This window comes from Sinohyriopsis cumingii, unplaced genomic scaffold (genome assembly GCF_028554795.1).
Source record: "Sinohyriopsis cumingii isolate HCF-2022 unplaced genomic scaffold, ASM2855479v2 utg000441l, whole genome shotgun sequence".
In the NCBI taxonomy this organism is placed as follows: Eukaryota; Metazoa; Mollusca; class Bivalvia; order Unionida; family Unionidae; genus Sinohyriopsis; species Sinohyriopsis cumingii.
The window spans coordinates 1,082,679-1,226,857 of record NW_028315899.1 but is presented as its reverse complement, the minus strand read 5'-3'; the positions used below and the strand labels follow the sequence as shown (position 1 = coordinate 1,226,857).

At 37.5% G+C, this 144,179-nt stretch overlaps 2 protein-coding genes across 5 annotated transcripts; both read right to left on the bottom strand.

The window, feature by feature from the left end:
* Positions 1 to 4,160: 4,160 nt before the first annotated feature.
* Positions 4,161 to 13,946, bottom strand: LOC149774045 (ABC-type oligopeptide transporter ABCB9-like). The gene is made up of 4 exons (XM_089945864.1): positions 11,925 to 13,946; positions 10,818 to 10,932; positions 5,189 to 5,319; positions 4,161 to 4,408 (listed from the first exon to the last, which is right to left on the bottom strand). The coding sequence occupies exons 1-4, from the start codon at positions 12,640 to 12,642 to the stop codon at positions 4,188 to 4,190; spliced, it is 1,185 nt and encodes a 394-aa protein (XP_089801990.1). The 5' UTR covers positions 12,643 to 13,946; the 3' UTR covers positions 4,161 to 4,187.
* Positions 13,947 to 76,129: 62,183 nt separating this feature from the next.
* Positions 76,130 to 139,370, bottom strand: LOC149774044 (ABC-type oligopeptide transporter ABCB9-like). Of its 4 annotated transcripts, none has more exons than XR_016417075.1 (4): positions 139,059 to 139,370; positions 137,951 to 138,065; positions 78,537 to 78,850; positions 76,135 to 76,437 (listed from the first exon to the last, which is right to left on the bottom strand). XR_016417075.1 is itself a non-coding variant. In XM_089945857.1 (3 exons), exons 1-3 carry the CDS (start codon positions 139,216 to 139,218, stop codon positions 76,398 to 76,400), a joined length of 315 nt encoding a protein of 104 aa, XP_089801983.1. In that variant the 5' UTR covers positions 139,219 to 139,370; the 3' UTR covers positions 76,130 to 76,397. The 4 variants fall into 4 exon arrangements, 2 of the variants coding, with proteins under 2 accessions (XP_089801983.1, XP_089801984.1); XR_016417076.1 differs by having other exon boundaries at positions 78,551 to 78,850; XM_089945857.1 differs by lacking the exon at positions 78,537 to 78,850 and having other exon boundaries at positions 76,130 to 76,437.
* Between the last annotated feature and the right edge of the window lie 4,809 nt (positions 139,371 to 144,179).

The window sequence follows — 144,179 nt, the reverse complement described above, 5'->3', positions numbered from 1 at the left end:
ATGTCACATTGGTTGCCTTGGGTTTTCTGGTGAAGCTACCAATATGATTTAGAAATGACTGACTTCAATTAAAAAATGTAATGTCATTTGGCAACACAATTGTTTTCATTAGCTTGTGTGCTTATTAATTGTGATTTATGTGCTTTCTTATCATTCTATGATTGCAAATGAAAATAAGACAGTTTTTCTTCTATCACTAGTTGTATGTCGAATACAGTTTATCAATACCCAATTCCAATAATAAAAGATTATTTAGTGCTAAGAGTATTACAAAACTTGAAAAATACTAATGGCATGATGTGATCCTATACTCTATATTGATTCCTTCACTGTCACCAGCACAAGACTATTCATTTCAAGTACCAACATCATATTTAAGAAATTTGGACATAAAAGTCAATAGACTTTCTTTTATGAAAACAGTTGTAATCTTTAAAGTAACATTAATCCACAGGGCATAATGTACAAAAGGTTAATTTGTTCGTAAATAATTTATTTTCCAGTCCCAACGAGCAAGAAGAAAATGATCTGTCAATTATGATTTTCTTTGTAGGTAATCTCTCCAAAAGCTACTGGGCTGGTGGAGTACAATGCTGGTGCAATCTACATGCGACTACTGGAGGATCAATAAAGGACATACTGCAAAAAGCCATTTGGGAAACTTGAGAATGGAAATTTTGAATTTCAGTTTGCTGATGGTTTAGAAACAACATTAAATATGAAAGATATCCAGAAAATCAACACAATTTATTTAATCAAAAAGTTTGAACTAGAAGTAGCGAACAACTAAATATGTGTTAATAGAAAAGGAACACGAACAAATAAAGGAAGCAGTTGCAATATACATTAAAAGTTAAACACATGTATGAATTATTGAACCACTTTCAAGAGCTTCATTGGTTGGATCTCTTAGGTAAGACCTGCCTCCTTACTGCATCCCATCTCCTTTTAGCTAAAGAGTTTTAATTTGGAAGCACTGGATTTGACTGGTAGTAATAGTTCTCCTAAGTATTATGACTGGGTGATTATTATTGAAGAAACATTATTCTAGATCTGAATCATTATTAATGGGTAAAACAGCATCTCTGTATAGTCACTAGGTCACATCAATTTTTTTAAAATTATAATAGAAGACATGTCTTTAGAGTCTATAAAAATTTAAACACCTGTCTTTAAATCACGAAAGTTGAACCTCAGGCAATCTTTGAAATGGAATTTTTGATGCTGATAATATATGGAATATATCCTGATAAAACTGTCAAGATTTAAATATGTTACAAAATATCACAATTTAGAAGCAAAGATTTTACATAATTATGAACATGTACATTGTAACTTGAAACCAAAATATCACTATCTTTGTGTTTCCTGCTATATTTCAAGCTTGAGTCACATTTATTATGTAATGTCAGATTTAAAAATAAAATGGATTACATACTTGATAATATGCTTCCTTCTTATTACTCTATCTGACCTAAGTACTATCATCCAGTATGTGCCGCCAATCCCTTTTTTGAAATATTCAAATAAAGACAAAATATCAATTGAACGTTTTTTCCTTCATTCATTTACATTCTTATTGCATAGACAATTTGCTGGTTGAATAGATTATACATGTTAGCTGTACTGTACTTTATTTATGTGCTGCAAAGGTTTATGGCTTACTGAACGTCAACGCCAATTAAGTGATTCCTTACAAAGATTTAACAGGAACATACTGGTCATGTGTACTGAATTAAACGTGCACAAGTATGTCATCGCATCATTTTATAAGAAACTTAACAAAGCAATACCTGAAATAAAACAATTTCAGAAAGTTCTAAATTTACAGCTAAAATAAGGATATTTAATTGCCATATGTTGTTATTGTTAAACATGTGGGTATTTTAATAGCAATGTGGCATTATTTTATAATCTCTATTCATTTCCTCTGGATTACAGCTCAGAAAACTAGACAGTATTCTGATTACACATTTATGAATGGTAGGGTTGGCACACATTAGAATGGGATGGTGGTGGGTGGAGGTAAAATAAATATTTTACCTCATGAATTTATGTTAAAAAAATAATCTTATAAAAATCACTGGGATGGTTTGGTATTTTGTCATTCATTAAATTTTAATGTTACACTTAAGTTCTGTAATCTATTATATACATTTTAAAATGGCATGCAACAATGAGTAGTCTAACATAAGGATCACATGTGTGTTCTTTATAGGTGGCTTTATTACAAATGAGTGTAATGTGCAAAGATTTAAGAGAAAGGCATGATTCAACAGAATGAGAGAGAGAGAAAGTAAATGAGAGAGGAAGGCAGCAGATAGAGAGAAAGAAAAGAAATAATAGTTGGCCATGTACATATAAGTAGATGGATAGATAACAGATTAGTAAGACATTGCACATTGCACGATTACAATAAATTGAACTGTATATGCAATAAATGTAATTAAAGGCAGTTGTTAAAGTCAGTCAGGCAGTTGAGATTACAATCAAGTCTTATTAAGACTGGTTGAAGAGTTCAGGGATGGGAAAAGAATCATGCTTAAACAATCATGGTCACAGTACACAAGGATCCATGGAAGCAAAATCATCTGCAGGCAAACTTGATAGAAAATTGAAAGGGGAAAGGATTACATTTTTATAAGCAGGTGGCCACTAAACCAGACTTTGACTACTTATTGCCAAACTTGACTTGCAATTAAAAGGGTGCCCTACAGCATGAGTCTACTGTATAAACACTTGTTAAGAAATACAGTAACATTATTGTTTTATCATTCCAAGGTTTCATTTCAATCCTTCCTAACATTGGCTTATCATCCACTTATTTAAAAATGTATTTTATTTCTTTGATCCACACCTTCAGTTTATGACAATAGTTTCTGCTGTTATTAAACAAATATTTGCTAAACATATTTCTCCAAAAATTGGTTTCTACCTAAGGTCATACATGTACGTTATGGTGCGAGACTCTGAGGTGGATAGCTAAATTTGGCAAATTATACAGCTTTTAAACTTTTCAATTCTAACAGCCACACATGCAACTTTTACTAAAAGCTGTTTCTGACACTAGCCAAATTTTGGCTAAGCAGAGATTTATCCAAGATTTGGTTTCTGTCTAAAAGTCATACATGTACATTATGGAAAGGAACAATGTTGCAGATAGCCAAATTTGGACTAATCAAATTTACCTAGATATTGGTTTTGTACAACCACACATGTGGGTTATATCAAAAGGCATTGCAGACACTAGCCAAATTTTGGCTAAGAACATATTTATCCAAAATTCGGTTTCTACCTAAGAGTGTGAAGAACATCTTTGAGGAAATAACTAAATGGACATTAGTTGTGAACCAGCCTCACTGAGCAGGCAACAGGAAAACTTAGCCAAATTCTGGCTTATTTAAAACCTGCCTAGCTCCTCTAGCAAACAGTAAAGCTATTGAATAGTTTTATTGGTCAAAGATTCTCAGTATGTGCCTTAGCTACTTTGGGTTAAGAGATTTTAGCCCACAGCAGAGGCCTGATTTGATTAAATGAAAAAACTCAAGTGAAATCGGAAGCTGTTGTTAGGAGGTAAGAGGAAAACGTCTTTCCTAACACAGATAGCAGTGTAATGCCATGGTAATTACTGCAGTCACTCATGTAATGGAAGGTTAATACCCTTTTCCCAATCATCAAGAATCTTGTCCCTCTCCCACACAGAAGAAAACATCCTGGTTAGCCACATGATGCACCATTCACCTGTGGCTTTCGGCAAATAAGCAGATGTAGCCATCTTACCATTGGTGGACCAACATTTATGCTCTGAACTCGTGTGGCTGGAGTAGGATCCACAGTAACATGAGCCTCCAGAGATCGGTGGTGGAAGGCTTATTAAGAAGCTAGAAATAGTTTTCTCTCCGTTGCTACAGGTTCTAGAATTTCAGTCTCTCTCTCTCTCTCTCTCTCTCTCTCTCTCTCTCTCTCTCTCATGCACATACTTACACACACTCACACACACACACAACCTTTCAAGAAATATTACCCTACTTCAGACCAATAATTTAACCTTTAGTTTGATGACTGCAAGATTGTGAACTCATAACAAATATATTATTCATGCTCAAATTAATTTTAATTACATAGCACAGCATGTTATAACAAACAATCAAATTGTTCTGATGAAGAAAATTAGAGTTATTATGGATTTACACGTAATTTACCTGGAAATAATCTCCATAAAATTGGGTGAAGACATACACAGTAGGTACACCGATAAGAGTGACAATACTCAGCCGCCAGGAGAGTTTGAACATGAAAATGACCACTCCACAACCTTTTATGAAATTTCTCAAGAAGATATTGATGTTCAAGCTTACTCTATCACCCACTGCAGAGGTGTCTGATGTGAGACGTGATGTTATATCACCTGAAAATAAAAAGAAGTCTGCTCATTTCTACAGATATAGGCAAGATTTCAATTTTCCTTAAACACTGATGATCCTAAGGCCCTTTTGTTCAAACAGTTTACACATAATATAAAAAAACAAGAAATATCATCCTATTATGTATGTAGGTGTGTATAAATGCATCAAACATTTATTATCATTTAAAGACCATATAATTATGGACATATCAGTTCATACATGGGCACAAAATTAGGTACCTGACAGCCCTGGGCAAGCAAATTTAACTTTGGGCAACCAAGATTCTCAAAGCCGACACCCAACCAAACAACTGGATTCTGGCTGCTTATCGTTTCTGAGGAATGTATTTAGTCTCACGTAAGATCAATAACAGTGCAGACTCTAAATTGTTGATTTTTTCATTCACTAAGCTAAAATTGGTTATGTCAAGTGCCACAAACTAAAATACAAGTTAATAAAAATGATTATTTTCACATCCGAAGAGATTTTGCTGCTATTTCATGCAGTCAAAACCAAGTTTTTCTTTATTTCATAACTAAATTCATAACTGAATTTACATTACCCTGTGCATAATAGAAATGACATGACAATTTGGGGCAACCAGATTTCCTGCTCTGGTTGCCTATGGGAAGTCTGAAGCACCAATGGCATCCAGGCTTTCTGAAAAATGTTCTGTCCATAATATAGATGGGACAGGCAGACAGTAACATAAAAACAATTTATATAATAACCTGATGAGTTCATACAAGTAGCAGTTCTGCTGAAGAACAATTTGCTCCTACCTGTTTTCACACTGTCAAAGAAGCCAATCTCCTGTTTAAGAATTGCAGAAAAGAGCAGGCTTCTAATCCGGATGTTAAGTCGACCAATACATAGTGACAAGCAACCTCCTCTTAACCCTGCAGCCAGGGAGCTGAAAATAAAAGGATCATGACATAAATGATGGCTTATATGAAAATCATAAAATTTGGCAGGTATAATGGTATAGTGAATTTTTAAAAATAAATATTCTCCTTGCTACCACTATATTTTCTTATAAATATTTTCATAACTATCATTGGATTTTACAACAAATATTCCCCTTTTTGCAATTAGATTTTCATAGCCCTACTGATCCAGTCAACTCCACTTATCTGCATATAAGTTATTTGCATAATTCACTTTTTTGCAGAAATCCTCAAAGCAGATTCTTTTCTTCATCTGTCGACAAATTCTTTCAGTTTATTTGCATATTGCTTAAAATATATGCATAATCTGCAGATATGAATAGATTTTTGTTCTTAAATTGCCTCCAGTCTGTCTCCAGTTGCATATTTAGGGATGATCAAATGATTACCTCCACAACTGACATGCACCTGGCTAGCAGACTTCACATTTGCATGGCCAAGCAAGATGATCCAACTCAAATTTAATATAACAACCTCAACAAGAGTCCCTGCAACAGATTGATGCTGATGTTCTACAGAGCAAAATGAAATTCAAGACCATTTCATCCTTTTAATTGAAGAGTGTACAAGAAATATAATATTTTTCAGCCATAAAAAGATCATCAAATTATGTTTTGCTCAACAGATTTGTACTCTGCATAGCGTTTGATTTGCAAAGAAAAATATTTTCCCAGGTTTTATTCAAAAGAAACAATATAGGTTTTGGGCATAGAGATCGCAGCATAGACAGCTGGAAAGCCAGGGTAATGGTAATGTTAGGCAGACTGACAGAGATCTATCAATAAAATCACAGGTAATATTAACATAATATGGCTTAACTTGACAAAGCATAGGACCATATGTACCAGAAGCCATATGGTCACAGAATAGCATGGATCAAGTGCTAGATGACCAGACAGTATGGTCAGCAGCCAATACAGCATAAAAGCTGAGGTACAGCTGGACAGTATGGCTCATGAGTCAGAGAGATGACTTGTATGGTTGTTAGCTGAGATGGCATCAAAACTAAGGCGCAGCTAGATGACATTCAAGTATAAACTCCATGCAAACAGACTTACAAGGCCAAGGGCCATGACTGGATATATGGGGGGAGAGGGGGGAATTACGCCACCTGGGCAGCTTAGAATTGGGTGGAAACCCCACCAAAGTGTTGACAGTCTTCCTAAAACAGAAAGACAGAAGCATACAGAAACGGTCATTTAAGTCATTTATAAACTACATATGCCTAGAATTACAGACCCAAAGGTCATGCTCACACATGCAGGAGGATTTGCGCAACCAGTCTCCCAGCAAAGAAACAAATGGTCATTCAGTTTATTCAGAACAAGAATAAATAAGAGCACAAATGGTATACAAATAAAATAAACTCCATAACAAAGAAATATCTCGATATTTAAACACATATTACACAACTCTGAGAATATCAGTGATGTTTTTTTGAAGATTTTTAAAAGTCTTGTTCTGCGAGATAGCAGTCTATTGGAAGAGCTGTTAAATTTTTTAAAGAGACATGACCACTAATTGTTCTCAAGCTTAAAGCCCAGCTGAACAATACCACTGCTGAAGGACTTCTGCGAAAAGGACAGACGTTTTCCTTCATTGTGATGACGAAGATGCTAGCTGATATTTGGCAGTCATGGACAGACTAAATCAAGTTTTCCAAAATGAGTTGGTCAGTTTCAGCATCATAAAGCCAACGCTTAGCTCGACAATCCTTGAACTGGGCCATCTTGAAGTTAATACTAGGGAGGTAGAATTATTAAGTACGTATATACCATTACTATGCCTGAATCCATCAATGAGATAAGCCAACTGCATGATGCTGTGTTGATGCTTACAATCACAATTGGACCTACAATTGTATGAAAACAATAAGTCAGCTCACGAATATCAACAGTCTCGTTCTTTTTCAGGTACAGAGGCATATTATCAATAAAAGCAGGCATATACTGATATGAAGGAATCTATGCACATAAATTGAAGTCTTTGGGAAGAAATCTCTATGTTAATATCACCATCCGTACAATGGGAATACTGACAGGAAGATTTACAAGACAGCTGTCATGGCAGCCATACCAGATTTGTGATTGACACCATTTTTATTTTGTACCAACTAGTATCACAAACCCCATGATTGTATAGCAATCCATTTATGAGAAACAGACATAACATTATATTTATAATGGTCACCTGGGGGGCCATATTGTGAATCAGCATCATTGTCATTCTGAACCAACCAGACACTGTAAGAACTCTTCTGATGAAAACCCCGTTTCAAAATGACATTTCCAATTAAAAGGAGTAGCAGTTACAAGATTTTCATGATGGCCACCATGGTTGTCACATAAGACATCAGATCAGCACCATTTAATTTCAGACCAACATGACATTATTTGAAGCTTTTGTTGAAATCCGCGTGCTGCTCTTCATTTTGGAGAAGTAACAATGACAAGATTTTTCGGGATGGATGCTATGGTGGCCACATGGGGCATCAGATGCACAGTATTTTCATTTAGGAGCAACTAGACATCAAAGAGGAATTTTCTGGCAAATATATACTTAGGAGAAATATCCATAACAAAATTTTTAAGATGACCACTGTGAGGGCCAATTTGAAGGTCAGCTTGGTATGTGTTTGTGATTTGGATTTTTTACATAGCTTTTACAATTTTTCAGCCATTTGCCTACGATGTCTGCAGTGTGGCAGCTTATAGTGATGTCTAGCACTGGGGCATCATGCCGCAGACATGTTGCATGATGTCCCACCCAGACACATTATCCTGACACCAGGCCAACCAGTCCTAACACTAACCACTAAATGCTGAGCGCTAAGTGAGGCTTCTGTTAGTACCATTTTTGTAAGTCTTTGGTATGACTCAGCCAGGGATCGAACCCACGACCTCCAGAATCTGAGCTGGATGCTCTAACCAGTAGGCCACCGGAGTGCTCGGGTCAGCTTGGTACCATTTTCCTTTACAAGCATCTAGACATCATAAGAAGTGATAGATGCATGTTCATAAGACTATTGATTCAGGAGAAGAAATGATACTAACAGTTTCATTTAAGAGCACCTGGAAAAATAGATAAATATGTGTGTTAGGTTTCATGGCAATTGTCATTGTAGTTTATGAGCAGCAATAATAACAACTTGAGCAAACGAACAGCTTCATCATGGACATACAACAGACTGTCCAATAAGCTTTTCTGATCTATGAGCAGTAGAGCTTAAAAATAACACATATCAGAATTATTTTGGAAAGTTGTTGTTGTTGTTGTGGGGTTTAACGCCATTTTTCAGCACACGATAGGCTATGCATGGCGGCCAGTATTAATGGTGGAGGAAAAACCCAGGAAAACCCCGGGAAGAACCACCAACCCACGAGAAGCTACTGGCAAGCTTTCTCACATACCCACATTAGCCGAATCCTAGACTCGAACCCACGCCGACAGAGGTGAGATGGCAGTGATCCGTAACGGAAAGCGCTTTAGACCACTCGGCCACTCGGGGCACCTATTTTGGAAAGAGTAGGTCCATACAAAGTGACAATGCCAACAAAGCACCATATTAAAGAGACCCCCCTCCCAAATTCCACAAAAGGATATATGCTGCACTGGATGCTGAAGCAAAATGATTTGTAAAGGTTAGTGATGACAACATATGTGTCACTATTTGGATTCACGTGACAATAACGTGGAGAATGAGAGAATGACTCCAAAGATACAGAGCCAATGCCATCTTCACCATCATCGCCTTCTTATAATAATAATAATAATAATAATAATAATAATAATAATAATAACAATAATAATAACAATAACAATAACAATAATAATAATAATAATAATAATACTATCCTGTATTTATCCAGGGTGACATAATAAGATAATAGCTAGTTTACAGCTACATTATGATCCTGTGATTAAGACGAATAGACAAAAGTTTAATTAGTAAAAGTCTACAAGATTAACATCTACTACATAAAAGAAAACAAACATAACTGAATACAAATTATACAAGATCAATATAATTTTATCACAAAGACATATAATGCCTACCAATTAAAAAAGTTATGAAGTCATAAAATCAATCTTACTCATTAAATTATCTACCGAGTTAAAAGCTATAACATTAGGTGCTTGTTTACTATCATGCTGCAAACTATTCAATGAAAATGTACCAGCGTATGGACGAGGTTTCTTAATACACTCTCAGAACTTTTTGTATAGATAAATTATTGTCTGAGTTAGTTGTGTATTCCTTGCATTGATGTTTCTTAGAAACTTACAAAAAAATTAACATACGCATTTCTTAAACTACTTAAAGCCTTGAAAGTAAAAAAGTAGGAACAGCCTCTTAAAAATAATAATTTACACCATTCTATGAGTGTTGATTAGTGCTGATACTCCATGTAAACTGATATAATTCTTTGGAGTCAACTAAATATATATATATATATATATATATATATATATATATATATATATATATATATATATATATATATATATATATATATAACTGAAGGCAAATGATTCTAATTTTAAAATGTAGAAAACCAATAAAGGACATTTCATCATCATGAATAGTATATAAAGAATGTAAATTCTATGTCTGTGCTGTCATAAATTCAAATTTACAGTTACATAAATTTTATTTTTCAAATTCAAGTTCAACTTATTTATTTCCTCCGGAACACAGATACTTGTCCCTGGTATTAATCACTGATCAATCTATCCATCTAAACATCTATCTAAAGAGGTAATTATTATTTAATGGAGGTTATTTCCCTTTAAATGTATCCGCTCTTTATTTGCATGATCCAGATATCTGCATAAAATTCCTTGGCCAATGCACATGCGGCAAATAAGTGGAACTGACTGTATTTCAATGACTGTACTTACTGGATATCACAAAAATGTTGGAAGCAGAGATCATTTAAAGAAGAACACAAAGGTATCAGCCTACATCTCATCTAAGAATTAGTTACACTTACAAAGGTATTCAATTTTAAACTGCTGCTTACCATAAGCCTTTAAACAATAAAGACAGGTGGGTATGTGAGAAAGCTTGCCAGTGGCTTCTTGTGGATCGGTGGTTCTTTCTGGGATTTTTCCGGGTTCTTCCTCCATCATTATAACTGTCCTCCATGTATAGCCTATCGTGTGCTGAAAAATGGCATTAATCCCAACAACAACAACAACAACAATAAAGATAAATTGCATTGTACAATCAGGCACTGTGACAAAATGTATAAAATCCAGGAGCCACTAATCAAGGTTACTTTATAACAAGATATTAAAATTACAGGTTAGGACCTTTCACCAGTATTATTATCCTTTGGACTGGTATATTATTTATTTATTTTTTACTAAAGTAAGAATTAAGTCAATAATATTACATTCAACTTATGAGTTAAGTTTCACAAACACACACACACCCCTTGGCAAAATCAGTACTAGTTACCTGCCCAGTGATATCAGTGACATCATTATAATAGCATTGGTGAATTCCCCTTCAGATCTGTCAATTACAATTCCATCCACAACCTTTCCTGTATAAAATGGTACAAAGATTTCACCTGAAATTGAAATGAAGCACACAGTATAGCCTCTGTATAGGAGCAACCTGCAGGATAGACACATTTTCACTGTAAGGGAGGTGGCAGTGGATGTGAGGCTACAATGGGTTTTTTTTTTTTAAACTGCAGAGAATGGAAAATGGGACCATGTCAGAATAAGAAAATATTGTTTACAGCAAGTGATTGCTACCAGAGGATGCACTGCATATTACAGTGTACATTATTCAACTATTTCCATGCTTGGTAATTTTCCTCCAATTAAAACAATTTTTTTCAGATAAATAACAATATGTGCATGCAATTGACAAGTAATACCAAAATTTGAATATATGAATTTCATTGTTGACTACACAAACCCATTATGCTTGGAGTACATTTGCCTTAAACGATTGTCTGAACAAAAGAAACAAAAAGCATTGTAAATTACAGATATTATGAATCCAAAGTAACTATCAAAATTGATGTAAAATTGCAAAAGGCAAAAATGTATTCAATGAACATGATGAAATGATAATGCTGTGCATGACCAGAGCTACAATCAGATTCAAAATATCCAAAATATAATAAAAAATTAAAGATATAGCATGTACAATTGTCTGTTACAATGCTTCCTACGACTGGCCATTCCAACAACTGATGATGACAAAAGGATACAACCTAAAGGTCAGTAAGACATCGTGCCTCCCTCAGTAAGAAAAATCTGAAGTGCATCATTAAAATACTTCTTAATCTTACTGTATCCACTCACACGTTTATTACAACTAAAATAAGAAAGACTCTGACCTGCCATTGTATAATGTGCCAGCAGATCTGGGAATACGTTGTTTTTTCTACTGATTAATAAACAGGAGACCAAGATCTGCTGGTGCATTATGTGATGGCAGATCTGGTTCTCACCAGTTTTCAGTTGGATTTGACTTATGAGAGTATATGCATTATTGGCCTTAAATGTAAATATTATAAACTTTAAATACCAGTCTACTGATACCTACCTACAGTCGCTGCTGTCAGGAAGAAAAAGGCTACTAAAAGAAGAGTTGTATCTGGTTTGGAGTAGGACAAAAGGCATAAAATTGTAGTTTTCTTTCCATCAGGCATGCTGCTGTTGGGATTACGTGCATCTACTGCTGGGGAATTTTCATGACAATCCATTTTGCCCAAGAGAGGCTTGCGTTCTTCATGATGGTCATCGTTAATGCTTGCAAGTGACTGTCTTTGTGCATGTATTTCTATTTTCTGTATTAATTTATACTGTAGAATTATGAGAATAGCAGAGAAAAGTGTCCAGGAAAACAATAACCAAAACCAGACACTGTACAGATTTTCTTCTATTTCTGACCATACTAAAAGTTTGATAAATGTATACATCCATATAAAACCAAGCAAAAGAGTCAGACAATGTTTTAAAGACTTTAATCGTGACAAGGTATCTTTCATATTTACTAACAATGCCAACAGTATGCCAATTTGAACACAAAAACGCAACATTCCTTGCAGCCACAAGTCAAACAATGACCTATCAAAGGCATACTCCCAAAGAAAATGTTGGTAAAAGTCCTTGCCATAAGTGAAGAGAATTGTTGAGACAGTAATATCAACAATATTAATTACAGCAACAATTATTGTGGAAGTTAATCTTTTCATTTCGGTGTTTGGATTGGAAAAAATGTGCAGATCTACAAATGTTAAATGCTCAGGCCCCAAGTTCATTCATCTTAATTAACAGATGTTGCCTCTTTGTTGATGTCATGATTAAAACCATTTATATATCTCGTCAAGGATTTACTGATGCCTCATCAAAATTTTATCGATAATATATACAATGAGCATGCTTGCCAAACCAGAAAACAAAAATGACCATTTATTTGTATTTACACATGATGTTTCCTTTTATGAGAAAGAAATGCATGGTGCTGGGGTGTTTATTCAACTCTATTGATCTATATATAGCTAACAAAATTGGAATCTAAAACTATTTATTAGTCGTTGAAAAGTGCCAACCCATTTTCATCTACAAACGTATCAGCCTGTTTACAAAACATGAGACAAAATTTTAACAATTTTACAAGCAAAGAAAAATGTATACTATGCACCTAAAGTATAATACAAAATGTGTACAAACACAGCAACACATGCAGCTCAGAAAATATTGTCTGAGAAGACAGAGATAATCAAGATCCAAACTTGAACTGTCTACTTCACAAACACAAACATCTTCAAGACTGCATTTAAATATTCTACTGAGACTAATACTTAAATGAATAATTTTCAATAGATCTTTAAACAATGAAACATCTTTACATATATTTCTTATATTTTATTAAATAAAATTGATCTGTAAAAAGTTATACCTAAATTATTTGCCTACATTAATGTCACAAATGACTATAATGAAGCATTTTTAGTGCACACCAAAATCAGTTCATATTTGACATAACATATTTATTTTGAACACATTTTATTTCAACTCTCTCCTCTTCACTCAGCCTAATTGTTTGTTTGTAATGTTTTGTTACATAACCTGCTTTCAATAATAAAGAGTGTTATTATGTATAGTTTTAATGCTACAATAATTTTAAGTAACAATCCACAAATATACATACATGTAAAAAATATACACATCACAAACCCATTAGCCTCCATAAATAAACACATCAGAATAATGCTGCTGTAACAAAAAATCAATATCACAAACATTAATCTAAAGATAAACAATAAATTTACATACCTGCCTTTTTGTTATGTAAATATTATGCAATTTAAACAAAACCTACTAAATGCAGTATAAACTGTACACAGTTGCATGCATATGCATGTATAAATGAACAAAATACTTACTGTTAATGATGAGATTTTCTATGGAAAGACTTAGTGAAGTTTGCAGTTTTTATATTTTACTGTGTACCAATTTCTGAAAACTTTGTAAATAATGTACGTTAAACTAACACCATCAAAAAAACATATCTGATAGTGTTTATTATGATGTGAAACTATAGGGAATGCTCATTGCTCAAAGTCAGATTCAAAAATGTGTTTATCTAGAAAGACCAAAAACTAATGGAATAGATTTCTCATTTGTTTTTGTAAAATAATGTGAAGTTTCACATTCCCTCTTTATTTCATTTTACTGAATAGAACTGAATAAAATCTACTGTGGCCAAATATGAGCAAAAATATGCAATCCTCCTTGCCTCTTACTCACCTAAAGGTTACACAATACACTATACAAGATAAAAATATCTCTGGTGCTTTCATCTTCACTAAAAATAAGCTTTCAGTGACCAAAGCAAAGTAACTCAGTCAGTGTGACCAGCATCCTTAATTGTGAATCTCCGTGACAAAAACACCGCCACACAAATAGAAACCAAAGTAAGAACAAATGCAAATATGTAAAATGTTTCCTCATCAAAGATGTCAGTAAAGGCTGGAATTCGTGCTGCTACTATGTCCACAATCTTCTTCTCGTGGCTATCATCTGCCAACATGGCGACTTGCCCTGGTCTGCAAAAGAGAAAAATGGCTATAACAACAAGAATTTTATCAAGTCTAAAAGCTTGCTGGTAATGTCATCTAAATTGTTCATTATTTTAATAAGAAAAGTCACAAACATGACGCATTAGAACCCTGACAAAAATCTGATGTTCCAAACTAGAAATGAAACTGATAATGTTATGCATGCTTGACTGTCCTTGGTTTGGTTTGGCATTTGACATCATGGCAACATATGTCATATGTAGTTCATTTTGTGCCATGGCTAAAAACCAAAAAGTGATTTTCCCAAGAACACCACATGAGCTGCTATGATGATAAAATTTGAACAGGCATCCTTTCAGTCATAAGTCAAGCATGCTATCCGCTAAGCTGATGTGACTCATGTTTCCACGAGTCACTTATGACATGAGGAAAACAGCAGGCCTGTCCTACATCCCCCAAGTACATAGGCGAAGGTCAGGGCTGCACCTGTTTTTTCATGAAAAATTGTGGACTGCTGTCCTTTATCCCTGAGTACACAAGAGATGGGTAGGGCTCCAATTGCATTTTTCATGAAAAATTGTGGATGGATGTCCTATATCCCTGAGTACACAAGTGATGGTCAAGGCTGTAATTGCTTTTTACATGAAACATTGTTGATGGCTGTTCTATGTCACTGAGTACACAAGAGATGGACATGGCTGCACTTGCTTTTCCCATGGTTCCCACGCTTTTCAAAAGATGAATTTTCAGGTCATTTCCAGGGGTTTTCCAGGATGAAATTAACTGCACTTGCTTTTTTCATGACAAATTGTGGATGGATGTCTTATATCCCTGAGTACACAAGAGATGGACATGGCTGCACTTCCTTTTCACATGGTTCCCACGCTTTTCAAAAGATAACTTTTCAGGTCATTTCCAGGGGTTTTCCAGTATAAAATTAATTTTTTCAAGGTTCACATATGACCATTACTGAATGGAATTAAAAAAACATTTTAGATTATAAAACATGCATTTTCTAAATCTAAAGATGGTTCTCTTTCATTTAAGCCAGAAAAAATGATCATGTACAAAACCACAAAATGTATCACACGAAACAAGTTAGATTATATTCCTTTAAATCGGCATGTAAATTCATTTCAATGTACAAAATAAAAATTCTAACTTTATTTTGCTGACCTGCATTATGTTGCTAAGTGGGAACAACATAATGAACATACATTAGCTTTGTTTCCTTCCAAACCTTTAATTCTAAAGAATTCTATAGCAATATGCATCTTATAGAAAGTAAACATTTCCTATTAGAGTATAAAACAAACAATAAACACAAATAATTAGAACCTTGTCTTGTAACAAAGACAGTTTTACCCTGAATTTATCTGTGCCAATATAATCCCAAGCAAGATTTTTCAAACAACCTAATCTGCTTAAGAAGATCTGGTTAAAAATCCATCATTCAAAAAACATTTTCAAAAGGGATGATTAAAATTTTGACAAAAGACCTTCAAAATGATATACTGTTGTATAAACAAGGACTGAATTTTCTGTAAAATCAACTTGTCTTCTTGTAATTCATTAAACCAGTCCCCAAACCTGTATTGATACAGGGGCCCGAATAGTTGTTTAATATATAATACAGGGGACGAGAATTTATCATTTCAGCTCTGAGATGAAAAAATTTGGAATACAAATTTGGATTAAAATGAATAGCAGTCCGTTTTCTAATCTGAGTTTCCTCCAAATATTCCCACCCCATTTTTACTATATGGACATTTAGGTTGGGGTTTGAGGTCGTTGCAAGTGCATATAAAAACAAATTAATTTGCCTCCTCCGTGCGGTAGCGACATATGGTCAGAGGCCTCGCTAGGATTTTAAAACTAGGAGTCCAGAACTCCCGTTTTGGTATAAATAGGAGTCTCACCATCAAAAGCTGCAATCACTTGTTTCCTACAGAATCAACATAGACTTGAGTGCATCTATTTTTAGATAGAGAGGTTTTCGTAATGTAATCACTAATTATAATATAGCTTCATTGCAACAGTCCATTGACAGGATCGCAAATTTATGGTTTATTTATTTGTATACGTACTTGTAGTTATTTTGGCAAATAAATATTATATGATTTGCAGTTTTTTCCCGTGTCAAGTCAGAAAACAGCTTAGACCTTAAAGCGCATCTCGCGAATTCCACAACATAGCATTGTCCCATACGTTTCTGACCTACATAATTTGCATTTTAAAGTTAAATCTTTAATAAAATAATACCTAGGCTTTGGTTTCAATGATCTGTATACTTTCTCTGAATATATCTGCCCGATGATTTAAGAAAACAGATAATTTAATAAACTGGTACATCCCAGACTTAGCGATGTCCGCCATTATTTCCCGTTAGGAATACTGGTTCACTTACAGTTTCAAACTAATTTTATGATGAAATAGTGTATAAGAGGCAGTTAATATATATCCAGATCACCCATTCTGATCTTAAAACACAAGTTTGTATGTTTTATTGTCCAACGATGGCATGCAGGAAATTGATAGTTGCTACCTTACTCGGAAAAGGGTTAATGGTCAATTAGCTATCAAAACATAATGCGTGTGAATGGGCAAGAGTTTGTTTGTCTACGTAATTGATATAAAGACTAGGCCTAGCTACTGATGCCTTCATGAATACATTTCACTACAACATTAGAATTAACCAGGCTAAGGCAAGGGGCATTAAAAAAAATATGGTATGGTCAGACAATCTACCTCTTAAATAATCACAGGCGAAGTAGTTTTTGCTTTCCTAACAGAAGGCAAAGTTTACATTTTTAGGGAACTTCTCACCCACTTATGAATGATATTTTGTCTAAGTCTCAACATGTCTTGATTCTGAGGTCACGTGCACTGCTTATTCCACTACATTCGGAAATGAACACAATAACGAAAGCTAAAGTTGTTTATTTGATGTACTTTTATAAACGACCACATGTACATCTCTGGGTCTTTCTGCCTCTGAATTCAATCACTGTAAATATCTACATTTTCCCACCCGCACGCCAGTCAAATTGCATCATGTTCGTTTTTATGTACTCTTATAAAATGGCAACATGTATGTATCAAGGGGTCTTTCAGTCACTGAATTCTGTCACTGTAAATATCAGCACAGCTAACTGATCAACACATTTCCCCACAAAGCAGGTGGCTGAAGCAGGACTGGCTAGTCTTTGAATTTTGCTGCACACCTATTACATGCATACGGAGGACTCCCGCCTCAGGGATTTTCTGTGTCCCAGATCAAAAACTGACATCCAAATACGCGTAATTAAGCGTTTACGAGATCTCTGATGTTAGTAGCTTACCAGTGGGACTAGAAAATTTTAACTTAATGTTTTATCGACTTATACCTGCGTAAAATTTGATAGAAATATGATTTATTTTCTCAATAATGGCAAGTATTATAATCTTTGTGTCTTTATTCTGCTGACAGACTAGAACGAAACTACTTCATTGATGAAACCTGACCCGGTACTCGCCATTTGCATTACTAGTCACTTCACGAATCTCAGACGACATCGGAAGTCCATTAGTCACAGCATATCAACAACAAACTCCATTTTAACGTTGTTGTAGAGAAATTCAATTGCATTAAATGAAAGTCACCTACTTTTTGTAAAAGCCAGCAATCTGTCCAGTCTCATTTATCAAGCAAGTGATACAACAAAATTCCAAAAGTAGTTCTTGGAATATATAAATATGGGAAACTTTGTGGTTTTTGTTTTTGTATTTTGATTACAACCAGTATTTGACTTTCATTTAATATTTTTTTATTTGTTCTCTACAACATTTGAAAATGTGGGTTGCTAGATCTGAGTACTCATGCGACTAGCAATGCAAATCTCGAGCACCGAGACACATTTCATCAACTCCAATTTTAATACTCACAATTTCTGAGAAAATAAGCAATTTTCTTATCCATTTCATACATGTATCACTTGATTTAAGAATGTTTAAAGTTTGATAGGCCATCCGGTAAGTGGCTACGCTTTGCCAAAACGATGTAAGCCTCTTGTGATGCTAGAATGGCTTTCATAGCTTCCACGTAAGGAAAGATACGGATATCAAGCTGACTTTGAAAATAAAAGTCTACAAGATGAATCTAATCCACTGAGTATTTGGATTGACTCAGCATATATGTTTATTGCAAGCACCCATATGATACATACTGTACCCTCTGAATATTCTGGCTAGAATTCGATAAAATGACCTCTGTTATCAAAGACATGTAGGTTGCGAGAGTTGTATAGTCACATTACTAGGAATGTAAATGGCCAGATCCATGTCAAATTTAAGCAATCATGTACTTTAGTCTCGTTCGTCAGTGAATTAAAGACATAACGGATGCAATCATCGCAATTTCTGAGAAAATAACTCATATTACTATCAATTTCATGCAATTTTATTTTGGTGAAAGGTCATTCAAATTTGCTGGGCCAGCTAGTAAACAGCTGTCCCATGCCGACACCAAATGGTGTCGATGACTTCCAACTTCTCGATAGGGAATGGACTCTGACCCTACACCCCAACATAAATGTCCAAATATCAAAAATGCAGTTGTAAGGGTCAGAGGAAACTCAGACTAGGTGCAAGCCACACAAGCTTCTGGAGAAAAATATGGTTATTAACTTTATCTAGACCAGGTCTGAATCGTCATTTCGTCACACTCGGATCACATGGGCTAGTTACAAATGAAATTAAGAGTTCCTGTCAATGAGTTGTTTTCACAAACGTCACGATTGAGTACGCAAATACTCACAATGCAAGACTCGCGCACCTTGCGCCGCCATCTTGAGTCCCTAACAAACCTTTGTCAACATTAGCATCATGTATATTCAAGATAATCTGATTTAACTGTCGACAAGGACATTTACTTCATCGAAAGGATACATAGATTATACTTGAAATTAAGTGCCCTATAGCATGGAAATAAAAATAAAGCTGGAAGTTCCCTTGCTTATATCGAAAGACAGAATAGTGAAGTTGAACCGTAATCGTGCATATTGCAATCAAATAGAAATGCAGTTACCTTTTTTACAAACAGACAATACTGACATTTTTAAAATGTTTTGTATCATATCCCTAAGCTTGTCATCTTCAAAGAGTATTTCCGGACAATGATTTTAGGGATACAGTATTAGTTAGGAATTAAAATTTCATAGCATGTGTATTATGCCAGAACATGTATGTACAAATACTTTTCGCGTCAACAAGTGTTTGTGCCAAAGACAGTTGACAAACCAATTTAATTAGTATGGTCAGGTATTGTATTTTTGGTGGAAATGATGGACGTAAGATTATACTGAATCAAAGCAATAACCATTCAAAGAAGTTACATCTTCAGTGTGTTCAAACGAAACACGTGCCAAACGGAACATGACTTTGTTTCGAATGTCAAAATGAAATATTCCTGAAATGCTTTTAGAAATATGAAATCATATATTAACAACTAGCTTTTTAACTTGAACGATAACCAAATGATTTTCAGCCCACGATCTCATGCGGTTGACAGGAACAGCATAATGTGATGTATTATTATATTCTTACGCACAAAATGAGACGTGTCTTCCTAATTATGCTGAAAGAACAATGTTATTAGGTGCCGGTTTGCGGGGCTAGGGACTCAACATGGCGGATATGGCAGTACACACGTTTTGTGACGTCACGTGAAAACAACGGATAGAAGGCAGGTTGGAGAGGTCCAAACCTTTAGCAATACGGATGACCACCCCTAGTCCTACATGTAAGACCTGACGCTGATATTTCTGTTGTGGGTGTCAAGATAAACAAAATCAACATCTGCTATGTCTTACATGTAGGACTAGACCACCCCGACGCCGATCCCGATACTCATTTATAACGAGCCCTGCGACTCGGATTACCATTCAGTTCTGAAATTTGCAAACCTCTGAGCAGTGCTGAACAATTCTGTTCTACGACATCTGCTTTGAGGATCTCAGCAAATGTACTAAATAGAATATAGCTCCCTGCTGAACTGATAGTGATACGCAACGCTGTTTTCTTACACCTGATATGTATAGACTGCTGCTGCTGCTTCTTACAGAAAACAACAGAAGAAAAACCAAACCAAAAAGGCAAGACTATTCATCTGAATTATTAAAGGTTTTCATTAGAAAAGCTAATTATGTTCTTGCCTCGTAACATTAAATACCTTAAGAAAAAATATTGGTGTAGTAATTCCCAAGAATCAGTTGAGTGTACGTTGTGCTAATTACATTAAGCATAAAATCAGAAGTATTCCAAAACGCTATCATTTCCTGCAGTCGGAATACTTCCGCAATCTACAATGCCTAATGCTCAGTCACAGATATTTTTGGCGCCGTACTAAAATTAGAATATACTTTGAGTGTAACTAACTTTAACAGGTCGACTACCAAAGGAAATCATATTCGCAACTTGGGCTACAAAGGAACAGTCAGCTTTGTTTACGTATTTATATATGCCTGCAACAAACGTAAGTATCGAGATGGTTTAGGGCTCAAGAAAAGCATGCAAATTGATTATAATGATAGTGAAAGTCGATCATGCATAAGACCCATATTGTCTGTTCGAACCGCATTTTCAGAACGGAAGTTCAAAATAGCAGTTGACTTCTGGAAATTAACACCATAAAATTAGGTTATGTGTATTGTTGGTTATGTGTATTGTTGGTTCATTGGTAAAGCCATGAGTTGTACAATGTGTTACGACCCTATGCTCTTAAACTATGCAACGAAAAAAGGTAAGACAACAAGTTTAGTAAAATCAACAAATGATTTATTTCTCAAAGTTATGTAGTGAATATTTAAGAGGCACTTACAGCACTGGGAATTAAATTCCCCAAATAATCCTAAACGTCCTATCACAAGTTCAAACTTATAAATTGTTCCAAATGAATTCCAATAGTCTCGGATCTCCTGATCTACTATCCAGAATGTGTTTGAATAATCCCAAACTGTTGTTTCAATTCAAAATATCAACAAAGGCACTCTAATTACAGTGAATAATTTTTTAAAAAATAATACTTTTTTTAGATTTATATCTGAATACAAATGCAAACTCCGATTATATGTTCATACAGAATGATATGAAACAGGAATGAATATTTGTTTATGAAACCTCTATTTCACTTGACCTACGTCACAATTCAATGTTCTGAAAAACTAATAATTTCCATGGAAAAATCTACTAACCCTTGAGTTCAAAGTCTGGTAAATTTCTTGTTTGCCACTAGTAACAATGATAAAAGTCAGGTATGCAGAAACTATATCCACAACCCTCAATCACAGTCATGACAAAATTTAAATATGCATAGCAAAGTAATTAACCAGAATACTTTAATTAAAATCTGACAAGCATACTTTCTGCATTAAATCACTGTTTAGGTTTTATATTTGTATGTAGAATTATTCGCATTTTAATGTAATCTGACATAATTCGATAAAATACACATAAAAACTGTCCAATCGCAAGCCAATCACTTTTTCTGTTAAAGCTTTTAAACAATTCACACTATGGCTGCACTGCATTCTATGACTATTATTTGAACAAATAAAACAGAAGCTATTCCAGTTAAGTAGATTTCAGCTTTTTGTGCCATTTGTTTAAGTGAATCAGATTTCTATTAATATAGCGTGTCCTTGAAAACTTGATCTGTAAGGTTGCAAAAGGTACTGGGTTTTACTTCTCCAGGATGTCGTACAAATTCTTCCAAAACATCAACTAATTTTTTATTAATTCTTCGGTTATTTGTTGTGATTAAAGGTTTTAGGGATTCTTTAAATTGAACTTGTAAACATTTTGTCCAACAACAATGCACAGTAGATTTAGTAATTGTTTAAGTCTCTGTTATACTTTTATTGAATGAAATGTGAATGCCCTGGTAATTGTATAAATGTCTATGCGATTTTCATTCAATCTCGTAGACTAGTTTGTTCTTCTTAGGTTTAATATTTCAGCTAGTTTCAATCAGTGTCATATTTCCGGTTGTTTTTTTATTGTCTTTTTTATATCTTCCGTGATAACTTTTATTAACGTTTGAGGACAATACATACATTTTAGTGACTTTATTACTTCGTTATGTGTCTCAATTTGCTGTTTAACTGTCATGTTGTTGAGAGTACTCTCTTGTAAAACTCCGGTTTTGTGACCAATTGGAATTCGCACGACACGCATGTCTCAAATGTTTAATCATACTTGTAACATTTTAGATATTGGTTACTTTTGAAAAATGTAATGCTTTCGTGTTCTGCTAACTATGTATTGTGAGTCCATCATTTGCACCAACTGAATAGTGTTTCCTGGCGGTTCACCAGTTTGTTGTTTATTTTCAATCTACTCGCTGAACACAGAATGCATAAAATTACGGACAGCAACTACCCTTGCAATAAGTAATTTAAACGAATAGTTCCTTCCTAAATCAAAATGCAGCATTAAGCACATCTGGAAACTGACATTAAAACAATAAACAGGAATCAGTAATTAGTAACGCATGAATTGTCCACTTCTTCAGCTTATAAAAAGTCTACAGCTCTACACTGTGACATTTTCCTACTCGATCTATGTCGCAATACCTCCCACGTGACATATTTCACAACACAGCCCCATGTCAAAACAGAACCCACCTGACTTCTATCATCCAATGATAAATTAAAGTAAATTTGTAAACAGGTTCATTATTAAGATTGAAATAAATACTTGTAACCGCATTAATGTCTTAAGTTTATCATTTCGAATTCGTTAGGTCGTGAGGTGGTCAAAAATAACACAGGATAAAATGATATCGATTGTGATTCTTGCAGTGTCATCATCGTCGGTGGCATGACAAACAAATTGAGTCCTGACTTGAAACATTTGCAAGAATCATCAACCACTTCCCTTTCTAAGTTAGTAATACAAATCGACCAGTTCTCTGCCCGTTGCTCTTTGTGTCTTATTGTTCACCTTGGCGGCTGTGAGGTCTGAATAGTTTTTCAACGTCTCTTTCTGCCTTTTCTTTGCTGTGGCGAAGGGGAGAAATTAATGTATTCGCCAGAAGCCTGAAACGAATTTATAAGGTGTCTCGACGCCCTGGAACGTCTTTTCTTGTTTGAATCAACAAAAGTTTCCTTAGGACTGTTGGTCGATGAGCATGTCTGGGAGAAATGTTTTCCTTACATCAAAGCTGCATCTTTTTACAAACTGCAGTACTCTGTTGGCGATGGTTTTCTATGGGATGTCCTCGTTGTCGAGTGACTTTTTGTTACACAAGATGCATCTTGTACAATTTACCAGAGAATCGTTTCGAAAATGCAGTTTTATAGTAAGTTTTCCTTTGGAGAATACAATATTATATCCAAGAAGTCCATTTATTACAATATTAACACTGTCTGGAAGATTATGAGAATGTACAAATTTTTGGTGAACGAGGTACGTGTTTCATCCTTGGTAGTCAGCACCTATGGTAGAATCCACTTTAAAAGGAACGACTCTTAGCAACATGGTAGCTGTGTTTCCTACGACGCTGTACTAGACGTCCGAATACACAAATATCAAGTTTAGACTTTCGTAAAGCTCAGTAGTGAAGAGTAAATACAAGTAGAATGGATCGTTTCAGCATTCATTTATGACGTGTTGTTTTACCTCATGGTATTACATATTTATTATATTATATATTTATTATGTTGGTTTCTTTCTAATACCAATTTGTTCCGGATGATCTTATGATATTTTGGCTTATTGTTTAACTTGTGCAATTTAGAAAATAAAATCTCTCGTCCTCGATGTTTTGGACTGAGGAATTATTGTCTCATTAAATAATTTCCGATGCATTTCTGTTACAAAATAGTATTCTAACATTGACCTGATCTATTATAAGTTATGTTAATGACAATACCATACACTCTTTTCGAACAATACACTTTATTCCTCAAAGTTTAAAAGAAAACTACACCTTCTTGAAAAAGTGGGATGTATTGTTTCCTTATATTGCCACTCAATACTTTTTATATTTTAAAAGAGGCGATGAATATTTTTATTTCACGGGAGCTATTGGGACTGTTTCGGTATTATATAATGATTACAAAGTTGAGCTCAAGTGTGCTTCTTCTTTAATGTGCGCAACATTGTTTTCTCGTCTTAAATAAGAAATAATATATAGGGATGGCAATAAATGGTGTGCAGTTAGCTAAAGAAATTGAATTAAGATGCTTAAAAGATTAATTAAATCGATTTTTGCAGTCCGTTCCTTTGATTACCCTTGTTCCAGTCAGTTCCTTTGATTACCCTTGTTCCAGTCCGTTCCGGTGAATATATCCACCAATTAAATTCGGTTGCCAAAATATTTATTTTTAATGCTTCCCGAAGTCGCCATATCTCACCACAAACAAGGAACTTTACATATTTACTTCCCATTTCCGTATCCTCTAAGGTAGTCGAAACGACATGAAATAAATTTTTAAGAGTTTATAGTCGATTTAAATTTGTATTCTAAAAACGTACGCTTCTTTTTGCTAAATTTGCATGGTTTCACCCTTTAGTAGTCAATAATGGCACTTTAGCGTCAAGGGGAATTAGCATTACAGACCCCCCTCCCCCCGGGCAGCTTTAGCGTCAAGGGAAATTTAACATGGGAAAAAATCATGGGCAACTTTAGCGTCAAGGGAAATTGAACATGGGAAAAAATTATGGGAACTTTAGCGTCAAAGGAAATTGAACATGGGAAAAAATCATGGGCAACTCTAGCGTCAATGGAAATTGAACATGGAAAAAATCATGGGTCACTCTAGCCTCAAGGGGAATTGAAAATGGAACAGGGTCGGGACCCTATTTTAATAGGGTCCCAACCTGATGGATCTATGGAAAGGGAACAGGCGAAAATTGAAACAGGGAGGGGTCTCTATTTTTTTTAACAAAAATGAAAAAAAAGGGTAGGCAATCGAAAGTCAATCTCTTTTCGAGACCTATGAGTGGCCCTGAAAAGGGCCTTTGAATTTATGTTAATATACCCTTAACATAAAGGGCATCTGTGGCATCTTCTTGTCCTCAAGCTGCGTCTTACTGCAGGGCCATAAATCAGAGTCCTCTTGAGGCATCCTTGTCTTTCCACATACACTCTTCGTATCCACAGACTGGTGTCTGACTTGTGGACAACTGTCCACTTGGATCGGACATACATTAGCATGTCCGTCCTGAACATCATTGAAGAAACAAGGGTGGATGATTCGACTGTGGTCCACATCTTGAGGCAACGAGAACAGGTGAATCAATGCAGTGAACTGCGCTTATTTATAGGTAGAGGAAGGATTGAAACGGATTGAGTTCATTGACCAATCCAAATACGCGTTACAAAATTCAGTCAGCTCGTATCCAATCCGAAGAGAACAGTCTGTGACGTCACGTGGTCTATATAGATTCGCTAGCGCCTGGGTGCAGTCAATCTATGCGACGGTTATTCAACATGACGGAAACTCAGAAAACGATCCATTGGGGTGCACCAGCAGTGGAGACCACCCAAGGGAACCCAGACTTACTTTCAGAAGAGGTAAATTGGAATTTTGTGGATTTTCTTACCTCGCAAGAATTTGTTCCGGAACCATCGTCACCTTCTTCATTACCGGACGTGGAGAATTTTAGACAGAGACAGAAAGAAGAATTGGAGAAATTTATACAACGACAAAAGGAAGCGGAACAAGCTTTTCTCCTACAGCAACAGCAGCAAGAAGAAGAGGTAAGAAAAAAAACAAGAAGAAGAAGAAGTAGCAGCAAAGAAACAAGAGGGTGAAAATCAAACGGTCACGGTACTGTTGGACATTTTAGCGGAGTTAAGAAGTCTGAAACAAATGTATCAGACTTCTTTATTACGACCGAAGAGAATACGACCTTCCCGAGCTAAACACGCCAACCCTGTGACTAAGCCTACCGTACCACCCTTAGTGATTTCAACCAAATCATCATCATCATCGACAGTACGCAGTCCAGAAGTAGGCCTTGGCCGTGGCAAAGGCTTAAGGCAGTTAAAGTTGATTGCTTAAACTCACCCCTACACAAAAAAGGCCCTTTTCAGGGTCACCCACGTATCTCGAAAAGAGATATGCTTTCAATTGCCAATAACTAAAAAAAAAAGAAAAAAAGAAAAAGAACCATTTTACCCCTATAGTACGTGTCTGTGTATGAGTGCGTGAGTGTACGTTCTTATTTTAAAATCAAAACCCAAAGACACTTACCTTTTTGTACCTAATTTATTCTTTTATCAATATTTACAATCCAATTCACAATTCACAATTCACAACAGAGCACTTTAAAAAGTTCGTACACTCCTTCTGTCTCATTGTTTAGTCTCTCTGTTTTTTAAATTTCTTCACCGTCACATTCTTTTCCTCCTCTTCCTCCTCACTTTCTTCCCTTCTTCTTTTCTTCTCCTGTTTCTTTTTCTTTACCTGGCTGCTTTCTTCCTCTGAAGAATCCCTCTCTTCTTCTGAAGAATCCCTATTTTCTTCTGACTCCTCTTGTTTCTTTTTTGGGCAATCTGGAGACCAATGTCCTTTTTCTTGACAATAATAACAGGTATCTTGACTTTTGGCTTTTTTAGCCCCTGTTTTTCTTTTTTGACGGTCTGGACACTCTGAAGACCAATGCCCTTTCTTCTGACAGATATAGCAAGTATCTTGACTTTTATCTCGAAAGGAAGGAGAGTAGTCCGTCGGCTGGTCTGAAGAGAATTTCCTAATGTCCCCTCGCAAAGCTCTGATGAAACGTTCGATTTGGCTAGTCTCTTCCATCCATCGTTGTGCTCGGTTAGAGAGTGAAATGAATAGTGAAAGGACAAGACACACACCTTTTTATATACGCTGGTCTGCTATGATTATAAATTAGTCCATGGTGTTTAAACTTGAGTCATTTGACGTTTTTCACTCAAGATGAAACGATCCAATTCATTTGAGAAGAAAGAAGAAGAAAGTAAGAGGCAGAAACGTCATCTATCGCCTCGTACCAGAGCTGAAGTCTTGGCACAAATTCATGCCAGTGATTTTGAAGAGGACATGAGTGAACCAGAATCCGAACCCTCTAAACAAAGTTCACCACCTTAGTCAACCCTGACAAATACTATTCCATTCGAGAGACCGAAAAGCGCTCCTCTAGAAAATTTAGAACCACGGCTTACAAATACACGGTGAAGTTTAAAGATTTCAAGGCTGAAGTACGGTTAGAGAAAGCAGAAGGGTTCATCACCGGGGTGTGGGATTCTTTGCTCACCACACTCAAGTGACAATGTCAACCCAAAGAAGACGATCGCTTGAGACTTTCCATACAACACGACGGTTTGAAATCCCCTGTTTGGATCGAGTTTAGCAGCCCTGCAGAATTGACTGCTTCCAAAGTCATGGACAAGATTCAACACGTACAACAATCCAATGACCAGTTTGACATCACCGATGGAAAAGCCACACTGGACATGACCCACGTCTCTCCTCCTCAAGGGACTGGCCGCAAAACAGTCTTATTGGTGAACGACCTCCGCAGCACCAAAAAGAGTCTCGTCCGAATTCACAACCCTCAAGACCAGATGTGTTTAGCCAGGGCCATCGTGGTGGGACGAACCTATGTCAACAAGAACGACACGGTAGAATGGAAAAGAGCCTGGAAAATTATTCAACAATCCGACCGAGCCAAACAACGAAACGAAGCAGAACTCCTGTTACGACAAGCTGGCTTACCCAAAGACAAACCCTGTGGCATTCCTGAAATGCAAAAATTGCAAGATGCCCTAGCTCCACGCTACACCTTGGAAGTGCATCCTCAAGAAATGCGTGGGCCTCGAAAAGAGATAGACTTTCAATTGCCAACATCCATTCAAACTCAAAAAAATACATTTTACCCCTATAGTACGTGTGTATGAGTGTGTGAGTGTAGGTTCTTATTTTAAAATCAAAACCCAAAGACACTTACCTTTTAATACCTAATTTATTCTTTTATAAATATTTACAATCCAATTCACAATTCACAACAGAGCACTTTAAAAAGTTCATAAACTTCTTCTGTCTCATTGTTCACTCTCTCTGTTTTTTGAATTTCTTCACCATCACAGTCTTTTCTTCCTATTCCTCCTCACTTTCTTCCCTTCTTCTTTTCTTCTCCTGTTTCTTTTTCTTCACCTGTTTTCTTCCTCTTCTTCCTCTGAAGAATCCCTCTCTTCTTCTGACTTCTCTTGTTTCTTTTTTGGGCAATCTGGAGACCAATGTCCTTTTTCTTGACAATAATAACAGGTATCTTGACTTTTGGCTTTTCTAGCCCGTTTTTTTCTTTTTTGACGGTCTGGATACTCTGAAGACCAATGCCCTTTCTTCTGACAGATATAGCAAGTATCTTGACTTTTATCTTGAAAAGAAGGAGAGTAGTCCCTCGGCTGGTCTGAAGAGAATTTTTGGATGACCCCTCGCAAAGCTCTGATGAAACATTCGATCTGGGTAGTCTCTTCCATCGTTGTGCTCGGTTTGAGAGTGAAATGAATAGTGAAAGGACAAGACACATACCCTTTTATATACGCTGGTCTGCTATGACTATAAATTAGTCCATGGTGTTTAAACTTTAGTGATTTGACTTTTTGCTATCAAGATGAAACGATCCAATTCATTTGAGAAGAAAGAAGAAGAAAGTAAGAGGCAGAAACGTGATCTATCGCCTCGTACCAGGGCTGAAGTCTTGGCACAAATTCATGCCAGTGATTTTGAAGAGGACATGAGTGAACCAGAATCCAAACCCTCTAAACAAAGTTCACCACCCTTAGTCAACCCTGAAAAGTACTATTCCATTCAAGAGACGGAAAAGCATTCCTCTAGAAAATTCAGAACTACGGCTTACAAATACATGGTGAAGTTTAAAGATTTCAAGGCTGAAGTACCGTTAGAGAAAGCAGAAGGGTTCATCACCGAGATGTAGGATTCTTTGCTCACCACACTCAAGCGACAATGTCAACCCAAAGAAGACGTTCGCTTGAGACTTTCCATACAACACAACGGTTTGAAATCCCCTGTTTGGATCGAGTTTAGCAGCCCTGTAGAATTGACTGCTTCCAAAGTCATGGACAAGATTTAACATGTACAACAATCCAATGACCAGTTTGACATCACCGATGGAAAAACCACACTGGACATGACCCACGTCTCTCCTCCTCAAGGGACCGGACAACGCATAAAGGTCTTATTGACGAACGGTCTTCGTAGTATTAAGAGTAGCCTCGTCCAAATTCACAACCCTCAAGACCAGATGTGCTTAGCCCGAACCATCGTGGTGGGACGAACCTATGCCAACAAGAACGACACGGCAGAATGGAAAAGAGCCTGGAAAACTATTCAAAAGTCGGACCGAGCCAAACAACGAAGTGAAGCAGAACTCCTGTTGCAACAAGCTGGTCTGTCCAAAGACACACCCTGTGGCATTCCTGAGATGCAAAAATTGCAAGATATCCTAGCTCCACTCTACACCTTGAAAGTGCACCCTCAAGAAGTGCGTGGGCCTCTGTTGTTTCGAGGGAAAGACTTTAAGGATGGAAAATACATTCACCTCTATCATCACGATGACCATTTCGATACCATTACCAGTATCACCGCATTCCTGGGATACGGTTATTACTGTGAGAAATGTGACTATGGTTATAATAATCGAGAGCAACACAAGAATTGTGGATCGAAATGCTCAGGATGTTTGGCCTCTCAACCCTGTCTGAGAGAAGGGCAAGAACCAGTGCATTGTTCAACTTGTCAGCGCACGTTTGTCAGCCCTGCCTGTTACCAACAACATTTGATGACGCAAGGTTCACAGAAGAAATGTGCTTGTCAACTGCTAAGATTGTGCCTTACGTGTGGCCAAAGCATACGTACCAATAGTGCCAAGGCACACGTATGTTCAGGAAAAAAAAATGTCACATTTGTCACCACGTCGTGGACTTGGAAAACCATTGCTACGTGCAAAAATACCAACCAGAGAAAGATGATGGACACAAGAAGAAAGGTAATTTCATCTTTTTCGATTTCGAATGCATGCAAGGGACTGGCATTCACATTCCTAATTTCTGCGTGGCTCATCGAGTGTGCGAAAAGTGCATTCAAGAACCTATCGTGAGTCATTGCCCTTACTGCAGTAAGATTCCTGGAGGGCGTGAAAAAATCTTTCGGGGACCGAACACGTTAGCCGATTTCGCTCGAAGGGTCTTAGACCCCATCGACAAGACGTGGAGCCAAGAGGACATCGAACGTTACGGAGATTGTCATCGCCATGCCACGGTGTTGGCTCACAATTTCTCCGGATACGATGGACAGTTTCTTCTCAGATACTATACGGAACATGGCACCGAACGTCCTAAAGTCACTTTGAACGGAGCCAAAATCATTTTCATGCAAGTGGGACAAGTACAGTTTAAAGATTCGATGAGTTACTTGGCCATGCCTTTGAGTCGAATGCCTAAAACGTTTGGAATGACAGAAATGGCTAAAGGGTACTTCCCACACTTTTTCAATACGCAAGCCAATCAACACGCCGTTCTACCCATTCGCCTGAGGCTCACTATTACGATCCCGACAACATGCGTACCGAACAACGAGAAGCTTTCTACGCTTGGTACCAGGCTCACGCCTCCGACCCTTTCGACTTTCTGTAAGAAATGTTAAAGTATTGTCGTTCCGACGTGGACATTTTACGACGTTGCTGTGGAAAATTTCGAGAACTGTTCATGGAACACGGAGGGGTCGATCCTTTGAAAGAAGCTTGCACCATTGCCAAAGCGTGTTCCTTAGTGTACCGGCAACGATTCATGCCTGAAAAGACCGTGGCTGTCATCAGTCCTCAAACGACCAACTATGTCAAGCGTCAATACTCGGTCAAAGCCCTACGCTGGTTACATTACTTGTGCGACAAGGAAGACAAATGGATTCAGCATGCCCGCAACGGAGGAGGTGAAAAGACCATCGGAACGCATTCGGTCGATGGCTGGGACTTAGAAAACCCCAAGATCGTGTACGAGTTTAACGGTTGCTTATTTCACGGATGTTCCGTCTGTTACCCTGACCGCGACACTAAAAGTCAGTTTTTACAACGAACCATGGAAGACTTGTACCAGGCCACTTGTCAGCGACGCCTAAAGTTAGAACAGGAAGGATACCAAGTGGTGGAAATGTGGGAACACGAATACGATCACCGTTTGAAAACCGATCCCGAATTTAAACGCGTCGTGGAAAGCTACCAGTTCATGGACCCGCTGAACCCGAGGGATAGTTTGTACGGAGGAAGGACCAACGCCACCTGTTTGCTGTACCAAGCCGACGAAGAGAAAGGAGAAGAAATCAAATACTTGGACGTGTGTTCGCTGTGTCCCTACGTGTGCAAATATTGTCGCTTTCCTGTAGGGCACCCACAATTGTTCACGGAACACATCGACCTGAAAAACGTTCGACAATACGAAGGCTTGATCAAGTGTAAAGTTTTGCCTCCCAAGGACTTGTACCATCCCGTCTTACCTCACCATTGCCAAGGCAAACTGATGTTTCCTTTGTGTCGTACTTGTGCCGAAACGTGCAACCAAGATCAGCCTTGTCAGCACACCCAGGAAGAACGGGCTTTGACGGGAACCTGGGTCAGCGTAGAATTGTTCAAAGCTCTGGACATGAGATACCAACTGTCAGAAGTGTACGAAATTTGTCACTTTCCCAAGACACAACAATGCCACAAGGTGACCCCACTCAGAAAGGCATTTTCGCCGACTACGTGGATGCCTTTTTGAAACTGAAGCAAGAAGCCAGCGGCTATCCGTCCTGGTGTCACACTCCCGAAGACCAAATAAAATTCAAAGAGAAATACTGGGCACAAGAAGGCATCCCTTTAGATCACATCGAGAAAAACGAAGGCAGGCGATGGTTTGCCAAAGTGATGTTAAATTGTTTGTGGGGTAAAATGGCACAACGACCATGTTTACCCAAGACGGAATATTTGACAGAACCTTCCCGCTACTTCCAGATGATTCACGACAAAACCAAATACATGAAACACTTGGACGTCGTTCGTGAGAATTTGATCTTGGTCAATTACGAAGAAGATCTGGACTTTGTACAAGACGACCCTTTTGGAAATGTCATCATTGCGGCTTACGTGACAGCCCATGCTCGCTTAAAATTGTACAAAGCTTTAGAACTGTTAGGGGAACGCGTCCTGTACTTTGACACGGACAGTTGCATTTACATCCATCACCCGAGTCAACAGTACCCTGACATCGAAGGAGACCGTTTAGGAGCCTGGACAGACGAGGATCCCGACGACAAGATTCTAAGTGTCGTCAGTGGCGGTCCTAAAAATTACGGTTACGAATACCGGGACAAACAAGGAGAAGTGCACACGCAGTGCAAAGTGAAAGGATTGACTCTGAATTATCGTACCAGTCGTGTGGTCAACTTTGGCGTATTGAAAGAAGCCTTGCAATCTGGAGAGGATGAACACTTTAAAGTGACCACCTATCAACCCAACAAGATTGTACATTTACCCACTCACCACATCGTCAGTCGACCCTTGAAAAAAGTCTATCAAATCGTGTACCAGAAGCGAGTGCGACTGCCCAACCACTTTACTTTGCCGTATGGACATGTTGGTATAAAACATTGGTTGTAAGAGGATAGCCACCCACCAGAAGGATGACTTCGAAACAGCAAGAATCGAGTGAGAAACCCGATGAGAACTCCAAGTTCAAACCCTACCATTTTCCAGTCTTCTTACCTGACTATTGTGATTGTGCCCGTCGATTGGACACGTTTCAGAAATGGCCTACGGATAGGGAAGGATTACCTTCTTCGTATGTTTTAGCTAGAACAGGATTTGTCTGCTTGGGACCTGAGTCAGGATTGGGATATGAAGTACAGTGTTTCGCTTGTGGCCTGAAGTTACGAATGGATCTATGTACCTATAAAGATTCAGATATTCTGGAACATACTCGATGGTCTCTGCACTGCCCTTACCTTTCTATGGCCTTTCCACCCATGACATTACGGTATAATGATGACGGTACCTTAGAGACGGTACATTCCAAAACAAGTAATAAAAAAGGAACGATATACAAGCTTGAAACTACATTGCGACTAGTATAAAAAGGGGCTATGGTCAAGATCGATAGTTCATTGGGACTACCAAGACCAAGCGATCAAGATGAATACTTTCAGACAAACACAAAACAAGTTCAAACAGGTACACTTCAAGTGTGGGACTTCTGAAGTGGAATGCGATTGTGAGCCTTGCGATGGGAACGATGCTGTACGCTCTGACCTTAGCGATGCCGTAAAGCATCATGGGAACTTTGTTCTCACTACCTCTATCATGGAAAGTGATTCTGTGCGTGCCAAACCTGAGGGATGCGAAAGCGATGCCGCTCGTCCTCTTGGACACTTTACTGGGTTTCGTTTTAAAGGAGAATGTCCACCTTCACGTCTACCTCCCTACGGATGTCATCCAGCCCTGAGCAAACTCCTGTCCATGTCACCCAACCCTCATCGAAACGAACCTGTGAAAGACGAATATTCGTTCCCTGTGCGTTTGTCGGAATTCTGCGACTTTGAAAATCGTTTTCAATCGTTCAAAGGAAAATGGCCTAAGTATCTGAGAGGCCCGACCCCCGAAGAATTAGCCAGAGCCGGATTGTTCTACTTGGGCGAAGGAGATAAAGTCAAGTGCTTCAGTTGCGGTGTGTCACTTCACCACTGGGAACCGCAAGATTCGGCCTACGTAGAACATGCTCGATGGTCACCGAATTGTCATTACTTACCCTTAGTGGGACCGAGACATTGAAGTAACTTACCATAATCTGTTTATGGATACTTTACAAGAGAACATTCGTGCTTTGCCTGTGGAGTTGAGAAAACGCATTTACCGAGAGCTGGTCAAAATACAAGTCAAACGTAAAGAACAGTTGCGTCCGTTACGTCACCAGATCTTTAACCACTGAATGGTATAAAAGAACTGATTCGTCAGAAATTGTTTCAGTGGTCAGACATTGTTCAAAATTTTGAGGTCGCCAATGATCGACATGTTCATAATTTTGGTTACTTCGAGATTCACCTAGTGCAACGTATTGAGGAAGACAAGTCAAAGGATTACCAACATATTTTACGTGGAATCTACTTAGCGGAAGAGGAAACTTTTAAACAAACTCTGACGTTTAGGTTACAGCATGCAAGATTTAGATTCCCTACTGGAGAACGAAGATCTCTGGCTAGAAACTACGTGTATTGGATACGAAAAAAAGAGAATATAAAAACAGGCTGCCATGCCACGACTTATGTCACATGTATTTGAACAGATTCCGTGGAAGGAACTCAATGACCATATTCAAACCGTGGATCATTACCATCGATTATTACAAGAACTGTATCCATTCAATTTGGGACGACGCATAGTGTGTGTCTTAGTGACTTGTTTTCTGGGATTTCGTTTACCAGCCGATTCTTTGTGGACTCTTTACGAACAGTACTTACCACCCCATTCAACATGAAAGTGGTGCCTTTAAATGTTCACGAGAGACTCCTTTTGCTCAAGGCCTTACGTTTTCATCTGGATACTTCTCGACCTCTACGAGAAAAAAAGATTCGTCAACTTTTAGCTACCCAAGACGTGTATGACGATGTGTGTGTAGCTTGTGACCTACACCCCCACTGGACAGATGTCCGTGACTGGAAAAAATGGGATTTTGAGGCTTGGGCCCAAGAAGTGGCCCAGTATGCTCGAGAGTTGTGATCCTTCCTTTCAACGTCCAAAGATAAAAGTTACTTTTCAACCTGTGTTAGTGACGGTGCCAGAAGAACCCGTCACCCAGGACAGGACTGTCGTGGACAGGCCTGAAAGACCCTTTCGGGAGGACACTTGTGTGACCTTACCCCTTATAGAACTGGTCAGAACATTACCCAAAACATGTTGTACAGACACTTGTTTTTATTCCACGTTGATGGTTATCATGTGCCTTTTATCGTTGTATTTAAGCCTTTGGCTTTTATGTATTTTTGTCTTTCGTATTCATGTTTAAAACATTCAATAAACGTGTCCTGAAAAAAGTATATAAACTCTTGTCTTGTCTGTTTTCGTGTCACAAGTGACATTCCTGACACTATGGCTACCTCTGCTGTCTCTGCTCCCTCTTCCTCCACTGTCAAAGTCATCGACGAACACTTAGATCGTGCCAGTTGGGAGGCTTTGTATCTTCGTCATCCCTTTAACATGCTCATTGCTGGACCTAGCGGTTCAGGCAAAACTGAATTCGTCAAACGTTTGATCGAACATAAACATCATTTGATCGATCGACCACCTCAGCGGATCGTGTGGTGTTACAAAGAGTGGCAATCGGCGTACAGCCTCTTGCGAGAAAGTCAAGGCGATTCCATCGTGTTTGTGGAAGGCATTCCTAAAGAAGACGACGGCATCGTCTCGACTCCCGTCAAACCCATTTGGTCATTTTCGACGACATGTTAGGAGAAGAGGAAGAAGAAATTAAACTGTGGTTCACACGCAAAGGGCATCAGCGTAATGCCAGTGTCGTTTACATCACCCAAAATTTGTTTCAACAAAGTAAAGCCCATCGCACCATCAGTCTCAATGCGCATTACGTGGTCTTGTTTAAAAGCCCTCGAGATAAATCGCAAGTGCAAGTCTTAGCCAAACAGTTAGGAACGCCTTGGCTGACTCAGGCGTACGACAATGCCACTCAAACTCCTATTTAGTCGTCGATTTGAAACCTACGGCCCCCGATGATTTGCGATTTCGTACCCACTTGTTTCACTACTGGTGCCAAGACGGAGGGCATTGTCCTGTACACATCTCCGTCCTCAACTTAACTTCACTCCACAAAAAATCTATGAGAACCTCAGACACTTTTCGTCTGTCTCACACACATTTTGAACATGACGTCCCTTCAGTCGCATCTTCCCGTCAAACTGATTCGTGCCTTGTATGGCATCAGTCGAGAAAAAAATCCACAAACACGAGCTCGTGTCTTAGAAGCTAGTCTCAAAGAAGTCTTACCATGGTTCACGGTGACGGCACGTCAATTACTCCAAGGAATCATTCAGATTCCTCATCAAACCAAACGCTTTTTCGATCGAAACAAAGTCGCTTTGACCCAACTGGCCGATCCCCGCATCGACATTCAAACCAAAAAACAAATCATTTTGAAACCTGGAGGGAGCGGTACTCTAGGAGGGGTCATCATTCGCTCTCTCTTAAGATGGGATCCTAATGCCCCCAAACTTCTCCCCAAGAAAAAAGTCAAACGAAGCTCCAAGAAGAAGAAAAAGACCAGGTCCCCAAGGAGAACTTCTCCAGTGGCGGGACCCTCCTCCTACCAGACACCACCCCGGAAAAAGAAAAGAAGCCCCCAGAAAAAGAAACAGAGAAAAGGTCCCCGGAAAAAGAAAAGTCCACAAAAAACTAGCCGCAAGAGAGGCACTTCGGCCAGGACGCAACCTTACACTCGCAAACCACGACCTGCCACGGCGGTGACTGCGTGTCCGGCAGCCTCACGTTCATCCACTTCTCCGTTGATGACACCAAAAACTGAAGAGTACTTGGAGACGTTGATCACACCAAGAACTTCTCCGTTGATGACCCCAAGAACTTCCCCAGTGGCAGGACCCTCCAATTTAGTGGCAGTGGCTGCTGCTCACAAAGTACCTTCTCCCAAAATCAAAGTCCGTGAAAGATCGGGCATGTTACAAAGTTTACTGGATTTGTCCAAGCAAGAACTGGCTCGATTTAATCCGTTGCGTACCGCTGCACGACGTGTCATGCCTGTCCTGAAGTTGATACGACGTAAAGACAATCAGTGGCGACGCGTTCCAGTATTAAAAAGGCCTGTGACCAAGTCGGGGTATCATTGTTTTTGGTGCTGAAGACTCAAAGATGTCACCCTCAGAAAACATCCCTCTTCTAAACAGCCCCAAGGAAAGAAAAGAAAAGGACTGCCTCCTCGTTTAGTCAAACATGGGGACATGTTATCTGTCCTGTCCAAAGCTTCTCCACCTCTACGAAAAAAACTCATTCAATCAGCCTCCAAAGAGGTCATCGATACCGTGTGCGAATGCTGTTTGAACGTCTTGAAATGCGCGATCCCTTTGTCCAAACACCAGAAACAATGCTTAGGCAAACATCGTCACGTTCTTCGCCAAATGGTTCAAAAGAAAATTCCCATTCGTCAAAAGAAGAAGATGTTGGTCCAACGTGGAGGCATTTTACCCCTCTTGTTAGGCACTTTACTGAAAGGAGTCTTGGGAACCATGTTGGGAGGACTGGTGGGAGCAGGATAAAAAGGCCCTCTGAAGTCCCAAGATCTCAGAATCGACCCCTGACATCCCAATGGAAGGACGAAAACTAGCTTTAGTGCCTTACAAACGATGGGTGGAATACCATCGTTGGCAAGAACAACGCACCCCGCATTTACCTCCCAATCCCAATTTGAGCGAGATGTCCCAGTTACAATACGAATTGCAGTCCTTGATGGATCGCCAAGATTTGTCCGAAACAGAAAAATCGCAAAAATACGGTCAACTCTTGCAACGACTGCAACTCTTTCACCAGAAAGCTTTAGACGAAACAGCTCTACCCACTCTGAAAGATTTTAAGACCTTGATGAAAAGTCAAGCACCATCATCACTACCACCACCCCAACTACTACCATCCCCAGGGGTCACCAGAGATGCTACCCCACGAAGACATGAGGAAGAAGAGATGCGAGAAGTGTTTCAAACACCGTCAGCAGCTCCCATTTCGAGTAAGATTGCAGCATCCTTGTTGACCCCGTCCCCCACACCCCAACGAGAAGAAATGAAAGCTTGGGTTAAAAAGATGGTGTCCACTCCTCCTTCCACAGAAGTGAAAAAGAAAGAAGGGAAACCAGAAGTGAAAAAAGAAAAGAAGACCAAAGCCATTCCATTGCCACCTCCACCACCACTACCTTCGACTTCTACTCCCGTAGCCCATCGGACACGTAAATCCGTTTCTAAACCACCCTTTCGACCCACACAAAGTAGCATCACCGAAGAGTGGGTGACTTATTAACACACAAACTAACACAAAAAATGGAAAAAGTCTTAGCCAGCATTTACTACGATCCCTCCCATCCTGTAGGTTACGCAGAAGTTCAAGAATTGTATCGTGCTGCCAAAACTCGACTGAAAAGTCTCCGTTTACCTCAAGTGCAACGATGGTTACAAGAACAAGCTACCTACACTTTACACAAACCCATTCGACGCAAGTTTTCCAGAAGTCGCACCCGAGTGGAAGGCATCGATCATCAATGGCAAGCCGATTTAGCCGATGTCTCTCATTTGGCCAGCTACAATCGTGGCAACAAATATTTGTTTTGTGTCATCGACGTCTTTTCCAAATTTGCCTGGGTCGTGCCCTTGACTTCCAAATCGAGTAGCGAGTTAGTGCGAGCCCTGCAACGAGTGTTGAAACAAAGTGGCCGTCACCCTCTTCGATGGCAAACGGACAAAGGCACCGAATTTCTGAACCAAGCTTTCCAAAAAGAATTAAAGAAACGTGACATTCATTTTTTTACCACCGAGAATCCCGAAACCAAAGTCAGCATCGTGGAACGTTTTCAACGCACTTTGAAAGAACGCATGTGGAAATATTTTACGCATCACCACACTCTGAAGTACATCGACATCTTACCGCACCTGGTGCAAGCGTACAACCAACCTTACCATCGAAGCATCGGACGTGCCCCGCAAGAAGTGACTCCCGAGAACGAAGTGTTGGTGTTTGAGCGTCTGTTTGGTACGTCCCCGACGAGGGCTGTCCCCAAGAAAAGTGGAGAGTTGGCCGTAGGAGATTGGGTGCGCATTGGCAAAACCAAACGCACTTTCGACAAAGGTTACTTACCTAACTGGACGACCGAATTGTTTCGTGTCACTGGACGAGTGCATGGCCGTCATCCTGCCGTCGATAAATTGGAAGACATGAACGGAGAAGTGCTCAAAGGAACGTTTTATTTGCCAGAGTTACAATGTGTCACCAAAAAAGAAGACGACGTGTACGACATCGAAAGCATTCTCGAACGCAGAACCCGTAAAGTGGGCAAACGACGTGTCAAAGAAGTCAAAGTACGTTGGAAAGGATATCCACCCAGTTTTGATTCTTGGATCGACGCTTCGCAAGTCATCGACTATAAAAAGAAGTGACCATCATGCCCTTTCACACAGACGCAGCTACGTCGACCACTCCTTCGCCTAGTTCTTCTCTGCAAGATTTACAAAAACAACCCTTGCGGGTGTGGTGTGGAGAACGTGTGCCTAAAACGCAAATCGTCTTTTTCTGCCAAATCTTCGTGGTGTATTGCGTCATCGGGGCAGCCATTGCCAATTTGAGTTTGCAACAAGAAGACAAACAATTGTGGACCATTTTATTGAGCAGTTGCATCGGTTACCTGCTTCCCAATCCATCCCTGAAATTCTCCTCGAACGGGAACCACGGGAACCTTGTGTCCAGTGCCAGTGCCAGTGCCAGTCACCACTCCAACCACAACCAGAACCCCATTTTGAGCGGAGACACGCCTCTGACGTCCAGTAACCCCTCGGACAGCCACAGAACTCTGGAATTATGAGTCACCAAAACCAATTTTACTTAACCTTACCCAGTGACAGTTCCATGGAGGTGCTTCCCCACGACACGTTGTGCTGTTACGCGGCCAAATTACCTCAGGCCATCCCATTAGATCACGAAGCCCATTGGGAAGTGGCTTTGGTAGAAATGATTTACCCAACACAAATCAAAAACATCACTGAAACTCAAAACACTTTTGACGTCGAAATTCTGGACCCAACAGTGCAGCAAACCATGACGACCACTCCTCAACATAAATCATTTCTTGCGAAGACCCCAATACCCCGTAGCAGCAGTGACACTTCTCCTCCTTTTTACGTTTATCACTTTAAAATTAACTCAGGCCATTATTTTAGTTTTCAGCATCTGGTGGAGGCCATCGCTGACAAATTCTATGCAACATTTGACAAAGTTCTGACCGGACTAAGAAAACTTGTCACCATTGAGTACCACAAACTGTTTCATCGTCTACTCATCAAATTTGATAGTGAGGAAAAAAAGTATACGTATTAAATTTTGCCCTGAATTGTATGACATTTTGGGTGGAGACCTCAATATGGTCACGGATAAGCAGACCAAAAAGATTCACATGGCAGACATTGACAACAACGGGCATTTTGCAAGGTATTTTCGTTTCTCAGCAGAACTGAACCAGGGACTGAATTTGATGTTTGTGTACTCCGATGTGGTAGAGTACAACGTGGTGGGACACACCACCGTGCCGTTACTGAGTGTCATTCCTTTCAAAGTGGATTCTGCTACGGTCACTGACGAGGAAGGTGGAAACACTTATCACGTCCACCGCGAATTTGTACATCCTCATTATTTGCCTGTCAGCAAGTCGTATTTGGACACGGTCAACATTGCTATAAAAGGAGATTTGGGACAAAATATTTCATTCACCAAAGGGAAAGTCACGGTGAAACTCCATTTTCGAAAACGGTTCTCTCACGACTCGTAAGTCATGTATCCAGTGTACCGAGGGGTTGCTCGACAGCGAGAACACGGTTTAGGAGATATGTTAAAATCGGCCTTTCGTTCGGTGGCTCCGGTGTTGAAACCGATGGTGACACGCGGATTGCACGCCTTGAAAGATGCGGCATTGACACAAGGCAAAGAATTTCTCCAAAATGTCATGATCGATAAACAAAACCCCAAAGAAGCCTTCATGAGGGCAGGCAAAAATGTCTTGCTGCAAACGGGCAAGGACCTTTTGGGCCGACGAGAAACACCTATAAATGCCCTGCACGCTACCGAGTCAAGCATTCAGCAAGGACAAGGCAGAAAGAGACGACGAAGAAAACACCCTTTCACCAGACTTCACACGTCTAAAGCTAGAAAGACTAAGAAAAGAAGAACCGTTAGAGACTTAGACGTTTTCGATTATTGAGAAAGAGAAAAAAATGATGCCCCGAGAGTCATGCGCCTGTTCCAAGTCGGAACTGGATCTGTTTGCCATGCCCCCCACCATGATGACGATGCAAGAATCCCAGTGGGTGGAATTTCATCCCGTCTCCTCTTTGACGGATTCCGCTCCCATCGAGTTTGAAATCAAAGGACAGCCCGAAGATTACATCGATCGGAACAGCAGTTACTTGTACTTGAAAGTCAAAGTTCTAGATAAGGGAGGAGATTCTATAAGCGGCGAAGAGAGAGTAGCTCCCGTCAACAATTTCATGCATTCCTTGTTCAGCTCAGTGGACTTGTACTTGAATAACAAACTGGTCAGTAGCAGCATGGATACTTACCCTTACCGTGCCTACCTCGAAAATCTCTTGACGTACGGAATAGATGCCAAGAACACCCATCTCAATGCTTGCGTGCTATGGGAACCTGACGAAGCGGGCGATTTTGATAAAACAGGTATTAGTGATGACCCCAAAAAAAGCAGACACCAATGAGGGATTTGTAGAACGAAGAAACAAAATATTAAATGGAAAGAGTTTAGAACTGATGGATCGTTTGCATTTGGACATGTGGTTGCAAGAGAAATATTTGCTGAACGGTGTAAATGTTCGCTTGAGACTGAATCGTAGCAGTGCTGCTTTCCATTTGTTGGCTGATGCTGATGCTACTACTGGTGGCAATCCTAAAAGCAAAATCGAGGACGTCAAACTCTACGTACGACGCGTGGAAGTGTTACCTAAAGTGGGAAATGACATCAGTAACACTTTGAGCAGAACGACCGCCAAGTATCCCATACGACGCGTGGAAGTGAAAACGTTCACCATTCCCGCTAGCCATCATTCCATGATCGAAGATCATCTGTTTCAAGGACAGTTACCCAAGCGTTTAATCCTTCGTATGGTCAAGAATTCAGCCTTCAACGGAGCCTTCAGTGAAAATCCTTTTAAGTTTAAACACTTTAAGGTGAAGAAAATCGAAGTCAGTCGCGATGGCAAGACCTTGTGTACCAGACCTTTCGAACCGGACTTTATCCAGAACAATTACTTGAGATCGTACTTGTCCCTGTACGAAGCCACCGGTCAGTTAGGGACCAACACCAGTCAGGGCATTACGTACGAAGATTACGAAGGAGGCTATGCTTTGTGGGCTTTCGATTTCACTCCAGACCAAGGCAGCGACGAGGGACATTTCCACCCTATAAAATCTGGCCAGATTCGTGGGGAACTTCAGTTTGCAGAACCAGTGGACAAGACAGTGAACGTCATCCTGTATGCAGAATTCGATAATACCATAGAAATCAACAGTTTGAGAGAAGTCATTCTAGACTATTAGAAGCTATGGAAGACTGTTATCCCTCTTTACCTAGTGGAGAAACTTTGGAGATGGAATGTGAGGAGACCGTGGAAAAAGAATCTCAAGACAATGACGACGAAGTTATGATAAAGTCAAGATGGCCAGAACAAGAAGCGCATTTAGTCTCCTGTTTTGCCAAACACTTGGTCGAAAAATTGACGGAATTGATCAAGAAAGATTGCTATGGATGTCAAAACGAGCATCCCAGTCAAATTCAACACGATAAATGCCTGATGCTGAGTCAAGAAGAAAAATTGGACGAGTATCTGGACGAAGCTTGGAGTCTCATCTCGGACGAAGTCGTGTTGCATCAGTGGTATAAAGACTTGCGTGAACATTCTTGTCCACCATTAACCACTCAAGAGATCCATCGTATCGAAGCTCTCTTGAATCAGAGTGGGGAAACGAAACGAAGAAACGGTTATTTGTCAGACATTTTCAAGCAAAAAGTCAGGATCGAATTGATGACTTATTATTACCTGTGAAGAAGAAAACCACACAAATCAACGGATACCTGGGAACTTTATTACCTTTTGAACCACAGTTCGTACACGGCTTCTTGGAATCATGTCGTCTGTGCTAAAGATGAACTCCCTCATCGCAAACCTCAAGACCATCTAGCTTATTTGATCAACACGGACGACAGTCATCTCCCAGGAACCCACTGGGTAGCCGTCTACTTTCCTCAAGAAGGATGTGTGGAATATTTCGATTCGTACGGATTGCCCCCTTTGGAAGACGGTGTCATTGACTTCATGAGAAGAAATGCTCAGACTACCCGATTCAATAATGTGAAATTACAAGGCATAGATTCCTTGGTGTGTGGACAATATTGTGTGTATTTTCTGCATCATCGCAGCCTGGGATATTCCTTAGAACATTTAGTGACTCATTTTGATCCTCATTCTTCTTCTAGAAACGATGTGAAAGTAGATAAATGGTTCTGTGACCATTATGCTTATCTTTTGTCTCAAGCTAGGAAACGTAGTGTCCATCAATGGCCTAATGACTTCCAACAGTGGAAATCACAATTTCATTCACAACGTTGTCAGCCCTGTTTAAAGTAGAGTGTGAATTAAAAAAAATGTTTGAGATTTGAAAAAAATGTTTGATGTTATATTGTTGGATTATTGTTAAAAATGTTAGAGTTGTTTGTTAGTGTTAAGTGATTTTGAATAAAAAGATGTTGTGTTTTGAAAAAATGCCTTTCTCTTTTGTTTGGCTATAGGTATCCTGATTCATGCTCTTTGACTTCTTACTATCCCTCTCATGACACTCATTGAACGTTCCGGCTCGAAAACCGTGTAGGGATGTTTTCCTTCGCGTCCGCGCTTTGACTTTAAAGCCGGAGTAGCCTCCAGTCTAACCATCCATTGTCGACTCATCCTCCTACGAAGATGTGCTCCAAACTAGCTAAGCTAAACGAAGCCTACGTGAATTTGCATAGGGTCAGACACAGTCTGATACCGAAAGCTGAAGAGATAGAAAATGTGAGAATGTTAAAAGTCACTGAAGACCTGATAGAAGAGCTCTTCAGAGAAGAAGTGAACAGGGAGAAAGAAGAATGGACAGAGAAGTATAGACTTCAGAGACAGCAGCAACTGCAACAACAGCAGCAGCAGCAGCAGCAGCAGCAGCAGCAACCTGAACCTGACAGAGGCTTTGTCGATTGTCGTATCGACACCAAAGAGTTCTTCTTCTCTTTCCGAAGAAGCAGACCTATCGTCAGAAAGTCTATCCTCAGAGGACGTCGCATTCTTAGAAACTAAAAGATAGCCCTAGCTTCAACTTCGCACACAAAAAAACCCAGCCCTTTTCAGGGCTACCGAATACTCTAGAAAAGAAATAACAATCGATTTGCCAATGTGTGTATGTAGAGTAGTGTGAATATAAACAATGACTCTTTTGTGATGTGAGTGTATGTGTTTGTGTGGATAACAGATCATGATCATGTTTTTTTTTGCTGTTTGACGTGCGTGGAGAGTAGATTTGGGCTTTGATTGGATTGCTTTGCGTATGTGAATAGTATATTGAAGTGATTAATGAAAATTTTTAAATTAGTAATGGGTAGTATAAAAAAGTGAGTGAGTGTTTCTTTTAGGTCCGCGCGTTGTTTGGTCATGATCTAGGTAATATCAATTTTGTTTTAGGGGATGTTTTCCTTCACGTCCGCGCTTTTAGTCTAAATTGAAACTAGCTTGGCAGTCTAGCTACCCTGTTCATTCGTTAACAAGACAATGAATACCAGAATAAGCAAACTTCTTGAAATCCAGATACATCTGGAATATGTCAGGCGCCTGTTAAATGAACTGGCCGCGGAGGCCATAGTAGAAGAGGAAAGAATAAAGAAGGAAGAGGAGGAGAGAAGACAGAGGGAAGAGGAGGAAAAGAAAATAGGAGAGAGGATGGCTTACAAGATACCAGAGACAGAGGATTGGGGTGCTGAAGCCAATCATCCTCCCTCTGCGCTCTCAAGAAAAAAAAGTAAAAGGAGACTGGAGAAGAAGATGTGTGTGTGGTGCCAGGCCTGGAAGGTGCCATCATTAACCAGGTGTCACTGGAGTTAAAAAAACAAACAGCCCTTTTCAGGGCTACCCAATACTCTAGAAAAGAAATAGTAATCGATTTGCCAATGTGTGTATGTAGAGTAGTGTAAATATAAACACTGACTCTTTTTCCTAGTGTGAGTGTATAAGTTTATGTATATGATTGTGTGTTAATAAGCGCTAGCATAGGTTAGTGTGGATAGTAGATTACTGGGATTTGATTTTAATGATTTGGGTGTGTGGATGGTAGATTTTGGGTTAGTTTATTGTTGGTTAGCGTATGTGAATAGTAGATCATGAAATGAGAAAAGTATGGGATGTTTACCTTCACGTCCGCGCGTTTTAAGTAATGATCTAGGTAAGATCAATTTTGTTTTAGGGGATGTTTTCCATCACTTCCGCGCTTTAACTATAAGAACCCACAAAGTTCGTCGTTCGCACCATTCTAAGGAATAAAAAAAAGAAGATGGAAGTGTCCCAACTGTTTAATGATTTAAGGCATGTTTATTTTTGGATGGTGGATGGTGAATATGGAGTTGAAAGGATTGAGAGAGATTGGAGGTTAAGAACCTGTGTGCACTACGTGAACGAATTAAAATTAGCCAGGGAGATGATAGAAGGATTAATTGAAGAAGACGTGAAGAGACTGAGAGGGCTAATAAATCCCCCTTATGTCAGAGTGGGGACATTAAAAGAGGCCCTGGAGAAGGTAGAAGAAGTAAGAAGGTTTTTGGAAGAGATAGAAAAAAGGTCAGAGTGGCCCTTTGTCAAAAGGAGTGTTGAAATATTGAAAAAAGGGGAAGAAAAGATAAGAAAGGTGATAGATGAAGAAGTGGAGAAAATAAAGGACAGGTGGGCAAAAGATAGAAAATAAGAAGAAAATAGAAAGAAAAAGGAAGAACTAGAGAAACTGAACGCTAACTGGATAAAAATCCAACAGAAGTTCCGAGCCATGGGTCACCCGGACTGGATACCGGAAAATGAAAAGAAGAAGAAGAAGAAAGGAATGATGGAAAAAATAAGGGGATGGATAAAGAAGTGGAGGAGTTAGAAGAAGAAGAAGAAACCCAAAGGCCCTTTTCAGGGCCACTCATAGGTCTCGAAAAGAGATTGACTTTCAATTGCCTACCGTTTTTTTTTTTGTTAAAAAAAAAAATAGAGACCCCTCCCTGTTTCAATTTTCGCCTGTTCCCTTTCCATAGACCCATCAGGTCGGGACCCTATTAAAATAGGGTCCCGACCCTGTTCCTTTTTCAATTCCCCTTGAGGCTAGAGTGACCCATGATTTTTTCCATGTTCAATTTCCCTTGACGCTAGAGTTGCCCATGATTTTTTCCCATGTTCAATTTCCCTTGACGCTAAAGTTGCCCATGATTTTTTCCATGTTCAATTTCCCTTGACGCTAAAGTTGCCCATGATTTTTTCCCATGTTAAATTTCCCTTGACGCTAAAGTTGCCCAGGGGGGGGGGTCTGTAATGCTAATTCCCCTTGACGCTAAAGTGCCCCTATTCACTACTCCCTTTTCCTATATCTGTCTGTCAGTCAATTTATCTGTTGAAAGATGTATCCATCCGCTCCTTGTTTGGATATGGGAAGCCAGTGTTTACATTCTAAATGTTAGCTTTTTATTATTTATAATTAAGTGAGAGACAAGAATTTAAAAAATTTGAAAAGGAGGAAGGAAAAATGACTTCGAAAATGACACTCACGCATCTCGCACGTCTAGGTATATCAACAGACACTAAATCTGTCAAAAAGTTCAAGCAGATAATTATGAAGAAGCAATGAGTAGTTTTCAGACCAAACGGAGCAGGATAACCATAAAATCTGTCAAAAGGTTTAAGCAAATAATTGTGAAGAAGCAATGAGTAGTTTTCAGACCAAACGGAGATAGATGACCATAAAATAATTGTTACCACTTGCAATTAAAACATACTGACCAAGTATTTTAACGACCCAGTGTGTGTACTTTCTTTTTCATACCTTTCTTACGATCTGGTTGTAGCTTAGTCGTATAGAAATGGATCGTACCCGTTTTTGTATTCAGAAAAGGTCTAAATTATGCTAATTATATCCTACTTTAAAGTTTTTGTATATTTTTAATTTTAACTTCACGAAAATGTTTAAGTTTGAGAAATAAATGATTTGTTAACTGCTACGAACTGTTAAAAATCTTACAATTGATCTAGAATTTCTTATACATATATACATACATACATACATATATATATATATATATATATATATATATATATATATATATATATATATATATATATATATATATATATATATATATATATTATGCGTGCTATATGACCTTCCTATTCTAATACATTTTGCAAATATTGTTCACTATGAGAATACAGTGAATTTCAGTTAGTGACTTTCGAATAATTTCTCTTGCATATTGTTTTGTTCAAATACTTTTTTCTCTAGCATATATATAGAACTACACTCAGATTAAACTGTCGCTGATTTGATGAAAACAAGTATAAGCATAAACATCCATGCACAAAATAATTTTTGTTTATAACTTCCCTAAAGAACTGTGATCTCGAGAAAAACATCCATGTACAATTTTTTTTTTTTTTTATTACTTCCCGAAAGAACTGTGAACTCAAGAAAGTACGTAAAAATGTACAATATATGTATATAACCTATAGGCATTGAATATAGCTCAGAAGAAAGGTATACAAGAAGTCAATTTTGACAAATCTAGAACACTGATTCATGCCTGCTTTGTATGTGTTTTTGGATTCTTAGCATAGCTTTAACATTTTGAGTTATTTTGCTGCAATGTCTGCAGTGTGACAGTTTATAGTGATGCCCAGTATCATGTCCCACCCAGTCACATTATTCTGACACCAGGACGACCAGTCACAACACAAACCTCTTCATGCTGAGCGCCGAAAGAGGCAACTGATAGTACCATTTTTATTAGTCTTTGTTATGACTTGGCCGGGGTTCGAACCCGCGACCTCCCGTATTGGTCACACATATTCATAAACTTCCTTATAATATATCATCACTATCTACCTATCTACCTAGCTACATACCCGCTTCTGTGTGTGTTAATGTTAATATTATTCATTTTCTATATCAAACTTACACTGACCGACTGTGAAATGCATTAAAACAAATTTCTCACAGCTGGCATTTATACCTTTCTGCCAATGTTATTATGTATAGAGATTTAGGGACTATATAAGGTACTCTTGCAACACGCAAAGTCATTAGTGACATAACTGCATGTCATTTGATACTAATTTGATTTATTGCTATATAATTAAATGCATATGTGCATCTCATGTGATACTAATTTGATCCATTGCTATATGACTGAATCCAGAATTGCATGTCCTGATATACTAATATGATCTATTGCTATATGATTAAATGCATAATTGCATGTCCTGTGATACTAATTGTATCCATTGCTATATGATTGAATCCATAATTGCATGTCATGTGATACTAATTTGATTCATTGGAATATGATAAAATGCTTAACGGCATGTCACATAAATCAATTGAACGAAAACAAATGTATATATTGAACGACATTAGCATTTTGCTATTGATTCTAACGCATCAAATAATAATTCGGTAATTACAAAAAATAATAACTAACGCTTTTGCAAACATGAAAACTCTTTTTAATAGTGATCTAGTTAGATGGTTAGAAATTGTGAGTAATACATTTCTTGCCCTGGGGACAATGATGGATGATAAGAAACAGTGCGTAAATTTCATTTTCTTATAAATATTTGGATATATTTTAATACAACCTAATGCAACTATTATTATTGATACTGTAATAAATTTAAAATACGCACATTTGGTCATAGCGCCCCGTTTTAAGGAATTCTTAGAGGTTTGTGATAACTTGTCTGATTATTGCAATTCGTTGCATTGGAAATATTCCTTAGTCCGATATAATTAGCAAATTACTATCAGCAAAGGTAACGGAGTAAAATGTTAGTGAGTTTCCATGATGCCGTGGTTCACTGTAACTAAATTCAGGTCCAAACGGAATGAGTGTCCCTGGAATAACAAAGTCCCTACTAAAATCTAGTGGTGCACATTGGTGGTGTGACTGCAGTGGCAGTATTTAACGTAGGACACCGATAAATTACACAATGGAATCAACAAGAAGGGACTCGGAGGATACCGTTTATATCGCCATGGTGGCAAATATGATGCAGTTGTACTGGCGAAATCTGCTTGGAAACATTAGTTCTACTGGCCTAAGGTGGCGTTTTTAAAATAGTGCGCTGTGGTAGGGGACAGTTGCATAGTTTCTGCGGCGTGAACTGCGGGCGGCACGGAAACGTAATAAAGAGAAACCACGCAGATGTGCGGGTGATAGATATTTGGCATATTGTTAGATCTGTGGTCTTTCATTTATAAGAGTAAAATTTATGTATAGAACGGACACGTCGGGCTTTCTAATTTACAACTGAAATTGTATGGAAGTCTTTGTAAATTTGGGGTAAACTTATGACTTTTAGCGGGAATCGCACCAGGAATTGACACCGCTCGGTCAAGTAAAGACCCCTGGCTTGTAACAGTACGAATATCTTGTGCATAAGCAAAATTATATCCCCATCGACCAACACAGACTCAGTCTTCCCATTGATTTAATCTCACCCCGTATGTATGTATGTATGTATGTATGTATGCATGCATATATATATATATATATATATATATATATATATATATATATATATATATATATATATATATATATATATATATATATATATATATATATATATATATATCTGACTAAACATTCTAAGAAATGCATTTTAATCAAACATTGCTAAGTTTGTAAATATAATTTTTTCAAACATTTTAACATTGTCAGCCCAACAATTACAATTTTCGCCCCATCTTAGTTGTAAATTGCAACACTGTTCAGTATATCTGACTTCTGGCATTTTTAGAAACTGAAGCCAACATTTCAAAATACGCTTATATCGTATAATCTGCATACGAATTCTAGATTTCATTGCTTGCAAGCATAACGGTTTCTTGCCCATATACTAGGATATTTTTTTTAAAGAAAACAAAGCATTCTAGCTACATGTAGAATGATTATTTATTTACCTTGACAGTGGCATAGTACCTGTCTCATAATTTCTGAGATAGACAACTCTGCGAAATAAAATCACTCTTGTTTATTTTTCATATTCACTTTGCAATTTTCACTTTAAGCAGTCTATTTAGCATGGTTTGCAACTGTTTGGCAGCATAAGTAGAAATAATTAGATCGTCTGCATACAGCATTAACAATATTTCTAAGTATTCTACCGAAACTCTCCTTTCGGGTAGCTAAGAAGGTCTTCAGATCATTTTAAAATAGGGAAAAGAATAAAGGTGGTACAACATTACCTTAGCGTACGCCCACATAATAAATAAATACATTGATAATACAATTGCTCGGCTCAACATGTGCTTTTATTTCTTATACATTGCTTTAATAATTCGTAACATTTGTCCAGTAATATTTTCACTAACTAGTTTTTGGCACAGTAAACGTCTCCCAACCCTATAAAAGGCTCTTTCGTTGTCAAAATATACTACATAGATTCCATCCCTATGTTTTCTTAAAATATTTACAGACTAATGTACATAATTAACATTTTATCTACTGTATAATATCATGCTCAAAAATGGGCTTGTTTTTCGCCATGTAGTTTATTTTCGTTTATCCATTCATTTATCATTTTACTTAAAATCGATGTAAATGCTTTGCTTGGTAAAGGTTGTAAACTAATGTCTCTGTAGTTGGATCGTTCATTTGAATCACCTTTGGTCACAGTTGGTATAATACTATGGATATTATTCAATATTGAATAGTTTATTAAATAGTATTGTTAATATTGGTACAATTACGTTGCCTGTACATAAAATAAATTTCTGGATAAAGCATATACTCCCCCAACTTGCAATGCTTCAGTTTATTCAGTGTCTGGCGTACCTTCTCTTCGGTGATTTTTCTATAATGAGACATTTCCATGTAATCAATAATCTTCAAGTGATTTGTATTATGAACTCTCTTAAATATCTTATAGCTTTTATTTTAGCATCTATACAATCTGTGTAGATCCAAGACTCACCTTTAGAAAGTTTTCCTGGAGATGTCACAGCCAGGTTTCGCTTTCTATTGTTCTCTATCGACTGTTTTCATAGAATTTCAAGGCAAATATTAGTAATTGCTTCGACGTATTCACTGAGTTTGTTATAGTGTGTATTTTTTAAAATCACATCCACATTATGATCATTCTGATTTTGGATAAAAGACATACATTCTCTGTTGTTAAATATGTATTTATAAACTATTTTATACCCAACGTGATTTACAGCTTTCTGTTCTAATTTGCCGATGTAGTTAAGAGAAAACAGGATTATCATATCCAGTCTATCAGCTATGGCAAAGGATGATACATGTTTTAAAACACGTCAGTTAAAACAGAATGTACTGCTTAGGCCAAGTTCCCATTTGTACATGTAAATTTTCCCATGCCTTTATCTGACCCACATCTACTATTGGCGAACAATAAGCCAGACATCTGACAGAGATGCAGTAGAAGAGAAAAGGAGATTTTGTCCATTTGATGTAAACCGACTTTTATTATCAATTTGTTTTTATATCACGGCATTCAGCATCCCCATCCCCGGCAATAAGAGCGATTATAATCAATAAACATTAATGTGATTCATATGAAACCAACCAAGATAACTGTCATGGGTGATGAATTTGGCGACAGATGTAAGTAACCAACAAAATCACTATTCCCATACTACATCGATTATTTATTATGACAAAGGTAAAGATTTTCGCAGGAAAATAAAGGCCCCAGAGACAAAAAATGAAGACGACAAAGAATTCTAATTTCCGACAGCTGAATGGATTGTCACACACAAGCTGCTGTGCAATTTTGCGCATTAACTCTGTTGATACAGTGTTTTGGATTTAGGTAAGCGATAGATGCCATACATGATACAGGTCATACCATAACTAGGGGAACATGCAAGTGACCAGGCATAAACATGTCTTCTTTAGCTGGTAATAAGAATGGCAGATATACTTACATTTTTGCATCTTGATTATCATCAAAATGTACTTTCTTAGTTCTGCAAATCCGAATTACATGAGCTATGTCATGGATTCTAAAGCTTGATTACAGATTTCGAAATTGTACTGTAATTTCAACTACATTCCAATTGCAATAACATCCTCCTTACTGCATTCAAAATGAAATGAACACTATACTCCATGGCGTCGTTTTGATAATTACAACTGCACGAGTTCATATTTTTCCCACATTGTGATTCCAAACATTCAACAACAGAAGAGAAACATACATGCAGATGAGTCATGACGCCTTCCTCGCTACTCAAATCATTTGTAATTCATGTGGAATTGACACATAAATCCAGTCTAAAATCTATTCATTCCAGACCAAATGGAAAAGTTGTTGAAATGCGCAATCATTCACAATATGACTATAAAGTTTCATTTTAAGTAGACCAAAACGACAATTCCTTTTAAAAGCGATGTCGAGCGCGCGACTAAGTTCAAATTTCGCTGGGCGGAGTTATGTGCTTATTCATATTGTTATTGTGTATCGATGAATTTGCGATTGTTTATTTATTTTGGAATACAGCATAAATTCAATTACTTTATTTCTTGTAGTGTATTTTTGTATTGTACAATTAAGCCTTAGATAGAATTAGAAAATGAGTATATAAAAAATGTTACTGCATTTATATGGCAAGATCGTGCAGAATCCATCCAAAACAAAACTCGTTCATATTGTCCCACACAAATGCAGTAACCTATAATTATTGATTGCCACTCCACAATTCTTCTACGGTGAAGATGAATATTTTATACTGTCAGAGAATATTTTGTAGCATAGAATATTTTTGTATTGAAGAATTACTATGGTATATGATAGCGAAAATCCCCAGATCGATGTGCAAATTATTATGAAAGAATTTATGGAGGTCTCTGGACGCTGTATTATTCTGACAGATGATTTGATTGTGAAATTATGTTACAAAAAGATTAAATCGCTTTCATTTGATTGCATCATACAGATTTATCAAAGAAGCCAAGAAGATCTTATATGCGTTTTCGAACACATATTATCGGAACATATTGACAGAGTAATTAACTTAGGAATTATTTTAGAATAGCAAACTGTTAAGCTTGGTAAACATTTGGGGAAAAAATCAGCCCGATAATTTATTACTTCGAGTGTATTTAATTATGGTGCTTAATCGTGGCAATACTGGATTTATATTAATAATACTGTAGATTCACAGAGGTGCCCATTCAATCTTGAACCGTAAATACACCAAGGCTATCAATAATGAAACAACACAGACTTGGAAAGATTATAAAGACGTTGTAAACATATACCAAGCCAAGATCAGGATAGACTTTTGATAGATGCGCGTCATTGAAGTTGATATATTTACCAGCTATATCGCGGATTGAATTATACCAATACCAAAGTATGTTCCGCCAATTATCGAGATCGAATTGGTCACCGATATTGAGGTGCATCTGTTGTTGAACTTCGTGGTGGAATTTAATTGGGAAGTCATCAATATGGTCGCGCAAGGAACTCAATCATAGGCGAGCATGATCCTGCTGTCCCCAACCGATACATCATCTGTATTAACGATTGTCTTTATTGATCGGCAATGATGCAACCGTTACCGGTTGGTGAGTTTTCTTGGATTGATCCAACTCACTTTGACATACGAAACATAAACGACATGCAGCAGCAACATAGACCACATACACTGCATTGCAATTCATTTGGAATACCCTGAAGAAATTCACCTTGCTCATTATAAGTATGTGTAAGCAAGAGAAGTGTTGTCAATGCCATATGGAAGGTTGTTATCTTACCGTTGCAGAATCGTGAATGAATATATATATAAATTTATATTTTGGAAACTTTAATGTTTGTTAGGTCTTTTCATTGTCTTTATCCTTTGTGAAACCCGCTAGACGTAACAAAAGATAGCGCCTAACAAACAAAACCAACTCTACAAAACCTGTTTCTTTGTGTAAGTACTAATACAATTTATTGCATTTTTAATAGTTTGAATTTGTCAAGTGTCCCGTCCCCTGCTGTATACAGAACGAGACGACAAGCCCATACAGCTTCATGTTACAGAGACAAAGAACCGTTTACACCCTGAGTCCAAACTTGAGTCCAAGTACTCTTATCTGATATCAAAAGTTGATCATTCAATAAATATGAAATACATCATTATATGAGGTCGAAAACGCTTCATTAATTTTGTATTCACTAACTTTTTTTAATATTTATTTCCTCCAGTAACCTCTATCGAATGAGTGACACTTGTTAATTATTGGTTTCTTTTGACATTTGTACCCTCAAGGGATATGAATATTCAAATAGTGATCATATTAAGGGAGCTTTAATGTACTGAAGTCACACTTATCAAGGATTTTCACTTGATAAGACTAGAATCAGGAGCTATTCTGGAAACAAACAGAAATTCCTAACACACTGAGGTATGCATCTTTAAATCTTTTATTCTTTCTTCAGGAATTACGGGTACGATACTTCAAGAACTGAGGCAACACAAACTATATACTATAGATTAACGCATATTCGTCGATAAAAGGATTCTTTTTTATATTTTCACAGACAAGAAGTACTTTCAAGATATAACAAATGAAAATTTGTAGATGCATTTTTCGAATCTATTTCAAAATAGTTTCACCATTATTGTTATATTATAAAGACAATCGTTTGTTAAGACTTTACTGTTAAAGTGTTAAGATAAGTATTATCTTATTGACTGGTTTCGGTAACTATACCCCAAATAAGCTAATTTTGATTCCAGATAAGAGTCATTGACTCAAACAGTTTTTTTATATCTGGTTCATGAAGCGAGCTAAACTGGACCTATCTAACTCTCTCTCTCTCTCTCTCTCTCTCTCTCTCTCTCTATATATATATATATATATATATATATATATATATATACTGTACCATGTGTTTTAGAATGAAGACAGCGTTTCACTCGGCAACCATCATTGTCCTCACGTACCTGATGGTATTAATTTCGACAGTGCCCAGAGTAAGCGGACAAATTCCACCTCCGTTTTACCCACCTCCAAGTAATGGCAACGGACGTAAGTTCATATGAATTAGCCAACATAATTTTACTGTACGCTCACATAGACATAGCTGAGTAGAAATCCTGCCCTTTCATTTTCAATCAGTACTCATTTTGCGTGTGAACTTGAAATGATGTGAGTTTGTGCGTGCATGCTTGATTTAAAAAGGAAAGGTCAACGTAATTCTCTGACTTTTAACGATGACTATGATCAAAATTGTTAATGATGATGTATAACATTTTAATTTCAGTTGGTGCCTTACTACTGGGTGTCCTGCTGTTAGGAGCATTTTTCTTAAACCCGGTGCAAAATGGAGGGAGTGGTACCAAACTAAGCGTTACCAATGAGGAGAATTCCGCAAACGGAGCTGATTCTAACTCAAACAGTGACAGCATATCAAGGGCCTATGCTTTATCTATTGCAGGATAGCCATCGAATGTAATATGCCTTCTAACACAAAAATGTACATAATGTTTTCCTTCCCTTACAAATACCTTTTTTCAATGCTCTTTACTGTCTTTTTATTTTCTACGAAACATTATAGCGGCCATTGGTCTTAAAAATGTTTTGTATGTACATTGATTGGATACTTTATTACTGTCATTATCGTTTTTATTAGAATAGGATAGGATATTTCACAGTTGTTGTATCGTCCATACTCCAGCTCTATAACAACGAAATTTGTCAAGTGCCTGTTCTGAGAAAACAAAAATGTTTCGACAGTTTTGACCTTTAACATATATTAATGCTTGTAAAGATTCGATACATTTCGCTAAGTTTGTTTGGAAATATATTATTGCTAGAATTATATAAGATTACTGTCAAATGCGAAATCACATTTTTGTCATAAGGTAATTATTTTGATTTTTCTAACTTATGCTCCATATATGTACTAGTTTATATTGTCTGCCTCTAAAATAAAGTACAACTATTTAGGATTTGTTAAAAATGACATAAAAGACAAATGTTGCACCAATAAAAGTGATGAACTAGACAGAGGAAATGTCTTGCTAAATGTTTAATGAATCTAATTTATCTTTCAGAATGTTGGACAACTGTTAGCTGCGATGGTTTCCAGTTTGCAAATAAGTGGAAAAAAATATCACATGGCAATAAAACGAATCAAAGACACTCTTGTTTGTTTTTAATCTTTTGAATTTATGACTCTCTGCAGTTATGTTCATACAAAACAATGAGTCCCTCTAACTCTATAATCTGTAACACTAAACTGCGTACATGGCTCTGTGGTTAGCATTCCGGACTCACGACCGAATTTGTTGCGGGTTCGAATCCAACCATAGGACCAGCTAGAGTCGGCTACCGTGGTTTTTCCGTGGGATTTACTCTGCTCTCCAATTGCCAAGGCGATACTTTATTTACTTGCGGTGTCGTAAACTGAGTAAATTTGATTATGTAATGACAAATTCTGCATCAAAATATTTTAGGCTATGCATGGCGGCCAGTATTAATGGTGGAGGAAGAACCCGGGAAAATCCGGGGAAGAACCACCGACCTACGAAAAATTACTGGCAAGCTTTCTCACATACCCATATTGGCCGAATCCTAGACTCGAACCTACGCAGACAGAGGTGAGATGGCAGTGATCCGTAACGGAGAGCGCTTTAGACCACTCGGCCACTCGGGGCCCCGAGCCAATATGCAAGAGGTATGTATCGGTTATTAATGGTAAAATATACATTCGTTCAAGTGGCAGTTATTGTAATGTGGGTCTTTTTAAAAATCACTCAAATTAGTGTTTCACTAACTTTTAATTTGGGATGCTCTACAGATATCATGTACTTCTGAGAGAGTAACAGGTGTAAATAGAAGTTGTTTGCGTCTGATACATGGGCAATGGAAAGAATGTTGGCATACCTCTATGATACTTTAATGTACCGTTTGCAAACTGTACTTGTGACAATTGTACATAAGCTAAGCACACATCAAACCAAAATCGCTGCTCCTATGTGCTCGAATACTTATACTGAATTAGTCTAAAGTAAATATCTTTAGTAGTTATTAAAATAGGGAAAATGAATTTCGCTAGAAGAGCATTATCAACGTTTGAAAGTGCAATAAATGATTTTAAAACTATATAAGCAGTAAAACAAACGTTATATGATCGTTTGATTCTATTTTGCCCTTGCAATCCAGGAAGTGAAAATTGCCTAATACAGCTAGAAGTATTTTAATAGGTGCACGTCTAAAGCAAGTCTAAGCTGTATACACTATAACAACTATTGAATCCATCAATAATACACTAAAATAAATGGAATCACAAGTTCTGTAACAATACGTAAAATAAATTGGTTTTTCTTAAATAGCTAGAATCTATAACGACATTAACATCCATTAACCATTCTTCAAAATTATTTTTGAGCTAGCAATAAGGATATTCCCCATCGCCTATGAACGTTGTTTATACTCTAATAATTTAGGCTGATATTTTATTAACATGGTTGGGATTTTGATTTTGTCAGATACGTACAATCTGCACCAAAAAGGCTCACGAATGCGTGACCTATTTTAAAAAGTAAATTATTCCAGCTCAGAAAACCAAAAAAGCAGTTACGTTTATTTCATGAATTTTTGGCCTTTTTAATCACGTGTGCAGTCAATCCTAGTTACAGTGCCATCACCATTTGTTTCTTCTTTGCTATTGGCTATTGATTGATGAATTCTGGAGATTATTTAATAGTTTCTGTTATGATGCTTTAAGCAATATTTGCGTTTATGTTAGTATTCTGACATAGCTGAAGACCATTAATAAAAAAAAGTAATTGCTGTACCCAACGATGTTATGTCATTTCAATATTACCAGAAATCAAACATATGCTATCAGTGCAAATGACATTAGTAGAAATTCAAAACTTTAAACATAGCATTCAAATTTTTTCCACCATTATTGTGTAATTCAACACCTTGTTTTGCTACACCTGAATTTTCATATCCCTTTTTTAAGCTCAGTCGTGACTAATTGAAATAAGATGTTTAATAGCTGTTCTATTTTTAATTTTACGAGGTAATACGCAAAGCACGAACAAGAGCCTTAATGTATGAATCATGCGGGTATTTGCTTTCCAATACTTTCAAAGGATGTCCTCATCTACTTCGTCACGTACTAGTCAGCCTCATGTATCAAGTCATATCTCAGCTGTATTAGAGTGAATTATATATGAAAGCAGAGAAACTGTTTCCTTTTATCGGTAACACTCACAATCAACAGGCACGTTTGGGCATTGTCCATTCATTTATTAAAAAGTTACTCAACACTCCATGGTGCCATTAATTTATTAAAATGTTACTCAACGCTCCATGGTGCCAAAACCAAAAATTCTCCACCCTAAAATCTAATATGTTCTGTTAAAAGTTTCCACTGTTTTAACTGAAGATATAATGAACTCTTTCACAGACACAATTTTTGACGTCTTAAAGTGTGTCTTGTTTTTCATATTTCGGAGGTGTGGCGGTTTAACATTCTTTCAGAGTTTGTTCCGGCCTTTTAACTTTGTATAGGGCATGTATGCCTCTTGGCAGACGTTGTTTTCCTTACCCTCCAGTATTCAGATATACCTATTTAGACGTGAGACCATCCTTCAGCTACATGGCACAGTTTAATTAGTGAGCTTTTTACTGGTTTTCTCAACGCCTCTGCACATGCGAACATATAAGAATAAAAATCCCCTAAAACAAGCAGGCTGATGTTTTTATCTTGCAGAACTTTCCTAACGTTATCTTTAATAGGTCTTCGGTCTGCAGCACGCTGTGCAGACGAGATGGTCAACAGGATATAGGGCTGCCACACAAAGAAGATAGTATGCGCTACGTATAAACGGAAGACCATGTTGAAGCTATCCTACGTGTCTCTGTAATCATTACGTTTTATAGACCAAATTAGTATGTTCTGTTACGGGGATACTCATAAAACAGATGTTGGACTGTTACTGACTCCATATAATATGGGTATAAAGATAGATATACCTGGATATTGCACAATTATTGTAGTAACATTATTCAATGTTTGCGTTTTAGGACAGTTATATACTTATAAGAACCCTTATGTCGAACATAAATCTAACTCTGAGTGTACAAGCAAATATAATGAATGTCACGTTCGTTTAACCAATTTTCTAAAAATATGCAACATAAAGGCATGATTTATATAAATTCATTTCTGTAGTCGAAATGTCAAAGAGATATTTTACAAAAGAGACATTTAACTGTCCTGTACACATTGCTTAAATATTGAAAATAGTACTGGTACTGTGTTAATAAAACTGAGATCTTAAGTAAAATGAAAGGCCATGTATGTCTGTAAAACAGTATTCCACTCTTTCGCTTCCATATCTCTGGTCATGACGTCATTACTTCACGTATCCACTTATACTCCACTTATATCGTCATAGTATCTTGAAAAATAACTGCCACGTTTGCCTGCCCGCGATTACGTAAGTCAGGACCAAAGGAATGGATTAGCGCCACGTGTAGGTAGACCCTGCTTCTATCGCAGCGATTCGTGTTATACAAGAGCCCACATCGTTAGATGTCAAAACTAACATGTAGACCTTGGAAGCTTTGTTCTAGAACAAAGGACCCTCGATGCTGTTGTAAATCTACCCGCATTGACAGATGGCCTGAGGCTCGTCTGTTAAGATGGACCGAGTGGGGTAGAATTGATATCCAATCGGAACTGAGGAAGGGTTGGGCCATCAATTCGAACCAGAATTTAACAGTCATTTGGGCTGGGAACGAATTAGTCATTGTGAAGTATCGTGCTGGGAAGTTGTAGCAATAACTCCGAGGAAGCCACTCGTGAATTGGCGGGAAAAGAAACCTTGGTACATTCAAAGACAGAAAGCTTCGTAAAGGTCAGTGAGTTATTTGCTCGATTGTTGCTGAATGTTACGGCATTGTAATTGTAATTATGTGCAGTATGTATATTTACTTACTAGAATTGTTAGCACGTAGAATTACCTTTGTGTTGTTTAATTTACATGCGTACTTGAGAAATGAGCTGTGATTATGTAGATTGCTAGCTCGTAGTCAGAATTAATATTGTAATTCGCTATCTGGTTACTTCGTGGTAAACTAGTATATTTATTTACGTGATATTCTAGATTTTGCAATTGTTGAATTAAATTGTAACTTTGGAAATGGTTGTAGTGTGTAAATTTAAATAATATGGATATTTGAGTATTTGTGTACATTTGTGGGAGTGTAATGTACAGAAATGCGTCTGAATTGTTGTGATATTGTTCAGAATAATGAGATTGAGAATATATTGATGTGACGCAATTTAGTGATGTCTGTATGATAAGTAGGATACCGCTCTTTATTGCAACGCTGTTTTCTATAAGAACGTGTGTGGTTTTCGATGTGCACGAATGCGTGATCGAAGATGTAGATAGTCTTTATCTGATGATTGATTTTTGATTTAGTGTGAGCGAGATGGCTAACGAAACATGCTAACGTCCTTGTGTTTTTCGCAGGAAGCTTTTGGGGACAGAACTACCGGGTAGTCAAGTCACGAGTCTCAGAGAGACAGAATAGAACAAGGCAGAGAACAAGCCTAGTTGCTAGAGAAAGAGAGAGAGAAGGAGGAGGAGAGAGGAGACAAAAGGGGAAGATGATAGGAAGGATCGGAGTAGGGAGAACATCGGAAGGAGGAAAGGAATTCGCAGAGTAGAGCACAGATGAGTAGAAACCAAGTACAGGGGAAACCCATCTCACATTATAAACGTGATGAAATAGGTTGTCACATGGTCGAGAGGGAGAAGATTGGCTGAGAAATTAATATCGTTTAAATTGTATTAAATTGTTATTCTTTTGAATTTCACCTTTGTGTTCTTAATAATTTAATTGTCGGTATTGCTGACTGGGGGCTCGGAGCTGTATCTCTCTCTCTCACTAATTTTAATTCCTACAAAAACGAGCCAGGGTGGGAATTCCATAGTAATTCAAATAAATATTGGGAGCACCCCACGCCAACTCATAACAGAGCGTTCGTAGAACCCCACAATGACATTTACGTTCATGTCCTCCAGAAAAGGCAATATATGTAGTAGGTGTCACTATGTACATCGCAGTTCTATACAGATCATAACAACTAGATGCATCACATCATGTCTGTGTTTGTACTCAAATCAGTCCTCAACAGGTATAAATTGAAAGTCCATATGTTGTCATGTATTATCTTGTAAAATTACAAACAGAAAGTAGAATGAATAGCTTTTCAACTTTTTCAATTTCGTTTTTTTTTAAATATCCATGTTTTCTCAAGGATACGTTTTTTGTCTTCTATTAAACCTTGAGATGATATATGCAGGAAAAATCTAAAACTTCCCGCAATCAAACAATCAAATTTAAATTAAAGACGTTTTTCGCCCGTCAGGGCATGCACATCTGGATTATATCCGAAACGGACTATTTAATTAATCGTATGGGACAGAACTATACCACATCCCCACGCTTTACTGTGCTCAAAGAGAAATATTTAATTTAGCCGTCAGATCGTGAAACTATAAAGTCGCTAACGAACTGAACGTAAGGCTACCATGAGTGGGAATAGTCCCAGCTCGCACTCATGTAAAGTCTGTATCTAACGTCCAGAGTCTGATTAATTCCCACCGAATTGGTTATTTAATTGATCGTGAGGAGAGGAAAAATTGCTTCTCCTCTCACGCTTTTATGTGCGCTTTGCACATTTATTAATTTAATGTCCAGAGGCGGCAAGGCAGGTGGTTCGGTCAGGAGGAACCTATGAAATCAGAAGGTACACTTGATTTCCAGGATATAATTATGACCCCCTTTGCCGAAAGTAAAACAAACATATTGTCGTCTTAAAACAATTTTGAAGATATAGTCTGTGCTGTTTTTATAGGAGTTAGTACCATGCTAGTGACCGCTTAGTGATTAGCTGGTAGGGTTGTTTTATGCCATTTGCTACTTTGTGTGTTGAGTCTGATGAGATTCTCCAGGGTGTAGGATCACCTTGAATGTCTTATTTCCTGGATTTTTATACAGGGTTTGTCTAAAATTCCTAGGCTGTTTATTGTGCCGCTTTGTGCGGCCGAGCCATGTTCTTTCAAGTGGTTTCACCTTGAATGTGCTAACTTGAAAGAATACCAAAAGGAAAATGGTATTTCTCCACGTGTCTTTCTCCGCCAGAATTTAAAAAGACTAAAATCCAAGACGTGCAGAAACAGTAGTCAAGATTTATTGTGTTCATGTATCTCGATATAAATGTTTTGATTATTATATATATATATATATATATATATATATATATATATATATATATATATATATATATATATATATATATATATATATATATAAAGAATACAAAACATATGGCTAATAACAGTCATTTCAAGTGCACTGGATGCAGCAAGGGATCACGTTTGTTAGGGATTAAGATAAATGTAATAAACTGACTACGACCAGTGCAAAACTAGTATCTAGCTAGATTACGCGCTTTCAAAACTTAATGAGTCTTTTTGAAAGGCAAATACAAAACATAGACAAGACAAACAGAAAACAGACAAAACCGATGTCTTTGTAAAACTTTATATGACTGACTTGTTGCGGATGCTGAAAGATATTTTATATTGACCTAGAAATCGATTAGCCATAGCATCATCTGTTATTTGATGGAAATTTATGTACGCGCAAATTATAACCCGGATATTTCACTGTTATAGTTGCAATTATAGGTTATTAGGTGACTAATAAGCAAATTTAGAGAATTATTGAAAAAAAGAATATGCCGGCTGCAAAAAGGTAATTTTATTTGTGGTATAAAATACAGAGAGCTCAAAAGATATTATGATTAAAAAAATAACACGGATAATAATGACAAAGTTAAAAGAAATGCAAAGGACTCTGACTAGATTTTCAAATAATAATTTAGACAAATTATTATTTAAACAAATGATATTATTATAGACAAATGGAATAAAAAGAATATGTAAAACATCCTATCATCAAGAATTATGAAGCATTTCGTGTAATCAGAAAATGTAAACTAAAAAACCCACTGGGTTATGTCATTAATACTGGTTATCTCATTTAGTACCGGAAGAAATAAAATATATCTTTGCCATTAATTTATTTTCGAATGTTTCGGGGGCGGGGTAATCGAAGAAGGTCTTGTGATATATCATATTAAAAACCAGAAAGTCGATAAAACTTTATATAATTTGCAAGTCATTACTCAGCGCGAGAATGGTAGATTTGGAAATACTGGGAAATTTTAAACAGTCGGAAAAAAACGGTCAAATCCGTAAATACAGAGACTGGTGAAGAAATATTTCAATCAACGAATACAGCTGCCAAGTATTTTGATATTTGCTTGCCTTTGGTACAACACGTTGCAGATAATATTACTAAATCGGCGTCTTCAAAAAAGTATAAACAAAAAAGTTTTTATTATTGTTGAATGAAGATAAATCAGTCAAGCTAAGATATCTCCGGTAATGTTGCATCTTACTATATCAATATTTATTTATTTAATTTTTTTGTATCATTATACTCATTGTTAGAATAAATATTTTATCATTCTGAGGCCGCTATTGTCGGTGGCTGATCTTCCATTTTCATATAATTATGGAAGTTCTGCCAGTCGCAAAGTGTGTAGGTATTTGTTATCCTGTGTAAAATGTCGTAATAGGACGGTTATTTTATCATTCTGAGGTCTCTATCATCATGTGGAAACTTCCAAAATCATATATAATATTGTATTTATAGAAGTTTCCACAGTCGCAAATGTGTAAATATTTTTATGTTTATAAAATGCCATGATAGTACGGTCAATTTATCATTCTGAAGATTCTATTAATGAAGGGGAGATAACTCTCTTTCAGGCAGAGTAACTCAGTAGTTACTTTTGACGATGATATAAATACAATGTTTAATTATGAATGATCTGAATGAGCAATTAATTATGAATATGTGCGTGTATATATAACCCAAATATTGGATTTAACTAACATAGGAATGCACAGACTTAATGAAAAATACAAAGAAATTACTTTACAAAATACAAAGACAAGGGGTGAATGCTTCACAACGATTTCACAATGAAAAGATGGATATAGTTTACTCGGCTAGTAAACAATGTAGAATTTTACTCATGTAGTAAAATGAATTCACTCAGGTAGTGAAATTATGGTGACAAAAAGGGACACATATACAACTTTACAGTCCCGAAAGATAATATGGGTTTTACGAACCCCAAAATTAGCCAACGGCTAATTGGTCATAAGTAAGGAGATACACTCCGTCATTAGCACACTTTATTTCAGCTCCACGGCTGCTACAGTTCAGCTTCACTGCTGCTACGGTCAATTCCTGCGGTTGGCTTTACAGATTGCACCACGTCGACCCCCATCACTTTGATAACTTTAGCTCTCGTGTCACTCTGGTTACTCTAGATACCCTAGATACTCTGGACACTCCAGACAGCACTACACAGCTGTACACACTCCGGACACTCCGAACACTCCGAACAGCTGAAAACATATACATGACACGGGCATAAAAAACGTAATGACGTTATACACTGTAAGTTATACCAATTACATTATCGACACGATAATTACAAAATAACAGGTTTCAGAAATAAACTGAACCTAGCTTGATAAGAATCCTACTGTACCAAACATTTCTTAAAAATGTAGCTTTATATTACTAATATAAATCCCTTGCTAAGTCGCAAACAAGAATATAAATATGTGCATTATACTGCGTAAACCAAAGCTACATAGCAGCCATACAAAAATAAACGTGGTAGTACAATAGTTATATCTTATACACAAGAAATTAATAAACTTACATACCTCTACAGCTAAAGATATGCAAGTCCTTATAGTAGACCGCTGACTGACAAGACTATCCGTAATGTAAAGAGTTTTACCTACGGTGAGGTATTCATAAAGAGATATCGTCTGTGCACTGAAGGAATTCGGTTCTTCCCATCGAAAGCACTTCGCACGTGCGGCATAGGATGAACCGAACTCACTATTTTGAAATACAACACAATATACATAAATCACCCTCGGGTATCGTTGTACACAAAAAACGAAACCTGAGTACATGTATTTAATAAATAAAAGAATTTTTACAATTCCGTGACACATATACTTAATATCAGTGAAGTAACATAATCATCTAATAGTTCAAATTAGTAAAAGAATCTTTATGGTTTCTAACTTATCCACAAAAATCAAGGTAGTGCCGTTACATGTATAATGCAGCTAAGCTATTTTTAGATCTCTAGGTAAATATTTACCTTGACTTCGTCAGTGCAGAAGTTCAATAAACAGAAAATAAATTCACGCTGTAATTTTACTCAGTACAGATGCTGTATTGTTTCTATGAACTGTTGTTTAATATCATCATCATAATAATGAGATAGAGAAGAAAACAGATTTCGAAGACCTGTAAGTGATTTAGTGTTCAGACCTAATATCTTCGAAAAATACATTTTAGTGCAATTTTCATCAATGATTGATATTCTCCCTTTATCAGTAGCAAAATATAATCTTAATCCTAAATCAATAAGTTTTGTACCATCAGAAGCAATAAAAGTTTTATCAATATACGACGGATGTCCTTCTCGATATTCTGGAATTGTTATTTGAAAAAAATCGTTTGTGAGGAATTCATTTAACTTTGGTTCCGGCAGTCCTTTACACTCTGGAGAAACTTCAGGCCAACCTAAAACAGGTCTAATAGATGATTGATAAATATCTACAACATAATCTGGAGAATATATTTGTACTGCAGCTGATAAAGTTGGTTCGCCATTTTTGATTCTTTTGCAGTTATTGATTTTATTCTGCGCTGGAATTCATCATTGATTTGTTTGATTTGTTAATTACCTGTAAGAATAGCGACAACATTCCAGTCTATTGTTCCATCACCTTTATTATCATTTGCAAGTACAAGAGATTTATTTGCCTGTAATCCACCGAATGATTTTGATGTGATATTTGGCCAACTACGGTATACTCGTAATTGTGCTATTGCGATTTCTTTCACTGGAATTGCAGTTGGATAGTTAACACTAAATTCTGGATTAGTTGAGCTCACTGATATCATCGTAGTTTTTGACGGAGTTATATTAACGACAATCTGCTGAAGTAGCTCGTTCGGAGGTGACATTCTTATTTAAATCCAGATTTTCTAAATCAGGCGTGGATTATATCAGAATCATTACTTCCTTGTAGATTTTAATTATTTCCGTGAACTCAAAATCTAATTTTTTTCCATCACTAAGGCTTGTTGATAATAACAAAAATATTATCGGTTGAATGACGCCAGGGGTACGTGGTAAATATACTAAATTTTGCACCGCTGAACACGGACAGCCTATACACTCCAGTGACCTCTGCGGTAAGTTTTATGGTGTTATTTTGCTGTGACCGTGCTGATAATCCTGATGACACTGTGCATAATATGTTGGTAATCTGTTTATGGGGAATTTTAGTCAGATTAATATTTTAATGATATCAAGAATTCCATTTATAACATCTTCTAGTGTTTTTTTAATCGTTTCAATATCTGGCATAGATGTTTTAATATCGACGAGGTTTTTGTTAATGTCAGATAGTTTTACGTCAGCAAGCAACGGATTTCCAAAGAATTCCACTGAGATTTCATTAATTTTTCTAAAATTTCTACTAAGATTTAAAAACATACCTGAGCGTCATACTCAACTCGCAGCGTTGTTAATTTAATATCTACTGTATTATAGTTATTGTCTACATATTTGTTTTGTTGTTGCAGCATCTTCATTAGATGTTGGATCTCTTAAAACGACTTTTTATTTCCATGCATGCTGAGTTCACCTGTCATTGTATCACCGGTAGATCGCAAACGATTTGCAACACTTCTTGCAATTTCATTTCTAATAGTTGCGATTGATATATTTGAGTCTGAGTCTACCGCCATCAGTAAATACTTTAATATTATCCGTGGTAGCGCCGAGAACTATACGAACTATGTCATTCCATTTAATATTACTCGTCTTTAAAACACCGTATTTATCCTGGAAAATAACAACTTCATCTCGGTCGACTCCAGCAAGGTTCATAATATCGGCAAGTTCCTATTTAGTCGCGTAATTTGACAAATCAATATTCTTTTATTCTTCTTTTCTATAGAAGATGATCTTCCGTAAATATCAACCATTATACTTTAAGACCTTTTTAAAATGATTAATGGCTACTTGTATAATCGTGAACAACTACATGAGGTGGTAATGTTGATGCATATATAGCGTTGAGTATATTAATTACTTAACAACCATATATTGGCGGATCAGTTAGTGTTTGTGTTGGTAATGATGAATACCAAAATTGAATATTCTTGGCGTATTTTCAAAATTCTATTGTTGAAGGAAGGAAGCATGAATCAAAATAAATAGAACCTCGTAGATCAAATGGGTATGCAACCCAATGAGTACCAGGCCCTGAATTATTATCAAGATTTATAATTCCTGTTTCAATATTGTTTGGTTGTTTTAGCAATTGATCGTACATAAAAACTCGTCTAAAAATTTTTATATTTAATTTTTTAGCAGCATCAAGTAAATCAAAATTTGACATTGGAAGAATTAACGACGTATTCCTGGAAGTCTCAGACCTTTTCCGTACCGATAAAGGGTTCCTGTTAATCTTTGGCCTTTCCCTCTTTTTTTAAATCTCTGTCCTGTTGCTTTCTTTACTGCCATTTCGGCGGAGGCTCCAGCATCATCAAGTACAGCTGCTTTTGCTACAGATGGAGCTGCAGCGGCTATTAACGCTGGTCTAGCAGTAAGAAGTGTAAATATACCGGCTGATTTAATTGAGTCTTTAATGGAACTCAGAGAAAGATGAAGTTGAACTCCGGTTTTTGATTCTAAAGTCTTATTAAAACGTTTGAGTTGAGTCTTGGTTAATGATAATTTGTTTGGACCACCACAAAAAAATTTGATCTTTTTTAGTGTTATTTTTGTTCCGCATTTACTTGCATATTTTAATTGTAATTTTTACACCTGACCGAGAGTCAGAGTAACATCAACGTAACTATATAACATTCTTATAATATGATGAGTGATTTAATTACATATTTAGAAAATGCTACATATTTTCCACTGGAGCATCAACAACTCTCATTCGTCCACGAACACCTTCAAGCAACATTGCTTTATCCGAAAGAATGTCTGTAAATGCTCTGTAATTAACACCACCATCTGGGTTTAGATGAGCACGAAAGTGAATATCAACGACAGATTGTCTAAATAAATCAAGATGTTCCAGCGAAAAGTAATAAAATGAATACAAATTTGTAAAATCTAGTTGTGATATTTGTAAACCAGTATCTCTATTTTGATCACCTCCCATAAATGTCAGTAAACGATGATATGCACGTGCTACATGATTTTGATCAAAATTTAATAATATATCCTCAGCTGGTTTTTGATGACCGTTTATTCTTAATGAAACTTCATTAACTACAAGTTTGTGAAATATCGTATGACTGCGTGTTGTGAATTTACTCGCGTAAAATATTGAAAAGCAACGAAAATATGCCATGGTGCAGCAACCCCTTGCTGTGATGCTATATGCCACGTAAATAACCCAGCAACAGTACTTTGCTATCTGTGGTTACTGTCAACCATGATAACAATGATTTTCAACCTGAATTCATAAAAGCAAGTAGTTTTTCTTTTTTAACTAGCGATGGAGTCATTACTGACATCCATAGTGAAAGTTTTGTCAGCATTACTTTACCTGCATCACCGAAAGGACGCCAGATTGCCTCATCGTCGGTAGATTTTCTCACAAACACAACTGTATGTTTCGCTCCAAAAATAACTTTCTAACATTTCTGCAGAATCCAAAAATATGTGATAACGGAATTGCGCATAAAAATCTTCTACGATTTTTTTTCCCTAAATTGAAATCTGGATTAACATCATGAACCACCGGCCCCACATGAGCGTCAACAATGTCGGTTTTGTTTCTTGGTCGTCTTATATGATACTGTCTACTGTCAGGGTGATCAGAAGTGTCTTTGGTGAACATCATTGACGGACCAGCTGATTTTGTATAATCATCCAAATATCTTGCTAGACCTATTATCGTCGTGGCAATGTCAACGTCCTTTCGAATTGATTCAATATTTCTTCTGTCGATTATATACGTAGCACTGTCAAAGAACGTCATGACGCCGTTATTAACAAAACCAATTCTAACATCAGCTGCATACTCAATATCATCTGCTTTTATAATTTCCGCTTCTACTTCAATAAGTGCTTCAACAGGTAACCAATATCTGCTTGTATCTTGAATTTGTAATTCGATTCGACTACGCTGATCTGGTATACGTGCGTCGTAAGAATAATACTGTTAATCGCGTATGGATTCATCTTTTAAAATTGGTGCATCCATGTCGAACGCTGGATCGGATATACGTTTAAACATCTTATAGTAACTATCGTGGTCTAACACGAAGACCACTTCCTGCCATTAAACTTGCCGGTATATTTTTTCTTTTTCTGACTGGGGTACATCAGCCAATTCCGCTAGGTTTTCATTTGCAGCTTGATTTATTATTTTACAAATTTTTGCAGGCATAACTTCAGCACTGGGTAATTTTACTGGTTGTGGTTTTCTTCGTACTAGTCGAGCTAATCTTTCTTTGATCGATGAAAATGCTTTACCAACGACATTACCAATAGCACTAATAACTTTATCACGAACAGCTTAAATTACCTTCATCCCTAATTGTTTTGCAATCGGTATTGCTTTTGGAGCCATTCTCTTAAATAAGCCTAGAACAACATCACCGTTGGTAATCGTTAGTTTACTGCTCTGACAATTACAGGCCCACGTTGAGCAGTGTGTATAATCATTTTTAATTAAATACTCATTAATTAGTTATTTAGTCGCTGTAATAATCATCAGCAATTTTATTTTTTATTAATGAGAGAATGATAAATGTTGTAATCCATAATACCGCCTGTAAATAATCTTCGACAAATATCAGATATTTCGTTGATGATTTCTGGATAAGTATTTCCTTTGCGTTTTCATCAAATCAGAACTTCTAGTCGGTCAATGTCGGAAATGATGTTGTTTGGACGAGCAATAAAAGAACTTCCTTGAGTAGAAAAACCACTTCCAGTTGCTCCTTCTTCTTCACTTATTTGTATATCTGCCTCCTTCTCCCATTTTCCTGAGACTCATTTCCATTTTACTTCTTTCTTACCTGGTGAAGAACGTAATTATTTTCTTCGTCTAGTTTCTTCAAATTCCATATCTTCTTCTCTTTTTTTTCCTTTCTCGTTCAACATCCTTAAATGTCGATCTTATTTCCCTCTCTCTTTGTTTCCTTTCTGTGTTTGCTTTTTCAAATTGCAACTTCATTTCTTCTTCTTTGTGTCTGCTTTCCTGCATTGATCGTCCATACGCTCATCTACTGCCTGATTAAAAATGTCAACACTATTAATATCTTCCTCACATCTAATTTGTTGAATATTAGCAGCGACGCGATATACATTTCTTCAATCAGCATTTTTTTGAAGTTTTAACATATTTGGGTTTTACATACTTATCTCTATCATGATATCCAAACGCGGCAATATCAATTATTTGGTTTATGTCTTTGATAGTGGCAATACCCCTTCGGTCGTGAATCTATCTGTAATATTAGTTCTACCTCTTGGTAGAGGTTGTTGTTCTTCATGTTGTGGTTGAGGAGGTTGTTGGGGTGGTGGTTGAGCTGCTTGAAGACGGCCAGTAATATTAACAGGTAATGTTTCAAGAGCTTTTTGAGTCGCTTCAGTTGCTGTAACAATTTTCTTTGTTGGTTCGACAATTTGTTTAAATAATTTTTCTGTACCTTATGTCAATTCAACTTGAGATTCTTGACAGAATCACGTACGGGAAGAAATTTCGTAATTGCTTTTAATCTTTCTCTACTAATCTAGCAGTATAAGACTCCATAGCTGGTGCCATTATTGATATAATGATCTAATTATAGCAGCAGAGTGGGTGCGACCTCAATGAAACGTCCGGTGGGTAGAAAAGATTTTACACATTTACACAACAGAAAGATTTTATTCTCGATTTATGTTGCTATCTGCACAAATACGATATTTATGGATTTATTAAAATTTGTATTTATTGACAAATTATTTCCGGGACATATACAATGGAAACAAATTATGAAACATGTGGATCATAAGCATGAAAACTATATTTTTTCCATATTGACATATCATATAACTGACTAAAAAATGTTCATACTTTTTTAAAACCTTTAATTTAATTGCAAATTCAAAAGACAAGAGAGTTATAATTAACTACACCCCTTGCAACCGTTCTGATGACAGTTCCAAATAATACCTTGCTAATTTGCAAGCATTGTCTTTCCTCATACACAAATGTAATAATCCTTGCAATTGCTCCCACTGTCGGACGAATGGCAATAGCTTTAACTCATGTTATAAATTTTAAAAAATTGACATTTAGTCGAGAATATGGCAAGCAACAGGTAGGTGGCTTCGACTGTAAAACTAGCTATGTATCTATCTTTTTGTACGCCAGTTAAATGAGCATTGTAAACGCATCTACTTACTTTTGTATGCAAAAGATATCCTCTGTCTTCTTCACTGTGCACGTGCTGTCCGTTCGTAATGCTGTTGTAGCAGTAACATTTCATCGAGGTAGGTCATATATCGCGGGATAGAACTAAAATGATAGATTGCTAAAAACAAACGTTAATGCATAAAACGCCGTAACAGTAGCTGTATAACCAACGCAACAATGAATAAGGAAACTTGACGATTATATTTTAAGTAGAAATAGTTACACTGCATTTAAAATATTATTAGTAGCTATAAAATGTTAAAACAAAATCTCTGTGAGATATTTTACTTTGGATATATAGGAATGTGCGGACGAAATAAGCAACTTGCGAATGTGTGGAAACGATACTCAGAGATATTCAAAAAGAGCTTAAACATACCGTATACTCGTTAATAAGTTAAGTCAAATTGCGAACAAGATAGGTGCTAATCCGCCGTAGCATAATGCGCCTGCACATCAGAGTCTGTCTTCTTTGTTCTACTGATTACTCCTAGCAAACTTCACAAACCCAGATCTGCAGGCTCATCATGCGTCGGCAGATCTGAGTCTGTGCAGTTTGCAATTGGACTCATCTTGCAAGCGAATGTATGCGGTAACAATAAATAGTAGCATGCATCATTTTCAATAAAGTCCACATATTTAAATAACTGTTCAAATGGACAGATGGAAATCATGGCGAGGAATAGCGTGCACTCCCGACCCTATTATGTTTCTGGCATGACGTAATAATTAAAAGCAACCCCATGGAAAATCAGGACAAATGTAACAACTAAATAAATGCTGTAATCTTAATCTTACATCAATGTACATATTTTGGCATGTGAATTTTGATATTTTGAAATTTTGTTGTTAGTTTGCTCGTAATTTAGCTTAATATTGCCAGGTCAAATTTGTATTGCCTATTTTAAATGAGGTGTCTCGTTAACAGACTATGGGCAACGTTAAAATTGATATTAGTGGTGGGTAAATAGTGTAATAAATTTAGAGAATGTACCATTTGTATTTACGTCTCCATTTTATTGATATATTAGATTTTAGTGATTAGTTATTTGATTATGGGAAGTATGTGTTGAGGAAATATTCTTCAGCCCAAGTAATTGACCAATATCTAGGAGCAAACGTAACAGAGTCTATCCGTCTATCTGTATGTCTGTCTATTTGTCTGTCTGTCTTTCTTTATTTCTTTCTTTTCTTTCTTTCTTTCTTTCTTAGAGATTTGTGGTTCTATAATGTCCTTTGTAGATATTTTCTGTGTCATTAAATATAATGTTATTTAAAGAACATTTCCCCTAGGTCTGAATTTTGTCGGCCATTACACATTCTCAGTAAGGTTACACGATAACGGTTATATAGTTAGTAATTGATTTAAGTGTAATTCACGAAATGTTGACACAAGTAACAGTAAACAATTCAAATATTAAATATTCTGGCAAGCTTCAGACAGAAATAATGTGCACTGTGCCCGCATTTGTCTTTCTGTCATTGTTGTATTTGTTCTCCCTGCGGTCGATACTGATGGGAACATTAAAATCAAAAGAGTTAAAAATTGTTAAATGATTAATATTTGGTAAGAAAATTGCCGGGAATGGAAATAATGGTAACCTTAGATTCTGTTAAATCTTATTAGCAGCACCTATGAGGCTATTGCTTCAAAATTGCTTGTCTGGGAAATTACGAAGTATAGGGAAAAACTTTAAACAGCACCGTAATATTTCCTGAAACAATTATACCGTACAATGTGTAGTATAAGTGGTCAGTACGGTGACTATGGGAATTGTAACATTAATGATTGGATAGGTATAGAAATTTAACATTACGTTCAGGACCGTGTGTAGTCTATCTACAGGGCCGAGAACAATGTAAGACAACTTGGACTAAATTCCGTGAACCCAAAACGGTTAGGGAGCCCACCGTCGAAGAGATGATTTTTTGTTGTTGTTGTAATTCATAGGTCCCTGCCAGAGAATTGTTCCCAAGGCACACGAATCCATTCCTCGGCCTTGTCTATTAAAATGTGCCATCATGTATGGGTCCGTATCAGATTTATGGGAGTTTAACCATGGGACGTATATCAGATTGGAACATTATACGGCATTATAGTCCTTTATGTAAATGGAGCATGATGAAGACACAGACCAAAAATCTGACGACAGACAAACACATACCTGGAGAACTGGGAAAAACAACAGAAGTTATGTGGTATGCTTGTATACTTTGGGTGTATAAAGAGACTTTTCAAAGATCGATAGGAAGGTTAAACTTATTCCATAAACTTAATAGCAACATTATTAATTTGGTTTCCAAACCAAAGAAGAACGATATTAGCGTCATTTTGCTATCTTTATATTATTCTTATTGTCAGTGTGTGTATGTGTGTGTGTGTGTGTGTGTGTGTGTGTGTGTGTGCGAGAGAGAGAGAGAGAGAGAGAGAGAGAGAGAAGACTTTTATAAATAAATATGATCACACCAGGTGGCTGTTTTTTTTTTAAACGAACGGTTGAATGAACACCGCTCTATCAATACAGTACCAAAAATCTAAAGAGTACTCTTTTAGAAGAAATATTGTTCTCCTTTTTCAATTTTTGTCTTATTTTACATAACATTAGTTTGCGGTAGAATTCCTGTTTATTTTTTATAATAATTATTCGAACATTTTCTTCTGCATTGTTCCAAACGTTAGCAAAAGTACTTTTATAGTCCCACCATGTTCAGATCTGCATATAATCCAATGGTGGCGCAAATGTAATGCAAATTCGCATCGATCCTCTACCGATCTAAACGTAATTTTAAATTCCCATTGCCCCGATACACACCAAAACTATTTATTACATGTTTTACAATCCCATTGACACGATACAGAACCAAACATTAACCTAAACTTTGGAGAGCCTGCATGGATCCATTATACTACTTGTACGTCCACCAATAAATAAAACGACAAGCAGTTTTATGTTAGTGATCTCTAACGGGAATGATATATGACTGACCTTGAGTCAAAGTTCATGTTGAGAGTAATATTCATACTCACTAAAAAATGAGTGAAGTTCTGTCAGTAGTTTTGCTGATAAGTAGGTCAGAGTCGAGTGGGTTGATACATGTGATGGTAAGTAAAAGTCATATAATGCAGCAGTCGACAATCGCACAGACATGTTATATTTGCTCTTATTTGTCACGCTGTTGCTATTACAAACAAGTAAATCAAAGTAACGAATTTCCATGTATGTAGTATTTGCGCCATGTTAATGTCGTTGATGTTAAAATTGCATAGTGGTCAGGATTACGAATTGCTAAGTCACATGGTTTAGCTTTGCATTCCTGTAATTGAGTTACAGCAGTGTCTCTTTTTTCTGGCTTTGGGGGTGGGGGTGGGGGGAAGAGGTAGGGGTGGGGTTGGGGTTGGGGATGAACGTATTTATTTCTTGATCTATTCTACTGCGCTATTGTCTTTTCAAAGTGCTTTCAGTAATATCTTTAAAAGAGTATTGTTTATGTTGGGATAATTTTTATTTCAGCATATGGGAATAATTATGGTCGCAATTTTTGCTGTTTTATTTCCTTGCAGAAAAGAAAAATTTGTATTGAGATGTGCGTAATTTGGCTTGTGCTAGTTATTTAATGATAACTGATCCATAAATGTTTTCTGTAGTACCAATAGTTTTACACTATTGATGTATTCCATTAGTGTATTTGGATTCATTTTTTTTTTTTGTCTTGGGCATGTAAACACTGTCGTGTTTAAGAATCGCGCTCTCTGTGAAACGCGTTAAAATGAACACGCACAAGTGAGGGTAGTCTATACTAATAATGTCTGTCTGTATGTCTGTCTCTCTGTCTGTCTGTCTGTCTGCATGTATGTATCTATGCATGTATGTATGTATGCATGTATGTATGCATGTATGTATGTTCATACTTATGGTATATGTTCATACTTATGGTACGCATCCCCGATGGGGGGTGGGGAGGGTTACTGTTAGACCAGGTAGAGTAGTAACTGTACTGATGTCAATTTTAAGATTTTCATTCTATATATTTTTTTAGATACCATGTCTATTGTCCTTCTAATTGTTAAGAAAATTACAGCTCTTTACAAATTGTACGCTATGCAAAAGTGTCTTCATCCTTGAGGAGAATCTTGATCGAGACAGAGAAATGTTCTATTCCGCTTCCTGCATCTTGCTCACATGCGGTGTGGGGTTTCTTTCGAAATTGTTGTGCCATTACGTAATCGTGATTGAATAGCTCGATTGAGGCGTGTACCTGCCAAGAAAAATTGATGACGTTAATATTTATTGCATCTCTGAAAAATAAAAAGCCAATTCGTTCTATTCAACATTAATTTTAATGCAGACATTCAGCCTCTTATTTAAACAGAATTTTTAGTTGACTTGAAAGCAATTTGTTTTTTAAAAAATTGTTTACTACATTGCAAAACAAGGTTTCAATTTCTTTAGTCCCATGACACTTCATTATGCTAGGACAAACCGTCTCATTTGCATTCAATACTTTCATTCGAATTTCGACATTTCCGACTAATATGCAAGCTTGCATTTCCCTTTCTTAGATGTTTACTTGCAACAGAAGTGAATTCACAAGAGTAAAATTTCAAAAACGCTTTTCCCAGACATTTTGTTTCTCTTCTAGTTGATTCCTTCTGATTCACACGGGATAATTCAATCTGAAATACGGATTTTAATTCTGATTACTAACAACCCATGCAATCCTTTTTAAAACATATACATAACATAAATACCGTAAGTACAGCGCTTGTAGTGAGTGTCAGCTGTTTATGGGTTAGAACATGTATTTTTATTTGTGTTTGATGTAAAACTAGGTTAGTTACATGTGTGTAAACGTGCTTAGTAATATTGATGATCTGTTTTGGGTCTGACGCCACTTCCTAGCGTAGGATATGCTATACATCTTGGTCAGTATAACCGGTGGATGTCTTCAGTTATTTACATATTCACAGGCCAATATATCAAATGCAGCTGGGATACAAGTACCATACAAAATTGGTATTATGGATTTGTGTACACAAGAGCAACATATTATATATTCAGCGCACAGCCTTGTGTACACAAGGATATCCGATTGAAAACGTTTTCGTTCAAACACACACACACACACACACACACACACACACACACACACACACATTTATTGTTAACCCGTCTTAACTGGAAACGGGGACAATATTTTTACCATCGAAACTCCAACATTTTTATGTGAACTAATTCTGGAGAGAAAATCGGTTATATTCATGTCTTTTGCTATCTTTTTAAAGTTGTTTTCCAATCATTAATGTATTGGACCTTGCCATCAGTTACGGTACACACAAATACACATGAATGGAATCATACAATCCAATCGGTGACATTCATACATATACACTTTACATCTCAATAACTGCGAAATTAATTAATAAAATGCACAAATAACAACTCATGTACATAGTTACTTTCCGAATTAATAAACTAAATGAACATTTATGTTGATGTTTTGTATTATGTTTAATTTGTGCATTGATAAAATTGAATTAATCCGATTTTAAATAAGCACGCTCTTCAGAAGTGTGCAAAAATACAGAAAACATGATTATGTTAAAAGAAAATGACCAGATCTTCGTGCTATGTGTTCTGTAAAAGTTATTGTAGTGACATGTACACATTTTTGAAGTTAAAATGTCAACAACAACAACAAAAATTATTTTTAGTTGTAGGTTTAAAAATTCCCCTTTTTAGTGGAATACACTTCAATAATACATAAATATATTATATTTGTTCCTTCAATATTAAACATAACAGAAATTATTCATACCAAAACGTCCCTGTTTGTAAATACCATATCATAGTTGTGTGTAAGAAAATGGCCCACATTTTGTAAGCACTGTATCATTCTTGTGTGGATGAAAATCAACACGTTTTGAACGTACCATTTAATGATTGCGTGTATGAAAATGTCCCAGTTTCATATGTGTAGCAAGACAACCGGGTGGGATTTCGGATTTAAAACAGAACACTTTTGATGGTGATACAAATACAATGTTTAATAACGAACGATTTGAATGAGCAATTAATTATGATTAATATGTGCGTGTATATGATCCAAATATTGGATCAATTAACATAAAACGCACAGATTTAATAATGAAAATACGAATAAATGGCTTTACACAGTACAAGCATAAGGGGTGAATAATTCACAATGATTTCACAATGAATGAATGATGTATTTTACTCAAATAGTAAAGAAATGTAGTATTTTACTCATATAGTAAAATGTATTCACTCAAATAGTGAAATTGTGAAAACAAAAAGTGACATATATAAATTATCTTTACAGTCCCATAAACATACTGGGTTTTACAAACCACAAATATTAGCCCACGGCTAAAAGATTACAGTCATGAAGTTACACTCCACCACCAGCACACTCGGCGACCAGTTACAGTATTCCAGCTTGGTCAGTCAAGCAGTCAGCGGCCATCAATCTCGGTCAGCGACGCCCGATCTCCTGCTACTCCACTAGCAACACTGTTTATTCAGCTCTACGGCTGCAATGGTTCAGCTTCACAACTGTTATTGTCAACTTCTAGGGTCGACTCCGATCACTCCGATAACTGATCGCTCTGGACAGCTCTACAGCTGATCACTCTGGTCACTCGGGTCAGCTGAAAATACATGTAACACCGGGGTACTATGCATGACACGGGCATATACGATTAAATGTAATGACGTTACATAGGGTAAGTTATACAGATTACATTATCGGCACAATAATTACAAACCAACAAACACGTTCAGAAGTAAACCTAACAGTGACCGAGAAGAATCCTACGGTACTAATATAAACGTGGTAGTACAATAGTTATAACTTATACACAAGACATTAATAATTCACATACCTATATAGCTGTAGATGTGCAAGTCCTTAAATTTATTTATGTGGTCACTCTCAGACTCCATCATAGAGAGAACCCCCTAGTGCCGAAATTTCAATGATTTGGTGTGTTTTGTTGCCCCCATAGCATATGTAGATTATGTATATTCAAATAGAATTTTGACAGATTTATTAATTTTTGATTAGGGTTTTGTACACCGTCCTTAACTAGTGTTTATATAGCGCGTTAACCCTGGTTGGTTTCGGAGCTTTAATTACCTTAGTGATCCTTGTCAGGGATCTATGTTGTCCAGTGTATGCTATATGCGTATGCTATATTGCTATATGTACTGTATGCAACCTTTTTTTTTTTTTTACGAACTGGCTCTGTAATCGCATTTAGGGTTGTCTTTAGGTATGAGAATTCCTATGTAAGAAAATAAATTCCAGCTAGGGAGGCCCGGTATTAGCATGTGGCGGTGGCATGTGACTCAGTTCTTTTGTTCACACGCTTTCGTGACAGAGGCCAATACCATCATTCCCATGCTTTGAGTCCTTATCTAATTTAAAAGTGATGTGTGTAGAATAGAAGAGGAAAGTACAAGTTTGAGAATTAAATAATCAAGAGAAGAAAGAAAAAAGAAAATATTTGTATTGCTGAGTGCGTGTATGTTGTGCATTTTATACCTCGTAGTTTTGGTAGATTGTATATGTGCCCCCGTTTTTATGTTTTTGTAATGTTCTATAATTTAACCTCACCTTTGGGGAGATCCGATACGGTCCGTGCTACCTCGCGTGAAGAACGTATCTTAGTCATCGTACCATTATATGCTCAGGAAGGCCAATCCCTGTCCAAATGTTTTTGTTCTTTTTGTACCTATCGATGTTATTGCTTGTATTAGTTTCTACGAGGTATTTAGTGTTTGTATTAGTATGTTATTTTATTAGTATTAAATTCAGTATTTACGTTGACAGAGAATATCAAAATTACAGTTGCATAAACGATGCAGAGAAGCTTGTTTAGGATAACCCCATCGCATCGTGTCTGTTTCTATTTGGATATCATATAAAATGAATTTATTGATTTCCTGTATTTGGAATATGTTTTAAAAGTATATGTAAAAGTTTATAATAGTTATAGTTGTTTATATAATCTGGATGAAAGAATATAGTTCAAAAATTATAGTTACAAAAACTATGCAGAGAAGCTCCTTCAGGATAAATTTTATAGGAGAGTTCATACCTGTCGCGTTTTGTCTGTTTCTGTTTATATATCATATTTAAAAAAATTAAATTTATTTTAAGGTCTACGTATCATTTCTAAAGGTCTTCATAATTTCGTTAATAAAATGTGTTAGTTCAGAGTATATTTTCTTATCTATGATGTAATTTGTATAAAGTAATTGTTTAGATTCCACTCCCAAGTATTTGTCACTAATCTTATTCGTGATTCTATATCTGTCTGTAGAAGTTTGGATACATCTTAAAATAATATGATATTTTTAATCTGTATGGTTGTTACACAGCCTGCAGGGTAGTATAGTTCTTATTAAGTGCCTCTTGAAGGCCACCTCTCCAGTCACCCATTTGTCATGCAGGTACAGGAACATCCTACTTTGTATGGAGGTCGATCCATTACCTGCCCATTTATTCCATATACTAAAAGATTAAATGTGGTTGCCGTAGCTCTGTCTCGTGTTTCTCTTTGAATATTTTATCGTTTAGTATGTTATATATATATTTTTTAATCTCCAATCCAAATTTCACTATTGTCTCTGTACGTATATATTAAATCTCATTCTTTTACCACATCTCGGTGGTTCCAATAACTTTGTAAGTATATTATTTTTAAAAATAGAATCGTTAAATCGGCACACATAGCCATAAAAATAGATATTTATAGCTTCACAGGGAATATGGGTGAGCTATTTATGTGTTTTATTTAATTTAAAATATTTGTCTTTTGTTTAATACTTATGTTAGGTACGTTTAATCATCCCGTCTCTTTTGGTCTATATATATATATATATATATATATATATATATATATATATATATATATATATATATATATATAATGCATTTTATTTTACCAGATAAAATCTACACCTCTATGACCTTTATCATTGCTTCAGTTAGCTGCACTGTATTCATAATATAGCTGAGTTGACTATACATGCAGGTTATAGCAGCCTGAGCACGCTCCATTAGAATGATTGTTGTGTGTCACCAAATTTCAATCTGCTCTTCTATCTTGGTTAGTAGTTCACGGTAGTTGAGATGATTCGAGTTCCTTCCATATAATATTCCTGATGCTCTTACATGCTTTGTAATTAAGTTGGGCGGGTAACCAGGGTGATTACCTCTCTAGTTACCTTTCAGTAATAGTTATGTTTTATCATGATTAATTGCTGACCCAGCTGCTTTTCCAAATTGTGTGAATTCATATTGTAAATGCTTAAAAGAGAATTCGTCTCTGGTGACGTTTGTGCAGTCGTCTGCATGTAGCATAGTTTTAAAGTCCCCTTTCAAATTTGGTATTTTAATTCCAAGAATATTAATGTTTTTATTACTGTTAATATTTAAAGATTCTATTGCCATAATATATTGTATCGTTGACAGGGGGCAACCCTGTCTTACCGATCTCTGTATCACAAATCCCTCTGTTACAGTACCATTTATTGTTATTTTAGATGTCATATTTTTGTACATGGTTATAATGATATTTACGCCGAAACCACAGGATTCCATTGCTTTAATGATGAAGTCATGCTCTATTCGATCAAAAACTTTCTCTTGATCCAATAGAAACATGACTCCTTTCTCCCCCACTAGTTAGAATGTTAATTATCGATCCAATAGATAGTGTGTTATTTAAAATATTTCTTCCCATCCCCACAGCTTTAGTTTTCATTAATTATTGTATCTAGGCGGGTTTTTATTATGTTGGTGATAATTTTGCTTAATATTTTGTAGTCAGTGTTTAGTAGTGTAGTCAGTCTCCATTTTTAAATTTCGTTCTTATCTCCCTTCCCTTTATATATTAATGCAAGCATCCCTTACCTCAAAGTTTTTGGCATTTCCCCCTTTAAATGTATATTGTTATATAGCAATTCTAGTACGTCAATTAATTCGTTTTGAAATTTACTATAAAAGTCAGATGTAATCCCATCTGACCCTGGCGGTTTCCTTTTATCCAAACTGTTAATTGCTCTACGAATTTTATTTTCAGTAATAAACTTGTCACAGTGTTCTTTATCTTGTTCTGGTATTTTTGGTAATTTGTTTTCCCTATGTAGTTGTTTATATACTCTATACCTATATTTTGGGTCTTATAAATTTCTGCATAATACTCTTTAATTCCTTTTAAAATATATTTTTTTGTCTTTGTAGGTTGTATTATTTATTTTTAGAAATCTATTTTCTTTTCCCTTCCTCTTTTTAATTCTATCTTTTGTAAAGTCCTTTACCTTTTTTGTACACTTCCCCAAAATTTCCCGCCCTTATTTGGATACCGTGAGTGGTATTTTGTTCTAATTTGTTCCATTGTTTGAGAAGTTTTTCGTCTTGTTCTGTTTTAGGACCATGTTTCCGCTGTATTTCACGATATTTCTCATTTAATCATTGTTTCTGTATTTTCTTAGTTTTACTGTAATATTCTGAAATTTATTTTATTCCCTTTCTATAATTTCCCAATTATCCATTATATCCCCATACCATTTTGATGTGAGTTCTTTCAAGCGCAGATGAACCATATCTACATACTCGTCGTCGAGCATGTGAGCATTGTTCATCCTCCACAGTCCTTGTACCCATTTTATTGAATTAATGATCATTAATTCTCATATCACTGGTCTATTGTCAGATATTTTTTAAAATCAAGCATTTTGTTACTACATCGACATGTCCTTCTGATATATAAAAGTGTTTAAACGGCTCCCCTTATTGTGAGCATAACTGTATGTGTGTTCCCGTTGATTTCAATTGTAGTATCTAAAAATATCTATTACATTATTTGGTTTTAAAAGAGTATTTATTAATTTTTGTAATTTTTTTATTATCAGAATACAATAGTCCCTCACTTTTATCGGACAATGCCCAATAAAAATTCCCTCATATGATGCTAAGTTTTCATTTTTATAATAAAAGAGAACTTGTGTGTGCACATTTACGTGCCTGTTCAGGATAGGAAACACCAAATGTTTTGGTAGTAAAATGTTCCCCTTTAGTTCGACCTGTCGAAAGTTATGTCCCCAAGAAATGTCCCCATCCAACCATACACATTAGTATGAACCAATTTTATAAAACAATGTCTGGATAAATGGTCATAGAATGTATGTATGAACGAAATTAGTATTAGGAGCCTCTTATGTCCCGTGTTTAGGCTCGAATAAACAGTAACACAAAAAGGAGTGAAAACAACAAGCTTTGAAAAATATAAACACATAATTTATTTCCCTAGAAAAATTCTGTCAAAATATATGAAATTACGATTTCCAGAATACAAAAATAATCCAAGAATAATCCACGAAGAAAATTTTAGAAGTCCTAATATTGAAATGTTCTAATGATTCCAAGTTCGAGTCCCGACGAAAAATCCAAGATGAAATTCTCAATACTAGTCACACCAGAAGAAAACAACTTGATATAAAGTATTTAAAACTTCCAAAACTCTGAGTATTTCGCAATTTTGGAAATGCCTCATTGCGAAAGAGAGGATCACGTGATAATGTTTACATATAAAAATCACGTAGCCCTTGTATGTCCTTGATAAGAACCTATCATTTTACTCCAAGAAAAGTTGTTTACTTGACCATCAATCAAGGTCAGGAACTAAGTCAAAAATATAAAGAGTTTTCTATTATAAGGTATTGAAGGAAAAATTCAAATCAAACTGAATTTTCTGGTAGATATCAAAATCCTAGTAAACAAAATTTCATTACATTGACATGTAAAGAAAATAAAAAGATTAAAAAACCCACAAACAATCAAATGAAATCAAACACAAATTAAATCAAATATAAATTAAATCAAATATACGCAACAAGCCACATCAAAGTTGTGTTATAAGAGACTTCAGATAAGACTGATAAAAGTAAATCATATTCGCCAAATCTTCTAATGAGTTTGAAATCCTTCAATTATAGTTTAACTCATAAAGCTAACACATAATTCATGGGGAGAAAATAAGCAGGTGGTTTATTTTTTATTTTTATCTGGTACCATACGAACGAAAATTGTGTATTTTCTTCCAAAATTATTTTCATTTAACTTGATCAAAACCATAGAGAGAATGAATAATGACGCTTTGCTAATAAATTCGCATTTAGTATATATATATATATATATATATATATATATATATATATATATATATATATATATATATATATATATATATATATATATATATATATATATATATATATATATGTATGTATGTATGTATGTATATAATTCTTACGTACTGTAGATAAATATTCTCTATTTCATAAGCGTGTAATTTTAAATCTGAAATATCCTACGAAGAACAAAAGGATACAAAGGACAAAACAATGTTAGTATCAGGAAAAACAAGAATAGAATAGAATAGATTAGAACAGAGCGAAAGGCTTCTGTATCAGTATTCCGTGTGTTGGTCGCTCATGATCTTTCCTTCCGAGTACTTCATTTTTTCTTTCTTTCGGTGTACAATTTCCACATCAAATAACTTAAAATGACAATGACGGAGGATGCATCTTATGAAAAAGTTATAGCATCTGGCGCCAGCTGCAATTTCAACCGCCATAGTTATCATTTTGAATATATTGATACTGTAGGCTCCATGCATCATTGGTTTACCCTCCGTTAAAATATATGGATTGTTTAAAAAGGTTCGCCTCTAGTACAAAGCCTAAGTTTTAAAAATCAAGTGACCTAAGCAGATATCTAAAGTTATAAAATCAATAACTTTATCTTGAGTATGATAAACCTCAAATGTAAAACAAAACCAATGGTAACAATATTTATCTTCCAACTTCCAAAAGATATCTGTGAATACCATTTTTTCTTTCCAATTTGTCTTTAGAAAAGAAGGAATTGCATGTGATGTAAATTTATATTATCATTGCTCAAACACGTCACATAAAATTCTGGTTTCTGCATGTAAAAATAAAGTTCGATTCAATTTTGTGTAACAGTTGTGTTATGTATATACATAATACATGATTTAATTATATCTGATTTAATATATATTTATTTCTAATTAATTGTTTGTCGGTTTTAATTAATTTTATATTTTGCATTGAATGATATTATAATGTAAATTTATTCACTAGTGATGATACTTTTTTCAGAAAATAGTTTGACCTGACTGTTAGGTTATAAACACCAGATGTTGATCTAAAACCTGACCTTGTTTCAAAATTTTGTAGCAACTATCGTAACAAGTTATATATTTATTTTAAAATGATTGGTTGTTGTCGAGGTCATGATGGGACTTCGTCTTTTAGATGTAAACATTTTTTAAATTTTTTTATTTCTTAGAGTAAAATGGTTTTAGTTAGGGTTCACACTGGGAAGACGTGATCTTTAACGAGTACTTCTTTTCTATAACATTCGAGAAGATGATCACGTGACCCCTTGTTTACGTTTTGCAAGACCATTTAACCTCTGTTTTAGAGAATTATTCGCAGCAGAAGCTGGGCCGTTATACTGTTAGTTGTATGTTGTGCTGTTTAGAGTTATTTCAAATTACTTGGTTTGGAGTTATTTCAAATTACTTGGATTCAAAAGGATTAAACTCTGTTATTTTCCGGAAAACACATGAGCGCATGTGAGATTATTAATCAAAGACAGTTCTTATAAGAATTTTTTTTAAATTTACAAAACTGGAGTGATAATTCTTGTTTCTACAAGGAACTGTAAACTTTAACACCACATATTGTAGCCTACGTCATCGTCTTTCATCTTGGATTCTTGGTCGGGATTCGGACTTGAAATCAGTAGAACATTTAGATATTAGGACTACCAGAATTTTATTCTTGGATTATTCTTGGATTATCTTTTTGCATTTGATTCTTAAAACGGTAAGTTCATTTTTTTTTTCATTTTTACTGAATTTTTTCAGGGAAATAAATTATTGTATTTTTTCAAAGCTTGTTGTTTTCATTCTTTCTTTTGTTACTGATTTTTCGAACCTAAACACGTCACATATGGGTTGAAATTCAAGTTTCCTATTGGGAAATCTTACTTAATCAATATAACTAAAACGTTTTTTCTTTTTTGTTTTCTTCTATCATAAAATCATGTTATACAATGAACGCGTATATAATGAATAATATATTCATGGTCATTAAATACTGAATGCGGGCATATCTGGATTTAACATTGAAGCACTTCATGCGTATTTGAATCTAAAGCTGATTGGAAGCATTCCACCAAGATTCAACAAGAAATCGTATTCTAACATTTGTTTTGTAACCGTTTTCAGTAGATTACCTAGTAATCGGTTTAAATGGTGTCCATCAAAATAAATGCACATACCACCCACCTGGAAACGTATGGTATCAAATGGTGTCCATCAAAATGAATGGACATACCACCCACCTGGCAACGTATGGTATCAAATGGTATCCACCAAAATGAATGCACACACCGCCCACCTGGCAACGTATGGTATCAAATGGCGTCCATCAAAATGAATGCAGATACCACCCACCTGGCAACGTATGGTATCAACTGGTGTCCATCAAAATGAATGCACATACCACCCACCTGGCAACGTATGGTATCAAATGGTGTCCATCAAAATGAATGCACATACCACCCACCTGGCAACGTATGGTATCAAATGGTGTCCATCAAAATGAATACACATACCACCCACCTGGCAACGTATGGTATCAAATGGTGTCCATCAAAATGAATACACATACCACCCACCTGGCAACGTATGGTATCAAATGGTGTCCATCAAAATGATTGCACATAGCACCCACCTGGCAACGTATGGTATCAAATGGTGTCCATCAAAATCAATGCACATACCACCCACCTGGCAACGTATGGTATCAAATGGTGTCCATCAAAATGAATGCACGTGCCACCCACCTGGCAACGTATGGTATCAACTGGTGTCCATCAAAATGAATGTATATACCACCCACCTGGCAACGTATGGTATCAAATGGTGTCCATCAAAATGAATGCACATACCATCCACCTGGCAACGTATGGTATCAAATGGTGTCCATCAAAATGAATGCACGTACCAGCCACCTGGCAACGTATGGTATCAACTGGTGTCCATCAAAATGATTGCATTTTACCATCGTGATTTTCTCAATTTTCCTATGCCCCATTGTGAGGGGGCCTCAGTAGCCAAGTAGATAATCGATTCGTAACTCAAGAGTCGCGGGTTTAATATCCGCCCAGGCTAGTCTGGGTTGGTTGCCTCCGTGTGCTCTGGGAAAGGCATTTAGCCTGGAATTTCTCTGTATGATAAAACCTGTACTGACTTAAAATTATTGTTTCATTCCATATGTTACTTTTGATTCAATACGACTTGAAAGCAGCAAGAAAACAAAACGGAAAAGAAAAAGAAAAATCAACATATTATAAATATAGAGCCGTCCCACCTATTCATCTTTAGGAAGTGAGGCTGTAATGGTAAATATGAGGTAAGCAGCTACTTTTTATATGCAATTGATCTAGTAGGAAGGAAAAATGAGTCTATATAGTATCGAACCTCAATTCATTCACTCCAAATTTAGAAGAGTTCTTTATTACCGAAACAACTAAAATGTTCCATTTGAAAAGCATTATCTGGCTGATCAGGCCCAAGTTTGCTTTCACTCAAACCATGCATGAAGATATTTCCTTTAGATGGTAATATAATTTTAATTGGATCAAGTTTGTCTGCTATTATTTATTCCTCTAATGTTAAGATGGCCAATATGCATTCCTTTACCTCTTAATTCTAGGAACGACACATTACAAGTATTTGGCTCAATAACTGGGCTACATACAAATCGAATCAAAACGAGCCAAGTGGCAGTAATTTAGCCAATTATAAAGCGGAGCAATACGAGTCAAATATCAGTAATTGAGCTACATATAAATTGGATTAATACGAATCGTGTCAGTAACCGAGCCACATATAAATCAGATCAATACGAGCCGTGAGTAGTGAAGTAGGGTTGTTCTGCCTCAATGGGAAAATACATTACGGACCCCCCCCCCCGGCATGTTTAGCCTCAAGAGTTATAGCCTCAGTGCGAATTAGCATTACAGACCCCTCTGGACCTGTATAGCCTCAAGACTTTGAAGTACACCTGGGCCACTATAGCCTCAAGGGGAATGGAACATGGGGAATATGGGGTTTGTATAGCGACAAGGGAAAGATAGCGTCTGACGTCACGATAGGGGAGATTGGTAACAATGTGGCAACTAGGGGCAGGTGACGTCACAGTGCTGAGCAAAGGAGTTGGACTTAGATTTATATAACACAGACAAGAGACAAACACCGATACAACATTTTTGTTGTCCCTATATAGAGGCGCTAGCGTCTGTGCGCAGTCAATCCATGCGACAAGTTTTCAAACTGTCGGCAATTACGCTCTTAGTGAGTGTTGTTCAGAGCTGAGAAGAGTGGAAAAAGTTTTTCTCTCTAACAATTGGATTATTATTGCTAAGGATCAAAGGTATAACATTACTCTAGCAATAACATTGAATAATAATTTTCTTTTATTTAGCTGTTTTAGCATAATTTTGCTAATAAGAAAAAGGAAACTTTTCCTTTTCCAAATTATTTCATTCAAGTGGGATGTCCTCGCAATCTGAAAATGGCCACTACTACTTCAAAAAGCCTGCAAGAAGGGAAGATCAGGAACTATTTTCCTACAGAGCTTAAAGATACGGAACAAGGAAGGCTGCTATTGGCTTACAGAGCTTCAGGATGCCAAGTGTTGGACCTGACCAGATTTACAGAGGCAGAAAGGCCAAGACCAGCAGAAATTTTGCAATATCTAATAGAGAGGAACCAAGATGGAAAACATTCAAGGTCTGCAAAATGGTGGAAGAGGTTTATACTTCTTATTTGCCAAGGGAGATATACCCCTCTACAACAACAACCAAACAATAGAAATTAAAGGAAAGGCGGTGAAGATATACGCACCCCCACCACTGATAAAAGCCCTGGGAGATAAAAAAGTGGAGGTCCACTTACCTAGGCTTCCATTAGAAATCTCACTGAAAGAGCTAATAAGTCAAGTGGAAAAGAAATTCTGAGTTAAAGTCACCGGGGCCCAGATGGCTACTTACTGGGGTTTCCCCACCGTATTCACAAGGGTAAGGATCTTGACCCTATCAGCTGAAGATGCCAAGAAGATTCAGTCATATTTCGATGTCATGGGTTTCAATATTAAATCATGGTATAGAGGGTGTGAGAACCACAGGCAATGTAATAAGTGTGGAAATATAGGTCACCTTCCAAGGGATTGCCAAAACCACAATCAAATCAACCAGAAAACACGACACCGTCCACAAATCCTATGCGGCGGCAGCAGAAAAGACTACACAAGAACCCAAAGTCGATGAGGCCACGGATAAAGCTGTACAACAAGTGCCAGAACCGACAGAAGACAAAGTAGGAGAAATGATAAGCTCTCCTATCCAGGATAGCCTGGAAGCGAGCTCAGAAGTGCCATCATGATATATCAGAAAATTGGGAAGATGCCAGCCAAGCAAGCTCGGCAGAAAAGAATAAGGCCAAAGCCAGAGCACGGAGAATTCTGAGAAAGAAAGAAATGGAGGCAAAATAATAAAAAAATCAAAGCAAAAAACACTGTTCCATGCAACGTCATAGATAAAGCGAAATTCGGAGAAGAAAAAGAAACACCGGAAAGCCGTAATATCATTGAAGAATCTATAAATCAAGAAGGATCTACATGTCCAAATTATCTGGAAACCCAAGAATCCCCCGTGCAAATGCAGAAAGATACATCAACTCCTTTCATTCCAAAGAAGAGGAAAAGGACAGCCTCCACCCCCCGGACTCCCTCAGAATCAGACATAACGGAATTCATCAGAGAATCTAGAAATGAGATAAAAGATCACGAGCAAGAAAAAGCAGTTTCTCTGAACAGAGACAGGAGATAAGTTAGTATAGAACAGTAAAGAGCAAGAGGACTGCCCACTAAACAAACAAAATTATCTTAAATATAATTGATTTAATAAGTCACAAAACCTTCACTTTGAAATTTACAAATTAATACATAAAGAAACTAAAACACCTGTCCATAGTCAATATGGAGGGATTAAACCTACATATCTTGACTACGAACATAAATGGAATTAAAAGTAAAATAGATAAAATCATAAAACAATCAAGAGGTTATGACATAATTTTAATACAAGAAATGCACAAAATGCCTGAGCATGTTGTGAAGAAACTAGAGGAGGAATTAGACGCCTTAGTTATTACTAATAACCACCCGTCCGAAATCTTTTCCGGGGTGGCTACAATTGTTCGGCGTTCTGCAAAGGGATTAAACTTTGAACACTTAAATGCCCCAAATGAATTACAAGGTCGTTTCATTCATATTAAATTGAATAAGTGGAATTTATTTAATATATATGTACCATCTGGAAGCATAAGCCCTAAAAAAGTAAATTTTATTATGAATGTAAATCATTATATCCAACACTATGTTACAGACCCTTGTATATTAGGAGGAGATTTCAATTGGATACAAACAGAATTGGACAAAAGTTAACAACTTACTGAGTCAGATAATAGGCTTCATAAATGGATTAAATTATTTACAAAGACCAATAACATAACGGATGCATACCGATACTGTAACACAAATGTCAGGCAATATACGTACATGTATGGAAATAACAATAGAAGTAGGCTCGATATTTTCTATATATCAGATAGCTACATTAATGTAGTTAAAAAGTGTGCAATTTTGAATAAGGAGATTTCAGACCACATATTGGTTACACTTGAGATACTGATTGCAAATACAATAAAATGGGGCTCAGGCGCATGGAAGGTGAATAATGCTCACCTTTTTGATGATGGCTATGCACATACCATACGCACACATATGAATAATATTAAAACAAAATATGTGGGAAATATAATAAGAGACTGGGAAATAATAAAGAATGAGATTAGGAGAATAAAATATTATAGCGAAACTAAAACAATACATAAACAATGGATTAAAAAGAAGTACTCTGAAATTAAAACAAAGATTGAACTTTTAACACATGAAGACAAGGAAGTTATTAGACAATGGTGGGAATTAGAAAAAGAATTAACCCAAGGTATAAAAACTAGAGCAGGAAAACATTCGAATTTATATAAAAAGGGAAGAGGACTGTATAAAAGACTAGAAATAAAAAGAGGGAATTTTAAAAAGATTGAATCAATTCGTTTTAATAACATAACATACAAGGATAAAAAAGATACACTTGAATGCATTAAAAACTACTATACAAATGTATATAAATCCCAAAATATTGATGTTAACATTAAAAACAACTATTTACAGCAAACCACGTACAAATAAATACCTATAAGTGAATGTGAAAAATGTGATATGTTTATCACCACTGAGGAAATAATGAAAGCTATAAAAAGTCTTGAAAAAGGGAAGTCTCCTGGATCCGATGGAATCACATCAAACTTGTATATTAAATTTCAGATCGAACTAGTAGAATTTTTAGAATTACTCTATAACAACATTTTACTAACTGGAGAAATGCCTAAAAGCATGAGGGAAGGAATAATTACATTATTATATAAAGGGAAAGGGGACAGGGAGGAAATCAAAAATTGGAGACAGATAACTTTATTAAACAATGATTATAAGATACTGAGTAAGATAATAACTAATAGGATAAGGAACTGTTTAAATTTAATAATAGATATAAATCAAAGCTGTGGGGGGTAGGAAGGAAAATTTAGATAACACACTATCAATATCAGTTATAATAGAATATTTAAAGATTAAAAGTGAAAAGGGAGTCCTGTTTCTATTCGATCAGGAGAAGACTTTTGATCGAATAGAGCATGACTTCATATTTAAAACCTTAAAGAGGTGTGGTTTTTGGTAGAAACATTATAAATTGGATTAAATCCATGTTTGCTAATATTACATCCAAAATAATTATCAAAGCTCCGTTCACAGATGATATAAAAATAGAAAGATCGGTAAGGCAAGGCTGTCCATTATTTATGTTGCTATATGTGATAACAATAGAATCCTTGAACATAAATATCAACCAAAACACTAATATTCAAGGAATCAAAATACCAAATTTGAAACACGATTTTAAAACCATATTACATGCAGATGACTGTACAAACTTTACCAGAGATGAATATTCCTTCAAACATTCACAGTATGACTTTCAACAATTTGGAAAAGCCCCTGGTTCTGCAATTAACCATGACAAAACAGAAATTTTATTAATAGGAAACTGGAGGGGCAACCACCCTGTCCTTCCCCAAACCTGATTAAAGCTCGAGTAAAATCATTAGGGATATTTTACGGAATGAACTCCACTCACAAGAACTACCGTGAGGTATTAATCAAAATAGAAAAGCAGATTAAATCATGGTCGCACATAAAAATCAACTTAATGGACCGTATATAGGTTGCTAAAACATACATGTATATTCAATTAGATTATGTTATGAATTCGATGCAACTAACAGAAGCCATGATCGACAACATTGAAAAGAAAATAATGAGCTTCATTTGGAATAATAAACTCCACTACTTGAAGAAAAAATACATATGCAGATCCAAAGAAAAAGGAGGGCTAGCCTTGCCCAACCTCAGTATTAAGCAAAAAGCAATTATTTTAAATGAGTTTATTAAATTAAGTAGTTCTCCCAAGTTACCTTGGGAAGCAATAATTATTTATATATACGGTTACTTATGCCGTTTTAATAATGATATCTATAAAATTAACAAATTAATTAAAATACTAAAAACCCCAGGGTCATGTAGAAGAGTTAGTGAACTGTTATACACCTACAGAGACAATACCAAAGTATGGGACAGGAAGAACAATATTTATGAAATCCTAAATGAAATAGTGTCTCAAGATAAAGAAGAAATTGAATATCGCTACCCTGACTTGAACTGGAAGGCCATCTGGAAAAACTGGACAGGTATAAGGTCAGCCTCCGTGCAAGGGAGACTGTTCCTATACCTGCATGACAAATGGGTAACGGGCGAAGTTGCCTTTATTAGACACTTAATAAATACCCTGCCAAAATGTAGATTATGTGGAAAATCTATAGATTCAAAAACCCACCTAATTACCGTATGCCCTAAAAACTCAACAGAAAGACAGGCTCTAAAAGATAAAATTAAGAATAAATATGGAATAATAGATAACAAAAACTACTCTACACAAATAACATTCTCGATAAAGATATATATAAAGAATTACTTTATATATTTAGTCAGTCATGAAAACATTAAGAGATGATACTGAATTCTAATTTACAACTCCTTTAACTATTTTATTTATTAATTGCAAATTTCTAGGTAATGTTATACCTGAGATCCTTGTATATCAATGAATAGACATACAAACAATGAACAATTATAACATTACTAACACAGAAACACTGTACCTCATGTACATTCACGCAAAAATACAATTGCAAATACATATAACCAACATATTAATTCTACCAATCTTTCCTCTATCTGTCTCTATCTTACAAAGCACACACATTAAAGTTAAAAAGGTTCCATAAAACGGGAAGAACGGTATAGATGATAATTTCGTCACAACCGAACTTCCCGAGTTAAAAATGAACCAATAAATAATTGACAACTCTTAAATCTGATCCATATATATCCAGTCCTTACAACTAAACAGGATAACATACAAACAAATAGTACATACACACTGCACACACAGGACACTACTGATCCCTGGCAAGGATCACTGTATATTAAATAAACTCCAAGACCAGCCATCGTTGAGGAGAATCTATACATTAGAATTGGAAGGTGTACAAACCCTAGAATCAAAATTATTAAAAATGAAATTCTTCATAATTGCAATACAACATAATCATACATATTTTGGGGAAAACAAACAGACATAAAATCCTTTAACTATTCGGAACTAGGGGGTCCGTCAAATGATGTTAATTCTGAGACGGACCACATCAATAAAACTAAGAAGACGATGAATTGGTGTGCACCGGTTGTGGAGTCGAAAAGCGATGGAATAGCAGCGACTACCCAAGTCAACCCAGACCTACTTCCAGAACAGGTTAATTTTAATTGGGATTTTGTCGATTTTCCTTCGCAAGAATTTGTTCCAGAAACATTACCTTCGCCATCACACAGGAATAATTTTAAACAGAGACAGAAAGAAGAAGTGGAGAAATTTTTAAGGAAGCAGAACAAGCTTTTCTCCTTCAGCAACAACAGCAAGAAGAAGAGGCAAGAAGGAAACGACAGGAAGAAGAAACAGCAAAGAAACAAGGGTGTGAAAGTCAAACGGTCACGGTACTTTTAGACATTTTAGCAGAGTTAAGAAGTCTGAAACAAATGTATCAGACTTCTTTATTACGACCGAAGAGAAAAAGAAATTCCCGAGCTAAACGACCCAACCCAGTGACTACGCCTGCCGTACCACCCTTAGTGATTTCTACAAAAGCATCACCGACAGGAGGCAGTTCAGAAGTTGGCCTTAGTTGTGGCAAAGGCTTAAGGCAGTTAAAGTTGATTGGTTCCAATTCCCAAGTTTGATGTTTAAACAAACAAATACCCAAAGGTCCTTTTCAGGGCCACCCACTTCTCTCGAAAAGAGATAGTATTTCAATTGCCAACATCAATTAAAACTAAAAACAAAACAACTTTTTTACCACTATTGTTTGTGTGAATGTATGAGTGCGTGAGTGTAGGTTCGTATTCTAAAAATCAAAACCAAGAGACACTTACGTTTTATGTCTGGTCTATTCTGGTACAAACTTTACAATCCAATTCACAGCACAACACTTTAAAAAGTTCATAAGCTTCTTCTGTGTCTGTCTTCACTCTCTCTCTCTCTCTCTGTTTTTTGAATTTCTTCACTTTTACAGTTTTTTCCTCCACGTCTTCCTCATTTTCTCCTCTTCTTTTTTTGTCTCCTGTTTCTCTTTCTGCACGTGTCTGGTTTCTTCCTTGGGGGAGGGTACCTCTTCTTCCTCTCCAGAATCCCACTCTTCTTCCTCTTGATCCTGTTGTTTCTTAGGGCATTCTGAAGACCAATGTCCTTTTTCTTGACAATGATAACAGGTATCTTGACTTTTGTTCTTCTAGCCCTTGTTTTGCTTTTTTGACGGTCTGGACACTCTGAAGACCAATGCCCTTTCTTCTTACAGATCTAGCAGGTATCTTGACTTTTATCTCGAAAGGAGGGTGAGTAGTCCGTCGGCTTGTCTGAAGAAACTTTTCTGATGACCCCTCGCAAAGCTCTGATCAAACGTTCGATCTGTGTAGGCTCTTCCATCGTTCTGCTCTGTTTGAGAGTGAAATGAATATGGGAAGGCAATACACACACCCTTTATATATACGCTGGTGTGTCATGGCTATAAAGTGACCAATGGTGTTTAAAATTTAGTCATTTGACTTTTCTCAGTCAAGATGAAACGATCGCATCAATTTGAGAAGAAAGCAGAAGAAAGTAAGCGGCAGAAACGTGATTTATCGCCTCGTAGAATAGCTGAAGTCTTGGAACAAATTCATGCCAATGATTTTGAAGATGACATGAGTGAACCAGAATCCAGACCCAGCGATTCTACACCGAGTCAAAGTTCACCACCTTTAGTCAACCCTGAAAATTACTATCACATCCGAGAGACGGAAAAGCTCTACTCTAGAAAACTTAGAACCACGGTTTACACTTACAGGGTGAAGTTTAAAGATTTCAAGGCCGATGTACCGCTGGAGAAAGCAGAGGGCTTCATCACCGAGGTGTGGGATTCTTTGTTAACCACACTGGAACACCAAGGTCAAGCCAAAGAAGACGATCGCTTGAGACTTTCCATTCATCACGACGGTTTGAAATCCCTTGTTTGGATCGAGTTTAGTAGCCCAGCAGAATTGACTCCTTCCAAAGTCATGGACAAGATACAACACGCGCAACAATGCAATCACCAATTTCACATCACCGACGGAAAAGCGACACTATTCATGACTCACGTCTCTCTCCCCAAGGGGACCGGACAACGTGGAAAAGTGTTATTGGTGGACGACCTTCGCAGTACCAAAAAGAGTCTCGTCCAAATTAACAAATCTTAAGACAAGACCACATGTGTTTAGCCCGTGCCATCGTGGTGGACCGAACGTATGCCAATAAGAACGACACGGCAGAATGGAAAAGAGCTTGGAAAACTATTTGACAATCGGACCGAGCCAAACAACGAAGAGAAGCAGAACTCCTGTTACAACAAGCCGGCCTGTGCAAAGACACACCCTGTGGCATTCCTGAAATGCAAACACTGCAAGATGTCCTAGCTCCATGCCACACCTTGAAGGTGCATCCTCAAGAAGTGCGCGGGTCTCTGTTGTTTCGAGGCAAAGATTTTAAGGATGGAAATTACATTCACGTCTGTTATCACAACGAACATTTCGATTCCATTACCAGTATCACCGCATTCTTGGGAGACAGTTATTACTGTGAGAAATGTGACTATGGCTATAACAATCGAGAGCAACACAAGCATTGTGGTTCGAAATGCTCCTGATGTTTGGCCTCTCAACCCTGTCTGGACAAAGGACAAGAACGAGTGCATTGACTTGCTTGCTTGCGCACTTTTGTCAGCCCTGCCTGTTACCAACAGCATCTAAAGACGCAAAGTTCACAGCAGAAATGTACTTGCCAACTGCTGATATTGTGTCCTACGTGTGGACAAGGCATACTTACCAATAATGCCAAGGCACACGTATGTTCAGGAAAGAAACGATGTCACATTTGTTACCAAATCGTGGACTTGGAACACCAATGCTACATTCAAAAATACCAATCCCAACAGGAAGATGATAGTCACAAGAAGAAAGGGAATTTCATCTTGTTCGATTTCGAATGCATGCAAGAGACCGGCATTCACATACCTAATTTCTGCGTGGCTCACCGAGCGTGCGAGAAGTGCATTCAAGAACCTATCTTTAGTCATTATCCTCACTGCAGCATTATTCCTGGAGGGCGCGAAAAAATCTTTCGGGGACCGAACACGCTAGCCGATTTTGCCCGATGGATCTTAGACCCCATTGAAGAGACGTTTAGCCAAGAGGATATCGAACGTTATGGAGATTGTCATCGCCATGCCACGGTAATGGCTCACAATTTCTTCGGATACGATGGACAGTTTCTTCTCAGATACTATACGGAACAAGGCACCGAACGTCCTAAAGTGACTTTGAACGGAGCCAAAATCATTTTCATGCAAGTGGGACAAGTACAGTTCAAAGATTCGATGAGCTCCTTGGCCATGCCTTTGAGTCGAATGCCTAAAACGTTTGGAATGACAGAAATGGCCAAAGGTTACTTTCCACACTTTTTCAATACCGACGCCAATCAACATGCCGTTCTACCCCATTAGCCTGAGGCTCACGACTACGACCCCGGCAACATGTGCACAGAACAACGAGAAGCTTTCTACGCTTGGTACCATGTTCACGCCTCAGACCCTTTCGACTTTCAGGAAGAAATGTTAAAGTATTGTCGTTCCGACGTGGACATTTTACGACGTTGCTGTGGAAAATTTTGAGAAGTGTTCATGGAACACGGAGGGGTCGATTATTTGAAAGAAGCCTGCACCATTGCCAAGGCGTGTTCCTTAGTGTACCGCCAAAGATTCATGCCTGAAAAGACCCTGGCTGTCATCAGCACTCAAACGACCAACTTTGTCAAACGTCAATAATCGGTCAAAGCCCAACGCTGGTTAGATTGCTTGTGCTGCAAGGAAGACAAATGGATTCAGCACGCCCGCAACGGAGGGGGAGAAAAGACCATCGGAACGTATTTGGTGGATGGCTGGGACTTAGAAAACCCCAAGATCGTGTACGAGTTTAACGGTTGCTTATTTCACGAATGTCCCCTCTGCTACCCTCAACGTGGCACTAAAAATCAGTTTTTACAACGAACCATGGAAGACTTGTATCGGGCCAATTGTCACCGCCGCTTGAAGTTAGAACAGCGAGGATACCAAGTGGTGGAAATGTGGGAACACGAGTACGATCACCGTTTGAAAATCTATCCCGCGTTTAAATACATCGTAGAAAGTTACAAGTTGATGGACCCACTGAAACCGATGGATAGTTTGTACGGAGAAAGGACAAATGCCATTTGTTGCTGTACCACGCCGACGAAGAGAAAGGAGAAGAAATCAAATACTTGGACGTGTGTTCGCTGTATCCTTACGTGTGCAGATATTGTCGCTTTCCTGCAGGGCACCCGCAATTGCTGACGGAACACATCGACCTGGACCACATTCGACAATACAAAGGCTTGATCAAGTGCAAAGGTTTGCCTCCCACGGACTTGTATTATCCCGTGTTACCTCACCATTGCCAAGGCAAACTGTTGTTTCCCCTGTGCCGTACTTGTGCCGAAACGTGCAACCAAGACCAACCTTGTCAGCACACCCAGGAAGAACGCGCCTTGACGGGAACGTGGGTCAGCGTGGAATTGTTCAAAGCTCTGGACAAGGGATACCAACTGTTAGAAGTATACGAAATTTACCACTTTCCCAAGATACAACAATACCACAAGGGTGAAGAGACTCAGAAAGGCCTTTTCGCAGACTACGTGGATGCCTTTTTGAAACTGAAACAAGAAGCCAGCGGCTATCCTTCTTGGTGTCACACTCCCGAAGACCAAAAGACATTCAAAGAGAAATACCGGGAACAGGAAGGGAACACTTTAGACCACATCGAGAAAAGACGATGTCGCTCGCCGGACACGCAAAGCATTACAAACCAAGAAAATACCACAAGAAGAAAAGAGTAACATCAGCGAAGAGTGGGTGACTTATTAACAAAAAATGAAGAAGGTATTAGTCAGCATTTACTACGATCCATCCCATCCTGCAGGTTACGGTGGAGTTCAAAAATTGTATCGCGCTGCCAAAACTTGACTGAAAAGTCTCCGTTTACCTCAAATGCAACGATAGTTACAAGAACAAGCTACTTTCACTTAACACAAACCCATTCGACGCAGGTTTTCCAGAAGTCGCACCCAAGTGGAAGGCATCGATCATCAATGGCAGGCCGATTTAGCCGATGTCTCTCATTTGGCCTCCTACAATCGTAGCTCCAAATATTTGTTTTGTGTCATCGACGTCTTTTCCCAAATTTGCCTGGGTCGTGCCATTGACTTCCAAATCGAGCAACGAGTTAGTGCGAGCCCTGAAACTGGTGTTGAAACAAAGCGGTCGTTACCCTCTTCGATGGCAAACGGACAAAGACACAGAATTTCTGAACCAAGCTTTCAAAAAAGAATTAAAGAAACGTGACATCATATTTTACCACCGACAATCATGAAACCAAGGCCAGCATCGTGGAACGTTTTCAACTCACTTTGAAAGAACGCATGTGGAAATATTTTACGCATCACCACATTCTCAAGTACATCGACATCTTACCGCACCTGGTTCAAGCGTACAACTAATCTTACCATCAAAGCATTGGACATGCCCCGCAAGATGTGACTCCCGACAACGAAGTGCTGGTTTCTGCTAGCCTGTTTGGTACGTCCACGACGGTGGATGTCCCAAAGAAAGGTGAAGTGTTGGCCATAGGAGATTGGGTGCGCACTGGCAAAACCAAACGCACTTTTGACAAAGGTTACTTACCCAACTGGACCACCGAATTGTTTCGTGTCACTGGACGAGTGCTTGGCCGTCATCCTGCCGTCTATAATTTGGAAGACATGAACGGAGAAGTGTTAAAATGAACGTTTTACTTGCCTGAGTTACAACGTGTCACCAAAAAAGAAGACGACGTGTACGACATCGAAAGCATTCTCGAACGCAGAACCCGAAAAGTGGGCAAACGACGTGGCAAAGATGTCAAAGTAAGTTGGAAAGGATATCCACCCAGTTTTTGATTCTTGGATCGACGCTTCGCATCTCATCGACTATAAAAAGAAGTGACCATCATGCCCTTCCACATACCTTCAGCTACCGCTACCACTGCAGCGACCTCTCCTTCACCCAGTTCTTCTCTGCAAGATTTACAGAAACAATCCTTGTGGGTGTGGTGTGGAGAACGTGTGCCTAAAACGCAAATCGTCTTTTTTTCTGCCAAATCGTTGTGGTATATTGTGTCATCGGTGCAGCCATTGCCAATTTGAGTTTTTAACAAGGAGACAAACAATTGTGGACCATTTTATTGAGCAGTTGCATTGGTTACCTTCTTCCCAATCCTTTCCTTGAAATTCTCCTCGAACGGCAACAAGGGGAATCTTGCGTCCAGTGTCAGTCACCACTCCAACAACAACAACCCTATTTTGGGCGGAGACCGCCTCTGACTTCCAGTAACCCCTCGGACAGCCACAGAACTCTGGAACTATGAGCCACCGTAACCAATTTTACTTAAGCTTACCCAGTGACAGTTCCATGGAGGTGTTTCCCCACAACACTTTGTTCTATTACACGGCCAAATTACCTCAGGCCATCCAATTAGATCACGAAGCCTATTGGGAAGTGGCTTTAGTGGAAATGATTTACCCGACACAAACCAAAAACATCACTGAAACTCAAAACACTTTTGACGTCAAAGTTCTGGACCCTACAGTGCAACAAACCATGATTACCACTGATCAACATAAATTACTTTCGAAGGACACAGTACCCCGCAGCAGCATTAGCAGCAGGGAGGGCGAATCGGACATTTTGTCCAAACGTCATTTGGTTTAATTAATACTTTCTGCACTCAGCGGATCCGGTGTCGTCAGCGCCCGGTAAAAAAAAACGACGTCGTCGACGGGGGGCCAAATCGAACGTCATTTGGTTTAATTAATACCTTCTGCGCGCCGATCCCCAGCGTCGTCAGCGTTCGGTAAAAAAGCGCGACGACCGCGTCGATGTCATCGCCCTCCCTGCTGCTAAGTGGTTATCTACAATTTAACCGAATATTTGGTCAAGTCCGATACGATATCGTGTCCGAGGATCATGTAAATTTATCGTTACAAATCCATGTGGGGTCGACTGAGCATGACTAAAAAAGTTTCGAAAAACATTGAAGTCCATGTCACCGCCGCACCATGTCTGCTAAATATTTCGTAGCGTGTGTGTATCAACGCCGTTGAACACAGCAAGAATATTACAGTTATCTCTGATTACTTTTGGAATCTGAGTGTATCGTTGAGTGACATATATCACGTCAGTGTTTTTATGCCTGCCTCTGGAAAATATCCTAGCTGGGTTTTTTTTTGATTGTCTAACATAACATCATCGTACACGACTAGATTGTTAACGTCGCCATCAATATCATCAATACCTGGTGCATCATTGATATCTGTAATAAACTCAATAACATTTTTTTTAGCGATCGCTGATGCATTCTCGTTGAAATCTTTCAACACCTCGTAGCATCGTTGATCATCTACGCTAGGGGCGATTAAATACAACTTATCCCACTTCATCCATCTCATTATTAAATTGAGTAACAATTGCGTCTTGCCGGATCCAGATGGTCCGATGATAATCATCCGGATCGAGTTTGGTAACGCTGCAACATGCTTAACTGGTTCTCTTGTTTTAGTCGCTGAAAAGTCAATTATATTCATATCTCTATACATAAATTATGGATCTATATTGTGTAAAGTGTAGAGTGCGTACTGGCACAAATGATATGACAACCGTTACAACAAGAAATAATAGATCGGCACTTACTGGTAAGTGTGTACAATGCGGTATAAAGAAATTTAGATTTATTTCTATTAGACCCGGAGATGTTTTAAAAAAAAGCGAGGAGGTGACATTGCAGCCAAGTTATCAAAACTCCCCGGAACCCCGTGGGCAAAGTATCCAGGAGAAAAGCACCTCCCAGGATATAGCTACTGTGGCCCCGGAACACGATTAGATATCAGACTCGATGATCAAAATCAGCCCAAACCCGGTGAGTATCCAATAAACGCTATCGATAAGGCGTGTCATGCTCATGATGTTGCTTACAAAAGTAGCGATCTGCAACAGCGTCATATCGCGGATGTAAAATTAATTCACGCGTTAAATGCTATTCCTGATAAATCCTTCAAAGAAAAATTGGCCTCATGGTTGGTAAAATCGGCTATGAAAGGTAAATTAATGATTGGAAGCGGAGCTTCTCGCGCTGGTAATTGAAAACGCTAGCGTTTATAATAACAACATGGAATCCATCTATTATTCTCCGAGAGGATACTGGAGGGGGAAGGCAGCAATTGGTAAGCTTGCAAGCGCTGCAAAAGTAACGAGGGTCACTGCGGCTAATTGGTTATCCAAACAGGCTATATGGCAAATTTATCTACCACCGCCCCGTCAAATTAACTTCTCGCGCTTTGATATCAGCGTACCTAATGAAGTTCATCAGGCTGATATACTATTTCTGCCGCATGACAACGGTTACAAATACGCGCTAACCGTAGTTGATGTTGCGAGTCGATGCAAACAAGCGGAACCGTTAAAAACAAAGTCAGCAACTGAAGTAGCCGATGCGTTTGAGCGGATTTATCGAAGAGGTCCTCTGCGCTGGCCAAATCTATTACAAGTTGATCCCGGTAGTGAATTTCGCGGCGCTGTTCTATCAACGCTGAAACATCATAGCGTCGCGGTATGACGAGGTCATACTGCGCTACATCGTGATCAGGCAATTGTTGAACGATTCAATCGGACTCTTGCTGAACGGTTATTTGGATATCAATACGCGAAGGAATTCATCCAAGAAAAACGATCTCGTGAATGGGTCAAAAGGTTGCCAGGCGTAATTGCAGCGTTAAATAATGAGATTACCCGAGCAATCAGCATGAAGCCCAGCGACGCGATTAAAAAAAAGTATATACCCGGAAGATCAAAAATAAATAGCGTTTTCAAACCGATTCTCGGCGATGTCACTGTTAGATATCTGTATGAACCAGGAGAGCTTGAAGGCGGTAAAAAAAGAGCTACTGATCCTATCTGGAGTGTTACCACACATAACATATCAACGATAACACGATCAACTGGTAGACCACCGATCTATAGACTGGATTCAACTGCCCCACAGCGGGGGTTTACACGCGAGCAACTACAAGTGATACCTGACGATACTCAATTGCCCCCGCGTGTTCTTAACTAGCGCCGTTGCGTCTATTGCACTCAAGACAGGTTAACCTCACATTGTTTTTGACATGACCGAGACTGTTATCGATCCTGTCCACGGTAAATTGGCGAGCGTCTTTATCCGAATAACGCCAGCGCATTACACAATTACAACTCGCGCAGTGATTATTCTGTTGTTGTCGTAACGAAATTATTAATTCGGCATCAATATCAAAACGCCGCTGTTTTTTTTTATCCTGTTGGCGGTAACCCGAGAGTTTTCTATCAATGACGCTTGCATCGATGACTTCGTCAGTGACTCCGTCAGTGACTCCGTCGGTGACTCCGTCAATAACAATTCTTCGAAGCTGATTTATCCTCCGTACTCGGGACACCGCAAGATAGACTAGATTTGACCATTCGATGCGATTATCAACCATCCAAACAATTGTGTCGGTGATGGTTAGTCCCTGCGAGGAATGTATTGTTGTTGCGTATCCTAGCGTCCACGGGGATTTATCAGCACGTAGCGCCTCCTCGACGACGCTGATATCAACGAGCACGATATCATTCAGCACGAGAATTTGTTTTTTTGTCCCTGACGCTGTCGGGGCCGGGATTTCAACTTCAATGTTCTGCCGCCGTGTATCCGCGGGTCTATAGCATAACGGCACTGGACGCGTTGGAAACTTTTCCTTGTGCAACGTAAACAACTTTTGCTGAAGTGTGTCTCTGACTATCTTTCTACTCGCTACAATCAAATCGTTTGGTCTCCATGTTTCCCAGAATTCATTTAACGGCGTTTCCGGAATCACCTCGCGAATTATTTCACATTGAATTCTATCCGGCTGTAATCTGATTAATTTTTTAACCTCGCGCAGTTGTTCATCAAGTGCTCGGTAATCAGTATCGGTTTCTTCATAATAGTCCACAAAACCCTTTAACCAATCATGTGGACCCTCGCCGACAAATGGTGGTGGTTGACCATGATCCCCACACATGATCACCGCTGTATTCGCGAGCAGGAACCAATTAAGAAACATTTGTAAAACATCTAACGAAACACTACATATCTCATCCCAAATGATAACCTCAGGAATAAATTTTTCACCCATTCGATCAGGAGTCCACTCACCGCCGCTGTATCGAAAAAAGCTGTGATAAGTAACGGCGTCAACATTTCGTTGTTTTATCTCTCGCGCTAGTCTATGGGTCGGTGTAAGCACGATTATACTTGCCCGCGTTCGAAATAATTCAATTGCCCGAGTCGTTTTTCCCGACCCGCCACAGCCGCTTAAATAAACTGTTTTATGTCTACAAATTGGATCAGAACACGGTGGTGCATTAGACCATTCTGACAATTTATCACCGCGTAAGTAGTTGTTTTCAACGGTGACATCTGCTGACGGGGAATAATCGCGTCGTATTTCATTTTTAATTCTCCATGTACCCCAACTCTCGTCCGGACTAGTAAACTCGGCTATGTTTCCCTTATACTTTACGTCTATGTAAAATGAATCAACGGCTACTCTAACCGCGGTGTCGGGAAATCTATTTATCATCGAGAATAAATTGATAGTGGCATAACCCAGCATAGACGCCCTCAAATGTGGATATGCCGGGCTGTCTCCATCGCTGTAGGTAACAACTGTACCCAACTTTGTTCCATTGGACAAGAAAGCTGTTTTGCAGTTCACGTATCTATTTTTCGCCACTGCGTCCTTGATTACAAAATCATATTCTGCATTATCTATAATCAGCCGTGAGCAATATCGTTTGTAGTCGCAGTTTTTTCCACCTTGTGTGAACTTACCAATTATTCTTCTACCGAGATCTTTTGCCTCTCTGTTTCGTTGGTTAAATATCTTTTTGGACCATTCGATGATATATTCCTCGTCGGCATCAATGTGTTTTCTGGACTCGTCAATTATACTATCTAGACGCTCCGGTTCCGGTAACCAGACTTCAGTCTGCGCCCGGTATGATATTATCGCGTCACTGACAATCAACGAAACTAGCATTTTACAATCAATCATATACCGTAGCAGCGCTATTGGCAGCCACTTCTTTTCAGACATGTGTCTAGCAATCCAAATATAGCAACAGCGATGAAGTGCCGCCGCGAATTCAAATGATACTATGCGAGCGAATCCGGTTAAATCAAAATCAGGCAGTGGTCCATTAATAGCAACACGAGTCATTTCATGTCTGGGGTGTCCAAATCGTTTAAAGTACTCAGCGGCGGATCCATACCCGAGAAAACTCGCTGGATAACAGGAACTATATCAACCGGGATCATAGCGTCGCGGTTGTATCCAGTGTTCCATAGTCCACCGTGATAGTATTCGAAACAACTGGATTGTACATCCGGTAGAAATTCCCTGCGTGTTGGACTCCACGCATTTTTCCTTGCTGCAACATGAGCCGCAACCGATGAAATCGTAAAACAATTTGTTAGCAGTTGTTCATCATGCTCTTCAAATTCTATGGCGGTTTTTTTCATCTTGTTGTGAAACGCTTCAGTGCGATATAATTCACCGTTTGGTCTTACAAACTGATCAAAGGTATCCGCATCGTTTTCAGCGCTGCGAAGTAACCACACTGATACAGGGTCGTTTTTACACAAACAAGCAATAGCATCAAATAGTTTCCCCTCCGCGAGAAAACCGTCCTCTCCCAGGAATTCCCCGGGGATATACTTTACTGTTCTATCCCGTGGAAACACTGTGATCGCAGGCGTCCACGCGTGTTCGTTATGATCAATAATTTTGATTGGGGCTCCCTTTGATTTGTACTTTGATTCGTGTAATACTTCACCGGTTATCGTTGTAACGGTTATTGGAAATCTCAACGACGTTTCTAATCTCGCTATGTCGCTGATGGTTGCTCCACGCTCGCGCACTGTCTCCTCCCACTGGTTGATTTTGCTACGTCGTAAATCAGTCAATTTGTTTCCTCGACGCGCATTTGTAAAATGCTCTATTATTCGTTCTGCTACACAATTTATCCCCGTTGACTGTTTCATCGGCGCTAGTTTTCCGATATCAGGTTTTTTATTTAACGGGTATATTCCATAAACAACTGCTGTTTCAGGATACGCTCGTTCATAGTATGGTCTGTCAATTCCGGTTAACAGCCCCGGCTTGGAGTCGCGGCTAACAATGACTGTTTTCTTGTCGCTGAGAACTGGTTCAAATTTATCACGTATGATCCAATTACCTGATTCCACCCGGACAATGAATTTTACTCTGAAGAAATACTTTTTACCGTCAAGTTGTGATATTATCGTTGCTGCGCGGTTGTCGTTCATGGTAGCATCAACAACACCATCAATTCGAAATGTTGACCAACTATGAGATGCACCATCACGCTTGAATTCATTGATACAATCGCGTATTCTATTTAACAGGGTTCTATCGTTTATTAACGCTTTTGGTGCGTCCTTGAGGACTCTATCGAGATTAAACCTAATATTTTTCCAGGGCTTAATTGCTGCTAATCTCTCGAACTCCTCCATATAATTAAAACAAGTATTTAAATGAAAGAATATAGTATAATGAATCACTGCAAATGGTTGATGATTGGGTCGATAACCCCGTGCAATAAATCATGTAGAGGTGAATTCTGCGGGTACCATTTACAAAGCGTTCGTAATGGTTCTCTTGGCCCCCTCCCGTGCTTGGTTTGCCACGTTGGTGTAAGAGGAAAATCACAATTATGTATCAATTGTGGCGGAAAGCGATACAGGGAGTTAAAACGTTATTACGACAAGCGAATAAAAAACGCCGTCATTGACCCCACCGATGACTCCGTCAAGGACAAAATCATCAAAACTCCTCAAGACTACATTGAAAGGTTTATAATTAAACCAAATAATGAATTAGACAAGTAGTATTATTATACAAATGGACCAAGAATTTCAGCCGCATCCTGTGCTCGTCAATTACGAGGCATCTCGCGACGGCGTTGTTAGAAATTGTAGACTAAAAAAACCAGTTGGATGGAAAAATAATCAGGGGTATTTGATATTTAATGCTGGAGGGAAAAACCATCTCTGTCACAGAATTATCTATGAATGCTTCCACGGATTGATCAAGGATGGTCTCGTTATTGATCACACTAATTCTAATTATCGAGATAACAGACTGTGTAATTTGCAAGCTATCTCTCAAAGCGAAAATATTAAAAAAGGCCAAACTGGTAAGTGCTCAAAGCAAGCAAAGGGTGTCAAATCGTTTAATACATCAACGCACGAGGAAAAAATATTTCAGTCGATGAATGAGGCAGGAAAATATTTCGACATTTGTAGAGCCTCGGTACGATTTGTTGCAGAACGAGTATATCAAACAGCGATCTCAAAAAGGACCGGACACAGAATTCGATTTTCATATATAAATATCAGCGAGTGACGAAGTCGCCATGACAGTGTGAAACGTTATAATTAATAAATTGTCTGTTCCGGAAGAAAACGAATTATCTTTGAAGTATTCAGTGTTGTTAAGTAAATAAATAACACACTGCGCAGAGTTCATTTTTTTTATATTAGAAATAAAGATGTTTATAAGAATATGAATATCGAAGACATCAATAACATTTTAACCGAGATTTCAAAATTAAAAAATCAAGGAATTGAATTATCTGATAGTCTCGACAGCGAAAGAATATTATCCGATTATGAGATTATTAACGAACAATCGAAACGGGGGCGTTTTACCCTGGCCCGCGAGTACTTTTTTATAAAACGATTACAACATGCGATTAATGAGAACCTGTACCACAATGACGTAAATGCATTCATTGGACTATTTACTGCCGTTGAAATAATACGAAAAAAACTTGGACGTGTTTATGAACGACGCCGGGAGATTTCTAGTGAGATCAAAAACATTAGAAGGATTATAGACGAAAACTCCGTGGAGCCCCCGATGGCACATTAAATGTATACATATCCCCCGCCACACTCGGCGGGAAATTAGAAATTGCGGAGCAATTGCAATAATGGTAGGCGAATCACTTACTACTCGGCTAGACAGAGAGCGGCTAGCAGCGCTTAAAAAGTTCATACCGTTACGAGACAGGGTCCGAGAACAACTTCAAACGCGGCAGCAACTACAAACTGATTTTACTGTTGGAAGCGAACAACTGTTTGCCCCGGTAACTAAAGCGACTAGGGATGTTACAGCGGCAACAGAACGAGCAATATATGGAGATATTCCTAAGGAAGGCGAACGGAAAGAGGCACCTCTTCTTCCTGTACTTGAAAAGATAGCAACAGAGACAGAACAAACACAGCAACGGATAAAACAACTTTCCAGTGATATAAAAACCCAACGAGAGTATGAACGATTAGCTGATATTGATGATTCTGAACCCGTTGTTGAACAGGGTGATGTTGGTGAACTTCAAAAAATTTCCACTCAAAGAGGGGTTTCATTTATAGATAAACTCACTGAAAAGGCTATAGCACAAATAAAACAATTTCAATTACTGAAATCCAACGATTATAAGATTTTTGGTAATTTTGCCGCTCAAAGCTATCATTCAAGAAAAGACCTTTTAAAAGACGAGTATAAAAATAGTAATATAAAACGAGATGACTGGGTTAATTGGTTGTATAAAACGAATAAAGGGATTGATCGCTTGGATACAATAGAATTGGGATATAAAGAATTTAAAAAAGGATTTGATGATTATGATATACAACAACAACAAGAAATACTACAACAGCAAGAACAGCGAAAAGGAGAAGTCCAAGAAAAACGTCAAAAAAAAGCTGGTTCTAAAAAAACAAGCGGAGAGGGGTATCCAAGTGGTAGTGGTCTAGTTGAAAACGCTTGTCCTGGTAGTGTTCTCAGTGATATATCACGGCTGGAAGTACTAATCGGAGGAAAACGAGCCGGAAATAATTCTCCGGAAATAATCAATGAGGCCGCTGATATTTGCAGGAGTTTATTTGCAGGCGGTATCATGGACATTAATGCATATCGAACGCTCATAGACGAGCTCGTGGATGATTAATTGGAAAACTGGTGTTTTTATAATAAAGATGATCATACACTACAACCATGATAAACCAGTACTCGTCTACGTGGTAAACTCGCGATTGCCTGTTTACCGCGCGTACTATGGAGATGGTCTCGGTAGCACCATTGCGGGGTTATTTACAAGAATGGCTCCAAAAGTGGCGCCGTTAGCCAAACAATTAGGAATGAAGGCTATTGATGTTATTCGTGATAAGGGAATCAGCGCTATTGGAGATGTTGCCGGAAAGGCGTTTTCTGCAGCAAAGGACAAACTAATGTCGTTGGTGAGAAGAAAAAAACAGAAGCCACCGGTGATGCCATCAACGACAGTGATGCCTGCAAATGTCAGTAAAGTAATAAATAACGCCGTGGAAGAAAAATTAGAGTCGTTGGCGGCTCAGTCACTGATGACGACTCCGTCGTTGGCGGCTCAGTCATCCGCCGATGCGGCAACCAACGCGCTCATGAACGCGATAGCGGGAAGTGGCCTTAAACAGAATTCAAAGAATTTACGACGAAAACGACGTTGATGGATTTCAATTGAAAACACCGACATGAATAATAATAGAAATGTTTGCGCGAACCGCTGATCCCGCGTTTGATATGGACGCCCCAGTGCGCAGGGATGATTCTGTCCGTGATTATCAATTTTATTCCTATCAACCACCACAAGCCGACCTACGATCGCGAATTGAACTTCAAGTCCAAGATACCAGTAAATACTTTTTGCCGTGTGAAGCGTTTATCGAAATTGAGGGAGAACTCGTGACAAATGCCGCCGATAATGCACCATACGCAGATGACCCTCGTGTTCGAGTTGGCTTCGTTAACAACGGTATCATGGCGTTATTTGAGAGCGCCAGATATCTTATTGACGGGCGAGAAATTGAATCAATAGAACGCGAGGTTGATGTTGCAACGACGATAATTGGGTTAGCGAGATACTCGGATGATTATACAAGATCGGCGGGCCCATCTATGATGTTCGCAAAGGACACCACTAATAACGCTGATCACATTCAGTACATTAACTTGCTGACGGCAAGAGATAACGCAGTTGACCCACAGGCTGAAGCAGCCAACCCAGACCGTAGGACAAGACCAGGCGCTGATTTCACTGTCATAAAAAGTGCTAACAATGATTACAATATGGGCTTTGCAACACGAGTAGGGATGTTGCAAGGACCACGCCGAAAGTTTTCATGCGCGATTCCACTCCATCACATATTCGGATTTTGCAGAAATGTCAGAAAAGTTATCTATGGGGCTAAGCATACAATCGCGCTAACGCGAAGGGGCGATGATAACAATGCAATATGGCGTGCTGCTGGCGTCACTAACGGTAAAGTCGTTTTAACTAAAATAGCATTGTGGATGCCGGTGTTGACTCCATCAGTTACCACGGAAGCACGATTGTTATCATTTATGGAACAGGGAGGGAAATCGTTGTTGAGTTGGCTAGCGGTAACAACTGATGCTAAAGAGGATAACGTCGCCGATACATTTACATGGCACTTGGCATCAAAACAAGGCGTTTCAGCCCCGCGTCATATATTCATAGCGCTACAGAATAGGGAACGATTGGGTAATCAAGAACGCAGCCATATGATATTTGATCAATTAGGAGTCAGGGATGTTTCGCTGAGAATAAACGGACAACAGGAACCATCCGAGGATATACAGCTTAATTACGGCGACAACCATGTCGCACGTGTGTACCATCGATTGCTGTCATATATGGGTCGTGATCAAAACGTCGACACTGGTTTGCAAATATCACAACTTGATTTTAAAAACCTGTATCCGATTTATTATTTTTCGTTGGAACATCTTGATTTAACGAGACAATCCGTCGTTGATATACACTTCCGAGCTCGTATAGCCCCGGGTGGTGTTAATTATAGAGCGGTTGCTGTCATTCTCAGCGATAAATCAATGCTGCTAGAAGGTGTTGGTGGACGAATGAGAATCGTTGATGCGCCAGTGGAAAACATGTAATTGAAAACACAAACGCGTTTACAATAAAATGTCGTATAGTGTTGTCAGTGTAGAGTTGACCGATGGTCAAGTCAAAAAATTACGATCAAAGTCGGCTAAACAATGCGGAACCACAATAACGCTGAAGCCGTCGCAGATGGCAGGTGGTAATCATAAGATATCGTTGACGGCGCGTCAAATAAAACATTTCAATGATGCGATAAAGAATAAAAAGGGTGTTCAAATAGATTTTTCGGCCGCAGCGATTAAAAACATGGAAAAGACCGGTGGGATATTTCCGCTGTTAGCTGCGATTCCAGCGTTGATTGCCGCGGCCGCACCAGCAGTGGCTAAGGCGGCGGCGTTGGGGGCCGTTGGTACCGCGGCGGGGATGGCACTGAAAAAGGCAACCGGGAAAGGCTATAAAAAAAAATGATCCGTGGCCGGAAAGGGTCTAAGACTACCGGGAACCCCGTATTCATGGTACTCGGGAAAGGGTCTAAGACTACCGGGAACCGTTTAATGACTCCTATGTCTAATTTTGATTTAATAGATGCCGCCGACGCGTTAGCGATAAAAAACTTCAGGGGTGTTTTTATGAGGGATCAATTACCGGCGGCACCAAGGAATACTGAAACCGGTATAATTAACCTCGATGGGTCCTCCGGAGCGGGAACTCATTGGGTTGCATACGCGATTGATCCGCGTGCGATCGTCTATTTTGATTCATACGGGTTGGCCCCGCCAAACGAGTTCATGCGGTATATCCGGGCGTGTTCAGCCCCGGTTTTTTATTCCACGCTGCCAACACAGCAGTTAAGTGACCCGCCGATATGCGGCCGTGAGGTATTGAACGTACTCGCGGCGATTTCATCATCGCGGAGACCACCTCATGTGGTTGTAAACGAATACACTAGTGGGGTCGTAGAGGCCAGGCGGGTTAATTAAAAACACCGTTTTTTTTTACAATAACGATGATTGATATTTGGGGACGACCGGTTTCGGCGCTGAAAGAATCCACGGAAACACCCGCCACCGATGACATAAAAAAACTAATCGAGGATGAAATCGCTGATACGTTAAATCTAACCAGTGTTGACCCGGGCGAAATAGTTGTATTTCAAGACCGCCAGGGTAAATTGAAATCCAGTAATGTGTCGCTGGATGACGTTTTAACACGACAGCGTGATGCCGCCGAGAACGCTATCGCGTTGTATACCAGCGACGGACGACTCAAACCGGGTGAATCCATCTTGACGATAAATGGAAAAATAAATACACTGGGCGACAATTATATATCCATGTCGAATTCGTTAAAAAATTTCTATGACAGATTTAACGCGCAAGCAAATCAGTTCGAGGGGATACAAAAGTCTGTCACCGGTATACAACTCACTACTGCTAGTTTTTTTGGGACCCCGACGGTGACCGAACCGAATCTTGCAGAGACAAAAAATACTATTTCGGAGTTTACAACACTGTCGGGCCAATTTTACACGTTACGAAAAAATGTTAACAGGATCGATGACAACTTTGATAAATTCTTTGGTAAAAAAAATATCAAGCTGGATGAGATTACAACAACTATAAATGATATCACGGCGTATGGGCAGGAAATAGGAACAATCAAAACTGATGTTGCAGCGAACAAGAATAATATAGACGCGCATAAACAGGAAATAGAAATAATCAAAAATGATGCTGCAGCGAACAAGAATAATATAGACGCGCATAAACAGGAAATAGAAATAATCAAAAATGATGCTGCAGCGAACAGAAGGTATATAGAAGCGCGTGGACAGGAAATAGAAATAATCAAAACTGATACTGCAGCGAACAAGGGGAGTGTAGTCGCGCATACACAGGAAATAGAAATAATTAAAACTGATATTGCAGCGAACAGAAGGTATATATAAGCGCGTGGACAGGAAATAGGAACAATCAAAACTGATGTTGCAGCGAACAAAAGGAGTGTAGGCGCGCATACACAGGAAATAGGAACAATCAAAGCTAATGTTGCAGCGAACAAGAATAATATAGACGCGCATACACAGGAAATAGGAACAATCAAAGCTAATGTTGCAGCGAACAAAAGGAGTGTAGACGCGCATACACAGGAAATAGGAGCAATCAAAACTGATATTGAAGCGAACAAAAGGAGTGTAGACGCGCATACACAGGAAATAGGAACAATCAAAACTGATGTCGAAGCGAACAAAAAAAATGTAGACGCGTATTGGCGGGGAATAGGAATAATCAAAACTGATGTTGCAGCGAACAAAAAAGGTATAGACGTGCATACATATGAAATAGGAACAATCAAACTTGATGTTGCAGCGAACAAAAAAAGTATAACCGAGAATACACAGAGAATAGGAACAATCAGAGCTGATGTTACAGATATCAAAGACAGACTACCGAGAATGACAGGGCAATTTGAAAAAATAAAAATCCCTCATGAGAACACCATCAACACAGTATACACGATTCGGCATGGATCATTCGATTGGACTCCTACGAATAATACAGTAAATACCACCGCAATTGTTAAGGGCATTTATCGATTGACATTGATTTCAGCGATGCAGTTCAGTATATCATCGTCGAGTTCATCCGGGTTTAACAATACAATATCAACAATCATTGACAAAAATGCAACCGAGCGGTTTATAATTAAAGCCGTTGATAGCGGTCTATTTAGGACAAACATCACATGGTATGTGGAATTCGTGGTGGATCTAAGTGAGTAATTGAAAACAATAGTTCTTTTAGAATAAAAATGACCACCAGGGTAATTGAATCGGAGGTATCACCGACGTCACATCAATATCGATTCGATACCGCAAAAGAATTCTCCGCAAACTTGAAAACGCTTTCCGAACAATACCGTATAAAAATAAAAAAATACCGCCGAAGAATAACCGCCATCGACGTGGCCGTGTACTCGGTGTCAGGTGTAGTAGCCGGTACCGGTGTTATTTTATCCACGGTGACCACGATAGCCCCCATCACCGTTCCAATCGCTATCTCCGCGGCGACAACAATTGCTGAAGTCGCCAACGCAATCACTAGAAAGATATCATCGTGTTCTCAGAAAAAACTCAACGAGTATACAGTAAAACATCAAATAGTATCCGACGCGTACTCGAAATTATCCGGGTTGATCTCATTGTCGATTGATAATTCGTTCATATCCGATGTTGAATTCTCCACGATGGTCCAGTTGTATGGCTCCGCGATGTCAAAAATCGAAAATTTTCAACTGGAAGCCGGAAACACTTCAATGGGCTCTGAAAACAAGCAGGTTGTTAATATTCGGTGTCAAAATTAGACACTAAAAACAACGAATAATAATAATGTCACTGACCCCCGAAGGGTTTCAGTTACTTCAACGGATCGCGGAGAACACCACTCCGGTACAAACAAGTATGATATCGATAACATCAACGAAACCCGAATTCAGTGTGAACTTCCCATCACCGGTTCCAGTGAAGGAAATAGCGCTGGCAAAATTGCGAGTATATCACAGTTGGCCTAATATCCGAGCGGACGCATTTAACGGACAACAACCTAATAACTCGCTGGTTTTTGCATGGACAAATAAACCCGATGGGACCCCAGACTGGAAGGAGGTTACAATACCAACTGGGTCATACCAAATAGAACAAATCAATAAAGAATTTCAACGCAGAATAAAATCGATCACAGGAAAAGAATCAAAAATCGCTATTACGGTTCATGAACCGACGTTATCGTCGACGATTGAAATAAGCACACCGGGGTACATGGTTGATATTTATAACAGTTCAATAAGAACCATACTAGGATGGCCTAAGAATCCACCTCATGAAATCCCCGCGGACTTGCACACGAATGCGCAATCGTATCATGAGATTAATCCCAGTTATCGAGATGATTTGTCCATTATAAAAAACACGTTATTACCCAGTAGGTTTATATTTCAAAACAGGAATACCATGCAATGGTATTTTCCGTATAAGGAAACTCCTGAATCGTCCGCCGTGGTCACAGTTGGTTTAAATGATATCACTGGTGCGTTTGCCGAGATTAATCGTAATTACCAATCACAACTAGAACAGCTACGGAAAACGAAAGCACGAAAACACGTTGAGGTGTTAAACCAACTTATATCAGACATGGAATATATTAATGAACGAATCGTTAAAACAATATCCGCTAACAGCGATGATAATAAACAAAAATTCCTAACCGAGTATAATATCACAGAAGCCAATTTACCCGATTTCAAGTTTCCAGGATACAACGCGCCAGAACTAAGAAAATCTCTTAATGATTTTCTCGGTCCATCAACTATCCTCAGACACGATAACGGAGAGGATGGTAGGCATATTGCTCCATACAACGTAAATATTGCATCGGTGATAGCAATCAATCTAGTGTGTGATGTTATCGAAGGAAGTTATCAGGTAAATACCAAGCAATCAAATCAGGCTCAACAGGGGTAAATCCTTTATTCATTTTCACCAACAGCCCCATCGGGATTTTTAATTATTGAGAGTCCGATTAATCCGGTCTATATGCGATGCCATAATCGGTTTTTAACGAGAATTAATTTTAGACTTACCGATCAGTCAAATAACCTAATTGATCTACAAGAGGAGGAGTTAGTGATCACTCTGTTTGTAAGATCATTGTAGCCACTTAGCAGCAGGGAGGGCGATGACATCGACGCGGTCGTCGCGCTTTTTTACCGAACGCTGACGACGCTGGGGATCGGCGCGCAGAAGGTATTAATTAAACCAAATGACGTTCGATTTGGCCCCCCGACGACGACGTCGTTTTTTTTTACCGGGCGCTGACGACACCGGATCCGCTGAGTGCAGAAAGTATTAATTAAACCAAATGACGTTTGGACAAAATGTCCGATTCGCCCTCCCTGCTGCTGCATTGACACTTCTCCTCCTTTGTACATTTATCACTTTAAAATTAACTCAGGCCATTATGTTAGTGGTAAACATCTGGTGGAGGCAATTGCTGACAAATTCCATACAGCATTTGACAAAGTTCTGACCACACTAAAAAAACGTGTCACCATTGAGTACCATAACGTGTCTCATCGTCTACTTATCAAATTTGAAAGTGAGGAAAACAGTATACGTATTAAATTTTGCCCTGAATTGTATGACATTTTGAGTGGAGACCTCAATATGGTCACGGATAAGCAGTCCAAAAAGATTAACATAGCAGACATTGACAACAACAGGCATTTTGCGAGGTATTTTCGTTCCCCGGTAGAAATGAACCAAGGACTGAATTTGATCTTTGTGTACTCCGATGTGATGGAGTACAACGTGGTGGGACACACCTCCGTGTCGTTACTGCGTGTCATTCCTTTCAAAGTGGATTCTGCGACGAACGCTGACGAGGAAGGTGAAAACACTTATCACGTTCACCACAAATTTGTACATCCTCACTATTTGCCCGTCAGTAAGTCTTATTTGGACACTGTCAACAGTGCTATAAAAGGAGATCTGGAACAAAATATTTCATTCACCAAAGTGAAAGTCACGGTGAAACTCCATTTTCGAAAACTGTTCTCTAACGATTCGTAAGTCATGTATCCAGTGCACCGAGGTGTCGCTCGACAGCGAGGACATGGTTTAGGAGATACGCTAAAATCAGCCTTTCAATCGGTGGCTCCTGTTTTGAAACCGATGGTGACACGAGGATTGCACGCCTTAAAAGATGCGGCATTGACACACGGGAAAGAATTTCTCCAAAATGTCATCATCGACAAACAAAACCCTAAAGAAGCATTCTTGAGAGCAGGCAAAAATATCTTGCTGCAAACGGGCAAAGCTCTTTTGGGCCGAGGAGAAACACCTATAAATGCCCTGCACGCTACCGAGTCAGGCATTCCTGTTGCCCTGACGCTACAGCAAGGACAAGGCAGAAACAGACGACGAAGAAAACACCCCTTCACAAGACTTCACACTTCTAAAGCTACAAAGACTAAGAAAAGAATTTCCGTCCGAGACATAGACGCTTTTGATTACTAAATTATTGTGAACCAGAAAAATGATGCACCGAGAGTTTTGTGCCTGTTCCAAGTCGGAACTGGATCTGTCTGCCATACCACCCACCATGATGACGCTGCAAGAATCCCAATGGGTCGAATTTTATCCCGTCTCTTCTTTGACGGATTCCGCTCCCATCGAGATTGTTATCAAAGGACAGTCTGAGGATTACATCGATCTGAACAACAGTTACTTGCACTTGAAAGTCAAAGTTCTAGATAAGAATGATGATAGAATAGAAGACACTGAGAATGTAGCTCCCGTCAACAATTTCATGCATTCCTCGTTCAGCTCAGTGGACTTGTACTTGAATAACAAACTGGTCAGCAGCAGCATGGATACTTACCCTTACCGTGCCTACTGGAAAATCTCTTGACGTACGGAATAGACGCCAAGAACACTCATTTAATTGCCTGTCTGCTATGGGAACCTAAGGAAGCGGGCAAGTTCGACACAATAAAGAAAGAGAATAACGGATTTGATGACAGACGAAGCTAAATCATAAATAAGAAGAGTTTAGAATTGATGGATCGTTTGCATTTGAACATATGGTTGCAAGAGAAATATTTGCTGAACGGTGTAAATGTTCGCTTGAGACTGAAACGCAGCAGTACCGCTTTCCATTTGCTGGCTGATAGTGATGCAACTACTGGTGGCAATCCCAAAAGCAAAATCGAGGAGGACAAACTCTACGTACTACGCGTGGAAGTGTTACCTAAAATGGGAAACGACATTAGTCACACTTTGAGCAGAACGACCGCCAAGTATCCGATACGCCGTGTGGAAGTGAAAACGTTCACCATTCTCGCTGAACATCATTCCATGATCGAAGCTGATCTGTTCCATGGACAGTTGCCCAAACGTTTAATCCTTTATATGTTTGACAATACAGCCTTCAACGGAACCTTCACTCTAAATCCTTTCAAATTTCATCACTTCAAGGTGAAGAAAATCGAAGTCAGTCACGATGGCAAGACCTTGTGTACCAGACCTTTCGAACCTGACTTTAGTGACACGAAGATGAATTACCTGAGAACGTACTTGTCCCTGTACGAGGCCACTGGGCAGTTAGGAACCATCACCAGTCAAACTATTACGTACGAACATTACGCAGGAGGCTATATTTTGTGGGCTTTTGATTTCACCCCTGACCAAGGCTGAGACGAGGGACATTTCCACCCTATAAAATCCGGCCATATTCGTGTGGAACTTCAGTTTGCAGAGGAGCTGAAAGAGACAGTAAACGTCATCCTGTAAGCAGAATTCGATAATACCATGGAAATCAACAGTTTGAGAGAAGTCATTCTAGACTATTAGAAGACATGGAAGACTGTTATCCCTCTTTACATAGTGGAGAAGGTTTGGACATGGAATATGAGGAGACCATGGAAGGAGAACCCCAAGACAAAGATGAAAGGACCTAGTGATCAAGTCAGAATAGAAGAGTAGGAGGAAAAAAATAAGAAGGAAGAGGAGAAGGAAAAGAAGAGAGGGATCAGGTCTCACGTAATGATGAGACAAAAGTGTGATGTGAAACCTGAAGCAGGGGCACCTCCACAGGTAGCACGACAGCCACAGCCACAACAACAGCGTCAAGAACAACCACAACCAATACTACTACCAGTACCAAGGGCTGATGTTCCCCAAATAGAAAACTGGGAGGAGGAATTGGAGAGACAACGGGAGCAACGGCAGGGACAGCATCTTCGAGTGTTGCATAGAAGAAGAAGAAGAAGAAGAAGAGAAGAAAATCTTCAGAATGCCAGAAACTGAAGATTGGGGTGCTGAGGCTAATCATCAAGCCTCTGCACTCCCATCTGCATCAGTCAATTGGAATAATGACTGGAGCAGATGTGTCTGCGGTGCCAGACCTGGAAGATGTGTGGAGTTCCAGAAAAAGAGCCCTTTTCAGGGCTAACCAAAACTCTAGAAAGGAAAGACTATTATATTTGCCAATGTGAGAATGTGGAGTAGTGTGTATATAAACACTCACTAATTTCCTGGAGTGATTGTGTGTTTGTGTGTGTATGTGTGCGTGTGTGTGTTTGTATGAGCTCACGGACGTTTGTGTGGATAGTAAATTATTTGGGTTTGTAAGCGCTCACGTACGTTTGTGTGGATAGTATATTATTGGGTTTTGTAAGCGCTCACGTATGTATGTGTGGATAGTAGAGTGTGTGGTTGTTTAAATTTCCTTCTGTGTGGATGGTACAATTGGGTCTGATTTTGCTTCTGGCGTGTGTGGATGGTAGACTATGGTTACGATTAGGCTTCTTCGCGTGTGTGCATATTATATATTGGATTTAATTTTGCTTCTTCGCGTGTGTGAATAGTATATTATGGTTGACTATTGCTTATTCCCGTGTGTGGATAATATAATTTGGATTAGCTTAGCTCCTTCCCGTGTGTGAATAGTATCTTATGATTAAGTTTTGGCTTCTCCGCGTGTGTGGATAGTCAGTTTATGTTTGTGTTTTTGCTTCTTCCCGTGTGTGGATAGTAGATTTTGGTTATGTTTCTGCTTCTCCGCGTGTGTGTATAGTATAGTTTATGTTTGATTTTACTTCTCCGCGTGAGTGGATAATATATTTTGTGTTTGTTTTGCTTCTTCCCGTGTGTGGATAGTAGATTAGTGGCTAGTTTTTGTCTCATTACTTTTGTGTGAATAGTATATAATATGAGAAGAGAAAAGGGATGTTTTCCTTCACGTCCGTGCTTTACAGATAAAAACTCAAAGCGTCCGTCATTCGCGCCATTCTACGGAATAAGTGAAAAGAAGATGGTAGAAGTCACTGCTTTATTCAACAGCTTGAAAGAGAGTTGGTATTGGATAGCGGATGGCTATTATGCAGTGAAAAGGCTTGAGAATGAATGGAGGCATTCAGTTACAAAAGACTTTGTCACAAGACAAGTTACTAACCTCAAACTATCTATGTATCTTGTGAAAGAGATGATAGAGGATGAGGTGAAGAGATTAAGAGGCTTCATTCACCCACCGTATGTGAAAGTGGGTGACTTGAAAGAAGCCCTAGATATTGTAATGAGAGTCAGGTGCTTCTTAGAAGATATGCTGGAAAGGACAGAGTGGTCTTTTGTAAAATGGGGAATGGACCAACTCAAGAAAGCCAAAGAACTGATGAGAAATGTGTTAACAGAAGAAGTCAAGAAGATTAAAGACAGATTGGCAAAAGATAGGAAAAAAGAAGCAGAAGAAGCCAAAGGCCCTTTTGAGGGCCCCTCATTGGCCTGGAAAAGAAAAGACTTTCTTGCCTCAAGCATTTTTAAAAAAATGTTGTATCAGTGTTTATCTCTTGTCCGTTTTATATAAATCTAAGTTCCACTCCTTTGCTCAGTACTGTGGCGTCACCTGCCCCTACTTGCCACATTGTTACTAATCTCCCCTATCGTGACGTCAGACGCTATCTTTCCCTTGTCGCTATACAAACCCCGTACTTCCCATGTTCCATTCCCCTTGAGGCTATAGTGGCCCAGGGTGTACTTCAAAGTCTTGAGGCTATACAGGTCCAGAGGGGTCTGTAATGCTAATTCCCATCTAGCCTATAACTCTTGAGGCTAAACAAACCCGGGGGGGGGGGGGGTCCGTAATGTTTTTTCCCATTGAGGCTGAACAACCCCACTTTAATACTGCCGTGTCAGAAATTGAGCTACATATATATCGGATGAATACGAGTCAAGTGTCAATAATTTAACTATACATAAATTTGATTAATACAAGTCGTGTCAGTAACTGAGCTACATATAAATCGGATTAAAACGAGTCAAGTGTCAGTATTTGTTGTTGTAGGGTTCAACTCCACTTTTCAGAACAAGATAAGCTATACTTAGCGGCCAGTATGAATGGTGGGGGAAAATAAAGGAAAACCCCGGAAAGAACCATTGACCTACGAGAAGCTACCGGCAAGATTTGTCACATACCCACATTGGCCGAACCCGAAACTCTAACCCACGCAGACAAGTAAGATGGCAGTGATCCATAACGGTGAGCGCTTTAGACCACTAGACCACTCGGAGCCCCCGAAGTGTCAGTAATTGAGCTATATATAAATCGGATCAATACGAGTCAAGTGTCAGTAATTGAATTACATAAAAATCGGGTCAATACAAGTCAGGTTTCAGTAATTGAGCTACATATAAATCGGATCAATTCTAGCCAAGTGTCAGTAATTGAGCTATATATAAATAGGATCAATACGAGTCAGGTGTCAGTAATTGAGCTACATATAAATCGGATCAATACGAGTCAGGTGTCAGTAATTGAGCTACATATAAATCGGATCAATACGAGTCAGGTGTCAGTAATTGAGCTACATATAAATCGGATCAATGCGAACCAAGTGTCAGTAATTGAGCTATATATAAATCGGATCAATACGAGTCAAGTGTCAGTAATTGAGCTACATATAAATCGGATCAATACGAGTCAAGTTATTCATCATCAATAGAGTATTGTTATCTACGTTTTTAGCAGTTTTACTGTTTACAATGCGAGTCAAGTGTCAGTAATTGAGCTATATATAAATCAGATCAATACGAGTCAAGTGTCAGTAATTGAGCTACATATAAATCGGATCAATAAGAGTCAAGTTATTCATCATGAGTAGAGTATTGTTGTTATCTACGTTTTTAGCAGTTTTACTGTTTACATTGACTATTGTACATGCGTCATATGCACACTTTTTGCAATGAAAATATAACAGTGTCTCTTTTACAACAGGGTTGCTGTCGTCAATCTTCCACGTAACACATTCATTCGTCACGAAATTTCACTTTACATAATATTAGGCTGAACTGACATATTTTTTTAATGTAATAACGGATATGGCCAATTAACCAACAGATACACATTCGAGGTTCACCTTGAATACTTCGGACCTGTTAATGAAACGAATCGCATTCCTTGATAAATTAGGCAAACCACACTTTCAAAACACAGGCAATGCATCGTGCGATGTAAAATAATGTGACAGAATGAAAACTATAACATAAATCCTGCTGTACAAGTATCATAGCGTTATCCATAATTGGTACAGTACCTCATGCTACGCACCAAGGTCATCGTGCTCAAAGTTCCTATTAGAAACATTTTGAAAAAAACTGTAAATAGGGATAATTTTAAACATTAACTTATCTTTTTGTTTGTTTGTTTGTTTGTTTGTTTTAAACATGTCTACAGTGACAACAAAAGTGTCGCAAGCCATGGCCACTTACATGCTACAACAAATCCAACAGCAGTTATAGTATGGTAACAAGTACACTGCTGAACGAGTGGGGGAGTAACTTTAACATGTTTGGTAGTAACTTATTCAAAGAATAGTGACATCAATACCGTCATGCATTGTTCTAAGCCAAAAAACAAAGTTATTCAATCAAAACAGTTACAATATTGCAACACAATACAAGTCAACCATTCCAAATACAACGCATCAATTTTTCATCATTAAAATTAACTATTCGGAGGGAATATATATCGTTATTCTTTAGTTGTCGTTGTCACGTCTTGTTTATATGCTTTCGGAAGATTTGATAGATTTATAGCAGGCTGTTTATGTGGCCATATGTGTTGCACAGCTCTGTCCATGAATATTAAGCCACTCATGATGTATATTTAATACTCCAAATTTTGGATGATATATGTAAATAATATTTTTCTACAATGTAGTAAATAATTTAACTTTATTGTGCTGCATAGTTTCTGTATTGTTCATCTTGGATGTATACTCAATACTGAATCTACATGTAGTAGTCTTGTACACTTGCTGGCCGGTAGAGGAATGATTGCCACTGATGTCTGTATGTTAAGGCTTCATATATTTCGTATGTGATTACTCAGAAACATTTATCACATGCTAATGTTCCAGTTCTATCAGTGAGTTCTGTAAAACATGGTCTATTCAAGATTAATTATGGCCTTATCAAATTCTATGAGAAACAAAGCTCGGATACCATTCCTGGAATGGTTCTGACAGGTGATACTTATAATGGTATGTAACGGAAGAAATAGTGACAATCACAGTCCCGATTCTGTCCTGAAAATGTAACTGCTGGGGGAAAAACGGTTTTCTTTGTTCTCGTTTCCTTTATCCATTTGTACAAGGAGAAAGATATTTAATTACGTGGTTGCGATGGTTGCTTGAATACAATAATGTTGGAAACGGTTCCGTTCTGTTTAATTTTCAATCGTGTTTGCCTCCCGAAATCGTCACAGAAATCCTGAATGTAAAGATTGCAAAATTTCCTTTTTGTTATTATGTATGCTTGTTAATTTTGTCAAGCAATACTGGTCCATTTCAGGAGCATCTCGAAGAACCGCTTGCTGATTGCGGCTGCCATCGTCATCGTTGTGGCAATAATAGCACTAGGTCTCGGGCTGGGTTTAACCCTCAAAAGAGGTGACTCGAACGGAGTACCGGGTTCCTCGTGTAACATTAATCATGATGGCGTTCAAACAACGACCCACAAGCCTAACACAGACACAGGATCACCGTCCATAGAGGGACATTACCGGTTTGCCACTGTTGCTGCTGATGCTGCAGAGTGCTCGACTATTGTAACTTGAGTTTGTCATATGTTCTGTCACACAGAAGTGTCTTTTGCAAATTAATAGGAGAAGAAAATCGACAGAGCTCCCTCGCAAATTACTCTCTTTTCAAACTGTAATCAGTTTCAGGTTTGAACTTGTACAACTTCAAATGACTTGTCATTGTATTTACATATATTCCCCCAACACACTCCCCCTGGGCAGTTAAACAAAGGCAAATGCAGATTATAAACTCTAATCTTAAGTTTGAAATTGAATTTTGACTCTCAACCAATTTACTGCGTCGTTACAAAGGTAATGCCATGAATGACTGGCTGACACAAATCTCAACCTCAGACCCAGCTTAAGAGTCATATGATCTCCAGACCTGAACAGTAAATGATAAAATATAATATATGATATACCGCACTGTTATGAATCCAAGTACAACAATTTGCTAAAACGAAAAAATTAATGAGTTAATCTTTCCGTCTTCTAAATATTAGCATTGTAACAAATACCATTACTGTTCCGAGTTCATTTTGAGACTGTTTCAAGAAATAATATAAAAGACTGAAATGTCATATATTAATAGAATTATAGTAATTTGTAAAGATTTAAAGCAACATGTGAGCTATACGTACTGTTGGATTAAAAAGACTTTACCTTATTTGAATGTCTTGAATATGTATTTCACAAATAGTGAACTGTAAATATGTTCTTGGAGAATTTAATGCTTAATAACATTTCTTCGCTTTCCGTAAAATGCGGTATGGTGTAAATGATATGAAATTAGTATGTAAAGAACATTTGTTTCCCAACAATTTAAAGAATCTTAATTGTGAATCAACAAGCGCCGACAGTTAAATGATGTAAATTTCTACATCTTTATAAACTCTTTATAAATCTAAGTTGCATAAGCTTTCATAATACATGTATAAAGTAGATATATATACAGAGTGCGGAAAGGTGAACTGCACGCATGTAATGAGCTACTTTACCGTGGTTCTACCAGTTTTCGCAAGAATCGTGGATCCACATTCCATACAGAGCGACGAACGGGTAATTCATATCGCTATGAAATTCGAGCACAGTTGAAGAATGGACCTTGCAGTTATTGAAAAAAACTATGTAAAACTTTTTATAAATATTTTTTTAGAAAGCAGCTATCACATCACAGTTTTTGATCATTCAAAGAACGTGATCACAAATGATAAAAGTTTGCCGTTTGAAACGTGTAAATCTTGGTATTAAATGTTATTCGTGTTCAATTTTTCGTTTTGTTGTTAACAAAAATATCATAATATTATGGTTTCGTTGACCCATACGATCTGTCTGAAGCAAAATAAACATTTAGAGGTAGTATTGCTGTAACTATTTGAGCAAAATATATTTTTTCTACAAAAAATCTCATTTCAAGTGAAATAATGACCCGAGACGGAGGTTCAGCAATAGACGCCGCAATTGCAGCAATCTTATGTGCTGGAATACACAACGCTATGAGCTGTGGCATTGGTGGCGGTCATTTCTTGACATGCTACCAAAGATAACACCTTTCTTGTCAATTGTATGGCAATCATGTAACGTATTTACTCGCTTATAAGTCCGGTTAAGCTGCAAAAAGCAAAATTCCAGATCTACGGTAGTATAGCGCGCCTGCATATCCAGGGTTTATGATGTTTGTTCTTCTGATTATTCCGAACAAACTGCCGACCGATATGGGTCCTTGTTGTTAGCAATTGGATTTGCGTTGTAAACGAGTATATACGTTAGTTTGAAAATATAAACTGCAAATGTTATTTATAATTTTGCTATAAAAAACAAATGCTACTACGTCCACTACTTGTTGTTATTTATAAAATGATGATGATCTTGATCATGACGAACCAAATTATTTTGGTACGCTTGATTGTATAATACTTTGTACAAAAAATGGGACACAATGGGAACACGTACATGTCTACACCTTCGATTTCTGTTATTATGTCTTTGTTTAAAATATTGACTCTGTCAAAGAAGAAAAATACAGGTAGTTGGAATGAAGATTATCGCAGAATCTGTTATGACATATGCATATAATTGTATTTAATGTTTTGAAAAAAAATTGCCATATATTTTTGCTGAATCTTTGGTGGAAAGGGTACTTACATGTTTGATTATTAAGCAACGTTTTGTTTCGTTACATTTATCACTGTATCACATATATCACAGACAAATAAGGTGTTTGTGAGTGTATCTCATGGTGTGTGTGTGTGTGTGAGTGTGGGGTGTTTAGAGTTTATCTCAATTGTGTGTTAGAGTGTATTTCAAGGTGTTTGTAAGGGTATCTCAAGGTGTGTGTGAGCGCATTTCATAATATCGGTTTTGTATCGTACAACTATGCAAGTTCTCTGAAAGTTTTAGTAAAATTAGAATTTATCAATTAGTAACCAGATTCAAATTTTGTCAATGAATGTGAAAGATTTACATATTTTCAATTTCAAAAGAAGATATATTTCCATGTATTCAAACAAAGGAATGCATGCAACATTATTTAAAAAAATCACCATGTACTGCTGAAGTTAATGACACATAATTACGCTAGTGTATCTATACTGTTATATTGGATGATAGTGCTAACTGTTGTATCGAAAGAGGATATTATGAATTTTGTAACTCTGTTGTGTCTACGTTTGCAGTGAGTGGAATGTTGTTCAGGACATATGGCTTTACTTTTATAATACTTTTTACATCATGTACACTCAATGACCCAAATATGAATCGAAGACATGAAGGATCGATTGTAACTTTCCCACTTTGCTTCTTTCATAACGTTCTGAAATCTAGTATTGCATTTGTATGGTAGATAACTACTGCTTCTCAAATGCTAAGCACTGTATCGGATACTTTGTTCTTAAAACCGAGTGCCACTCTTTTCTTTGGCGCACTCCTTTCCATGCGATAAAGCCTGTTTGCCTAAGGATGGTTTCAGAAAGCTAGCTATACTCTCCTCAGTGAAAGTTTGCGTCTTAGAAAGGATTCTCTGCACATGTGGAGGGTAGAGCAAATGATCTGCTTATTCTTCAGATAATGCTCTTGAGTGTATGATATTTTCCACAACGCCTTTCCTCCGTCAAAATTAAACCTTAAACCAGGAAGGTATTTTACGTCTTGCATCTGACCCATTTGCAGAAGCATGTATTTATATGTGCAGCGTGGCTGTGGGAAAAGACCTACACATATATTACCTTTCTCTGTCGATAGATAGGAAGTAGAAAACAAATTAGTCTCGGGATTAACGGCACCTAGCACTCTCATGTGACAACGATCTAAACTATTCAACCAAACGCTAGTCCACAAAATAGGATGGAATAATATGGATGAAAGGGCTTTACTGTCACAAATCGAAGGAATTCACATACAAATAGTATGGTTAAAAACAAATGCATATTTTTCTTGCAGAAATACAAGAAATGTGTACACTATAATGGCGAGGGAAATGGCTCCCCAGAATGCACCTGAAAAAATGTTCCTCCCCGCGAATGTATCGTCACAGCAATCACTCATTCCAAACATATTTAAAACTGTGGCATGATAAACAAGGATATTCTCACAAAACATGAACGAATAGGCGGAATGATTTTGTGGCAGTGAGCGCGCGAACTGAAATTCAATTTTGATATACTAGCTCTTTACTAAAAAATCAATAGTTTTGGCCATCATATATATATATATATATATATATATATATATATATATATATATATAATTGAATACACACAAATCTTAGACGAAGTGAAAAGTTTATAAATACATGTACCAACAGTGTGTTCATGTACTCGTTTCTTCTTTCTAGAAAGGGTAAGGTTCGTTTTACTGAAATTTTATTCAGTTAACAAAATTTATGACCTATACTTCCATTGGAGGCCTATCTATAGGTGTTCCTTACGAAATCAAGGGTCCTCATGAAGCATGGAAACTTGGAGGAAAACCTCCATGGAAACATTTGTTTCAGCCCGCAATAAAATTGTGCAAGGAAGGTTTTAAAGTCGGCCGTAGTCTGGCTTCAGCTATAAATGCCACTGTTAGGTTTTACAGCAACTATACTAATCTGAGGTACTCTCTCTCTCTCTCTCTCTCTCTCTCTCTCTCACACACACACACACACACATATATATATATATATATATATATATATATATATATATATATATATATATATATATATATATATATATATATATATATATAGCGTTCGTTTATTGTTAGTTCCACTTATGCTTAATTTCTCTGTTTCCATCTTTCCGTCTCCGACTAAAGGTTAAAGGCTGATACTTTTGATGACATAGAATGATAGGTCAGTAAATACATCCTAATCAATGCTTGGCTTCGTCCGAGTCGGTGGAAAGAGCAAATTAGATGTGGTTAAAAGAATACCTGGAGATCGTCAGGGCAAGAGGTTAAAAGAATACCTGGAGATCGTCAGGGCAAGAGGTTAAAAGAATACCTGGAGATCGTCAGGGCAAGAGGTTAAAAGAATACCTGGAGATCGTCAGGGCAAGAGGTTAAAAGGATACCTGGAGATCGTCAGGGCAAGAGGTTAAAAGAATACCTGGAGATCGTCAGGGCAAGAGGTTAAAAGGATACCTGGAGATCGTCAGGGCAAGAATGTACGTACACTACCATTCATCTTCTTGTTCTGTGGAAATGCTTTGCCAGTGGTGGGATCAATATTAATTCAGCAGACAGAATGATTATTTTTAAACTGGTTTTGTTCACTCATCTGTTAGAAGCATTATGTAACGAATCCCGATTAAATGGTCACTACCTTTCTTAAGTAGCTTCATGTATTTCAAGCTGTACGTATTTCCGTTTAAAACTTCAGAGACTTGGTAACAAATCCAGTCACAAAGACATATTACAAAGAAAGGGACATAATGATGAGACCCAAACTGGCAACGAATCTAGAAATCATTGCAAATGAAGGTCCGGATGCATTCTACAACGGTAGTCTTAGTGAAAACATAACACGGGATATACAAGATGCTGGTAAGGTGAACTTGACCTCTCAGTTATCCGCCCACATATCAAACACATACATGGAAATATACAGTTAAAATAAGGGATCATTGATTAATAAGGCTGTGTCTAGGAAGGGCGGTTGTGCATGTTGGTGTTTTTTAGATGAAATATGCAGTACCTTAATATTCCAATGTGTTGTAGGTTATAGGTCCAGATTTGTATCGAGGTTTGAGATTCAACTGAAACTAATGCATTGAAAGTGCTGTAAAATTTCATTTTTAAAAACCTGAAAATATAAAGCTTAAGATGCCAATGACAAGTGCGGACGAATATGTCCGATATGTCCGTTTATTGTACGTCGATTGCAAAGTAGACGCGTAATATGATCCGGTGACATAGAAAGAAAAAAAAACCGGCAATCTCATGAACAAACGACGTGAGTGGCTTTTAATTATTTCACATTAATTTATGTGATAATAAAAAAATATGTACTGTTGTCGCCCATGGGATGAAAGAGTTTTAATGCATAGTATTGTATCCTCCTTAATGTAAAAAAGTAAAGAGTTTGACACACTTTTAGAGCAGTCGATAAAAGAAGTATTTTCTTGTGTAATGGAATCGTGGTGGTCATCACAAAGCGTTACCGGTTTAACGTTTACGCTAATTACATATATCTCTCCTTCTCTCTTTCTTGTAAAATAAAAGCATTTAGGTTACGATAAAATAATTTTAAAGTTGATGATCTCTCTCTCTCTCTCTCTGGCGAAGTAAAACAATAAAATGATAAAATGAAGAGTTTCTCAATCTGTATATATATATATATATATATATATATATATATATATATATATATATATATATATATATATAGGTGTGTGTGTGTGTGTGTACACACATTACCTACATTAGAAAGAAAAAATCATGTTTACACACCATCATTAGGAGGACCTTTGCCATTAGGAGGATATATTCCTATTACATCCTCCTAATGAATGTAGAATAACATGTGACAATATTTAAATATTGGAATTTGTGTGATTTTTGAAGCTAGATCGTAATACATTTTGATCATATTGGTTGGGCCAAAATATGAGAATGATATGATAACAGGTAAAGAAAGTGTGTGAAACAATAATTCCCTGTTATAAGACATACCTTCACCTTGGGAGGACCTGATTCAAATGTGTACCAGTTGTCATTGTAATGACTTGTTAAATATATCCCTAAAGCAAAAAGGATGTAATTAATAATTTTCTAAGATTAATGCTAATTGCTTTATAACTGAGAGAATACGAACATGATTTGTGAAGTCCTCTCAACGTTGATATGTAAACATGTCTCACGATAAGTCCTCCTAATGTTGGTGTGTAAACAAGTTAACTATTGAAATAAAATATCGCGTGTTATAGCAATGTTTATAACAATGATACGATCTCTCAACGTTGATGGTTAGTCTGTTCAGCACTTAATATTGACACATAAAACCAGTAGTGTGTTGACCTGCCGTTAAACCCTGCATACATACATACATGCATACATACCTACGTACCAACCTACCTACTTAACTACCTACTTTTCTACCTACCTACCTACCTACCTACCTACATACATACATACATACATACATACATACGTACGTACGTACGTGTGTGCGTGCGTGCGTGCATGTGTGAGTTCGTACATACATACATACATACATACCACCTTTGGTATCAGTACTCTAGGTCCTTTAATTTCTCAAGTCACTCCTATTTCTTGCAGTTTTTCTTAGAACTCTTGACCATGTATTCTCAGACCAACTGGTACATATGCTACACATAGCCCATGATATAAACTTTGTAAATGCAAGTCCCGAGTCATGGGATTTCTCACTGGTTTGCATTCTTGCATTTAATATACTGCATAGTCACAACTGATGCTGAAACACCAAAGTAAGAAAGAGGAAAAAATTAAATGCATAATTAACTGATTAAAAATGTAAGAGACACCTACTATACCAGGGGTGATGCATGACATCCAAGCAAACCCAAAAACTTGCTTACCTGCTACAGCAGAACAACTCGATAACTGCCTGCGTTCATTGCTCGACAAACATGCCCCAGCTACCAAGTGCCGAGTATCAATTCAAAAGTGTTCTCCATGGTATAGCAGTGTTAGGGACCAGCTTCACGCTGCTTAAAGAGACTGCCGTAAAGCTGAGAGGCTTTGGCTTTCCAGCAGACTCACTATTCATAAGCATATCTATGAAGCAGCTAAGAAGAATGTCACAAATATAGTCCATGCAGCAAAATCAGCCCACTACACTAATAAGATCATGGAAAGTTCCAACTGCAAAGAGCTTTTCGAGATTACTAACAAGCTAATGTCAAGGAACAAATCTACACCACCTCCAACTACCTTCTCTCCAGTCGACCTTCCGGACATGTTTACAAATTTCTTCCGTGACAAAGTATAAACCATTAGAGATAAGCTTGACATCACAATTTCAATTGACTCGTCATCTCCATACAGATGGGATACAGAATTTGAGCGGCAACCATTAGCAGCATTTGAACCTGCCACTATGGATTTCGTACATACAATCCTGATGAAGAGTGCACCAAAGTCATGTGAACTTGATCCAATTCCAACATCACTGCTGCTTGAGTGCTTAGATCCAGTATTGCCGTCACTAACTGATGTTATTAATACCTCTCTCTCATCCGGAGAATTCCCATCATTTTTCAAAATGTAAAGTCTCTGCTGAAGAAACCAACACTAGACCATAACGATTTAAAGAACTACCGCCCAGTTTCTAATCTCCCATTCATATAAAAAATCTTAGAAAAGTTTGTTCTATCCCAGCTTGTATCTCATCTGAATTCAATCAGTCTTTTTAGCAATGTACAATCTGCATATCGCCCTTGCCACATTACTGAAACTACTCTTCTAAAAGTAGTTAATGACATTATCTCTGCATTGGATAGAAGAAAGATTACAGTCCTCACTCTCCTTGATTTGTCTGCAGAATTTGACACAATAGACCATGATATAATACTTCACCGTCACCAGCATGTATTTGGCATTCATGATACTGCCTTACTGTGGTTCAAGTCCTACTTGGTTAACAGGACACAAGTTGTATCTGCAAATGGAATACACTCCAGCCCAGTTGATCAATGTTGTGTTGTTCCACAGGGGTCTGCTCTTGGACCTGTTCTCTTCATTCTATACACTCAGTCGCTCTCAAGTGTCATAGATCATCTTCCAGTGTCTCATCAATTGTACGCTGATGACACCCAATATAGAAATCTAGCCACCCAACTGAAGTTGATGCTACCATCCAAGGTGTAGAGAGGTGCATTTCTGATGTGAAATCATGGATGACATGTAACAAGCTGTAGATGAATGATGATAAAATTGAGGACATTCTGATCACAACAAAAACTTTCTCATTCACATCCTTTACCTCAAACAATAAATATCAGCAACACCAACATTAAGTTCACACAATTCACACAATCAGTATGAAACCTAGGTGTTAATCTGGACAGTACTCTCACATTGCACCAACATGTCATGAACATATAAATGACCGCATATCTTGAGCTGAAACGCATCCGCTCCATTCACAAATATCTTTAGTCAATGTCACTAAAACACTTGTGTTTTCATTAGTACTTTCAAGACTGGACTATTTTATTTCAATTCTGTCAGGTTCATCTCAATATCTGCTCCAGAAACTTCAAAAACTTCAAAACACAGCTGCTCGGATTATGCTTAGAGTACCACGATCAGAGCACACCTCCCCACTGCTCTGTACCCTTCACTGGCTATCCATTCGATCCAGAATCAAACACAAAATTTGTTCTCTGTGCTACGTTTCACTGTCGGACTCTAGTCCAACATACCTCACTCATGTGTACACACCAGAAATATACCTACGCTCCTCTTCTGACAATCGTATACTCATTATTCCCACAATGAAAACAAAGTCATATGGACAGCGTTCTTTTGCATACCAGGGCCCAGCAACGTGGAATGAATTGCCCACTGAACATATGCACAAAGACACAGTAATCCAATTCAAGAATGCTCTCAAAACTCACTTATTTCGACTGCAAGAACAAAGTTAAAGACCTAATAATGTTTCCTACCTTAAATATTCTCAGCATGTTTTTTTAATGTTTTCTAATTTCATGGTGTTTGTTTTTGTAATCGTATCGTTATATATGTCTTTGTATCTTATCGGTGTTTAATGTTGAAAAGCGCTTAGAGCTTCTAAAGATTAGGCACTATACAAAGTCGTCATTATTATTATTATTATTATTATTATTATCATAAGTAGTGTGCATGGACATGAACTACAACATATTCTAATACAAAAATGTGGGTGTGTAGAGTCACACAGTCATATATTGCAAATCCTAAGTCCGCATAGGTACAAAACAATTCACATAATTATGGTCACTATTCCTAACATAATGTATGCCACATATAGAATAATCTTTAATACATCTGGAAATAACAAATTCCTCAAAGGATGGAAAGAAAATAGCTTAAATATCCATATGGTTTTGGAAAGTGAAGTGAATGATGTCTAGTCTTGTAGGCAGCAAGGGGAAGTAATTCAAAGTAATTGATGCCCCTTGACTATATCATAGACAGAAAAGACAAATTTTCATCTTTGGGAGGGCTACATTTAGGATGTAGTAGGGCTTATATTCTTAATGTTAATGTGATCATGAAATGTATTTGAAGGAGAAAATTATATTCTAAACAATATTTTTGAGTAAAAAAATGAAAGAAATGAGTTGGTGACCTTTCCAGAAGCTGCATTTTTAATGGAGAGTGTTAAAGGTCAACGCCACGACAGTAATGTTATCCCATTCCAGTATTGTCACTGGCAGTCACCAACTCAATCCACACACAATTAACAACTTTGGTTCAGAGTTCACTTATAAAGTAATTTCACTTATAAAGTAATTGGCTAAAATGTTTACATACACCATATAAAATGTTTAGTTTTAGTGACTTGGTGTGAGTGAAGGCTTTCAACTTCAGTATGGCTACATTACATGACTTGTGGTCATTTATAAATAAGAACCTGCAAAATCCAAACCAAGCCAGTCTCCCAGCAAAAAAACAAACAAATGGTCATTCAATTTGCTTAGAACAAGAATAATTAAGAGCACAAATGGTATACAAATAAAATAAACTCCATGACAAAAAAATAGCTCGATATTTAAACATTTAATACACAACTCTGAGAATATCAATGATGTTTTTTGAAGATTTTTTAAAAGTCTTGTTCTGCGAGATAGCAGTCTATTGGAAGAGCTGTTAAATTTTTTAAAGAGACATGACCAGTAATTGTTCTCAAGCTTAAGGCCCAGCGACTGAACAATACCATTGCTGAAGGACTTCTGATAAAAGGACAGATGTTGTGATGACGAAGATAGAAGCTGATATTTGGCAGTCCTGGACAGATTAAATCAAATTTTCCAAAAGGAGATGGTCAATTTGAGTATGATAAAGCCAATGGTTAGTTTGACAATCCTTGAAATGGGCCATCTTGCAGTTAATCTTTTCTATTGTAACATACTAGGGAGGTAGAATTATTAAGTACGTATATACCATTGCCATGCCTGAATCCATCAATGAGATAAGCCAACTAACTGTATGATGCTGTGTTGTTGCTGTCAATCACAGCTGATATATGGGACTACAGTTTTATGAAAACAATAAGTTAGCTCAAGAATATCAACAGTCTCATTTTTTCAGGTACAGAGGCATTTTATCGATAAAAACAGGCATATACTGATATGAAGGAATATATGCACATAATTTGAAGTCTTGAGAAGATATCCCCATGTCAATCTCACCATTCATACCGGGGGAGTACTGACAGGAAGATTTTCAAGACAGCTGTCATGGCAGCCATACCAGAATTGTGATCGGCACCATATTTATTTTGTACCAACTAGGTATCACAAACCCCATGATGATATAGCCATCCATTTATGAGAAGCAGACATAACAATTATTTTTATAATGGCCACCTGGGGTGCCATATTGAGAATAAGCATTGTTGTCATTCTGAATCAACCAGACACTGTAAGAACTCTTCTGATGAAAACCCTGTTTCAAAATGACATTTCCATTTAAGAAGAGTAGCAATTACAAGATTTTCATGATGGCCACCATGGTTGTCACATAAGACATCAGATCAGCACCATTTAATTTCCGACCATCATGACATTATTGAAAGATTTTGTTGAAATGCACATGCTGCTCTTCATTTTGGAGAAGTAACATTGACAAGATTTTTTGGGATGGATGCTATGATGGCCACATGGGGCATCAGATGCACACTATTTTCATTTAGGAGCAACTAGGACTTTTCTGGCAAAATAGCCATAACAACATTTTCAAGATGGCCACTGTATGGACCAATTTGAAAGTCAGCTTGGTGTGTATGTGTGATTTGGATTTTCAACGTAGCTTTAAAAAAAATCAGTCGTATTGTTACGATGTCTGCAGTGTGGCAGTTTATAGTGATGTCTAGCACTAGGGCATCATGACGCAGACATGTAGCATGATGTCCCACCCAGTCACATTATCCTGATACCAGGCTGACCCGTCCTAACACTAACATCTAAATCCTGAGTGCCAAGCGAGGCTGCGATTTGTACCATGGATCGAACCCATGACCTCCCGCATCCGAGGTGGATGCTAAAACCAGTAGGCCACCAGAGTGGTTGGGTCAGCTTGGTACCATTTTCATTTACAAGCATCCAGACATCATAAGAAGTGAAACATGTATGTTCGTAAGACTATTCATTAAGGGGAAGAAATAATAATAACAATTTCATTTAAGAGCACCTGGAAAAAGAGATGAATGTGTGTGTTAAGTTTCATGGCAATTCTCATTGTAGTTTATGAGCATCAATACTAATAAACTTGTGCAAATGGATAGATGCATCATGGACATACAACAGGCTGTCCAATAAGCTCTTCTAAACTATGACAGTAGAGCTTAAAAATAATACAATTCAGAATTATTTTGCAAAGAGTAGGTCCATACAAAGTGACAATGCCAACAAAGCTCCATATTAAAGAGACACCCCCTCCCGAATTCCACAAAAGGATATATGCTGCACTGGATGCTGAAGCAAAATGATTTGTAAAGGTTAGTGATGACAACATATGTGTCCCTATTTAGATTCACGTGACAACAATGTGGAGAATGAGAGAATGACTCCAAAGATACAGAGCCAATGCCATCTTCACCATCATCGCCTTCTTCTTATAATAATAATAATCACAATAATAATAATAATAATAATAATAATAATAATAATATCCTGTATTTATCCAGGGTGACATAATAAGATAATAGCTACAGTATGATCCTGTGATTAAGATGAATAGACAAAAGATAATATCTCTTTAATTAGTGAAAGTCTACAAGGTTAACACCTACTACATAAAAGAAAACAAATATAACTGAGTACAAATTATACAAGATCAATATACTGTTATCACAAAGACATATCATGCCTACCAATTACAAATGTTGTTGTTGTTGTTGTAGGGTTTCAGCGCACGATAGGCTATACAAGGCGGCCAGTATTAATTGTGGAGGAAGAACCCAAGAAAACCCCAGAAAGAACCACCGATCCTCGAGAAGCTACTGGCAAACTTTCTCACATACCCACATTGGCCGAATCCGAGACTCGAACCCACGCAGACAGAAATTACAAATATTATGTTGTCATAAATCAGTCTTGCTCATTAAATTATCTACTGAGTTAAAAGCTATAACATTAGGTACTTGTTAAGTATCATGCTGCAAACTAATCAATGAAAATGTACCAGCGTAAGGATGAGGTTTCTTAATACACCACCAGAACTTTTTGTATAGATAAATTATTGTCTGAGTTAGTTATGTACTCCTTGTATTAATGTTCCTTAGAAACTTTAAAAACAATTAACATACTCAGGTGTTAAACTACTTAACCCCTTGAAAGTAAGAAAATAGAAACAGCCTCTTAAAAATAATACTTAATTGACAACAATCTATGCGTGTTGATTAGTGCTGGTACTCCATGTAAACTGGTATAATTCTTTGGGGTCAACTGATCCTTGTCCCTGATATTAATCACTTATCAATCTATCCCTCTAAACATCTATCTAAAGACATAATTATTATTTGATGGAGGTTATTTCCCTTTGAATTTATCCACTCTGTTTATTTGCATCATCCTTATAACTGCATACAATTCCTTGGCCAATGCACATGATGCAAATAAGTGGAATTGACTGTATTTAGATGACTGCAGTTACTAGATATCAGAAAAATGTTGGAAGCAGAGATCATTTAAAGTAGAACACAAAGGTATCAGCCTACATCTCATCTAAGAATTAGGTACACTTACAAAGGTATTCAATTTTAAACTGCTGCTTAACATAAGCCTTCAAACAATAAAGACAGGTTGCATTGTACAATCAGGCACTGTGACAAAATGTATAAAATCCCGGAGCTACTAATCAAGGTTACTTTATATCAAAGGGGCCCCGAGTGGCAGAGTGGTCTAAAGTGCTCACCGTTCCGGATCACTGCCATCTCACCTCTGTCTGCGTGGCTCTGAGTCAAAGGCTCGGCTAGCATGGGTACATGGGAAAGCCTGCCAGTAGCTTCTCGTGGGTAGGTGGTTCTTCCCTGGGTTTCCAGGGTTCATCCTCCACCAGTTATACTGGCCGCTATGTATAGCCTATCTTGTGCTGAAAAATGGCGTTAAACCCAAGAACAACAACAACTTTATATCAAGATATTTAAATTACAGGTTTGGAACCTTCACCAGTATTATCATCCTTTTGACTGTTACAATATTATTATTTTTTTTACTACAGTAAGAATTAAGTCAATAATATTATATTCAACTTATGAGTTAAGTTTCACACACACACACACACACACACACACACACACCTTGGCAAAATCAGTACCACTTACCTGCCCAGTGATATCAGTGGCATCATTATAATAGCATTGGTGAATTCCCTTTCAGATTTGTCAATTACAATTCCATCCACAACCTTTCCTGTATAAAATGGTATAAAGATTTCACCTGAAATGGAAATGAAGCACACAATGTAACCTCTGTATAGGAGCAAACATGCAGGATAGACACATTTTCACTGTAAGGAAGGTGGCAGTGGATGTGAGGCTACAATGGATTTTTTTTATTTAACTGCAGAGAATGGAAAATGGGACCCTGGCAGATTAAGAGAATATTGTTTACAGCAAGTGATTGCTACCAGAGGATGCAATGCATATTGCAGTGTACATTATTCAACTATTTCCATGCTTGGTAATTTTCCTCCAATTAAAACAATTTTTTCAGATAAATGACAATATATGTATGCAATTAACAAGGAATATCAAAATTTGAATATATGAATATCATTGTTGACTACACAAACCCATAATGCGTGGAGTACATCTGCCTTAAACAAATGTCTGAACAAAAGAAGGAAAAAGCATTGTAAATTACAGATACAGCGTATTATGAAGCCCAACGTAACTCTCAAAATTGATGTAAAATTGCAAAAAGCAAAACTGTACTCAATAAACATGATGAACTGATAATGCTGTGCATGACAGAGCTACTATCAGACTCAAAATATCCAAAATATAATTAAAAATTAAAGATATAATTCTCTGTTACAATGCTTCCTACGACTGGCCATTCCAACAACTGATGACGACAAAAGGATATGTCCTAAAGATCAGTAACACTTCGTGCCTCCCTCAATGAGAAAAATCTGAAGTGCATCATTAAAATATTTCTTAATCTTACTGTATTCACTCACTCATACGTTTATTACAACTAAAATAACGAAGACTCTGACCTGCCATTGTATAATGTGCCAGGAGATCAGGGAATACATTGTTTCTTCTACTGATTAATAAACAGGAGACCAAGATCTGCTGGTGCATTATGTGATGGCAGATCTGGTTCTCACCAGTTTGCAGTTGGATTTGACTTATGAGAGTATATGCATTATTTGCCTTAAATGTAAATATCATAAACTTGAAATACCAGTCTCTTGATACCTACCTACAGCCGCTGCTGTCAGGAAGAAAAAGGCCACTAAAAGAAGAGATGTATCTGGTTTGGAGTAGGACACAAGGTGTAAAATTGTAGTTTTCTTTCCACGATGCATGTTGCTGTTGGGATTACATGCATCTCCTGCTGCAGAATTTTCACGACAATCCATTTTGCGCAAGAGAGGCTTACGTTCTTCATGATGATCATCGTTAATGCTTGCAGAAACTGTACAGATTGTTTTCTATTTCTGACCATACTAAAAGTTTGATAAATGCATACATCCATATAAAACCAAGCAAAAGTGTCAGACAATTTTTTAAAGACTATAATCGTGCCAAACAATCTTTCGTATTTACCAACAATGCCAACAGCATGCCAATTTGAACACAAAAACGCAGCATTCCTTGCAGCCACAAGTCAAACAATGACCTGTCAAAGGCAAACTCCCAAACAGCTATCACAAAATGTTGGTAAAAGTCCTTGCCATGAGTGAAGAGAATTGCTGTGACAGTAATATCAACAATACTAATTACAGCAACAATTATTGTGGAAGTTAATCTTTTCATTTCGGTGGTTGGACTGGAAAAAATGTACAGATATACAAATGTTAAATGTTCAGGCCCCAAGTTCATTCATTTTAAATAATAGATGTTGTCTCTTTGTTGATGCCATGATTAAAATCGTTTACATATCTCGTCAAGGATTTACTGGTGACTCATCAAAATTTAATGATAACATATACAATGAGCAGGTTTGCCAATCCAGAAAACAAAACTGATCATTTATTTGCATCTACGCATGATGTTTCCTTTTATGAAAAAGACATGCATGGAGCTGGGGTGTTTATTCAACTCTATTGATCTATATATAGCTAACAAAATTGAAATCTAAAACTATTTATTAGTCTCGGTAAAGTGCCAACCCATTTTCATCTACAAACGTATCAGCCTGTTTACAAAACATGAGCCTTTACAATACAGGAGACAAATTTTAACAATTTTACAAGCAAAGAATAAATATATAATATGTACCTAAAGCATAATACAAAATGTGTACAAACACAGCAACACATATAGCTCAGAAAATATTGTCTGAGAAGACAGAGATAATCCAGATCCTGACTTGAACTGCCTACTTCTTAAACACAAACGTCTTCAAGACTCCATTTAAATATTCTACTGAGACTAATACTTAAACGAATAATTTTCAATAGATCTTTAAACAATGAAACATCTTTACATAAATTGCTTACATTTTATTAAATAAAATTCATCTGTAAAAAGTTATACCAAAAATTCTTTGCCTACATTAATGTCACAATTGACTATATTGAGGCATTTTTAGTGCACACCAAAATCAGTTCATATTTCACATAACATATCTATATTGAGAATATTTTATTTCAACTCTCTCATCTTCACTCAGCCTAATTGTTTGTTTGTAATATTTTGTTACATAATCTGCTTTCAATAATAAAGAGTGCTATTATGTATAGTTTTAATGCCACAATAATTTTAAGTAACAATCCACAAACATACATACATGCAAACAAATATACACATCACAAACCCATTAGCCTCCATAAATAAACACATCAGAATAATGCTGCTATAAAAGAATTCAATATCACAAACATTAATCTAAATATAAACAATAAATTTACATGCCTGCCTTTTTGTTATGTAAATATTATGTAATTTAAACACAAACTACTAAATCAGTATAAACTGTACACAGTTGCATGCATATGCATGTATAAATGAACAAAATACTTACTGTTAATGACTGGGAGTTTCTATGGAAAGACTTAGTGAAGTTTGCAGTTTTTATATATTAATGTGTACTGATTTCTGAAAACTTTGTAAGTAATTTTTGTTAAACTGACACCATAATAAAAACCATATCTGTTAGGTTTTATTATGATGCGAAACTATAGGGAATGCTCATTGCTCAAAGTAAAATTAAAAAATTAGTTCCTCTAGAAATACCAAAAAATAATTGAGTAGATTTTTCGTTTCTTTTTATACATAATGTGAAGTTTCACATTCCCTTTTTATTTTAGTTTACTGAACAGAACTGAATAAAATCTACTGTGGCCGAATATGAGCAAACATATGCAATCCTCCTTGCCTCTCACTCACCAAAAGGTTATACTGTACACTACACAAAATAAAAATATCTCCGGTGCTTTCATCTTCACTAAAACTAAGCTTTTCAGTGACCAAAGCAAAGTAACTCAGTCAGTGTGACCAGCATCCTTAATTGTGAATCTCCGTGACAAAAACACTGCCACACAAATTTAAACCAAAATAAGAACAAATGCAAATATGTAAAATGTTTCCTCATCAAAGATGTCAGTAAAGGCTGGAATTCGTGCTGCTAGTATGTCCACAATCTTCTTCTTGTGGCTATCATCTGGCAACATGGCGACTTGCCCTGGTCTGCAAAAGAGAAAAATGGCTATAACAACAAGAATTTTATCAAGTCTAAAACCTTGCTGGTAATGTCATCTAAATTGTTCATTATTTTAATAACCATGACACATCAGAACCCTGACAAAAATCTGATATTCCAAAAAAGAAATGAAACATAATATGTTATGCATGCTTGACTTCCCTTGGTTTGGGTTGACATTTTACAGCAAGGCAACATATGTAGTTCATTTTGTGCCATGGTTAAAAACCAAAAGGTGATTTTCCCAAAAAGACCACACGAGCTGCTATGATGATTAAATTTGAACAGGCATCCTTTCAGTCATAAGTCAAGCATGCTATCCACTAAGCTGATGTGACTCATGTTTCCACAAGTCACTTATGACATGAGGAAAACAGCAGGCCTGTCCTACATACCCCAAGTACATAGGCGAAGGTAATGGCTACACCTGTCTTTTCATGAAAATTTGTGGACTGCTGTCCTGTATCCCTGAGTACACAAGTGATGGGTAGGGCTGCAATTGCTTTTTTCATGAAAAATTGTGGATGGATGTCCTATATCCCTGAGTACACAAGAGATGGGCAAGGCTGCACTTGCTTTTTACATGGTTCCCACGCTTTTCAAAAGATAAATTTTCAGGTCATTTCCAGGGGTTTTCCAGAATGAAATAAAAAAATTCAAGGTTCACATATGAACATTACTGAATGGAATTAAAAAACATTTTAGATCATAAAACATGCATTTTCTAAATCTAAAGATGGTTCTCTTTCAAGACTCTCCAAAAAATCTAAGCCAGAAAAATGATCATGTATCACACGAAACAAGTTTCATTATATTCCTTTAAATTGCCATGTAAATTCATTTCAATGTACAGAATAAAAATTCTAACTTTATTTTGCTGACCTGCATTTTGTTGCTAAGTGGGAACAACATAATGAACATACATTAGCTTTGTTTCCTTCCAAACCTTTAATTCTAAAGAATCCTAAAGCAATATGCATCTTATAGAAAGTAAATATTTCCTATTACAGTATAAAGCAAACAATAAACACAAATAATTAGAACCTTGTCTTGTAACAAAGAGAGTTTAACCCTGAATTTATTTGTGCCAATATGATCCCAAGCAAGATTTTTGAAACAACCTAATCTCCTTAAGAAGATCTGTTTAAAAATCCATCATTCAAAAACATTTTCAAAATGGATAATTACAATTTTGACAAAAGACCTTCAAAATTATATACTGTTGTATAAACAAAGACTGAATTTTCTGTAAAATCGGCTTGTCTTCTTGTAATTCGTTAAACCAGTCCCCAAACCTGTATTGATATAGGGCTTGAATAGTATTTTAATATATAATATAAGGGATGAGAATTTCTCATTTCAGCTCTGAGATTAAAAATTTGGAATACAAATTTGGATTAAAATGAATAGCAGTCCGTTTTCTAATCTGAGTTTCCTCTAAATATTCCCACCCCATTTTTTCTATATGGACATTTAGGTTGGGGTTTGAGGTCGTTGCAAGTGCATATAAAAAAAAAAACTAAGTTGCTGCCACCGTGCGGTAGCGACATATGGTCAGAGGTCTCGCTAGGATTTTAAAACTAGGAGTCCATTTAAAAATAGGAGTCACACCATCAAATGTTGCAGTCCCTTCTTTCCTACAGAATCAAAACAGACGTGAGTACATCTATTTTTAGATGGCGAGGTTTTCATAATGTAATCACTCATTATAATATAGCTTCATTACAACAGTCCATTGACAGGATCGCAAATTTATGATTTATTTGTATACGTACTTGTAGTAATTTGGGCAAATAAATAGTGTATGATTTGCTGTTTTTCCCGTGTCAAGTCAGAAAACAGATTAGACCTTAAAGCGCATCTCGCGAATTCCACAACATAGCATTGTCCCATATGTGTCTGACCTACATAATTTGTATTTTAAAGTTTAATCTTTAACAAAATAATATCTAAGCATTCGTTTCAATGATCTGTATATTTTTTCTGAATATATCTGCCCGATGATTTAAGAAAACAGACAATCTAATACACTGGTACATCCCAGACTTAGCGATGCCCACCATTATTTCCTGTTAGGCCTACTGAGTACTGGTTAACTCACAGTTTCAAACTAATTTTATGATGAAATAGTATATAAGATGCAGTTAATATATATCCAGATCACCCATTCTGATCTTAAAACCCAAGTTTGTGTGTTTTATTGTCAAAGGATAGCATGCAGGAAATTGATAGTGACTACCTTACTCGGAAAAGGGTTAATGGTCAATTAGCTATCAAAACATAATGCGTGTGAATGGGCAAGAGTTTGTTTATCTACATAATTGATATAAACTAGGCCTAGCTACTGATGCCTTGATGAATACATTTCACTACAAAACTAGAACTAACCAGGCAAGTGACATTAAATAATCACAGGGCGAAGTCGTTTTTGCTTTCCTATCAGAAGGCAAAGTTTACATTTTTAGGCGACTTCTCACCCACTTACGAATGACATTTTGTCTAAGTCTCAACATGTCTTGATTCTGTGGTCACGTGCACTGCTTATTCCGCTACATTCAGAAATGAACACTATAACGAAAGCTAAAGTTGTTTATTTGATGTACTTTTATAAATGACCACATGTACATCTCTGGGTCTTTCTGCCCCTGAATTCAATCACTATAAATATCTACATTT

Bases quoted from the DNA above. Each gene is read 5' to 3' on its own strand.
- LOC149774045 (XM_089945864.1), bottom strand. From the start codon at position 12,642: ATGAACTTGGGGCCTGAGCATTTAACATTTGTAGATCTGCACATTTTT. The intron at 10,933-11,924 runs GTAGGTATCAGT...TTTCAATTTCAG, and splicing joins CCTGACAGCAGCGACTGTAG to GTGAAATCTTTGTACCATTT. The intron at 5,320-10,817 runs GTAACTAGTACT...TTTTATTTTCAG, and splicing joins TCACTGATATCACTGGGCAG to CTCCCTGGCTGCAGGGTTAA.
- LOC149774044 (XM_089945857.1), bottom strand. From the start codon at position 139,218: ATGGATTGTCGTGAAAATTCTGCAGCAGGAGATGCATGTAATCCCAAC. The intron at 138,066-139,058 runs GTAGGTATCAAG...TTTCCATTTCAG, and splicing joins CCTGACAGCAGCGGCTGTAG to GTGAAATCTTTATACCATTT. The intron at 76,438-137,950 runs GTAAGTGGTACT...TTTTCTTGGCAG, and splicing joins CCACTGATATCACTGGGCAG to GTACACGCCTCAATCGAGCT.